At 37.6% G+C, this 143,291-nt stretch overlaps 9 protein-coding genes and 1 long non-coding RNA gene across 28 annotated transcripts in view; 6 read left to right on the forward strand and 4 right to left on the reverse strand.

The window, feature by feature from the left end:
- Nucleotides 1–1,393: 1,393 nt before the first annotated feature.
- Nucleotides 1,394–20,401, reverse strand: LOC119074319 (probable ATP-dependent RNA helicase DHX34). Of its 2 annotated transcripts, XM_037180378.1 has the most exons (17): nucleotides 20,292–20,401; nucleotides 8,312–8,603; nucleotides 7,952–8,239; nucleotides 7,697–7,863; nucleotides 7,246–7,297; nucleotides 6,724–7,172; nucleotides 6,558–6,665; nucleotides 6,179–6,490; nucleotides 5,932–6,126; nucleotides 5,347–5,790; nucleotides 5,163–5,279; nucleotides 4,815–5,104; nucleotides 4,628–4,749; nucleotides 4,338–4,489; nucleotides 4,134–4,267; nucleotides 1,648–1,769; nucleotides 1,394–1,581 (listed from the first exon to the last, which is right to left on the reverse strand). In XM_037180378.1, exons 2-17 carry the CDS (start codon nucleotides 8,574–8,576, stop codon nucleotides 1,421–1,423), a joined length of 3,378 nt encoding a protein of 1,125 aa, XP_037036273.1. In that variant the 5' UTR covers nucleotides 8,577–8,603; nucleotides 20,292–20,401; the 3' UTR covers nucleotides 1,394–1,420. The 2 variants fall into 2 exon arrangements, with proteins under 2 accessions (XP_037036273.1, XP_037036272.1); XM_037180377.1 differs by having other exon boundaries at nucleotides 7,952–8,603.
- On the reverse strand, nucleotides 18,486–20,399 carry LOC119074343 (GPI mannosyltransferase 2). Its single transcript, XM_037180436.1, has 3 exons — nucleotides 20,297–20,399; nucleotides 20,190–20,200; nucleotides 18,486–19,968 (listed from the first exon to the last, which is right to left on the reverse strand). Exon 3 carries the CDS (start codon nucleotides 19,926–19,928, stop codon nucleotides 18,594–18,596), a length of 1,335 nt encoding a protein of 444 aa, XP_037036331.1. The 5' UTR covers nucleotides 19,929–19,968; nucleotides 20,190–20,200; nucleotides 20,297–20,399; the 3' UTR covers nucleotides 18,486–18,593.
- A 2,905-nt stretch (nucleotides 20,402–23,306) lies between the features above and the next one.
- Nucleotides 23,307–37,431, reverse strand: LOC119074342 (ankyrin repeat domain-containing protein 50-like). Its single transcript, XM_037180435.1, has 15 exons — nucleotides 37,284–37,431; nucleotides 37,204–37,222; nucleotides 34,025–34,059; nucleotides 33,880–33,963; nucleotides 33,684–33,782; nucleotides 26,367–26,471; nucleotides 26,218–26,289; nucleotides 24,808–24,906; nucleotides 24,641–24,739; nucleotides 24,356–24,553; nucleotides 24,178–24,276; nucleotides 24,023–24,115; nucleotides 23,838–23,936; nucleotides 23,595–23,774; nucleotides 23,307–23,533 (listed from the first exon to the last, which is right to left on the reverse strand). Exons 1-15 carry the CDS (start codon nucleotides 37,291–37,293, stop codon nucleotides 23,457–23,459), a joined length of 1,368 nt encoding a protein of 455 aa, XP_037036330.1. The 5' UTR covers nucleotides 37,294–37,431; the 3' UTR covers nucleotides 23,307–23,456.
- An 8,413-nt stretch (nucleotides 37,432–45,844) lies between these two features.
- LOC119074351 lies at nucleotides 45,845–61,697 on the forward strand. 10 transcript variants are annotated; one of them, XM_037180446.1, is made up of 7 exons: nucleotides 45,845–46,561; nucleotides 46,893–46,894; nucleotides 49,904–50,068; nucleotides 51,356–51,379; nucleotides 55,423–55,571; nucleotides 59,383–59,463; nucleotides 61,499–61,697. In XM_037180446.1, the coding sequence occupies exons 3-7, from the start codon at nucleotides 50,014–50,016 to the stop codon at nucleotides 61,628–61,630; spliced, it is 441 nt and encodes a 146-aa protein (XP_037036341.1). In that variant the 5' UTR covers nucleotides 45,845–46,561; nucleotides 46,893–46,894; nucleotides 49,904–50,013; the 3' UTR covers nucleotides 61,631–61,697. The 10 variants fall into 10 exon arrangements, with proteins under 10 accessions (XP_037036341.1, XP_037036347.1, XP_037036348.1 ...); XM_037180452.1 differs by having other exon boundaries at nucleotides 45,845–46,296; XM_037180453.1 differs by having other exon boundaries at nucleotides 45,845–46,231.
- A 4,056-nt stretch (nucleotides 61,698–65,753) lies between these two features.
- LOC119074341 (katanin p60 ATPase-containing subunit A-like 2) lies at nucleotides 65,754–70,017 on the forward strand. The gene is made up of 6 exons (XM_037180434.1): nucleotides 65,754–65,866; nucleotides 65,927–66,423; nucleotides 66,484–66,650; nucleotides 67,478–67,602; nucleotides 67,672–67,865; nucleotides 69,485–70,017. The coding sequence occupies exons 1-6, from the start codon at nucleotides 65,861–65,863 to the stop codon at nucleotides 69,870–69,872; spliced, it is 1,377 nt and encodes a 458-aa protein (XP_037036329.1). The 5' UTR covers nucleotides 65,754–65,860; the 3' UTR covers nucleotides 69,873–70,017.
- On the reverse strand, nucleotides 69,884–70,733 carry LOC119074347 (survival motor neuron protein). The gene is made up of 2 exons (XM_037180442.1): nucleotides 70,576–70,733; nucleotides 69,884–70,511 (listed from the first exon to the last, which is right to left on the reverse strand). The coding sequence occupies exons 1-2, from the start codon at nucleotides 70,600–70,602 to the stop codon at nucleotides 69,897–69,899; spliced, it is 642 nt and encodes a 213-aa protein (XP_037036337.1). The 5' UTR covers nucleotides 70,603–70,733; the 3' UTR covers nucleotides 69,884–69,896.
- A 3,561-nt stretch (nucleotides 70,734–74,294) lies between these two features.
- LOC119074325 (dynamin) lies at nucleotides 74,295–112,578 on the forward strand. 7 transcript variants are annotated; one of them, XM_037180401.1, is made up of 17 exons: nucleotides 74,348–74,741; nucleotides 78,806–78,879; nucleotides 79,104–79,397; nucleotides 79,481–79,943; nucleotides 80,017–80,133; nucleotides 82,033–82,261; nucleotides 82,333–82,490; nucleotides 82,706–82,812; nucleotides 86,841–87,145; nucleotides 87,319–87,333; nucleotides 90,712–90,921; nucleotides 90,982–91,075; nucleotides 91,144–91,280; nucleotides 91,369–91,445; nucleotides 91,519–91,596; nucleotides 96,929–97,057; nucleotides 112,338–112,578. In XM_037180401.1, exons 1-17 carry the CDS (start codon nucleotides 74,578–74,580, stop codon nucleotides 112,423–112,425), a joined length of 2,739 nt encoding a protein of 912 aa, XP_037036296.1. In that variant the 5' UTR covers nucleotides 74,348–74,577; the 3' UTR covers nucleotides 112,426–112,578. The 7 variants fall into 7 exon arrangements, with proteins under 7 accessions (XP_037036300.1, XP_037036297.1, XP_037036296.1 ...); XM_037180400.1 differs by having other exon boundaries at nucleotides 74,350–74,741; nucleotides 91,366–91,445; XM_037180402.1 differs by lacking the exon at nucleotides 87,319–87,333 and having other exon boundaries at nucleotides 74,341–74,741; nucleotides 91,366–91,445.
- A 1,086-nt stretch (nucleotides 112,579–113,664) lies between these two features.
- The window catches only part of LOC119074357, a 226,636-nt gene continuing 197,009 nt past the window's right edge, over nucleotides 113,665–143,291 (forward strand). The window contains exon 1 of the long non-coding RNA XR_005087184.1: nucleotides 113,665–113,811. This is a non-coding gene — a long non-coding RNA (uncharacterized LOC119074357). The remainder of the gene's footprint in view (nucleotides 113,812–143,291) is intronic.
- Nucleotides 116,741–121,513, forward strand: LOC119074349 (protein jagunal). Its single transcript, XM_037180444.1, has 3 exons — nucleotides 116,741–116,984; nucleotides 120,079–120,451; nucleotides 120,794–121,513. The coding sequence occupies exons 1-3, from the start codon at nucleotides 116,896–116,898 to the stop codon at nucleotides 120,923–120,925; spliced, it is 594 nt and encodes a 197-aa protein (XP_037036339.1). The 5' UTR covers nucleotides 116,741–116,895; the 3' UTR covers nucleotides 120,926–121,513.
- Nucleotides 125,083–139,924, forward strand: LOC119074335 (katanin p60 ATPase-containing subunit A1). Of its 3 annotated transcripts, none has more exons than XM_037180425.1 (6): nucleotides 125,083–125,335; nucleotides 135,462–135,673; nucleotides 137,268–137,560; nucleotides 138,621–138,944; nucleotides 139,039–139,450; nucleotides 139,512–139,924. In XM_037180425.1, the coding sequence occupies exons 1-6, from the start codon at nucleotides 125,229–125,231 to the stop codon at nucleotides 139,835–139,837; spliced, it is 1,674 nt and encodes a 557-aa protein (XP_037036320.1). In that variant the 5' UTR covers nucleotides 125,083–125,228; the 3' UTR covers nucleotides 139,838–139,924. The 3 variants fall into 3 exon arrangements, with proteins under 3 accessions (XP_037036320.1, XP_037036318.1, XP_037036321.1); XM_037180423.1 differs by lacking the exon at nucleotides 125,083–125,335 and adding an exon at nucleotides 128,392–128,697; XM_037180426.1 differs by lacking the exon at nucleotides 125,083–125,335 and adding an exon at nucleotides 135,311–135,329.

Below are 143,291 nucleotides of genomic sequence, written 5' to 3' on the forward strand. Positions count from 1 at the left end.
TTGACTGCCTTTGACTGTAGCTCTTGTCTAGATCTGACCAAAATATACTCAGGTATCTCTGTAGGTGTAGGAATAGTAGGACTATATTTAGAATTTTTTTTTAAACTACTAAAAATGCAAATGCTTAAAGATTAAAAAAAAAAAACAATTCGTAAACTTCAACAAATATTGGCCTTATTGATCGACGCAAGTTGTATACTTCTTGGAACGTTAATTCCTAGAATTTTGGCAAATTTCCGTGTATCAAATTATCACAAGAATTTAACTAATTAACGCTAATATGTCTCAAATAAATCAATAAGAAGCGAAAATTTATTTGTTTTTGTTTACGGTGCTATGACGTGTGTCCATATGCACCAATTACGAAATTTAGATGTAGAACCTAGACGAATCGACACAACGCTAAATTGTAGCCTAAATTTGTGCGAAAGAATAATATATTCTCGATGGTGACTTCGTATCCGCGTTCTTTCTGGAAAAAGTGGGACCATCGTTTTGTGTTAAAATGTATTGGCTTTGAGTAACAATAATAAATGTTTGTAGCCTTAATTTGGGCGGGAAAATATGAACACGCAAAAATGTGTTACTTTTAAAGAAAAAATTGATTTGTGGGTGATAAGTTAACGCACCTGGAGAAACCTGTGCAGATCACATTTTACACAATCTGCAAAGGTTTCTCCAAGTGGGTTAAGTTATGACTCACAAACCAATTTTTCCTTTAAAGGTAACACATTTTTGCGAGCTTTAATGGTTTTACCTTTTTTTAAAAAGATTTTGGTTCAGAGAAATCATCAAAAAACGAATATTTAAACACTATACTGAGCTAAACTGCCTCAATTCCAGATGAAACAGTCACTAGTGTCGCCTGGGACCTGTGGTGGAGGGAGACCTGTGGTGGAGAGAGGAAAATTGGGTAGTTTGGGTAGATTGATGGATCAGTTTTGATGTTCAGTGCCGATTTCCCCGAAGGGCGTTTTGGGCAAATGCGGTAAATGCATCAAAAACGTCAATCATACAAAGAAATTTACGTGCCAAATAACGTTGATAGAAACTCATGCGTCCTGTTTAACTTTTCCGTATTAGTCTAGTCGGTATACCAATTTTTCAATTCTCTTGATCTGTGCTATTACACAGCACTTCGCGAGCTGGCAACTACTGGGACGCTTGGTGTTTTCATAAGAAAAATCTAACTTGACAGAAGTACATTATTTTCGTCAAGTTGAATTTTCATGTAAATAAACCAAGCGTCCGTGAAGGTGACAGTTGTGCGAAGAGACAAAGCTTCAAGCAAACTTTATACATAGTGGAAATGGAAATATTCAAATACTTTTTGGATTTTAGTCAGGGGCTAAGTTAGGTCTCTGCTCTTACCGGATCTCGTTGCACCTCTGCTCACAAAATAAAACAACCGAAAACACTTCTATTTGCACGTTTTCTTATGCTTCAAAATGTCAATACTTTTCAGGTACATTTTCTTGTTACAGACATTGCAAACGAATTCCTTGCCGCTTGACGGTCCTGCAACGACTGAACTATTTTCATTCGCATCGACTGTCGTCTGTTCGTCCATAGGTTTGCATTCTGTAAATTTTTTGTTGTTGAAATTTTCGGTTATTTGAATTGCAATCTGAACGCATGAAATTATACCCAAAGTGTGCCGTAATCTTTGCAATCCGGTTATGTTGAAGGGCCTATGACAATTTGGGCACTCCCAAACGGTGGAAACAATTTCATTGGCCATTTCGATGCTCCAGTCGGTTTCCTTGACACTTGAACCAAAAAAGTAAGTAAATTTATGGTTCCGAGTGGTGTTAGGAGTAACGAGATCAAGACGTCCACCATTTTCATTGAAGTTAACCTTGGTGACCCACCAGGGCACACTTCTCACTTCAATGATTATTAAACTTTATTACTGGTATACGCCAGCACAACTTCTACTTATGCGAGCTATAGGGTCAGTATTAGCCTAGCACTATTAGAAATCGATTGAGTATAATGAGACATGCGTCCAAGGCTGACTTAAAGTAGTTCTCGAACAAAGTCCTTTGTGTGGGATGACAAATTCTAGAAGTCAGGAGTTTCGGACTAATATAATTTGTATGACAGTAGTATTAGCCCAGCATTATTAGCTATCGATTGAGTATAGTTAGACATGAATCCAGGGCTGCTTCTGATAGCTCTCGAACAAAGGTATTTTACTTCAGGTAAGAACGATTTAGCTCATGGGAATTGTCATGGCGAGTGAGAGGACCCGTGTTCGATCCCAGAGATGTGCAGTTTTTAGCCCCGTACGAAGTACAAAGGGGCTTATAGGATTACGATGCCGCGTGTAATTGATGGAATTCGAAGCAGACGGTAAGGGCAAAATGTTTGCCTATGTTCATAGATGACGAATCCGCAATAAAAATTTTGTCTGTCCGTCTGTCCGTCACGTCGATATCTTGAGTAAATCAAATCCGATTTCAAAAATTTTTTTTCCCTGAAAGATAGTCAAAATAGTGAGGCTAAGTTCGAAGATGGGCATATTTAGGTGAGTTAGGGCCGCCTAAGTGCTTTAAGGTCTTTTGGGGATATTTACGGCAAAAAAAACGTTGGAAATGTAAATGAAACGGCAAAAGATAGGTAATGTTCCGACCGATCCAGGAAAAAAAGTTTATTAAAATCGGGTGAATGGCCCGTGAGTTAGGGCCCTAGAAGTGAAAGGCTACTCGGCCCTAAGTGTATTTTGCATATAACTCGAGTAAATTTCATCCTTTTTTCGTGATTTTTGTTTCATTTGAAAGGTAATCGAAGCCCGAATATAATGTGGCGAAGAACGTTTTAAATTTGGGTCCTTGGACTGAGGCCGCTCCTCGGCCCTAAGTGTATTTTGCGTATAGATCGAGTAAATCTCATCCAATTTTGCTAATTTTTGTCTTATATGAAAGGTAATTGAATACCGAAAAGAATGTGGTGAGAAAAATGTTTGAAAATTAGGTCCTTGGACTGAGGCCGCTCCTCGGCCCTAAGAGTATTTTGCATATAACTCGAGTAAATTTGATCCGATTTTCCTAATTTTTGTTTCATTTGAAAAGTAATCGAACGAGGAATAGAATGTTGTTGAAAAAAAAATGGGTCCTTGGACTGAGGCCGCTCCTCGGCCCTAAGTGTATTTTGCATATAACTCGAGTAAATTTCATCCGTTTTTCCTAATCTTTGTTTCATTTAAAAGGTAATTTAACATCGAATAGAATGTTGTTGAAAAAAAATTTAAAATTTGGGTCCTTGGACTAAGGCCGCTACTCGGCCCTAAGTGTATTTTGCATATAACTCGAGTAAATTTCATCCGTTTTTCCTAATTTTTGTTTCATTTAAAAGGTAATTGAACATCGAATAGAATGTTGTTGAAAAGAAATTTAAAATTTGGGTCCTTGGACTAAGGCCTCTCCACGGCCCTAAGTGTGTTTTGCATATAACTCGAGTAAATTTGATCCGATTTTCCTAAATTTTGTTTCATTTGAAAGGTAATCGAACACCAAATAGAATGTTGTTGGAAAAAAAAATTAAAATTGGGTCCTTGGACTAAGCCCGCTACACGGCCCTAAGTGTGTTTTGCATATAACTCGAGTAAATTTCGTCCGATTTTCCTAATTTTTGTTTCATTTGGAAGGTAATCGAAGGCCGAATGTAATGATGTTGAAAAAAAATTAAATTTGGGTCGTTGGACTAAGGCCGTAACTAGGCCTTAGGCCTCTCAATAAATTAAAATTTTAGGTCAACTTTAAATTTGTGTTACATTTGAAAGGAACGTCGTACGGGGCTTCGTAATTGCGCTATGCGCAATTTGTAAGATGTACACATTTCATAATAATTTGACTTCAACTAGGGTGACAGACGCACTAGGGTCACGTGCGCAATAGATGTACGGGTTCGTACGGGGCTCAGTCGCAGCAAACGCTCCGACTGTTCTGACGGCTCGTTTATTTCACAAATTCGACTCTGTCTCACTCAAGAGAGAGAGAGAGAGAGTCATGGATGCGTTCACTTTTCATTTGCTGGTTCTTTCATGAGTACCAGCAGTAAACTTTGACGATCTCCAATCGGAAAATTTTAATTCTTAGACAGTATAAAGCATATCTCGGCGTAGTACTTACCATCCATAGCAAATGTTTTCGGTAAGGAAAATCCCGCCCTTGTTCGAATTTACCGTACACTTGAAGTCATTTGCGAATGGGTTCACTCCGTCCAGTAAGTCACTTTCGGGAATGCTTGATGTATCGTACAACGTCTGAGATTTTAAGCAGATAAATTAAGTCGTCACACTTCTCGGGGAGCATTGTGTCAATGAGAGAAATTACTTTAAGATCCGCTGGTAGCAGCCGCTTAATGGTGTACGGTATTTCACTGTTCATATACGTTGCCAGATTATGCCACAATTCTCTTTCGATCAACTGATTCGATGTCGTCTTTTGTCCCTTGTCTAATGCATTTTCGACGTTATCTTTCATCGCTTGAAGTTAGAAGAGAAAAATCTTGAGAATTAAAGCCCGAAACTTGATTGATTCATAGAAATGATAAGAGATGGCGCTACCCCAGTAAGCAACGCCATCTGTTATCATTTCTCTGGATTGATTATAATGAAACCAACCGTCCAATTTCGTGGCGAGACATTTGTTCCATTGTCTCCGTAAATTCGACGCTTTCAGTAGCAATGTCTGCCCCGATTCGTGCAAAGGAAAGTCCAAACACAGCCAAGAATCGCAGATTATTCTGTCAAAATCACATCATCACGCAACGTTAATGGCAAGTGTATCCGTCTCACCGGACCTACCTACCTAGAAAACGTCGAATTCGTTTCAATTGAATGGGCAAACAGCATCAAGGTCTGCGCAGCCGGCAAACGCATCGTGTTCATGAGATACGGTTTTGTGGTTTCCAACAGGGACAAATAACACAGTAGCTGATGGCGTGAACTCAACGGCAGCTTCGACTTATACGAACCGGACTTTTCGATGATATCCGGTTCGGCTAGTTGCAGCATTGCCGGATTATTTGCGAAGAAACCCATTGGATGGAGGCAGGCGAACGGTTTGTGTTCGGTATGGTAGAACTGCTGACTCGGACTCTGAAATTTGATTGCGAAATTCGGATACGGCAAACTGAATGTAGAGCAAACCGTCTACCTTGCAATAGTTGAATTCGTCTGGAATTGCAATTTGAGGATACAGTCCGCTGATCAATATCAGTTTCAATGTCATCAGGTCACGATAGGAACAGGCCGTTGAGCCTTGGAGAAGATTCTGTAAATGGAAATGATTCGTTTTACGAGCTGAAAAGTGCGGCCGAACCGAACAACAGAAATCTCACATTGATCTTTGACGAATCATGACTCAAACGAAACTCCACGTCCCGTATATCGACCGTCTTATCGTCGTGATCCTCACCGTCCAAGCCCCATGTATCCGACTTGAGCAGTTTTCGTTTCTTCGGCGCCTCCATTTTATGCGCACGTCTCAATTCCTTCAATTGACGTAATTCTCCGTGCCGTATCGCCCGTTCGCCGCTGCTCATTTGACTGGTGTCCACCATTTCCGTTAGTCCACAATCGTTCAACAGGTCCTGGAACTGATTTCGCAGCTTTGTTATTTCGTAGAATCGTTGCTCCTCCAATCCACGACGACGGCACCAAGTCTTTGTGTTTTCGACGTGGTCACGATTGAACGCCGCATTTTTCAATTCCAGCCATTCTTTGTAGCTGTTCAGAACGGTAATCGGATCGCCGTGATCGGATTCCAGGTCCTTTCGAGCTCGCTAAAATGGAACTGAATCAGCCTGCGGCTCTTAACGTTTTTTTTTAGACTGAAACACGATAACAGTTCGGATTTACCGACGCGACAGCAATGCCATCATCTGTTATTTTCGCTGGTAGAGATTCCATTTGAGGGCACCTACCTCACATTCTGGATCACGAAAAGCTCGATTCGTAAACGGTGTCTGTACACTAAGGGCTGCTGCTAAAGTTAAAACCGGCTGTAGCTGCTGGAACACACATCCCATCAGTAGCATTTTGCCGATGCTAATGTCCACTGGCAATCGAGATAGCGTTTGTCCGAGAGGTGTAAGTTTTTCGTCTTGCGTTAGAGCATCCTGCAAATTAACGGGCATTAGAATGGTCCTCGGTGGTCGGTTCGACTCTTACATGTTTTTTCAACGAGTAAATCGACTGCTCTAAACTATCAGCCGGCGGAGGTTCGATGAACGGAAATAGTCTGGCATTCGGTAAGCCCATCGAGATCATTTGCAGTAGCAGCGATTCCAGAGGTACTCGATTGATTTCAGCCGTTGAAAATTCATCGAATTCTTCGAATATTTTTTGGCTGTACAGGCGATAGCACACACCAGGACCTGTACGTCCAGCACGTCCTTTTCGTTGATCGGCCGATGCCTTTGATATCCAGAATTCCTTCAAACGTTGCATTTTCGATGCTTGATCGTAGCTTATCTCTTTCATCTAAACGAGCACGACAATTCGATTAGAAAATGTGGCGAAACAGTCGAGGCATCCGTTGCAACTGTACCTTCCCGGAATCGATTACGAATCGGATGCCGTCTATAGTGATGGAAGTTTCCGCAATATTGGTGGCAATGACACACTTACGAACACCATCCGGTGGATAGTCGAAAACCTACGGGTCTCTGAGTGAGTAAATTTGCTCTACAGTTTCTGTGTCTTGTCTGTCATACCTTGTCCTGATCGGCAATACTTAGACTGCTGTGCAACGGTAATATGATCCAATTGTTACTCTTCTCGGCATACTCTTTGGCAGCATCGACCACCGATGTGATCTCATTCAAACCGCTCATGAATATTAACAGATCGCCCTTCTCTGTCGGCGGATACTTGTTGTCAATCAATTGCATGATCTGGATGAACGGTTCCGGACTTATGCGATTGCTTTTGCTTTGTCGGCTACTACCAGCACTATCTTGCACTTGCGGCATATAGTGCATTTTGATCGGATACAAACGACCGGGCACCTCAATGACTCGAGCATTTTCTTCGGCAAAGTAGTCGCTGAACAGTTTTATGTTGATCGTTGCACTCATCAGGACCAGTTTGAGTTCCGGTCGTTGTTTCAGTATACATTTTGCAACTCCGAGAAGAAAATCCCCGTGCAAGTGACGTTCATGAACTGGATAGAGAGAGAGAGAGAGAGAGAGATTTTTAGTGGCAAGCATTTGGTGGGTAATTAAGTGGTCGGATACCTTCGTCAAGAACCAGGACATCGTACTGGGACAAACTGGATTCATTTGACAGCTGTGTGGGGTATTGGAAAAATTTTATTGAAAAATCCAGTTAAAGGCGGAGAGACCACGCTCGCCACGCTAAGATTTCGACTTTTTAACTGGTCTGATCGGGCACGAAATGCCTTCAATCAGAATTCTTCTCCAACATTGGGACGCATTTTGCAGCGGACATTTTTGATGTGTGCCCTGGAAGGTATTGGACCTCAGAAGCCAAAGCTATCGTCAAAAAAATTCTCGATGCTTGTGTGGCTAGTGGCGGATGATCAAAAACATTGCGAGTATTGGCTTCTGCGGACCACTACCCTTCAGGGCATATCTCTACATACATTTCAAATCGCCCTCTAAAGTCGCGTGTAAAGTAAAGTCAAGTGGGCTCTCCGTCTACTATGCAAAAGTGCTATAGGCAAACCTGTCGCAAAAGCAGACCCTCGGTGATGAAAAGAATTTTCGTTTTCAAACTCTTACTCCGTTCAAAGCGAATTTGAAAACCGACTTTCGTCCCATACTCGCAAAGCATTTCGTGGGACACGCGCTTCGATAACGATATGCAAGCGATACGTCTCGGTTGAGTACAAGCTGAAACGAAACGAAACATTTTATTGACAACAGGGAGATGATTGCCCTTTGAGCAATGGCATCAATAGCATCGTCACCATCCACAAACCTATGCTCTGAAATCCCGCCTGATGTAGAAACTGAGGAATTTGCGTCGATTTACCGCAACCAGTGTCGCCTGCAATGAACACCACCTGTTCTTCTCTTACAGCTGACACAATTTCATTTCTAAATTGAGCGACCGGCAAGTTGGCCTGAGTTTTCCTCAATTTTTTCAGTTTCGTAAACCGTTCCTTCTGCTTAAAGTCCAAGTAGTGGGTGACAATTTGTAAAAATTGTCCCAATTTCAGTTCGGTCACTTCCGATCGTTGATAACTCGGCAATCTACCCAACAACTCTTCGAACGGAGTACATAGTTTGATGCACGTGAAAAACGATTTGTTAAAACTGCTGGATGCTTCATTGTCACCCGTTGCCACCGGTATTGGTAGAATACATTGGCCACTACGCTTAAGGAGATTTTCGTACTTTCCCAAAAATAGCCAAAAATCTTTCGGATCTTTGACCAATAGGTCTCTGGTTCGTGTACCGTTCAGCACTTTATTCAACTCGTGCTTATGGTTCAGAAAAGAAAAATTTATCAAATTTGTCTCCTCGCTGGTATGGTCAGAATGGTACGTTTTTCTTCGTTTGTGATTGCTTCCGTCTGACCGATCTGATTCGATTCTACTCATTGCAACACTTGAATGCTGGGCTGGGTGCTGCAAAGAAAATGAAAACTTTCGTCAGTATCGCTTGATTGTCAATTAATGCAAATTAAAAATTTGTCAGAGTGCGATAGCCAAGGGAATCATTTTAGTCCCAACCTATGGTTCAGGTCACTTGTCCGGTAAAGTTGTCAAAAGATATTAAAACGTTCTTTCATTTTTACTTCAAAACTCAAATTTTGGAGAATAATTAAGGCCATAAAATACGTAAGCCTAGACACACTACAATGAGTTAAAAACAATTGTAAAAAGGAACAATTGAAGGCATAGATTCGGAGATAATAACGCAGGAAGTGGACAAACATCCAAAAATAATTGGCATTTTAAACTTTCTTCTTAAACAGAAAATGAATGTCTCCTTATGACCCATACCAAGAGGTGGACTCAATAACTAGCGCCTAGTTATATTAGTCTGGGAGTAAAGTTTGGAAAAAGTTCTAAAATTGGTTCTCATCAAAAAAACTGGAAAAAAATTTCTTCTTCTTCTTTTTCAGCCTGTTTCTATCCACTGCTGGATGTAGGCCTCTCCAACTTCTTTCCATTTCGTACGATCCATTGCCATTTGCTGCCAGTTTGTACCTGCAATATTCTTAATTCCGTTTGTCCATCTCTCTGGTGGTCTACCTATAGCTCGTCTTTTATATGGTCGCCAGTTCATGATCTTTTTGGTCCAACGTTCGTCTGTCCTTCTTGCAATATGTCCCGCCCAGCTCCATTTCAGAGATGCTATTCTTTCCATGACATCAACGACCCTGGTTTGTTGTCGAATCCATTGATTCGTCATTCTGTCTCTGAGTGTTATTCCAAGCATACTCCGTTCCATGGCTCTTTGTGTCACTCTCAATTTATCTTCGGATGCTTTCGTTAAAGTTAACGTTTCCGCTCCATAAGTGAGCACTGGAAGGACACAAGTGTCGAAAACTTTGCGTTTCAGACTATTATTCATTTTGCTTTTGAAAATTAGTCTGAGTTTTCCGAACGCTGCCCATGCAAGACCAATCCTACGTCTTATTTCTGCAGTTTGGTTGTCCAGACCTAACTTCAGTTTATGTCCTAGATATACATAGCTGTCGACTCGTTCAATGACAGTGTCACCAATTTTGATTTCTCTATCGTCCCCGATGTTGGTCATGACTTTTGTTTTCGATAAGTTCATCTTGAGGCCAACTTTGCTCGCCTCTTCACTTAACTGTTGTAGCATAAGCTGAGCCTGACCTAGATTCGCTGCTATCGGTACAATGTCATCAGCGAAGCGGAGATTGCTCAGGTACTCTCCATTTATCTTTAATCCCATTTTACTCCAGTTTAACTTCCTAAAAATACTCTGCAGAATCGCCGTGAATAATTTCGGTGAAATGGTGTCACCCTGCCTTACACCTCGGCCAATTCTGAATTTCTCCGTGCTCTTATGAAGTTTTATACATGAAGTAGCATTTTTGTACACATATCGAATTGTGTTGGAGTACCTTGAGTCTACTCTACATTCGTCTAATGCGTCCAATATCGACCATGTTTCCACTGAATCGAAAGCTTTTTCGAAGTCTATGAATAGCAAGACTATGTCGATGTTGTATTCACGACACTTCTCAATAAGCGTTCTCATCACCTGCAAATGGTCGTTTGTGCTGAAACCAGATCTGAAAGCAGCTTGTTCAACAGGTTGGTAGAAGTCGAACTTGTTAGTGTTCCTCCTCGTAATGATTTTCATAAACAACTTGTAGAGTGTTGACAATAGGCTTATGGGTCGGTAATTTTCCAGCTTTGTTATGTCTCCTTTTTTATGCAGCAATGTAATTACCGCATTTTCCCAGGCTTCTGGTACTTCTTCCCATTGGAGACATTGATTAAACAAAGCCGTGATTGCCTTTAATAATGAGTCTCCACCTAGTTTAATGGCTTCCACTGGAACACCATCTTCTCCGGGAGACTTTTTGTTTTTCATCTCGGCTACTGCAGCTTTGACTTCATCAACAGTTATGTCGGGCATATCCTCCGATCCCACGTTTCTTATTATTGGTCTATCTTCGGTTTCTTCCGTTGGGCTCTGTCTTGCTGAAGAAAACAAATTCTCATAAAATTCTGTTGCAATGTTTAATATCGCATTTCGATCCGTTTGGATCGTTCCTGTTTTGTCTCGTAATTTGAAGATTTCTTTTTTGGCGTTTGTCATTTTTCTTCGTAGGACTTTCATATTGCAGTTAGCTTCAATTATGTTTTGAGCCAATTGGACATTATATTTTCTTTCATCTGATCTCCTTGCTTTGTTGATACTTTTAGACAGGTTCCGGTATTCCACCGAATCTCGTCCTCCGTTTTTTACCAACTCTGCTCTGCTTGCGATCCGGTCTAATGTTTCTCTGCTGAGTTTTGATTCTTTCCCTTGGACGGATTTGCATTTGGATTTCATGAAACCCATTATTGTATCGACGATTTTGGTATTCAATTCGTCCAATGTTTCACATTGATTGTTGACGTTATCTAATTCGGCAGTCATTTTCGTAGCAAATTCTTCATTTTGTGTGTAAAGCCGTTGTACGTCAATCCTTTCACTTTTCTGAACTAGTTGTGATCTTTGAAATCTGGTATTTAACGTGACTCTTGCACGAACCATTCGGTGATCACTACCGGTTGAAAAATTGTTTAGGACCGTAACGTTCTTAACGGTTGACTTACAGCCAGTTATGATGTAATCGATCTCATTTTTCGTTACACCATCTGCACTAGCCCAAGTCCATTTCCGTTGAGGCTTTCCTGCAAAAAATGAATTCATTGCGTACAAATTGTGTTGCTGTAAGAAGTTGAGTAAAGTATTTCCACGCTCATTTCTTTGGTCGTTGCTAAAACTACCAACAGAAACTTCGGAGTCTTCTTCTCGTTTTCCCAGCTTCGCATTGAAATCACCGATTAGATATTGGTAATGTGAAGGGTTTTCGTCCAGAGCTTTCTCGACATCTTCATAGAATCTTTCTACTTCTTCGTCATCATGGGTGGACGTGGGTGCGTAAACCTGAATTAATTTGACACTGTATCTGTTATTTATCTTCAGGATTACGTATATCACTCGATCGGATATGCTTTTCGTGTGAATTATGCGATCCGACCACCGCTTGTTTATGAACAATCCGACACCGTGCATCAGCATCTGACTGTCACTTCCTCGGTAGAAGAATGTATGCCCTGATTGTAATTTCAGGCAGGAAATAAATTTACTTTCAGATAATTAGGTCGATTCACAGTCATAGAACGTACTGCACGTTAAGACTCATTTACTGACGTTAGATCCTAGACTTGACAGTCAAGGGAATATTAAAAAAAAAATTGTAACTCAATTTATTATGGACTTTGGCTCAGGTATTGAGGACCTGAGTTATAAGTACGGCGTATCGAGTTTGGTGAATAGTCTGACCTTGACTGATTGGAATGCATTGTTATTTAGAACATATGATTCCTGCCACAGTAAATCAAGGCGTACGATTTTACAATAATTTTTTTTTCTACATGCCCCCCATGAGATTTCGAACCTAAGCACATCGAACGTAAATTTCTTCAAAGCAACGACACTAACCACTCAGCCATCGAGTTATGGTGAGTATGTACGATATAACTGAGCGAAAGAAAAGAAGAAGAGAAAAATTGAAAGTATAGCAAGTATAGTGTGTTGTGCATGTTGTGCGGCTATGATTCTATGTGTGTGTTTGTGTGTGTGATGTAAGTTCATTGATACGATCGTGTTGTTTACTTTCCGTTTGTTTTGCAAATTTTACGTATTTGAAGTGAATGTGGTTTACACGGATTACACAGTGTGTAATACACACATCAATATTGTAAATGTAATGTAGATGTAAAATGGTGTTTTTTCGCAAAAGTCGAATGATTAAAAATTTCATTTTTAGACCCGTACGAAGTACTGGAGTCTTATAGGTTTACGCATACGTTTGTAACACGTCGAATTGGACTCCCTGAGTAAGGGGAAACCTATTGTGGTTGTCTAGAGATGCCAAATCCGCGAAAAAAAAATGTCCGTCTGTCCGTCTGTCTGTCTGCTCGATAACTTGAGTAAAACGATCCGATTTTGAAAATTCTTTTTTTTTCCGTTTGGTAATGTCAAAAGACAGGCTAAGTTCGAAGATGAGTGATTTTGGATCGACCCCTCCCGAGCTGTGGCCCAATAAGTGATAATAAGTGATACGTCAAATAAAAGGTATTTACAATACCGATCCACAAAAAAAAAGTTTATGGAAATCGGATGACCGACTCGTGAGTTAGACCCCTTGGTGTGGAACAGGCACAGGGCGGCAAGCAGTTTTTGCTTGTAGGTCGGCCACATTTGAACATATTTCGTCTGTTTTAGCTTTATTAGATAGGTATTGACCGTACCAATCAGGGAAAAAAAAATTAATGAAATTATGTTCTCCGGAGCGTGAGCTAGGTCTCTTGGAGTGAGCTCTTATCTGGCTACTCGGAAGTACAGTGAACGTGGTGTATTTTGACAATATCTCGAGTAAATTTTGACCGAATTTCATGAATTTTTTTTTGTTTGAAAGGTATTAACGAATGTAAAGCGTCGGTACTATTTCCGGTCTCCTAACAAAATGGCTGCCGGCGGCCATATTGGATTTTAGTCAAATAGAAATATCTTGGGAAAAATGATACTTAGAGAGTTTCTGTTAACATGGAAATAATGTGTTAAGTGTGTGGGGTTTCAGGGATTCCATATACGGACATCTATATATACCTATATACAGCTATATTGAGCTATATACAGGCATATAGAGCTATATAATATCATATTTATCTGTGAAATGTTTATTTATAGTGAAATATAGTTAAATATGTCTAAAAGTATCAACAAAGCAAGGAGATCAGATGAAAGAAAATATAATGTCCAATTGGCTCAAAACATAATTGAAGCTAACTGCAATATGAAAGTCCTACGAAGAAAAATGACAAACGCCAAAAAAGAAATCTTCAAATTACGAGACAAAACAGGAACGATCCAAACGGATCGAAATGCGATATTAAACATTGCAACAGAATTTTATGAGAATTTGTTTTCTTCAGCAAGACAGAGCCCAACGGAAGAAACCGAAGATAGACCAATAATAAGAAACGTGGGATCGGAGGATATGCCCGACATAACTGTTGATGAAGTCAAAGCTGCAGTAGCCGAGATGAAAAACAAAAAGTCTCCCGGAGAAGATGGTGTTCCAGTGGAAGCCATTAAACTAGGTGGAGACTCATTATTAAAGGCAATCACGGCTTTGTTTAATCAATGTCTCCAATGGGAAGAAGTACCAGAAGCCTGGGAAAATGCGGTAATTACATTGCTGCATAAAAAAGGAGACATAACAAAGCTGGAAAATTACCGACCCATAAGCCTATTGTCAACACTCTACAAGTTGTTTATGAAAATCATTACGAAGAGGAACACTAACAAGTTCGACTTCTACCAACCTGTTGAACAAGCTGCTTTCAGATCTGGTTTCAGCACAAACGACCATTTGCAGGTGATGAGAACGCTTATTGAGAAGTGTCGTGAATACAACATCGACATAGTCTTGCTATTCATAGACTTCGAAAAAGCTTTCGATTCAGTGGAAACATGGTCGATATTGGACGCATTAGACGAATGTAGAGTAGACTCAAGGTACTCCAACACAATTCGATATGTGTACAAAAATGCTACTTCATGTATAAAACTTCATAAGAGCACGGAGAAATTCAGAATTGGCCGAGGTGTAAGGCAGGGTGACACCATTTCACCGAAATTATTCACGGCGATTCTGCAGAGTATTTTTAGGAAGTTAAACTGGAGTAAAATGGGATTAAAGATAAATGGAGAGTACCTGAGCAATCTCCGCTTCGCTGATGACATTGTACCGATAGCAGCGAATCTAGGTCAGGGTCAGCTTATGCTACAACAGTTAAGTGAAGAGGCGAGCAAAGTTGGCCTCAAGATGAACTTATCGAAAACAAAAGTCATGACCAATATCGGGGACGATAGAGAAATCAAAATTGGTGACACTGTCATTGAACGAGTCGACAGCTATGTATATCTAGGACATAAACTGAAGTTAGGTCTGGACAACCAAACTGCAGAAATAAGACGTAGGATTGGTCTTGCATGGGCAGCGTTCGGAAAACTCAGACTAATTTTCAAAAGCAAAATGAATAATAGTCTGAAACGCAAAGTTTTCGACACTTGTGTCCTTCCAGTGCTCACTTATGGAGCGGAAACGTTAACTTTAACGAAAGCATCCGAAGATAAATTGAGAGTGACACAAAGAGCCATGGAACGGAGTATGCTTGGAATAACACTCAGAGACAGAATGACGAATCAATGGATTCGACAACAAACCAGGGTCGTTGATGTCATGGAAAGAATAGCATCTCTGAAATGGAGCTGGGCGGGACATATTGCAAGAAGGACAGACGAACGTTGGACCAAAAAGATCATGAACTGGCGACCATATAAAAGACGAGCTATAGGTAGACCACCAGAGAGATGGACAAACGGAATTAAGAATATTGCAGGTACAAACTGGCAGCAAATGGCAATGGATCGTACGAAATGGAAAGAAGTTGGAGAGGCCTACATCCAGCAGTGGATAGAAACAGGCTGAAAAAGAAGAAGATAGTTAAATATAGCGGTATATAGCTGTTTAAATAGGAATTTATGAAATTTGTCTTCGTGCGGGGCTGTCTATATTGCCTCCGGCAATTTAGTTGTATATGATAACAAGGCAAAGAGTGGATAATGTAAGTGATTTTAAAGGGAGAATAGTTTTTCAGCAGAGAAGAAAATGAAGTAAGAGAAATGAAGAGTTTCACATTAAAGGCTTTTGATACGAATAGGTGTTTCGTACGGGTCGGCGTTAGCTATGTTCTCTTATAGGTTTTATGAGGTAATTTACTTGCAACGGAAAAGAATGAGCCGAGAAACCAATCTTTTTTTATGTTTTCATTCGACGTAAAAAGGGTAAAAAGTGAATCTGAACTGAAAATTCAAAAATGATTTCAAGGTGTCTAGTGACAGAACAGAGGGCGCTGTAAACCAAGATGACGTCGAAAACTAAAAAGTGCTTTATAAAATCCATTTTTAGTCCGATTTATGTAAATAAAATTTCTAAATTTTCTTAGAACTCTGTCTGATGATCAGACCCTGATCTGCAAAAATATGACCTAAATACAAAACGGGTGCTGTGATTGCCCGTCTTAATAAAGTACCATTTCGGCTGTAACTTCGACGTATTCTGGATCATCTTCAAGATACGGTACTTTAAGATGTAACCTCACTTCCGTTTCGTTAAATTTTTCGTTCATTCATTCATTTGTATGAGATTTTTTTAAACGTGAATGGCATTTCCTAACGTGGATGGCATTTCGAACGACCTTGAAAATGATCTATTGCGGAGTTATAAACCTCAAACGGTTCACAATTGAAGTCGCACACTGTGCAAATAGCCAAAGTTAATATGAAGAGACTATTTGCCCATTCAAGTGAGAAATAAAACCAAGTAAAAAAAGAGAGTCCCAAAGTTATAGCTTTGTGCCTTTTGCGTCAAAATCTGGCTGTGGTACCGATATTGTCAAAGTGTACTGTTGAATATCAATGACCTTCATAGACTTTACGTGCTTTTGATTTCCCTAGGGTTGAAAATTGCTCATTAGGGAAAACAAGATAATTTGCTTGGGAAATCTCACTCGGAATAGGTGAAAAGTCACGTTTTCGCCTGTTTGTTGACCTCGGCTTCGCCTCGCGCCAACAAAATTCACACACAAACCATACTTTTCAACGTTTTATGTGAATGACTCTTCTTCACCGAGGGAAAAAATGGAAATTTCATTTCGAAGGTGTTTTTGGCACCCGCGAGCGAATTAAATTTCCTACTTTTTTCTCAAGGTCAGCACAACGTTTTTCACGACAAATGCTCCCAAAGTTGCATCTGAGGTGGGAAAATGAATAGCACTGACGGCCGTAATTTCCCTTGAGTTGAAATTTCTATTTTCCACCTGATTTAAGTAAACAAAATTTTCTTTGAACTATGGCTGATCTACAAACAATTTGTCCTAACTAAAAAACAACAAAAAGATGGCGCTGTAATCGTCTGTGTGTAAAAAAATACCATCTTGGCTATAACTTCGGTGTATTCTGGACCAATTGTGGAGTAATATAACCCAGAATGTTCGCAATTGAAATATCTATAATCGTTTAGTTTAGTTTAGACCACGGTCGAGTAAGCATCGTAGTGCGATAGGCTGAGCTGTTCCGCTAAGAATAAGGCTGGTATTAGCCGAAATGTTTAATTTAGTGCTGTTGCCGAAGTCTATATTTTGAGCTTGTGCCTAAATTTTAGTGTTTTCGCCGTATATTGTGCCTTGTTCTTCGTGAATTTAAAGTAAAATGTTTGCACCGCATCGATACACACATGGCGAATATGTTCTTTGTTCTCAACAATTATTTCATTATTTGCCGTGATGTGGGTGGTCAAAGTTTTACTTTCTGAGCCTGTAATTTGATTTCAGGAATTAAACATCCAGTTTCAAAGCTGGTATGTTCGACACACAGAAATAATTTGGAAGGAAAAAGTCTGGCCGAATTATTTTAGCTTGGTATATGGGCAAATATGGCGCGTCGATTGTCTTCAATGCACATTATGTACGTATACAATAGCAGTTTTGTGATCAACTGTCAACGATATTCCGAGGTAAATCGGTCAAATTTGCTCTGAACTGTGTTTTGTACGTGGTAAGTCAGGCGAATTTGTATTGAAATGGAATATCGTGTACAGGCAGTTGCGACAAGCTTTGCTATGCCTAGCTGATGTCCCACTCAGCAGTTATGTTGTTGCTTTGACACTCTGTTGCCTTGTGTCAACCGCCGGTTCAACTTCCAATCGGTTTGTGTAACGGAAGTTTTTGCCTTGGATATGGTTCGCCAACGGGACCGTTCCAGTGAGGGAAAATTACATGTTTGCCTTGGATATGGCTTGTCAGCTAGACTTTTCCGATGCGCGAAACCTTTCGAGCTACAGGGTGGCTGAGGTCAGCGGGTGGATAAGTGATGGCATACTGCAGAGAAGGGATGGCAGGTGGCTCGGTTCTGTTTGTGTCGAGGCCCAAACAGGAAAGTCATTTCGATTTTATGACTAAACCTGGATTGGATTTTGTCGCATAAATAGTTTGGAAGGGAAAATTTCCGGTATTATTGCGAATACACACAGCTCTGTATGAATAAGTTGCGCGTCGATTGTTTTCAATGTGTATGCATACAGCAGCAGTAGTGTGAATAACTGTCAACAATGTTCCGAAACAAATCAGTCACATTTGCTCTGAACTGTGTTTTGTACGTAGTGGACCAGGCGAATTTGTATTGGTTTCGGTTTACGTTGTGACAGACGTACCAGTGCTTTGGCTAGCTGTCGTCCCACTCAGTGGCTATGCTATTGCTTTAACTGATAGCTCGCTACAGAGAAGAGAGGACATTTGGCTTGGTTCCTTCTTAGTCGAGGCACAAGCAGGAGAATTTTAACGATTCTACAAATGTGTAGAATACCTGGTAGAAGTGTTCTACTATGACCTGAAATGAGTGTAACATCCGTTTTAGCCTATTTTTGAGTTACATAGCCCAAAATGATCGTATTTACATTACCTACACACATACCCATGCTTTAAAATAGAGATGGCGCTACAGGTTAAAATTATTTGGCAATGTTGGCTATTAGCGTGTAGCTGTTAGTTTTGGTAACATCTGTGTTACTTACAATGAAAGACAGTTTCCGAGATTATTTTCCTACCAAAATTTTGGGAAGAATGTTCGTTTTCTGTCATGAAAAACGGTGAATTCGGGTTAAAGGCCGTGGCGACCGTCGGTATTAGTAAAACTCAATGCTAGCCATTTGAAAGTCCGTTCATCAAATGATCTTTTTATTGTAATTTTCCTTTCATTTCACAATTTTAAGCTCTTATCGCTAATAGTTCCATTCACGTCCACGGCAAATTATTCGAAAACAGAATCGTACCCAGAACTGTGTACCCGCCGAACCAAATTAAAATTAATTTTGCCCTGCCATTAAGTTGCGTTGCTTTGAAATAATTCGCAGCAAACCAGTACAGACATGGACTAGACGATGCTAACAGTCTGGTAGTCACTTGGATGTGAACGAACAACACACAGACAAGCGTTAGAAATGTTACATGAACCATGTACACTAAACCGCCAGTCGATAGGTTTGCATCAAAGAACAGCATTTTCACGGCTTTTCTCGTTCCGAATCGGTTAACGGTAATGAATGCATTGGCATAGTATGCGTACAACATTTTTAGGAATAAGAAGAGAATAGGAATGGCAAGAATGAAATTGGGAATCTGTTTGAATTCGTAATAATTGAACAGGCCCACATTCCAATAGTGTGACTGAACGTATGTGTAAGCGGATGGTAGTTTTGCTCCACACCATGGAGACGAAATTAGCGAACCGTTTCCGGATAGGATGAAATCGTTCGCCTTGGCATAGTTGACAATTTCGCTGGAATGTCGAATCGAACTCTTAACGCAAAATAACGAGAAATGATACCGTTGGATGGATAGAAAGGTAAAACCGGACACAACCAACACTATCAACAATTTGACAGCCAATTTAAATCGGGCTTGAAAGCTCCTGTCCAACCAAAATAATCGAATGGCCTGGTAGAGAACAAATCCAATATTAATCAATCCGTTCGACCGACACAAGATTCCCATTGACAGAGGAACTAATGCCAAGAGTATGTTACCGCGAACTGATTCGGCAATTACCGAAAAAGTTACCACGGCAAATAAGCTTTCCGAATACGGTGCCGAAAAGAACACCGAGGCCGGATTGATGCAAAACAAGTAGCCGACAGTGAGCGACATATGTTCATTTTTCAGCACCAGTCTAGACAGCTGGACGAGAAAGTAAGCGGCAAGACAGAAGAAGAACACATTCAATAAAACGCCACATACGAGAGCACCGGCTCGAAACGAAATTCCCGGCACGAAGGTCAGCAAAACATTGGTCAGCAGATTCACGAAAATCGGATACAACGGATAGAATGCCAACGTGTTCTCGTACGTGTAACCATGTTCGGCTATGTGTAAATAATATTGAGCATCCCAGCGACGAAATCCGCCGAAGAGAAATTCGATCAGAGCGTCGCCGACGGACACTGTCGTTTCATCGTACGGTGATTCGAATACGCCAGCATTGTGATCGGGTATCAAATGGTTGAAGATAAACTGGCCAATAATCGACAAAATCCGACTGACTAGAGCGATTCGTAGGAAATCTTTGGTCATATTGTCCGCATACAATCGACATTCGGCCAGAGTATTTGGCGTGAGAATCGCTGAAAGAGAAAGAGAGAAAATATGTTTTTTTTTTCGATTTGTACTGATTGAACTGAACGAAAATTGAGCGAAACGAAAGCTCTGCAGAGAGTGCTGTGCAAAATAAGAAATTTTCTATTTTAAAGGGACCACTCAACGAAGTTCACCGAAAAGTTCGTAGCGTAAGTTTGCGGTCAACTGGTAAATGTCTGCAAATTTGGGTTTCCTTGAACTGAAAAAATGTCCTATGCGACATATCCTAAGTACTTTTTGGTTCTTTGCATGTTGAACAGATTGTCGGAGAAAATTTTGTTTGTTTTTTTTTTCACTTACCACTGACTCCGCTACGATTTCTGGTAGTTTCTATTAATTGTGTTGATTCACTTTTTCAAAACTCTGTGTGGAGATAAACGATTGAGCTCAATCGTTCCAGCTTTTCTTCGATATAAATAATTCTATTGCCTGTTTCACCCGGCGATCTCATTAAATAACTAAATGTTTTCATTAAACTGTAATTTTGACATTTTTGACATTTTACTTTTGACAATAAGAAAATAGTGGCAAATAGTATGGCCATCTGTGTGGAAATTGATTAAACTTCAGTTCTACTCACTTTTGCTTTTCAAAATAGCGCACGGTCACTGAAAACCATACAAAACCTCCAACACTCTGCTATTCAAAAGGTTTGAGTCCGCGATGACGTTCTATGATTTTTGCATATAAAGTAGTTGTTGAAAATGAATCATATTACACTGGAACCTACTTCAATGTGTTCAACTTCACTCAATCGAATTTCTCGGAACAAATGGATTGAAACGTCTGTGACATTTTCTATTCTCTTGCCATTCATAAAGCGTGTTCAGCGATAGGTTTCTTCAATACTCTCTCGAGCATTCAAACTCTCTCAAAAAATCGATGTTGGGGGGAAAATAAGTTTGAGAAACGATGATTTTTTATATGACTTAAAACCAACAACAACAACACGAGCGAACAAAGTAGCAGTGATTCATAAACGTATCTACCACCTTAATAATTGTAGTTTGGTTGCTAGGGAGAGTATTGGTTTCTTCCATCGTGCGGTAAAAACGAATTTTGACAGGCCGAAAACAACGACCGTCATCCACAGAAGCGAACATAACCGCAACTTAAACAAATTTGTTCGTTAAAACTTCAAAGTGAGGTTGTGTTGGCTTCTCTGTGGATGATGATTGACATTTTGAACGACCTTGGAAGAAACCTATATTGGTTTCTACGGTAAAAAAAGAAATTTGGAAAGGCCGAAAAAAACCGACCGTCATCCACAGAAGCAAACATAACTGGAACTTAAACAAATTTGTTCGTTAAAACTTCAAAGTGTTGACCAAGGTTCTGCAAGAACCAGGTTAAGACAACTCTGAGTTGAAAGGCGGTGACACACAAATTGAGTTCAAAAACAAAATTCCGAATTTTCCTAAAAAAACATTTTCTTCACGTTGATTTCACACACAATCTCGTTCAGGAATGTAATCGCATTGTGTTCAGCATAACTCCATTTTATGCATCATTCTAGAATATTATTTTTCATTTAACGAAACATTCACAGTAGCACTGCAAAGTAAAATATGCCAGGCAGTAGCGACTCATTTTTGAAATGTCTTATACACTGTATGAAAATGAACTCAAATGAACACTGACATACGTTGAATAATTTTGTTCGCAAAAACATAAGGCTACTAGAAAATTCAGTTCTTTCGTCAAAACAAGAGCTCCTGCCTGGTTTACTTTACTCTGCCGTGACAGTAAATATGAGGGAAATGGTTAAGAAGTGCATAGACTGAGATGTTCCCAGTCTGTATGACAAATTGGAAACTAAGTCAGGCCATTTCAGTTCTTGGGAACTTTCGTTATCGTATTAATTTGTAGATTTAGCAATTCTTCCAGATTTCTGCTATGTCCGGGCTGCTATGTCATCTCGCTCGCTGGCGAGTTTTAAAGTATTTTGACTACAGTATATAACTAAGGCGTCATAGTATTCGAACTAAACTTTTGTCTTGATCCTCACGAACCGGTAATTACCGGTTAAAACCGGTTTTACTGTAAAACTTAAAATTCGGTTGTGTCTGTCAAATCGAAATATTTTTTAGTGATCTTCACGGTTTTGGAAACTTTGATCCAATACCTAACACTCTTAGAACAACTTTTTTGTCAAGGGAACTGCCCGGCCAGTTCCCGGGAAAAGTGGTCCAAAAAACCGCTAACTTCGAGACATTTCTTATTGAATTTTGATGTGTGGGGGCTTTTTGGAAAGGTAATTTCATACTCTACCAACGATAGCTGGCCGAGCCCTGACCTATCTCAAGGCTGTATACTTTGAGGAGGTCACGCAGACCGCCATTTTATTAGATACGCTGGAACACACCACTTCTGATGATTTTACATGTAAAAAATTTCACCACATCATCAAGACGACGACAATCATCAGAGTAGGTGAACTTTTGTATGAAATCTGCCATTTTATCATCTACTGTGGTGTGTAACCCGCGTATCTGTATCTGCGTGACCTCCCCAAAGTATACAGCCTTGGACCTATCTATCAATCGGGCGCCAGCTTTCGGAAGCACCAGTACTTTTCTCACAATTTTTTTTTACAGAAAATTGTGGGAATTCATAAGCGTTTCGAATGATTTCGTCGTTCGACACGACACGACTTTTACTCAAGAAATTACAAGATCAATGATATTCAACTATATGGTCTGAGTCTTCCCAAATGCATCCTGAAGCTCTCAAGGAAAACAAGCATTTCTAGCAGTTTTTTTTTGTTTACTCGTCTGGATTTGAGGACAAATTAATGTGTTTGGATGTCAGTTCCTAGTATTTCATCATTCCGAAAGGTCACCCTTCTTCTCCAGAACTCAAGGATGATGAGTGCACCCATGGGTTTTTTCGAACTTTCTTCTGGACTTGAGAGAAGTCAGGGATGTCTGGAGGTCAGTTCACAGAATTCTATCATTGCGAAAGGTTTTTTTCTTTCCAAAGCTAGCACTCAAGAAAAACTAACATTTCCAGCAGTTTTTTCTAGTATTCTGTGGATTTGAGGAAAGACTGAGGTGTATGGTGGTCAGTTCTTGGAATTCCTTCACTCCGAAGGGTCCATATACTTCCCAGTGCTAGAACTCTAGAATGACCATTACTTCCATCAGCTTTTTAAGCTTTTTTCTCGATTTATGGAATGTTTGAGGTCTCTTGAGGTTAGTTTCCAGGATTCGTTTAATATGTTCAATGGACATTCGAAATGTAGTAGATAGCTTATTTCAATTTCCGGAATAGACACACAATTTTTCTTATAAAAAATAAAAACATTTTATTCTCACACTAATATGACTACTCTCAGAGCGGTAAAAAACCGGTTTCATAAGTAATAAAAAAAACAAGAAAACCAAAAAAAAAAAACAAATGATTCCGAAATGTATGCACCGAATCCGTGCTCGCTTTCGAAACAGTTTTAAAAGAAATTTTGAACTAAGCTGATTTGTCTGATTCTGTTGTTCCGACAGTTTCGATAGCTTTAGATATTAGATCTGCGATGCTTTTGAATTCTGAAAGAGAATTGATTGGATCAAGAAAAATTCTTTAGCTGACTTTGCCTCCAAATCTTACTATCTTTTTCGGCCAATTGCATTTCTCCTCCCTCATCTCCCTCATCGTTAACATAGATCGTTTTTGTGCCAACACTCTTACCCTCTTTTTCGGCTACCTGCTGTGGAGTTTCTCCTTTATTGTTCTTCATGTTCAATTTTGCGCCATGATCGATCAATAGTTTCACAGTTTCTCCATGACCTTGAGAACGATTTGATAAACTTTCCTCCCTTTCCATTATCCATTATTTCCATTATTTCTTACCATAGAGTGCAGCTAAGTGCAGTGGAGTTTCTCCATCATTGTTAGCAGAGTTCAAATTGGTGCCGTGATCGATCAACAGTTTTACAATTTCTTCGCGACCTTGAGGAAGATTATACGAATTGTGTCAATTTCTATTGTTTTATTTCTGTTCACTGTGGTTTTCTAACAAAATCTTGATTCATTACCCGAAGCCCTGTGCAATGGAGTGTCACCCTCATTGTTCGTAGCATTAACATTGGCGCCATGATCAGCCAAATGTTTCACAACTCCTTCGTGACCTTGAGATCGATTGAAAGAATTCAGTCATACTAAGTGCCCGTTTTTTGTTCCGATTTCATACCATTTTGTGTTGCCAAGTGCAATGGAGTGCTTCCTTTATCGTTCGCAGTATTCAAATTGACGCCATGATCAATCAGTAGTTTCACAATTCCGGCGTGACCTTAAGAGAAGTTAAACGAATCGTGTCATTTTCTAATGTGATTTAGTTGTTCTTTTGTGACATGCTCTTTATTTCAAACCTTCGATTGATGCTAAGAACAGTGGTGAATCTTTCTCATGGTCCAGAGCATTTACGTTGGCGCCATGATCAATCAACAGCTTCGCAATTCCTTCGCGACCCCAATTTACTGCATGATGTAATGGAGTATAACCAAAATCGTCCGTTGTGTTTACATTAGCGCCATGATCGATCAACAGTTTAACAATTCCTTCGTGACCTTGAGGGAAATTGAACGAATTATATCATTTTTCCAATGTTTCATGACTGTTCGCTATTGTTATCTAACAAGCCCTTGATTTCAAACCTTTGAGTACTGCCGACGCCAATGGCGGTTCTCCTACATCACGCGTAGCATTCACATTAGCCCCATGATTGATCAAGAGTTTCACTACCTCTTCGTGACCTCGAGAAAAATTGGAAGATGAATGCATCTCTTATAATTATTAGCTTTTTGGTTTTGTGATTCCTTACCACAACACGCTGCCTTCTGCAATGGAGTGTCGCCTTCATCGTTCATAGCATCAACATTGGCGCCATGATCAATCAGCAGCTTCACAATTCCTTCGTGACCTTGAGAGAGATTGAACGAATTATGTGATTTTTAGACCCGTACGAAGTACTGGGGTCTTATAGGTTTACGCATACGTTTGTAACACGTCGAATTGGACTCCCTGAGTAAGGGGAAACCTATTGTGGTTGTCTAGAGATGCCAAATCCGCGAAAAAAAATGTCCGTCTGTCTGTCCGTCTGTCTGTCTGCACGATAACTTGAGTAAAACGCATCCGATTTTGAAAATTCTTTTTTTTCCCGTTTGGTAATGTCAAAAGACAGGCTAAGTTCGAAGATGAGCGATTTTGGATCGACCCCTCCCGAGCTGTGGCCCAATAAGTGCTTTACGGTTTTTCGAAGATATCTCCGGACATTTAAACGTTAAACTTGTAAGTGATACGTCAAATAAAAGGTATTTACAATACCGATCGACAAAAAAAAAGTTTATGGAAATCGGATGACCGACTCGTGAGTTAGACCCCTTGGTGTGGAACAGGCACAGGGCGGCAAGCAGTTTTTGCTTGTAGGTCGGCCACATTTGAACATATTTCGTCTGTTTTAGCTTTATTAGATAGGTATTGACCGTACCAATCAGGGAAAATTTTTTTTATGAAATTATGTTCTCCGGAGCGTGAGCTAGGTCTCTTGGAGTGAGCTCTTATCTGGCTACTCGGAAGTACAGTGAACGTGGTGTATTTTGAGAATATCTCGAGTAAATTTTGACCGAATTTCATGAATTTTTTTTTGTTTGAAAGGTATTAACGAATGTAAAGCGTCTGTACTATTTCCTGTCTCCTAACAAAATGGCTGCCGGCGGCCATATTGGATTTTAGTAAAATAGAAATATCTTGGGAAAAATGGTACTTAGAGAGTTTCTGTTAACATGGAAATAATTTGTTATGTGTGTGGGGTTTCAGGGATTCCATATACGGACATCTATATATACCTATATACAGCTATATTGAGCTATATACAGGCATATAGAGCTATATAATAGCAAATTCATCTGTGAAATGTTTATTTATAGTGAAATATAGTTAAATATAGCGGTATATAGCTGTTTAAATAGGAATTTATGAAATTTGACTTCGTACGGGGCTGTCTATATTGCCTCCGGCAATTTAATTGTATATGATAACAAGGCAAAGAGTGGATAATGTAAGTGATTTAAAAGGAAGAATAGTTTTTCAGCAGAGAAGAAAATGAAGTAAGAGAAATGAAGAGTTTCACATTAAAGGCTTTTGATACGAATAGGTGTTTCGTACGGGTCGGCGTTAGCTATGTTTTTTAATGTTCTTAGTTGTTTTTTTCCTGTCATGCTTGATGCCCAACCTTTAATTGATGCTAAGATCAGAGGGACATCTCCCACATGATCAATATGCAGCTTCGCAATTCCTTCATGACCTTGAAACGATAGAATTTTTTTTCTTATTTTGTAACGTGATATCGTTGTGATTTCTAATGAGCTCTTGATTTCTTACCAAAACGCTCCGTATCATTGTCCGAATCTTCGTTCGAATCATCGTCCCTTTCTTCGTCCGTATCATCCACGTTGTGTCCATGATTGTTCAACAGCTTCATCACCTCTTTATAAGATTGAAAAGAATTGCATGAATTTCTTTTAATGATCTCATTATCGGGCAACATCGAAAAAGCGCTACCATGCATGTACTCTATAGTGAAGAGTCGTTCACTTAGTTCATGCTGGATTGGCTTCAAAAGCGACTATGTATATACTTCGCATTCAAATATTGACGTATGTTCTAGTGTTCTAAAGTTTGCAGAATAGCTTTGTTCCAAATAACTGTAAACGCGAACTTTGACAACCCGAATCACGACGATTTCATCCACAGACAACATAACCTTTTGTTTTTTGCAAAAATTTTGAGGCGCCGTATACTTATAGTGTCAGCTTTCAAAAAATTTTACGTATTGAAGCTGCTTCGCGCTAATTTCGGCAGCTCATTTTTCATAAGAAATTGTTTAGGTTATTTTTGTCTATGGATGGAATTTGACAATTCGTATGGCCTTGAAACATACCTATATATCGTCTAAATTGATGATAGACGATGGCGAAGAATTAACCTTTGCGAGGTAGATATCTAAATTTCTAGATGGCATCGGTATTTCGAATATATTTTCTCCGTGAATTTTAAGATGGTCCTCTTCACATATACGAGTTATTTTGAAAATTCTCTTCTTCTTCGTAAGGACCTTTATGAGAGTGAGTCAAACCACATCGAAACTTTTTTCGTGAAGTGACAGTTTTGACATTGACATTTTTGACGTTGTCATTATTGACATTTGAAAATTTTTGTCATAACCTCAATTGAAAACGTAAACTGTACACAAAACTTGTCTATAAACAATTAATTTTGAATAATATTACAATATAATCGTAAATATTACAGCAAGGCTACTGTACCACTGTAAAATTATTCGAAATTAATTGATTATAGACAAGTTTTGTATACAGTTCACGTTTTCAATTGAGGTTATGACGCAATTTTTCAGGTATCAAAAATGACAAAGTCAAAAATGTCAATGTCAAAACTGTCACTTCACGACCGAAAGTTTCGATGTGGTTTGACTCTTAGAGTCATCTGAAAAGTTCCACTCAAAACCTCAACTGAAAGTGTGTAGTGTAAGCAAAACTTGTCTTTAACCAATTAATTTTGAATAATATTACAGTTGTACAGTAGCCTTGCTGTAATATTTATGATAATACTGTAATATTATTCAAAATTAATTGTTTTAAGACAAGTTTTGTGTTCAGCTCACGTTTTACATTGAGGTTATGACGAAATTTTTCAGATTTCAAAAATGACAACATCAAAAAGGTCAATGTCAAAACTGTCACTTCACGACAGAAAATTTCGATGTGGTTTGACTCTAAAACAACGGTTGTTATGACACTAAAGTATAGTTTCCACTTAAAAAGAGCACTCCGTTTAGCCCAAGGCTGTATACTCCGTCTACATGACAGTTGTAAAATAAAACAAAAGAACTGTCACGCAAACGGAGTGGAAATTGAATTTATTTCAATTTTTTACTCCGTTTACGTCAATGAAAGTAAATTGATAGGTATGGCCAAACGGTCAAATTTGTTCTAGCCGGAGCACATACGGATTTGCATGGCGCCACCTCAAACGAACTCATTTCTAGTGCAAATTTCCACTAGAAATGAGTTCGTTTGAGGTGGCGCCATGCAAATCCGTATGTGCTCCGACTTGTATGGACTGGCCATACCTACTTATCTACTTTCATTGGTTTACGTGACAGTTCCTTTGTTTTATTTTACAACTGTCATGTAGACGGAGACTAAACGGAGTGCTCTTTTTAAGTGGAAACTATACTTAAGGCAATGGTCGTTTTGACACTAAACCAGCGACTGTTTTGACATTTAAACAACGGTTGCTTTGATACTAAAAGAACGGTTCTTTTGCCATAAACATTGACTCGTTTTAACAGGAAAACAGGTCTTTTCACCAACAGTACAGCTGTTGATTTGTGCTACACGAACGGAATTCTGAAAACCAGCACATTTTCTGTTTCTGTGTTTTACTTAAGTTTCTGGTTTCTCCATACAAGAATACATGCAAAATTCACAAAAAAGAACCATTCCATTGCGTTAAGCAATTTCTTTTATGAATTGTATTGTGATATTAGAATGTATGTTTGTTTCTCCACTGAAGATGCGAGCCGATGTGAATCGCGAAATATTTGGCTTTTTAAAATAAAGTATTTTCACACTGAGCTACATCGTTTTCCGGAATAGGAAATAAACAAAAAGCTGAAAAATTAAAAGCTCATTGAGGGAGAATTGGCTCTCTCAAAACCAAACAAGAAAAAAGAACCAGTAAAACACAAAACAGAACATTTGTCGGTTTTCAAAATTCCGTGAGGTAGGTTCACAACCTTTGTTTCACCAGAAATACAATTGTTGAAGGACAAGCTTTTCAATTGTTGCTGCGTATAAGTAAATGAACTGTTGTCACGACCACTACATAATCATTTTGACTCCGCTATGCAACACATGAAAAACAGTAAAACAATAGATTCTTGATTTGAGCACTATTTCACAGACTCTCAATGATTGACGGACTGATGGCAAGTCGGTCACTTCTGTCACTTCATCGAACAATATTTTCATGGACAATGTGATCGAAAATTTAATTTCCTAACACATGAGTTTGATTTTTAAATTTCGTATCTCAAAAGAACAACTCGAAAGCAGTGCCATCGCTGATTTTTGCGGTAGTGACGATAACAATTTCCACAATCTATAACGAAACAACTAGAATGTTATCACACATTAAACTATGTATAACTAAAAATATGGAAGTATTGACTAGTCAATTGTAAATGTGACAGTTGGGATCAAAAGTCGGTCTATTCCATCTGTCAAAGTGACGTTCTAAACGTCAAACCAAAAATTTTTAGCCAAATAATCACAAAATCGTTTATTTTTCTATTTTCTATTTTTCTACTGATAAAATTGAGGAAAAATAAGCGACTTCGTAGCAATTTGGTATAAAAATTTTGTTTTGACGTTTAAAACGTCAATTTGACAGATGAAATAGACCGACTTTTGATCCCAACTGTCACATTTACAATTGACTAGTCAATACTTCCATATTTTTAGTTATACATACACATAACAAGTCATGACCAACATCGGGGACGATAGAGAAATCAAAATTGGTGACACTGTCATTGAACGAGTCGACAGCTACTTATATCTAGGACATAAGCTGAAGTTAGGTCTGGACAACCAAACTGCAGAAATAAGACGTAGGATTGGTCTTGCATGGGCAGCGTTCGGAAAACTCAGACTAATTTTCAAAAGCAAAATGAATAATAGTCTGAAACGCAAAGTTTTCGACACTTGTGTCCTTCCAGTGCTCACTTATGGAGCGGAAACGTTAACTTTAACGAAAGCATCCGAAGAAAAATTGAGAGTGACACAAAGAGCCATGGAACGGAGTATGCTTGGAATAACACTCAGAGACAGAATGACGAATCAATGGATTCGACAACAAACCAGGGTCGTTGATGTCATGGAAAGAATAGCATCTCTGAAATGGAGCTGGGCGGGACATATTGCAAGAAGGACAGACGAACGTTGGACCAAAAAGATCATGAACTGGCGACCATATAAAAGACGAGCTGTAGGTAGACCACCAGAGAGATGGACAAACGGAATTAAGAATATTGCAGGTACAAACTGGCAGCAAATGGCAATGGATCGTACGAAATGGAAAGAAGTTGGAGAGGCCTACATCCAGCAGTGGATAGAAACAGGCTGAAAAAGAAGAAAAGAAGAAGATACACATACAGTCTGAACACCGCCAAAGACTGTCCCAAGCCAGTTTGAAAAAGAGTGGAGGGAATGAAGTTTAACGAGGACGTAGCAGTAGATAAGATAGGATTAGATAGATCAATCTTAAGGTTGAATGAATCGTGAGCTGGAAGCCGAAAGAATTGGGGTTAAGGGACCAACGTTGAGGTGAAACAACACGATCAGGAAGCCAAAGGATAGATCGATCCCAGAATTCTTATTAGCTACTAGGTTAAGCTTTTAAAGGACGAATAACCTTTTGCTCAGATAGGTTCAAAAGAATGGGCAAAGCTTTATGGAAAAGAATGTTCAAAAAGAGTAACACTACCCCGTCGGGCACTGTGCACTTTGATAGGCACGGTGGTCCCGGAACGTGCAGAAATGTGCGGGTCAGAGCTCGAGGATTACCGGGGGCGAGCAAAGTAAAGCTTTCATACTCACCAACCCGCAGTAGCAAGCGTGGTGTTTTAATGCTAAAAACCTTCAAACGAAGCCATAACGAATTATACATTGCCACATATAATGCCAGAACATTGTCGTCAAGACAAAAAATGCAAGAAATGGAAGAAGAGCTAGAAAAGATAAAATGGGATGTTGTGGGAGTGAGCGAAGTGAGAAAACCTGGAGAGGAATGCCTGAAATTACAATCAGGGCATACATTCTTCTACCGAGGAAGTGACAGTCAGATGCTGATGCACGGTGTCGGATTGTTCATAAACAAGCGGTGGTCGGATCGCATAATTCACACGAAAAGCATATCCGATCGAGTGATATACGTAAGCCTGAAGATAAATAACAGATACAGTGTCAAATTAATTCAGGTTTACGCACCCACGTCCACCCATGATGACGAAGAAGTAGAAAGATTCTATGAAGATGTCGAGAAAGCTCTGGACGAAAACCCTTCACATTACCAATATCTAGTCGGTGATTTCAATGCGAAGCTGGGAAAACGAGAAGAAGACTCCGAAGTTTCTGTTGGTAGTTTTAGCAACGACCAAAGAAATGAGCGTGGAAATACTTTACTCAACTTCTTACAGCAACACAATTTGTACGCAATGAATTCATTTTTTGCAGGAAAGCCTCAACGGAAATGGACTTGGGCTAGTGCAGATGGTGTAACGAAAAATGAGATCGATTACATCATAACTGGCTGTAAGTCAACCGTTAAGAACGTTACGGTCCTAAACAATTTTTCAACCGGTAGTGATCACCGAATGGTTCGTGCAAGAGTCACGTTAAATACCAGATTTCAAAGATCACAACTAGTTCAGAAAAGTGAAAGGATTGACGTACAACGGCTTTACACACAAAATGAAGAATTTGCTACGAAAATGACTGCCGAATTAGATAACGTCAACAATCAATGTGAAACATTGGACGAATTGAATACCAAAATCGTCGATACAATAATGGGTTTCATGAAATCCAAATGCAAATCCGTCCAAGGGAAAGAATCAAAACTCAGCAGAGAAACATTAGACCTGATCGCAAGCAGAGCAGAGTTGGTAAAAAACGGAGGACGAGATTCGGTGGAATACCGGAACCTGTCTAAAAGTATCAACAAAGCAAGGAGATCAGATGAAAGAAAATATAATGTCCAATTGGCTCAAAACATAATTGAAGCTAACTGCAATATGAAAGTCCTACGAAGAAAAATGACAAACGCCAAAAAAGAAATCTTCAAATTACGAGACAAAACAGGAACGATCCAAACGGATCGAAATGCGATATTAAACATTGCAACAGAATTTTATGAGAATTTGTTTTCTTCAGCAAGACAGAGCCCAACGGAAGAAACCGAAGATAGACCAATAATAAGAAACGTGGGATCGGAGGATATGCCCGACATAACTGTTGATGAAGTCAAGGCCGCAGTAGCCGAGATGAAAAACAAAAAGTCTCCCGGAGAAGATGGTGTTCCAGTGGAAGCCATTAAACTGGGTGGAGACTCCTTATTAAAGGCAATCACGGCTTTGTTTAATCAATGTCTCCAATGGGAAGAAGTACCAGAAGCCTGGGAAAATGCGGTAATTACATTGCTGCATAAAAAAGGAGACATAACAAAGCTGGAAAATTACCGACCCATAAGCCTATTGTCAACACTCTACAAGTTGTTTATGAAAATCATTACGAAGAGGAACACTAACAAGTTCGACTTCTACCAACCTGTTGAACAAGCTGCTTTCAGATCTGGTTTCAGCACAAACGACCATTTGCAGGTGATGAGAACGCTTATTGAGAAGTGTCGTGAATACAACATCGATATAGTCTTGCTATTCATAGACTTCGAAAAAGCTTTCGATTCAGTGGAAACATGGTCGATATTGGACGCATTAGACGAATGTAGAGTAGACTCAAGGTACTCCAACACAATTCGATATGTGTACAAAAATGCTACTTCATGTATAAAACTTCATAAGAGCACGGAGAAATTCAGAATTGGCCGAGGTGTAAGGCAGGGTGACACCATTTCACCGAAATTATTCACGGCGATTCTGCAGAGTATTTTTAGGAAGTTAAACTGGAGTAAAATGGGATTAAAGATAAATGGAGATTACCTGAGCAATCTCCGCTTCGCTGATGACATTGTACCGATAGCAGCGAATCTAGGTCAGGCTCAGCTTATGCTACAACAGTTAAGTGAAGAGGCGAGCAAAGTTGGCCTCAAGATGAACTTATCGAAAACAAAAGTCATGACCAACATCGGGGACGATAGAGAAATCAAAATTGGTGACACTGTCATTGAACGAGTCGACAGCTATGTATATCTAGGACATAAACTGAAGTTAGGTCTGGACAACCAAACTGCAGAAATAAGACGTAGGATTGGTCTTGCATGGGCAGCGTTCGGAAAACTCAGACTAATTTTCAAAAGCAAAATGAATAATAGTCTGAAACGCAAAGTTTTCGACACTTGTGTCCTTCCAGTGCTTACTTATGGAGCGGAAACGTTAACTTTAACGAAAGCATCCGAAGATAAATTGAGAGTGACACAAAGAGCCATGGAACGGAGTATGCTTGGAATAACACTCAGAGACAGAATGACGAATCAATGGATTCGACAACAAACCAGGGTCGTTGATGTCATGGAAAGAATAGCATCTCTGAAATGGAGCTGGGCGGGACATATTGCAAGAAGGACAGACGAACGTTGGACCAAAAAGATCATGAACTGGCGACCATATAAAAGACGAGCTATAGGTAGACCACCAGAGAGATGGACAAACGGAATTAAGAATATTGCAGGTACAAACTGGCAGCAAATGGCAATGGATCGTACGAAATGGAAAGAAGTTGGAGAGGCCTACATCCAGCAGTGGATAGAAACAGGCTGAAAAAGAAGAAGAAGAAAGAAGATACAGTCTGAAAATCGGAGTAAAACCAAAGCTTGGAAGATGTGACTTTCGACGTGTTTCCATTTTCGTTACCAACAAACAAGTTCTTGATTTCTTACCGAAATACTCTGCCCTCAGCAATGAAGTGTCTCCTTCATTGTCCACAGCATTCACGTTCGCGTCATGATCAATCAGCAGTTTAACAATTCCTTGGTGACCTTGGAAAAAATAGAATGATTTGTGTGATGTTTTCAGATTTTATCGATTTTCTTGTTCGCACGAGCTCAAAAATTATTGTAAATGAAGAATACCAACCAGCGTCCGCAGCCAAAAGTAAGGCTTTGTCCTTCTGCTCTTGAGTCGCATCTTTTAGAGATTCCTGAACTTTTTCAATAGTTCCTACAATGGTAACAGTGATGATTAGATTTTTTCAATTAACTACATATATTCGAACTCGTACCATCCTTAACGCCTTGATATAAGTCGATGTGAGAACTGTAAAAATAGTCAGTAAATCATAGGCCTGCGTTAGTGAAGGGCTGTGACGCAAGGGACTGAGGAACGCGAACACTAAATTTTGACTTTTTCCCATTCGTCCGTACTACCATCAAAGTATTTTATTCGTAATCTGGGCGTCCATACGAGTTCAACGAGCTATCACACGCCACATAAGGAATTTTCATAAAAGCTTATAATTTCGGAGCTATAAGCGTTTTAAGCTGTTGAGCTATGTGACCTATAGCTCAGAAAATATGGCAGATATAGAGTTCGTTTAAAAGACAAATTTTTAGAGTTTCAGTTTCTAGTCGACACGTGTTTCATGGTTTTTCCAAAAAGTCGGTTATTTCGATGCCCAGTTTCAACCGTAAGCTATGTGAACAATATCTAGAGAAATACGGCAGATAGAAAAATCGGTTTAAAGAGAAAGTCACATAGATTTCGATTTTAGTTGATACGTGTTTCAGAGTTTTTCCCAAAAATCACCCATGAGCTATGAGGGTTTAAATTGCGAGCAATGTCAGCCATAACTCGGAAAATATGGCAGATAGTTTCACAATCTAGTCGACGCGTGTTTCAGGGTTTTCCCCAAAAAGTCACTTATTTTAGGATACTAATAAACGACCGATAAATTAATTCAAAACTACCGATAAAAAATAATAAATGACCGATAAATACGATACCGATAGAAAATAATAAATTACCGATTGCGAAATTCACAAGTACCGATGAAAATATTCAAAACTACCGATAACTTTTTACCGATAAAAAGTACTAAAGTACCGATAAACTGGTCGTTTTATCGATCATTTATCATTTACTATCGGTAGTTTATTACTTTTTATCTATCATTCATTACTTTCTATCGTTAGTTTATTACTTTTTATCGGTAATTCATTATTTTCTATCTGTAGTTTATTATCAGTCAAAAAAACCCTAAAGGTTAAATGTGATGCAAGTCCTTTATCTTATTTACAAAATAAGTGATATCATTGTGCGCCGTACGCAAAAGTTTTATCAACGAAAAATTGACACAAAAAATTTGAGAAAGAAAATTTTACAAAAAGATGTTTGCGTCACAAGTGGCAGATGATTCGGTTTTCTTCCGTTTAAATTTTTTCAGTACATTTTTTAACTATTTCCCTAACAATAGGTTTCTCAACATCTGCACTTGTAACGCAAACTTCTTTTTGTAAAATTTTCTATCACACATTTTTTTTTGTCAATTTTTTGTTGATAAAACTTTTGCGTACGGCGCACAATGCGTCACCCTCATCGATATCAGTTATTTTGTAAGTAAGATAAAGGACTTGCGTCACATTTACCCTTTAGGGGTTTTTTGACTGATATCACCTCTTTTGTAAGTATGTCATTTCGACAACATCAAAAGTCTGAGTACCAAAATCTAGAAACCAATCTTGGAACACCTCACTTAGATCGAAAATAACCCAAATACATCGGAAAAATAGGCGGAAATTAAGAATTGCCAGAGGAATCATCTGTCATCCCAAAATCTAGAAACCAACCTTGGAACACCTCACTAATGTCGAAAATATCCCGAATACCTAAAAAAATCCGATGGAAGTTAGGAAGTGCCAGAGGAATCAGCTGTCATCCCAAAATTTAGGAACCAACCTTGGAACACCTCACTCATGTCGAAAATAACCCAAATCCATCAAAAAATCCGATGGAACTTAGGAAGTTTCAGAGGAATCATCTGTCTTCCCAAAATTTAGGAACCAACCTTGGAACACCTCACTAATGTCGAAAATATCCCGAATACATAAAAAAATCCGATGGAAGTTAGGAAGTGCCAGAGGAATCAGCTGTCATCCCAAAATTTAGGAACCAACCTTGGAACACCTCACTCATGTCGAAAATAACCCAAATCCATCAAAAAATCCGATGGAACTTAGGAAGTTTCAGAGGAATCATCTGTCTTCCCAAAATTTAGGAACCAACCTTGGAACACCTCACTTATGTCGAAAATATCCCGAATACATAAAAAAATCCGATGGAAGTTAGGAAGTGCCAGAGGAATCAGCTGTCATCCCAAAATTTAGGAACCAACCTTGGAGCACCTCTATCACCCAAAAACGCTTGCGTACCCCCATTTTTCCACAGTTTTCCAATCGAAAACAACAATTGACCATTAACGTTAAGTATTATAAACTGCCGATAGAAAAAATAAAAGTACTGATAGAAAATTCTGAATTACCGATAGAAAATAATGAGCTGCCGATAGAAAATAATGAACTACCGATAGAAAGTAATAAACTACCGATAGAAAATAATGAATGATCGATAGAACGTAATAAACTACCGATAGAAAATAATGAACTACCAATAGAAAGTAATAAACTAACGATAGAAAATGATAAATGATCGATAAAACGACCAGTTTATCGGTACTTTAGTACTTTTTATCGGTAAAAAGTTATCGGTAGTTTTGAATATTTGTATCGGTACTTGTGAATTTCGCTATCGGTAATTTATTATTTTCTATCGGTAGCGAGTTTATCGGTCATTTATTATTTTTTATCGGTAGTTTTGAATTAATTTATCGGTCAAATATAATATCCCCTTATTGCATTGCGTTTAGCATCTTACAAAAGTACTGATATCGCCCAAAACCACTTACAGTGGAGATGTGACACAAGTCCTTTTATCCACTTACAAACGAACTGATATAGGTGGGGGTGACGATCACAGCTTTGATACGCAAAAAGTATCACAAATGGCAGACGATGAGGAAAATATAAACAACTGATGAAAAATTGGTTATTAAAAACCACAGACTGTGGTGCTCTTGTACACAAAAGTTTTATTGACAAAAAATAGACTCAAAAAATTTTAGACAGAAAATTATGCCAATAAAAATTTGCGTCACAAAGTGGCAGATGTTTCGGCTTTCCTCCGTTTGAATTCCATTATTTCAGAAAATATTTTTCCATATTTTAACAATTTTCCTTTCAATAGTTTCCTCAACATCTCCCACTTGTGGTTTTTAATACTTTGGTTCTTTGGTAAATGTGGATAAAAGGACTTGCGTCACACCTCCACTGCAAGTGGTTTTGGGAGATTATTTTTGCTATAATACGATATAGAAATGATCGAGCTCAAAACCGGTAGTCTACTCACACGTCCTCGTACAATCGATCTGTAAGAATATTATCTTAATAATATTTGGTGTTCGCGAGTTAGAGACTTATTGAACTTACTTGGTTCCATGTCAGCAAGATTTTTTATAAGTTTCAGCCCTCAATCACGAATAATTGCTACTTCTCGAATCAAATGAATTCACACGTCTACACGTATTCGCAGCTGACTCCACTATGTAACATTTTACATTTACATGCCATTCTTAGACCAAGTTCAGCGGGAATGTAAATCAAATCGTGTAGAGCATGATTCCATTTTAGAATTAATTTTCATTTGACGAATCATTCATACACAGTGGGTGTAAAGAAGATGACTGTGAAGTGCAACAATTGAGACATTTAACGGAATTTCCAAGTTTGTGTGACTATTCTACATGCAGAATAATATGAACACTAGAAAGAATTTTGCATTTATTGTCATTCATTTACAACTTGAACTTAATGAATAAAACAATTGTTTGTGTGTGCATTTGATATGAACAATTGCACATACACAAACAGATGCAGCATCAAAAAAAAAATCAATTTAATCGTAGTGAATTTGATAATAATTAATTGCAGAGATAATGTATGCACACGACAATGCTGAATAGCGCTAGAATGTTGTTTGTAGTGTAAGCAGAGCATATCAAGTATAACCCAGCTGCAGTTGTCAAGTAGTTCAAGACAGTGTTGCGCATACAGCAATAGCAACTGCATCCGTACATGCATATCATACCCGATCGTTAGTAAGCTGGCGTGACGCAAGTCCATTACCAAAAAAGTTTACAATTTTTTTTTTGCTGACGGCGGAGCATATTTTTAGCAACTTTTTTACTTCACCACTTAACCCCAAACTTAGATGGAATATATGAATCCATACGAGTTCAACGAGCTATCACACGTTAAAGTAGGTTACGATTTGGCTGAGGATATTGGATTAGGCGACATAACTACACGGTCAATATCGTCAGGAACGATATTATTGTTTTTTAGACAATAGTATCGTCTAAAAAACGATAGTATCGTTTTTTGGACGATAGTATCGTTTTTTATCGTCTAAAAACGATATTATCGTCCAAAAAAATTTCATCCAGGACGATAATATCGTCTAAAATTATAAATTTTAAAATATTTTCATAACGATATTATCGTTTTCTTGACGATATTATCGTTTAAAAAAACGATAATATCGTTTTTTTGGACGATACTATCGTTTTTTTGACGACAATATCGTCCTGGATGAAAATATCCGCTGGACGATATTATTGTTATTTTCTTATTCTGAACAAATTTATCGTTATTTTGGACGATATTATCGTCCTGGGCGATAATTTTTGGGACGATACTATCGTTTTTAATTAATTTATTTTTTTAAATTTGAGACGATAATATCGTCCAGGACGATAATATCGTTTTTAATTTATTTAAAATAAAAATTCTAGACGATAATATCGTCCTGGGCGATATTATCGTTCTGGATGGTTGTTGAAGACGAAACACAAAATCTTGTAGATAAACACCTTTTTATAGACGGCAAATATATATTAAAAATTGGTTCATTTGGTTCCGTAAATTTAAATTTTATATAGAAAAATTACACAGACTAATTATGAGACGATGCGAGAAAAAAAAATTAACTCCTAAGTTCCGACACCGTTCCGGCGCCCGGCTCGCATTGCGGCCCTTCGCTTCGCTCCGGGGCAATGGGCCGGATCGCTCGGCGTGTTAAAACGCTTTTTATGTACAATCATAGTTGGTATTCATTTCGAAAAAAGATGAATTATTTAGGGACGAACTAAACGCCTTTTTTAGGTGTAGTGTAGGTGATTTCCTCTGACAATTATTTTTTCGATATTTTGGAAGAGAATTCGGTTCTTGCTGCACCTCTGAGTAAAATTGAGTCCTGGACAATATTACCACCCAAAACTAAACGATAATATCGTCCTGGGCGATATTATCGTTTTGGACGATATTATCGTACAGAAAACGAAAATATCCATTAGATTTTCTAGAACGGTAATATCGTCCAGAAAACGATAATATCGTTTTTTGAACAATAATATCGACAAGAAAACGATACTATCGTCCAGACAATATTTTAGAATTTTTCAATTAAGACGATATTATCGTCCTGGATGAAAATTTTTTGGGCGATAATATCGTTTTTTGGACGATACTATCGTCTAAAAAACGATAATATCGATTTTGAGACGATACTTTCGTCCAAAAAACGATATTATCGTTTTTTTGGACGATACTATCGTCTAAAAACGATATTATCGTTTTTTAGACGATAGTATCGTCCAAAAAAAACGATAATATCGTTCCTGACGATATTGACGGTGTGGAAATGTCCCGCCACCAGGATATTGAATTTCAAAATTTTGGTTTTTGTATGAAAATTTCGTTTTTTTAGATAAATTGCCTACGTTGGTTAGTTATTTCCTATGGAAAAGTGGATCCAGCAACTCCTAAACGTTTCTATAGATTTTCCTGAAATTTTGGTTATAGGCTAAATGGTCCAAAAATAAGAATAAATTTTTCAAAAGTTGGAAAAAATCCATATCTTGGGAGCTGGAGCTCCCCAAAGTCTACAGTCTACATAGAAATGTCATATAAAAGCCAATTTGTGTGGGTGTGGTTGTGTTGCATATTTTGGTGCATAATGTGGATAGTCATGTGGTGAAAGGTGTGTGTTGTTTTGGGATGTGTTTCTTGATGGAAATTGTGTGGATCATTAAGAATTAACTACCAATTACATGAGTGAGGTGTTCAAAGGTTGGTTCCTAAAATTTGGGATGACAGATGATTCCTCTGGCATGGCACTTCTGTCTGTTGTTTTTGATGGATTTTGGTTATTTTCAACATAAGTGAGGTGTTCCAAGGTTGGTTCCTAAATTTTAGGATGACAGATGATTTCTTTGGCACTACCAAACTTCCATCGGATTTTTTGATGGATTCGGGTTATTTTCGACATGAGTGAGTTGTTCGGAAGTTGGTTCTTAAATTTTGGGAGGACAGATGTTTCTTCTGTCACTACCTAACTTCCATCGTACTTTTCGATGAATTTGAGCTTTTTTCGATTTCGACATGATTCAGACTGATTTCTCTAGTTTAATTTCGATAAGGCTTTTTAATGTTGTCATACTTACAAAGGTGGTGATATCAGTCAAAAACCCTTGAAGGGAAAATGTGACGCAAATCCTTTATCTTACTTACAAAATAATTGCTATCGCTGAATATGGTAAAAAATCGATTTAAAGAATCTCTTGGCCAGACACTAAATTTTATGATTCAAAGAATCAAGCACTGACTCTTTACTGAAAGTACTTACCTACTGATCACATTCTCTACTGCACTATACCCTCTTAATGAGTACAATTTAGAAAAAAAAAACTTTAATGGAGCACATCTGCGCGACAAAGCTTATAAGTCATATCATACATTCTCCATCATACTATCTGATTCCCCTCATTGCATATTTTGTATTCTCTCTTTACAAACACATAGACCGGTTTCACCATTCTGACTTCTCATTTCATTCAAATGCATGTCACAAAAGCGCTATATGAGCGCCATCCAAGTTCAGTTTTGATATACCGACTGTTGTAATTTAAAATTCTATTCTCTACCCCAAGCCGAATCAAAGTTTCTGTGACGTAAGTCGGTCAATGTGTTTATATCTTCTATGACGCAAATCGTATAAAAACCGTATCGGTATGTGCATAGTATCGTTTATATTATGTAAGTTGCAGCACAACACATTCATGGATTTTGTTCCGTTTTGATTGGATTTGGAGGCACAGGGGTGTGTAACTTAGAATAATTTTTATTGTCGCTGCTTAGAACATTTTTTGATTTTTGTACCACCCCTGTTGCATGTCGTTCGAAATGATCGACTCGTTTTTTTCATTTTCTGAATCAGGCCTATTTTTGGAAATTTTTTCCAAAATTTCCAAAAAATTGCCAAAAACTGCGAACGTCCTAAAACCAAATTTTTCCACCATTTCGAGCGGTTTTGGCAACTGCTGAATCAGCCTTGCGTTTTAACTGACTCTCGATTATTTCTTGACACTATCAGGTTTCAAATGAAGACGAGCATGATTAATTTGAAAGATGAGAGCGTCAATAATCAAACATAAATCATTGAGAGCCGGCTAAAACATAAGCCATAGCTGCGGAGTTGCCAAAACAGTTCGAATTTATGAAAAAATTCGGTTTTTGGACGTTCGCAGTTTTTGGAAATTTTTGGCAATTTTTTGGAAATTTTGGAAAAAATTTCCAAAATTTTTTTCCAAAAATAGGCCCTGTTCTGAATGTTGTTATAGTTTTCGGCAACAACGATTTTCTCTTATAGTAACTTTTAATTGTCTTCGGCAATTACAATTTTTATGGGAAAGCGGTAACCCATGGGTTGCACCAGAGAGCTATTTGGACACATTTTCTTTGCTAATAAAAAATTAGTTGTCCATAATAGTACCTGTCACATCTGTTATCGATAATGACTACAAAAATAATGGCAAGCTCTGCGTGATATGGTCATGTATACAGTAAAATGCATTGTTAAAGAAATTGAAGTACAAGATTTGAAGTCAGCCAATTAAAAATACTTTCATGGATGGAAGTAATAGACCCGATAATAATACTGGTCATATGCACGTCTGGGACAGGTTAATAGTTCGTTACTTCGGGTGTCATATTTTACCGAAGAAAATCGTTGGACATTTTTACCATAAACTAATCCCAACAAAAATCTCTTCGAGAAAAGTGTGACGCAGTCTTTGAAATACAATTTCTAAAATGAATGATATCGCTAGAGTTGACGCTTTCAGCTTCGTTACGCAAAAATTAAATTTTACACCCAATTAGTTCAAACAAGCTGGCTTAGGTTTTCTCATCATCTGCCAAATAATTTTTACAAAAAAAAATTTAGACTGGAAACAACCAAAATTTTGCCAAAAAAATCTGCGTCGCAAAGTTTCAGATGTTCAGGAACAGACCAGCAAGAAAATTTATCTGCCACATGCGACGCAGATTTTTTTGGTAAAATTTTGCAAAATTCGAAAATTTGACGAAATTTGACGAAATTTGAAAATTTGACGAAATTCGAAAATTTGACTAAATTTGAAAATTTGACGAAATTCGAAAATTTGACGAAATTCGAAAATTTGACGAAATTCGAAAATTTGACAAAATTCGAAATTTGACGAAATTTGAAAATTTGACGAAATTCGAAAATTTGACGAAATTCGAAAATTTGACGAAGAAAGTAATTCTCTATCTTCCAGCATTCAAGAAATATCTCCAAAATCCCAATTTACCCACCCATTTCCAACTTTTGACATTTTTCACAAATGCCCTTCTTTTCTACTCGTAAAACTCTGAGACTTTGCCGAAGAAAGTAACTCTCTATCTGCCACCATTCACAAAATAACTCTAAAAACATAATTGACCCACCCATTTCCAAATTTCGTCATTTTTCACATATGCCCCTCTGTTCTACTCGTCTGTAGGTTTCAATACAACTAAGCTACAGCCGAACACGCGTTCCCGACCCTCGAAAACCACACTCAGAAACCACTTCGAGGCCAATAAAACAAAATTCGAAAATTTGGCGAAAATCGAAAATTTGACGAAAATCGAAAATTTGACGAAATTCGAAAATTTAACGAAATTCGAAAATTTGACGAAATTTAACAAAAATTCGAAAATTTGACGAAATTCGAAAATTTGACGAAATTCGAAAGTAATTCTCTATCTGCCACCATTCAAGAAATATCTCCAAAATCCCAATTTACCCACCCATTTCCAACTTTCGACATTTTTCACAAATGCCCTTCTTTTCTACTCGTAAAACTCTGAGACTTTGCCGAAGAAAGTAACTCTCTATCTGCCACCATTCAAGAAATATCTCCAAAACTCCAATTAACCCACCCATTTCCAACTTTCGACATTTTTCGCAAATGCCCTTCTTTTCTACTCGTAAAACTCTGAGACTTTGCCGAAGAAAGTAACTCTCTATCTTTCATAACCCAAAAAATATTAGTCCTTTCATCCTACGCTCGAGTAGCTCAAAATTTGGTCACTCTAATCACTCTACCTCAAACGAATCTGAGCCGATTTTTTAAATTATTTTTTTGTTCGAATCGTGTTACGAATACCTTTCATTTGATGGGTCGCACGCCTCTGTAGGTTTCAATACAGCTAAGCTACAGCCGAACACGCGTTCCCGACCCTCGAAAACCACACTCAGAAACCACTTCGAGGCCAATAAAACAAAATTCTGGTTTTTCCTGGGGTAATGGCGTATCACATTTTCATTTTTATGCCCACCCTGAGGTTCCTGCAAAATTTCATGGAGATTGGCTGACTAGTTTCCGAGATCGACCGTCGATAGATAGACAGCCAGACAGATAGATAGAAACATACAGAGTAAGTTGAAAGATTTTGATTGTTTGGAAAACGTTAATTTGGTGCATTTTCTATCAAAATGACCAACTTCAAAACGATGTATCTCCGGCAATTTTAAAGTTACATAGTCGAGTGATAGCTCGTTTTGCTCGTATTTGAAGCGTGAATAAGATAGAATAGGATTTGTGGTGATACAGGCCAAAGGAAAGAAACTTAAATTCTCACCTATATATAGTTGTCGCGTCTCAAAAAATTTCTTCGTTCTTTTTTTGGAAGTCAGACTGCGTCAAGTCCTCCGCTATCGCTCCGGACATGATCAAATATTCTCCAGACTCGTTGTGTTGTGAAGTGAAATGAAACGGCAGATTATGCAATAAAGCACAGGAGGATAATGTAATGAAACGATGAAAATGGTTCTCACAAAGAAACCGTTTGGAAGGATACGAACCGGTAGGAAGAAACAATGTTTCCCTTACATGTGAACTAAATCACAAAGTTATAGTAAAATATACATCCAAATGAGTCAGTTCTTCGATCGATACACATATTTGTTGTGTAGTGCCCTTGGTCTTCGACCTCGGTGTATAAATTACTTCACAAGAAATTGCACAAATATCTCAAGTATAATATTCAGAAACACGAAATTCGGTAATGGGTTTGAGGAATGGAATGTGAGGATTTTCAAAATCAGACACTGCCTTCACCTGATTCTTTCAATTTTTATAACACATTTGGTTCCAATTCCAAAAAGATGACAAAAGTAGAAGATCGCTTGGATAGGTCCCAACTTTCGGATGGGTCAAATCTTTTTCTAAAATTCCAGTTTTTTGACACACTGGGAAATTTCTGCGAAAGAAAACATGCTACAAATTACTCAAGTCATCGGGGAACAAGTGTTACGGACGTTTTCTGTATGTAACGTTTTCATGTGGAACATTTTGAACAAATTATTGTGAACTCAGCGTGTGAGGATTCTGCTGAAAAACACTCGACCGATATCAGACGCATTTTCTAGTGGAATTTTTTATATGTGCCCAGTAAGGTATTCGACCCTAGAAGCCAAAATCACTTTCAAAAAAATTCTTCGAAGCTTGTGTGGCTACAGTGTAAAAAGCGAAAACTTGCACTTTTCTTACAGAAATTTCTCCAGTTACACGAGCCGCTCAGGGTCGTATGCTGTGTCATTAGAAAGATAATTGTATGTACTTGCGGAGCCAGGGGCGCCGACATCTAAGGGAAAGCGAGGCTCGGGCACCACTACTCGAATGATGAGCACCACTACATCTTTCCAGTTTTACTTAAAAGAGCACCACTACTACCAGATTCGCTTGTTGTATGAGCACCACTACTCCCAAACACAAGTCGGCGTCTCTGTGCGGAGCGGATTGGGTCTTATTCGGTTTAAAATCCATCCACACTGAGATATGGGCAGCTGAAGTTTTCAACCGAAAAACGACTGAAAATTTACAATTTTCTTACAGAAATTTCTCGATGTATACAAAACGTACATGGTCGTGTGCGGTGTCGTAAGAAAGGTAATTGCATTTCCCTTCGGGGCAAATGGGGTCTTATGAGGGTTTGGAAGCATCTACGATGAAAAATGATACGTTGAAATGTTTAAGTGCTTCCAAACCGCCATAAGACTCCGCTTGCCCTGAAACAACATGCAATTACAAATTACCTTTTTAATGACACCCCACACGACCATGTACGGCTCGTCTGACTGGAGAAATTTCTGTAAGAAAAGTACAAAGTACATGTTTTCGGTTTTTGATCACTTTATACCAGCCACCGTGTGGCTGCCACACAAGCTTCGAAGTAATTTTTTTTTTTGAAAGCTTCTTGGGTCGAACACCTTTGTGGGCACATATAAAAAATTCCACCGAAAAATGCCTCCGATTTCGGTCGCCTGTTTTTCAGAAAGAATCCCTCGCGTTCATTTCACCCGATTTCCGGCCATAAGACCCTGACTTTCAGTCAAAAGAATTACTAATTTTTCGTAAGGATTTTCTAAATTTCTAAACTTAAACCCCGACGAAACTGCATAACAAAAAGCTTTGAAGAAAATGTGTGTTATGTGCTTCCCAACCGTAACACTACTGGCACACTTTTCTCTTCATCATGGGAAACAAAACGTGTCCAATTTCCCCTGCGAGAAATAATAAACACATTCTCATTGAGACCGAAACCATCCAGCAAGGTATAGACAGACGATGCAGTATTTTCATTTTCAGTTGCAGAACTTTTGCCACAACCGAAACAGCTCCAAGTTAATTCAATTTCCACATAAAAAAAAACTTCTTTTGTATTAAGAATAATTTCATTATTAAATGTGAGAACTTTTGTTTAAAATAATTAACTGAACGAATTAGCTGCTAAACGGCAAAGAAAATAAACTGGAAAGTGGACCCGTGATTATAACGAACGGTGGTGCATGGATAGTGTTTTTTTTTCTTCTTTATGGCCAATTGATTCGACAAATAATTGAAAAAAAACGAAACGATAAAAAAGAATGAATTTTTAGACTGCATTGTGTCGTATTGATTATGAATTTCATGTTCATTGATGAATCAATGTTTGGCGGTACTACGATGAAAGGTCAAGTTTCAAATACAGTAAGCTTTCGGTGTACATTATTCATGGCTTTGCGGATTCGTGATAAAGCTTGATGAACATTTATGTATGTTAAAAAGTAAAGTGTTCGCCTATCGATTCACGGCAAATTTATTATTTATATGGATTCAGCTAATAGCCAGCACCACACGACAAGAAAGTACACACGTTGCGGATAAAAAAAATATAAAAATTCGTTCATCGTGATCACGAATAAAAATAATATTTAAATTAAAAGGAAAGAAAGGGAAATGTAAAGCGTGCGTTTGTTACGCTTTTGATATTGACTATAAGAACCTTTAAATACAACAAATTCGAACGTAACATAAAAAGTTTGTGCAAAGCTTTCAGTTTATAGTTAAATTTTGACATGATGTATCCTTGCACGAATCGAATATAGTTTTAGTAATTGTGTGTTGTAGCATCGGCTAACGGAAACTAGATTAGCTATAAGTCCCAAATCTTTGACCGAAACACAGAAAAGTATTTCAAGTTTTAAAGTTGCTCGGCGATATGCACTAAAGAGTTATCTTTGATTCGTTATCCTCATTAAAAAAACAAGGCATCAGAACAGTCGGACAGTCGAACAGTCAAACGAAACAAAAACTAACAAAATCGGATGAGATTTACTCGATTTATGTGCAAAAAACACTTAGGGCCGAGTAGCGGCCTTAGTCCAAGGGCCCAAATTTAATACTTTTTTTGCCATCATTCTATTCGGCATTCAATTATCTCTCAAATGAAACAAAAACTAGCAAAATCGGATGAGATTTACTCGATTTATGTGCAAAAAACACTTAGGGCCGAGTAGCGGCCTTAGTCCAAGGGCCCAAATTTGAAACTTTTTTTGCCATCATTCTATTCGGTATTCAATTATCTCTCAAACGAAACAAAAACTAACAAAATCGGATGAGATTTGCTCGATTTATGTGCAAAAAACACTTAGGGCCGTGTAGCGGCCTTAGTCCAAGGGCCCAAATTTGAAACTTTTTTTTGCCATCATTCTATTCGGCATTCAATTATCTCTCAAACGAAACAAAAACTAACAAAATCGGATGAGATTTGCTCGATTTATGTGTAAAAAACACTTAGGGCCGAGTAGCGGCCTTAGTCCAAGGGCCCAAATTTGAAACTTTTTTTTGCCATCATTCTATTCGGCATTCAATTATCTCTCAAACGAAACAAAAACTAACAAAATCGGATGAGATTTGCTCGATTTATGTGTAAAAAACACTTAGGGCCGAGTAACGACCTTTGAGCCCTCCCAACAAGCCCGCGTTGCATCTTACCCAAAAACAATGTTCAGCAACTTTGTTCTACTCGTCAATACCTTTCATTTGATATATCACAAGCAGCTATTGCGTGCGTATTTCGGTAGATATCGTCGAAAGACTGAAAAACACCTATAGGGCCCTAGCTCTGGAAGGGCTGACCCTACCATGCCCATTTTCGAACTTGACCTTACTTTTGTCGATACCAATCGAGGAAAAAAAGAATTTTGAAAAAAGGTTGTGATTTACTCAAGCTAGAGGGGTCACGGACAGACGGACATTTTTTTTTATTGCGGATTCGTTATCTTTGAACATAGACAAATGCTTTGCCCTTACCGTCTGCTTCCAATTCAACATGTTACAAACGGCATATTAATCTTATAAGCCCCCAGTACTTCGTACGGGGCTAATAATTTGAACCCAACGGAAGTGGACTTTGAAACAACAAATATCCAGAACGTCTAACTCGATGTCTAACATCAAAAATTTGTTAAAATATTTGCTCTAAATCAAAAGAATTTTTTGTTAAATTTTGTTGCTAAGTTTCTTGAGCAAATTACGGTAGAATTGAATGCGAATGATTTGAAGCATCTACCATAAATTGCATAAGAAACCTAGCGAGAAAACAATTCTTTCGTTAAAATTTATTGCTACGCATCTTATGCAAACTGCGGCAGGTATGGGATTTGAGATTGTAGCAAGGTCATGCTGTGTGAGTTTTAATCGACATGTCACAAATGAATTCTTTCGTCAAAATTTGTCGCTAAGTTTCGTATGGAAAATATGGTAGAATTGACTACGAATGCCTTGAGGTATCTACCATAAATTGCATAAGAAACTTAGCGACCAATTTTAAGAAAACAATTCTTTCGTTAAAATCACTAAGCATCTTATGCAAACTGCGACAAGTACGGGATTTGAGATTGTAGCAAGGTCATGCTGTGTTAATTGATCATGTAACAAAACAATCCTTTCGTTAAAATTTGTCGCTATATGTTTCTTATGCAAATTACGATAGAATTGAATGCGAATGACTTGAGGCATCTACCGTAACTTGTATAAGAAACTTAGCGACCAATTTTGAGAAAACAATTCTTTCGTTAAAATTTGTCGCTAAGTTAGTTACGATAGAATTGAATACGAATGACTTTACTTCAAAACAATTCTTTCGTAAAAATTTGTCGCTCATGCTGTGTGAGTTGATCGGGCGTGGGGTAATCTGGCACACGGTGCTAAAACAATACCAACATTTTGTAAAAAGAGTCATTAAGTCGATGACAGGGCTAAAAAGCATTTGTAGCATTAAACTTGCGCGTGTGAGTTCACCATTTACGTAGTTCGAGAGTGCGTTCTTTTTCATTTCATCAGTTTTTCTACCGGATCTAGTACTTCATTGGATCTAACTATTTTCAAGAGATTGCACATCAAGGCGAATGATCTGACTATAATTTTTGTAAAGCTCTGCGCATTTCTAAAGCATACCGTTGAGCAATTAATTACTGGAAATATTCTATCGAACAGTCGCATTCCCCATCACACATCCCATTGTAGGGATTTATGTTCGTTCTACTCCAACACTAAAGACTCGAAATTGGAACGTTAAAAATATACGATTTTCCTTGTTGTGTGGGTCCAACAACAGTCTTTATGATGAACACGATTATCACTCTTGCATATTTTCAAATTTATCGTATAGGGGTTCGTAACTACTAAAATAGCTAACATTCATAAAAATCGCATTATCAATCAATCATTTAAATGAAAATAAATTGAAATGTAGCGGGGGGAAATGATAATGTTATTCGCGTCATTAATATGCCTGGCTAAAACGAAACAAATTTTATTTTACGACTTGTACACGTTTAGCAGATTTGGGTGGGTCGTCTAGTTTTGCGGCTTGAATTTGAAGATTGGTGATCTAAGTCATATTGTCAATGATTGGACACAATTGCGCAAAAGGAACGCTACAGCAGCAAAGGTGGTTATTTGATGATCTCAGCAAATATATTCTATATTGGAGATGGTAATTCTGAAAACTCCGAAAAAATCGGGAGATATCAGAAAAATTCGGAAAAAGTTCTGAAAACTCCGAAAAATTCGGAAAACCCCCAAAACCCCCAAAATTAGAAAAATTCGGAAAAAGAAATTCAAAAAAATTTCGGATTTCAATCCAAAATCACATTTATCCATTTCTAATCGCCACCGTCAGTTGCTCTTCGGCTCTCACACTATTTCAATGATATGTTGCTTCTCACTGCCACGATTATGCATGATTTGGTTTCGGCTGCTATATGAACGAATCTCTAAGTCCACTTTCATATGTAAATTAACTTGCAGCACTCAATTGCTGAAACTTTAATCGTGCATCATTCAAAATATCGTGTAATTTTGTCCGTTTAAAAGTATAGCCTTCGGAGCGAACAGTGGCTGGTATATAGTGCCAGTGGTGTGACAAATTCGATTATAAAAAGTTAAATTTTGTTGACATCGAAAGAAACATACAACATCCAGTCATGTCGTCGTTGAAGTACTTGATACCTTTTTTGGGTATCTTTTTAACATATGCTGGTAAGTTTTAACTGTCTCTTACTGCAAGTAAATTACTCATTCACATCGAAAGTGTGCTTCTCGGCTAACAATAAACATAACAAATTTATTTTGAGACATCTTCAATGCAGTGTGCTGTCCCGTTAACGTTAAGGCCACGTTATGGTCCGATATATCGCACATATGTCAGGACGCATAACCTGGCCTTAAGGCCACGTTATGGTCCGATATATGGCACATATGTCAGGACGCATAACCTGGCCTTAAGGCCACGTTATGGTCCAATATATATGGCACATATGTCAGGACGCATAACTTGGCCTTAAGGCCACGTTATGGTCCAATATATATGGCACATATGTCAGGACGCATAACCTGGCCTTAAGGCCACGTTATGGTCCGATATATGGCACATATGTCAGGACGCATAACCTGGCCTTAAGGCCACGTTATGGTCCGATATATGGCACATATGTCAGGACGCATAACCTGGCCTTAAGGCCACGTTATGGTCCAATATATATGGCACATATGTCAGGACGCATAACTTGGCCTTAAGGCCACGTTATGGTCCAATATATATGGCACATATGTCAGGACGCATAACTTGGCCTTAAGGCCACGTTATGGTCCAATATATATGGCACATATGTCAGGACGCATAACTTGGCCTTAAGGCCACGTTATGGTCCAATATATATGGCACATATGTCAGGACGCATAACCTGGCCTTAAGGCCACGTTATGGTCCAATATATATGGCACATATGTCAGGACGCATAACCTGGCCTTAAGGCCACGTTATGGTCCAATATATATGGCACATATGTCAGGACGCATAACCTGGCCTTAAGGCCATGTTATGGTCCAATATATATGGCACATATGTCAGGACGCATAACCTGGCCTTAAGGCCATGTTATGGTCCAATATATATGGCACATATGTCAGGACGCATAACCTGGCCTTAAGGCCACGTTATGGTCCGATATATGGCACATATGTCAGGACGCATAACCTGGCCTTAAGGCCACGTTATGGTCCGATATATGGCACACGAAAACACACGAAAACTGTACTTTTTACTGTAATCCCGAGTTATGTAGTGGATTGTACATGCTATTGAGCTTAAAGTCAATGTACTTTTCATGCCTAGGGATGTAACAAGCCACTTTCAACCCTAGCGAAAACAAAATTATAAGATTTTCTCTGGAAACTAAATAAATACCACAAAGTCAATACTATACGAGGAAGTGCTTTTTTTGTTCGAATGACTGACCGAATAAAATATTGTTCCTCTTTTTTCAGGGTCCGCTGAATGGCGTACCAAAGGTGGGGCGATGTCCTACTAAAAATAATTTTGAAATAAAAGTGTGAAACAATGGCAAGATTTACGAAAAAAAATGTCAACATTTTCTGGGATATATTTCAATTCGAGAGCATTCATTGCGTTCATAAAAGGGCCGACAATATTCCAGAATTTGTTGTATATATCCAGCATGTTTTCTTTTTTATAAAGTTTAGTTTTCTTAGTCCTTTTTCTAGCCGATTTATTTTTGGAACGATTCTTCTTAATATTAACAAATTTTGAATGAAACAAAATTTTATTTAATTTACCACCTTCGATTCATTTCTTTTAAAAATTAGATCTGATTAGACTCACCGTAGAGAGACAAACGCATGCGTAATAGTTAAAGGAAACCCATAATAGTTTACTAACACATCAAGTGCAAGAGTGCACTAATTCACAAAATGTGAGTCTTAAGGTGTGAGTCACATTAAAATTCATTGTAAAAAGTCGGAATTCACATAGTGGGTCATTTTAACGTTTATTTTTGACATGGCGTCAGCGGTATTTTGTCACACTATCAGCTGTAAATATTTAAATTTTTGGCGCACATATGGCCACGGTTGGTTTGAAACGAGATTAAATAGGGACCGCCGACCACCAATAATTTTTTTTCATATTTATAATGAGTAATGGACAAGAACATCACACAGGAAAAAATTAGCCCGAACCCCTGAGCCGTTTCTGAGAACCAGTGGATGCGCTACCACGAGCAGTCAGACACAGCCTGATCACAAATTTTAATGGGGATCGGTAGAGGGAAAAATTCTAAAATATACTGTGTAAAAATTATTGCTTTCGGTCATTTGCTCTCGGAGCAATAACTGTTGAAAGTCAAAATTTCACCATTTTCGAAGAGTAATATATCCCTGACAAAGTGACCGACCCAGCCAGTTAAGATTGATTCTAGACGCGGTTAGTAAGCTCTTTCGAATGACGAAAAAAAAAATTGAAAAAGTTCTTTTATTGTACATTTTTAGAGAAGTTACTTTTTCCGCTACCCTCGGTGAAATTTTGCCACTTCTGTACCTTTCTGGTAGCCTTGTTTCAAACTTATTTGCCCCTAATATTATAGCCTGAGGAATAAGCTTTTCAACGATACCAAACATGCTATACTTGATCTCCAACAAGTACTGTTGATGATTCAGTTTTTCAATCGAAGTCACTCTACTCGCAAATCTGAAGCCCTCGAAAACGAAATTATTAAATTTCAAGATAATATTACAATTGAATGTCTTTTACTCAATTATATGTATGGTACGGACTCAATGAGTCATTAAAGTCCACTTCTTTTCAAAAAAATCTTTAAATTTAATAATTTCGTTTTCGAGGGCTTCAGATTTTCGAGTAGACTGACTTCGATTGAAAACTGAATCATCAACAGTACCTGTTGTGGATCAAGTATGGCATGTTTGGTATCGTTGAAAAGCTTATTCCTCAGGCTATAATATTAGGGGCAAATAAGTTTGAAACAAGGCTACCAGAAAGGTAACAGAAGTGGCCAAATTTCACCGAGGGTAGCGGAAAAAGTAACTTCTCTGAAAATGTAACATAAAAGAATATTTTCAATTTTTTTTTTCGTCATTCGAAAGAGCTTACTAACCGCGTCTAGAATCAATCTTAACTGGCTGGGTCGGTCACTTTGTCAGGGATATATTACTCTTCGAAAATGGTGAAATTTTGACTTTCAACAGTTATTGCTCCGAGAGCAAATGACCGAAAGCAATAATTTTTACACAGTATATTTTAGAATTTTTCCCTCTACCGATCCCCATTAAAATTTGTGATCAGGCTGTGTCTGACTGCTCGTGGTAGCGCATCCACTGGTTCTCAGAAACGGCTCAGAGGTTCGGGCTAATTTTTTCCTGTGTGATGTTCTTGTCCATCACTCATTATAAATATATAAAAAAAATTATTGGTGGTCGGCGGTCCCTATTTAATCTCGTTTCAAACCAACTGTGATGGCGTGATATAGTTGCGAAAAGTTTTTGGCATTTTGGTTTACGTTGTCATTCAGTTATACGCACATTAGGAACTCGTTCAGGAACTAAAAATTCGTTACCCAAAGTGAAGATTTTGACATATTTTATGTGAAAGAAGTGTCAAAATTCTCACCAATGAAACTTAACGAAGAGTTCCTGAACGAGGATAGGTCTTATGACTTCAAAACCGAAGCACGAATGTTTAAAAAAAATTAAATGAAGTAAATTCCAAGGTAAATATAGTGAGGAGGTAATGACATATATAACCGAATCAGATATGCTCTGGCACGAAAGTTCGATACAAACGACATCTCATCCCTTTGTTGAAAGCAAAAAATGGAATAGAAAGTCGGGCCATCTGTTGTGAGATAGTGAAAATATTTTTGTGAAATACAAGTAAATCGTAGTCAACCATTTTAAAAAAAGATGTCATTGGCATCGAACTTATGTGCTAGGCCGCGCGTATGAATGGCATTACCTCCTCACTATATTTACCTTGGTAAATTCTATTGAAATCGTGTTTGCAACACTGACAGAAAGATGGTGATAGGTGCTACACTTGCATCGGAAGCAGAGCCATATTACCTGCAGTCCTACGTGACACTTGCGTTTTCAGAGTGGAATACTCTGTTGTTTGTTTATCGGCTAATTCGTAGTACCGAAGTTCATCTGAAAAATTGTGACTTCCTTGCCCATATACCTTACAACCATTATCACCATTCGTAAATACTTATTAAACATGATTTACACCTCTACCCTTTGTACACTATTTATCTACCAAAGTCGCAATAAGATTTTTTATTGCACTAGATGTCAGATTGCCAGTTATGGCGAAGTCGATTTTTCGAAAGAACAGAGTGTTTTCGGTCCCAAAAAATTATGAGCGGAATACATATGAGAAGTTCTGACTACTGTGCCGAGACCTCCTCGGAAATTCTGTTTTCGTGCTTGGTTCAGTGATATGGGAGATCACAAATTCTGACAGTTTTGGGTTAACGTCCAATCAACGCACCACAGGAACCGGCAGACGAACAGAATTTAAATAAGGGCCACCTCGACGCAGCAGTCCAAAGTCTTATATACGGTGGAAGAAACTATTACAATCCAATCGACGTTTTTCATTCCACATGCGATTTTCACGTTATAATAAATGATGGAATTTGTTTATGTAGTGTCCGTTTGACAAGAGGATCGCCACGGTTCAGCAGGGGGTTTTGAACATTTGTTTTTTACACGTTGGCACACGTGCTCTTGTCAGATTCAAGATTCTTTTTACGAAGGTTACGCTGATTATACTTTGTGAAAAAGGTGTCACATCTTGGACAGAATTTGACACTGCAATATCTGCAACATGAAAAAACTAAATGTTCGAAACCCCCTGAAACACCGTGCTTCCACCTACGTAATATACACAAACTAGGTGAGCCAATCTTAATTTATACAAATATTTGCGAAAATGTCATAACGTTGGTAATGTATGTGGAATGATGTGCGTCGATTGGATTGTAGTTGTGACTTCTTATAATTCCGTGACTGTAAATTCAGTTTTGTATGTTGGTATAATAAGTCAAATGAAATGACAGTTACCAATATCTTGGAGTGCGATGATCCAATCAAACCATAAGAAATTCCGGAATTGGAACATTTTTTTTTGTAGAATATTCTTAATTGTAATGGGTTGTTCAATTCATGAATTTCTTCTTTTCACATTTATTGTTAACGTTAGTTAATTCAAGTCCACTCTTTTAGAAGCGATAAATCACCCAAGCTATACCGACTTTATCTGAAATAAAATCTTTATTTTCATAAAATATTAAACCAATTATTGATACAATGAACGACATCTCAAATGTCTCACTGTCAAATTTTTCTGAGAATTTTATTGTGTCATTGCAAATTCACAATGACATTCTCTGAAAAAAATGACAGTGAGACATTTGAGATGTCGTTCACTGTAAAGCAACTAAATACTAAAACATGACTGTTGTTACATTATGGTGATCTGAGTCAATTTTAAAGGAAGTTTTATAATTTTTCATTTACAGATGGAATGGAAGAAGAATGTACTGATTTTCAAGGAAATTCCGTGGCCCATGGCCTGTTATATGTGCCTGGTCCGGGAGTATGTAGCTTATGTGTGTGTTATCATTCCGAGCCACTGTGGTGCAAAGCGATATTTTGTGATCCCCCATATGTAAGTAACAATAGCCGAGAAACAAATCCAGTGGAATGAGGATGTAATTTTTTATTTTTTAGTTTATCGAATGGTCTTACACCGAATATTGCATCTAATCTAAGCGACAAATTGTTTTCGGTGCGGTTAGCTCAATACTTTAAAAGTAATAAATCAAAAAAGCATTTCATGTGCTACAGACAACTACTTTAAAACCGTTGAAGTGACGGTTTACTTTTTAACGAACTTTGAATGGATTATTTTGAATTATTCTTTGCGAGGGGTAACTCACACGTAGAATTGAGTTAGGTCAAAGGAATTTTCGGAAAAAATTAGAATTTGAGTGATATCGCCAAATCTTCAGGTGATTTTGTTTAACTTTGGAAACAAGCGGTCTCCGATTTTAATGAGCGAAGCGTTTTTCTATTGATGTGGTGAAAGGTGAAAGACAATAAAAAATGATTGCCGTAGTACCGTTCCAGATGCTGTTCCAGCAGTTGGGCCCTCAGAAAGAAGGAAAAAATCTACATTTTGGCACCAATTTTTAGACCCGTACGAAGTACTGGGGTCTTATAGGTTTACGCATACGTTTGTAACACGTCGAATTGGACTCCCTGAGTAAGGGGAAACCTACTGTGGTTGTCTAGAGATGCCAAATCAGTGAAAAAAAAAGTCCGTCTGTCTGTCTGCACGATAACTTGAGTAAAAAGCATCCGATTTTGAAAATTCTTTTTTTTTCCCGTTTGACATTTGTAAGTAATACGTCAAATAATAGTATGTTACATACCAAGGATCAAAAAGGTGTGTTTTAGACTCACTTCGCTTCGCTCCATCCCTGGACGTTTTCACCACCTGGGTCTAAAACACACCTTTTTGATCCGTGGTTTGTATACTATTTTTCTTCCTGGAGTACCAAAGTCACATTCCGAACAAAACATAACAACAAAACTGAACAACATACCGGTGCAAAAGCATTCCATATTAATGCCGAAAGTAATCCGTATGAATGCCTAAAGAAGTCCGTTCCGTGTGCATGTATTCTCAAAAATGTCGAAAAATAAGCAATCTGTAGGAATGCCGAAAGACATCCGAATGAATGCCGAAAGCAGTCCGTATGAATGCTGAAAGCAATCCTTATGAATGCATTGTCACAAAACACTAAAAACATTACATTCGCGTACATACAACAACTTGACACATTTGGGAAAGAATAAAGATAGGATCGAAAATGACATAAGCGGGAATGAAAATTGAGAGAAAATAGTAGGGGAGAATGTTGCTCTTTCGGTACTAAATTTGGTGAGTGAATGTGACGGTTTTGGTACTACAGGAAGAAAAAGGTATTTACAATACTGATCGACAAAAAAAAAGTTTATGGAAATCGGATGACCGACTCGCTTGCTTGCTTGTAGGTCGGCCACATTTGAACATATTTCGTCTGTTTTAGCTTTATTGGATAGGTATTGACCGTACCAATCAAGGAAAAAAAAAGTTTATGAAATTATGTTCTCCGGAGCGTGAGCTAGGTCTCTTGGAGTGAGCTCTTATCTGGCTACTCGGCCGTACAGTGAACGTGGAGTATTTTGTCAATATCACGAGTAAATTTTGACCGAATTTCATGATTTTTTTTTTGTGTAAAAGGTATTAATAAATGTGAATCGTCAGTACTATTTCAGGTCTCCTAACAAAATGGCTTCCGGCGGCCATATTGGATTTTAGTAAAATTGAAATATCTTGGGAAAAATGGTACTTAGAGAGTTTCTGTTAACATAGAAGTAATTGGTTATGTGTGGGGGGTTTTAGGAATCCCATATGTGGACTTATATATATATCTATATAAAGCTATATTGAGCAATATACAGGCATGTAGAGCTATATAATAGCAAATTCATTTGTGGAATGTTTATTTATAGTAAAATATAGGTAAATATAGCGGTATATAGCTGTTTAAATAGGAATTTATGAAAGTTGACTTCGTACGGGGCTGTCTATATTGCCTCCGGCACGATACGAATAGGTGTTTCGTACGGGTCGACGTTAGCTATGTTTTTTCTAAGGCTTCTGTAACCTTACAGCACAAAAGTACTGGGATTTATATGTGGGACGATAGTAGGTGAGGCCAGGTACAACACCTCATACTCAGTTCCGCGGAACATCGAAGCTGCAGAGAAGGCGGACTCTCCGAACATTCACTATATTTTAAGTCATAGCTCTCGTGGATCAACTAGCACCAAGCGGTGCGTATACTCTACCTGTAGGTCTTTCCAAGGCCGACAATCGTACAACATTACAACAATTTAAAATAATTTTTTCTTGAGTTATTGCCGAAAAACTGTTTTCGGTACCCTCTGACATGTCTTCACTTTTGAGCGCTTTTCACAGAAAACAAATTTTTTTAAGAAAAAGTGAAAGATAGGTGTTCGCTAGAATTGAAAGACGAATCCAACGAGCTATCACTAATTAAAATTGGAGACCGCTTGTTTCCCAATCATCTGAAGATTTGGCGATATCACTCAAAATCAATTCTAACTAAAATGATCGATTCTGTTCATTTTCAGTTTATCGTCATTCGAAAACAAGCATAGACTTAGCCTTTGAACTGTTTTTATTACATTTGCAGTGTTTGTTCAGTGTACACTTTTACAAGCCCTGCAAATGGAATGAAAACAGTTCAAATGATCAGAGTATATAAACACTGAAGGTAATCCCAAATACTATACGCAAAAACATGCGGATCCATAGTTTCGGGTGAATTTGTGGTGAGTTGAAGGTATATTGATACACATATACTTACAGCAAGTTGTAAATATATGTATTAGCGTCATAGGAAATTCACCCGAAAGTTTGGATCCGTATTTCTTGCTATTCCCGGAGGGTTTGCGTTACCCCAGTATGTTTTTATACCTTACAAATGATAGCTGTGTCAGTTAGAATCAAAAGTCGGTCTTTTCCATCTGTCAAAAGTGACGTTTTAAACGTCAAACGAAAATAAATTTGCGAAATGGTCGCAAAATGTTTTATTTTTCCTTAATTCTAATAACGAAATAGAAATGAGGAAAAATAAAAAAAAATGGGATCATGCCATTAAAACGTCATTTTGACAGATGGAAAAGGCCAACTTTGATTCCAACAGACACAGCTAGTCGACGCGTCTTTGCGAACAGTAGAACAGTAGAATTGGAATTTAATTGAGCATTACACATATACATGTGACGGGGTGATTCAAAGATCTTCAATAGATACGAGGTGGAATGTATCCAATGTATCTGAAAAAACTATCATTGGTTTTGGAACGCAACTTGATTTATGCATCTTTGTGGTAGCTAACCACACTAGCCACAAGTCATGAAGTTTATAGCGTTAATTTAAATTTCATTTCAATTATGTTTCGCTAGACTTTTTCGAGTGCAAAATGGTATATACTGTTCTCGGATCATTTTACAAAGACATTTTCGAACTGCATGCCATCGAAAGACGTATCTAATTTTCTGTCAGATTGAAACGGTTTGTGCAAATGTCCAAATTTTTTGGTTAGAACGTATTTGTATTCAAATTTTATATCTTGTCCCAAAAAAATGTTGTTTCAGAGTAGTTCGGCTGGTTTGTTAATTCGTCCTTTGATTTTTCCGTCGGATTTTGTTTGCATAACAACTGTAGTTAGGAAACAAATTATTCAATTCTTTGCTCCATTCTTCGAAAAGCTCCCTTACATGAAAGCAACCCAACGGTCGATGCATAAAATATACTACAGATTGATGATGCTATTCCTTCTACTTTGAAACTCAACAATCATTAAATCATAAAATTGATTTTTTTTATTTTTTATTTCTAGTTCTGTAAAAATTTCCGTGTAGGAGAGCATTGCTGTGAATTCGAATGCTTAGATCCTCCCGGTGAAGACAACATGTACCAAGTAAGTATTTAGTAATCATTAAACTTTTATGCATTTGCAGGTTCTGTCTTCAACAACTAACATAATTAATCCGAAGCGACGACGTATTCCGTTGTTGGTGACTTGAATGAATCATTATCAACACATCTCGAGAGCTCTAAGAGTGTGTTCTTTAAACATCCATTGTCATTTACTTTACAATGATAAAAAGCAACCAGCTTCAAGAACCACACGGGTTCATAGAATTTGAAACATTTTCTTGTTCAAAAAAGAAAAGAAAAACAAAATGCCTTGCTTTGCGTGCGTCTTTCTTCATAGCTATAACTTTTGAACACCACTTCACCTACGATAGCATATCCGTTTCCTTTCACCCGTATTCGTAAAACTACTTTCCATTCCGTTTTAACTCGACTTAACCACCAGTCAAATGCCCTCGATATGTTTCTGAAAATCATTTGTGGTGAAATTGTTTAGGCAGGCGAACGATTTCCTCGAATCATAATCAATGGCGGGAAATCTTATTACAATGCAATTTTAGAGAGAACAATATAGACCGGGAGCAAACATGCCTATAAATCCATTGTTAGACAGCCTGTTCGAGAAACAGAAACGTTCTGAATTTATACTATGAAGTGACAGCAGAGGAGCCGACTTTTTATCAGCTCGTATGGGGCAAAATTTTGGTAAACAAAAGAAATACGTAAAATCGTAGTGGGCAACGTATGGGGCGAGAGGAAGTCGTATAGGGCATCTGCCCCATACGCCGTACAGAACTCGGCGCGCCTGAGTGACAGTTGGGATCAAAATTCGGTCTTTGCCACAGGTCTTGTTTATTCGGAATATTTGTGGGATTTTTTTCTAGAAATTGTCAAAAAAAATTCCGAATTTTGTGACTTTTTAGGAATTTTAAGAATTTAAAAAAAATTTAAAAATTTAAATTCTGAAAAATACGTTCTCATTTTCATCTGTCAAGTGACGTTTAAACGTCAAACGAAAAAGGGGAAATTTTTGTTTGACAGTTAGAAAATTCCGACTTTTGATCCCAACTCTCAGAGTCTATATTGCAGTACTTGCACCCGGGTGCAAATAGTCTTTTCCTAACTAGTGTTAGGAAAATAACTATTATTATATTTCTGACAGTTGCCTGTGCCTGTGCACGTACTTAGTAGAATTTGAATGTTGAACCACTGATAGTGAGAGTTATCAACAGGAAACCTCATTTTTACACTCAAGTTCGTAATAAACGTGCATTGCGCTTAACACTTGTGACTGTTAATACGAAAATAAATAATTTTGTGACTACTTCGCATATTTATTTCTGTTTGACGTTTAAACGTCACTTTGACACTTTATTCGGAATAAAAATTCTTTAGAATTTCCCAAAATATTCCAAATAATGAGCCGTGTGGAAAGGTCCTTCTTTGTGTCACATGAAAGCAGTTGTTCTGACATTTTTCTATTTTGAACACTAGGCGACCCATGACACGTGAATATACTTGATGTATATAGTGAATCCAAATAAACACAAAATGATGTCAATTGTTGTCAGTGACAACTTGTCACATGAAAATTGTGGAATTTAAAAATGAAGATTTTCCTCTTGTCCGACATGACATACCTTTCATTGTCAAATTGCCCCCTGTTTGATTTTTCTACGATGTAGAGGTACCCACTGAATTAACACTTGGCCCTAACTTCTAACGATTCTCTTTAACTCCCTCTATAAGAATGTGACAATGTGGCATAATGACAAACGGATAATGCATGTCTCCCGGTCTTTTGATGCGCATTATAACAACCAGCATTTTGAATGAACTGCCAGTTGTGACGATTTATTTTCAATTTTGTTTATTACAACACAGACTGAGAACGTTCCCACGATCAAGATCTCGTTCAGGAACTCTTCGTTAAGTTTTACTGGTGAGAATTTTGACACTTCATTCATATAAAATATGTCAAAATCTTCACTTTGGGTAACGAATTTTTAGTTCCTGAACGAGTTCCAAAGCAATTACATTGCACGATTGATAATAACACGAATATTGATTTCTTACAGTGGAGGCTGAAGAAGAAGGCTGAAATATTGGCGGGAGCAGCACCGATTTGCCAAAAATCTATACTGGCGATGGTATTATCGGCAATATGCCTAGAGTTTTTACGCAGCTATCGATTTCATGCAAGCTCATAGCTTTAAAGTAAATTTTTAACTAAAAAATCAATAAATTCACTTGAAACACTTTGCTTATAAACAAAACTAAAAATGCTGGCTGATATATTCAATTGGTAGAAATGCAAGAAAAAAATATTTTTGATAAAAAAAAACGAACAATTCATCTCCCATAAAATGCAGAGAGTAAAACAAGGGATGTCGTCACACGGATCCGGATTAACGATTTTAATTAAATTTTAAAAATTAATTAACTAAAACCAATGGAAAACAAGAACATTTAGCTCAACTTATATAATTATAACGAAGATCAAACAAGTTTAAATTTACATTTTTTTGTGTTTGATTTTTGCAACGAATAAAAGTCTATCAGAAAATGAAGAAAATTGTTTCAATTCATTCGGAGTTCGTTTGGCTTATTATCGTTTCGGAAACTTATGACAATTTCCCTCATGAAGGGTTTTAACTTACGGAACAGGAGCTTTTGCTGCTTGTGTTCGTTGGGGTAAGTATCACCAAATTTTCATGTTTTCTGCAAACTTTGGTCGTCTAAATTCTGTAACATTTCCCAGTAAAATTTGTTGCCTGCAATCGGAGCGATTAGTGCGTCATTGGCTAATGTCAAAGTATACAAATATTCATCCGTTTCATCATGAAATTGACTATAATTCTGACGTAAGCTGATAGCGCACTTCTGACATGGACTCGAAATGATATTTTTCAGCAACGAATGTGAGAACCGATCTGAAGTTAAGCATCAAAGGAAGCTTAAATGTTTAACACAAATAGCACCCAGAATGTATGTTCATTTAAATTTTGCGTCGACTTCATTTTATGACCTTTTAAGATTCCAATTTTATATTTATTGAAATAGGGTCCCTAAACGTTCTGGACAATCGCTCATTCAAACAATTCGTTCGAAAGTACTGTACTTTTGTAATCTTAAGTTCTTTAACATTTTTTTTTTCATGTTGTTTGCTATATAGAAACGACCTAAAATAACCGTTTATTTCGACTATTCGGACACCATTTTGTAATAACCAAGTTTCTACCATTTAAAAAATGTCTTTAAACATGGTTTTCATTAATAATACCATTTCTCTGCATCAGGAATAAACAGAAGAGTTCAACACTCTGTGTCAATTGGATTGGAACTTGAATAATTCTAAAAAAACTTGAAAATATCCCAATGTATTCCAAGCACGGACTTGACATGATTCAACGTATTCTATCCAAAGATCCATCTCATGTCGACACACTACCGCAGTGGATGTTGTCCGTTATTCTTTCCAAGATGGATCTTGATATTAATGAGTCCGCCAGTTTGTTTTTTCGATTTGAAAAGATGTCTGGGCAAGTGGAAATGACTCCACGTCTTGAAATATGGAAAAGATATGCTGAAAAAACTCTCGTACATAAAGACGTATGTGTTCACACTGAAGTGTAGAAATATCACCACTAAGCTTCACGGAAAAAACACAAAATGTCGATGTACGTTTGAGTCGATCACGTTTTACGTGTGGGTCGCAAATGCTACGTCTCGTACGTAGTATGTACATCGAAGTCGTAAAATTCTACGTCTACATCGTACAATAAACGGCTGAGTAAACCATTGGTTTTGTCCTCACTCAACTACAATGTACAAAACCAATGGTTCACTCAGTCGTTTATTGTACGGTTTAGACGTAAAATTTCACGACTTCGATGTACATACTACGTAGGAGATGTAGTATTTGCGACTCACAAGTAAATCGTGATCGAATCAGACGTACATTGACATTTTCCGTTTTTTCCGTGTTGTATTAAAACTCCAGATAAATTCGATCATCAACGCACTCATTTTGGAAGTGTTTGGCAGAAAAGAGTTTCAGACTGTTGCTTAGAAAAGTGCATACTGGCGATAATGTGCCAATTGATTGTGGTGAGCGTTAAGTATGGTTTCCACTCAACCAAAAGCACTCCGCGTGCGCGCCGTGAGAGAGCAAGCTGTCAAGTAAACAAAGCAAAAATTGAAAAAATTCAATTTTGTCTCTCACACGGAGTACGTTTTTGGTAAGTGGAAATCAAGCTTTAAACAAGTGCTGTCTGCAAACCAAATCGATGCTAATAGTAATTAACCAATCCAGTGCTAGTAACATTAACTATAAATCAATTCGACATTACCAATTTTCTTACGTGTTGGTCTAATATCCTCTCTAGCAACCTAATTACATTCATTAAGGTGGTAAAAATGCAACGTAGCCTTTGCAATTTAAATGGAAAGGTGAGTTTCTTTATATGAAATCGCTATTTCCTCCGCTCCACACATATTTTGACATTAGAGCATACCTAGTATACTTTCATTGTAATTTCGGTGTCAGCTGTCTTCGTGGCTGTCTTTCAGAACCTTGGGTATTATGTCCATGAAATCTTTGAATGAGTTTGTTGTTCACAAAGTTCTGAAAGAAACGAGGTCAGCTTCTTGCTTTTTTCTCGGAATGATGCAAGTTCGGCTTGTAAGTGTCTGCAGCAGGCAGACGTAAGGTCGACACTACATTTGGCTTTAAGCCCCGTTGATTTCTTTGATTAATAATGAAATCGGTATCACGAAATTGGTAGTGACAAATTTTGGCATAGCTTTTCACTAGCTCTTCAGTCAAGTGAAAAGTCTTTGTTTTTTCAATCCATTGCTCTCTCAACTCCCGTTTAACTGGGAAAGCATGGAAAATTCTTTTTCCTACTGCTACACAGCCGGGTACGCAACACTTTACCATTTTTATACAATAAAAATTTTAAATCTAATTAAAAAAAACTGAATTTTGCATTTCGTTTCTATAAAGGATCGAACAAAACGGTTATTTTAGCTCGTTTCTATAAAGGGTCGAATAAAACGGTTATTTTAGCTCGTTTCTATAAAGGGTCGAACAAAACGGTTATTTTAGCTCGTTTCTATAAAGGGTCGAATAAAACGGTTATTTTAGCTCGTTTCTATAAAGGGTCGAACAAAACGGTTATTTTAGCTCGTTTCTATAATGGGTCGAACAAAGCGGTTATTTTAGCTCGTTTCTATAAAGGGTCGAATAAAACGGTTATTTTAGCTCGTTTCTATAAAGGGTCGAACAAAACGGTTATTTTAGCTCGTTTCTATAATGGGTCGAACAAAGCGGTTATTTTAGCTCCTTTCTATAAAGGGTCGAATAAAACGGTTATTTTAGCTCGTTTCTATAAAGGGTCGAATAAAACGGTTATTTTAGCTCGTTTCTATAAAGGGTCGAATAAAACGGTTATTTTAGCTCCTTTCTATAAAGAGTCGAACAAAACGGTTATTTTAGCTCGTTTCTATAACGGGTCGAACAAAGCGGTTATTTTAGCTCCTTTCTATAAAGGGTCGAATAAAACGGTTATTTTAGCTCGTTTCTATAAAGGGTCGAATAAAACGGTTATTTTAGCTCGTTTCTATAAAGGGTCGAATAAAACGGTTATTTTAGCTCCTTTCTATAAAGGGTCGAACAAAACGGTTATTTTAGCTCGTTTCTATAACGGGTCGAACAAAACGGTTATTTCAGCTCGTTTCTATAAAGGGTCGAATAAAACGATTATTTTAGCTCGTTTCTATAAAGGGTCGAACAAAGCGGTTATTTTAGCTCCTTTCTATAAAGGGTCGAATAAAACGGTTATTTTAGCTCGTTTCTATAAAGGGTCGAACAAAGCGGTTATTTTAGCTCCTTTCTATAAAGGGTCGAATAAAACGGTTATTTTAGCTCGTTTCTATAAAGGGTCGAATAAAACGGTTATTTTAGCTCGTTTCTATAAAGGGTCGAATAAAACGGTTATTTTAGCTCGTTTCTATAACGGGTCGAACAAAACGGTTATTTCAGCTCGTTTCTATAAAGTGTCGAATAAAACGGTTATTTTAGCTCGTTTCTATATAGAACAACGTGGAACAAAGCAAAATCTACAAGAATTTCCGACACCTTACCTGGACTAAAGTGCACTGAACAAATGAATCAAAACAATGCACTGAGTTGAGCAAAATAATAAGGGACAGCGTAAAAATAGCGGTCAAATAATTTCAACAGTTACGTTCTAGTCAAGACTCGTTTCATTCATCTATTTCTGTTTAAAATCCTGTCGCGGTCGCTATGATACGTTATTTATAAATTTCGTTATTATGCCCGCAGTCAGCGCATCATATGTTTTGTCAATATTTGTGTTCACATTTAAGTTAGGGAAGAAAATTTACGAATTCAGTCAAATTTCGATAGAGAAATAATGGAAGTAAGTCGCCAATAAAAAGTCTTTGACAAGAAAATAAAATTTAATTTTCCGTTATATTAGGAGGAGAGACGTCTGTTAAATGAACGAAAAAGAAATATTTTACTGTTGATTTCTCAGTACCTAAAAGACAATGGTCTGTTCTATACCAGCGCATCCCTAGACCGCGAATCACTGAACAACGCCAGAGACTGTCAACTCTGTGACAATGTGGACTTGGACAGCATTTATCTGGAGTACATCAGCTATTACAATTTAAAATTTGGCAAAACCCCCAAGATTGTAAAAAAATCCGAAAACATTCAGCAAACTCAAATGAAGCGATCACAATCGGTCAATTTAGAACGGCAGAGCACTTTAAGTGGTCAAAAGAAGAGTGACGACAAAAAACCGACAAAGACCGAGGAAACTAATCTCAACACTTCACTGGTAATTGTTCCAATAAATCATCCAACGAACGGCGATAAGCCGGTCGATATGCCTACCGTACGTCGCCGTTTGAGTGATTGCGAGTTTTTCATCAATACCGAATGGAGGGAAATGGCTGAGGTTATTCTTAGGTAAACCAAAAACAAAAACTTAAATTGGGATTTGCGGTTAATTTCGGCCATAATTTTTAGGGACATGGTCCGACCTGATTCTTTCAATATTAAATGGAACGAAATTGTAGGTCATTCACATGCACAGGTTATCTTAAGTGAAAGTACCATTTTACCGCTTCAATATCCAGATTTATTTTCTGCTGTAGGCAGTGGCTGGAAATGTACGTTGCTGCACGGACCGCCTGGTAAGTTTTAGTGAAAAGAATGTTTTTATTTTTTTTATCGATGATGACGATAAAATAAACGACAGGTTCTGACTAATGTTGTCTTATACAAGCAAATCTCATCGCTGAGATACCGTGAGATCTCGAAGCGGCCCTTGTAGCTAATGGCATATCACAACGAAGAAGAAGGCCTTGACAATTAAATGTCTGATGAAAAATCTGATTTTTTTTATTGTGCGAGAGCTAGAACCCTCAGAGTGAACGTAAATCGTGCCACTCCTCATGGTTCACCTCCACCATCTTCCCAGTTCTAGTACTGTAGGATTTTGAATGATTTCTGAGGTTCTTTTGAGTTCCCTTCTGAACTTTTGAGATTATTGAGGAAGTCGCATATTGCTTCCCAAAATTCCAACACCGCACATGGTCCACTATCTTCCCAGTTCTAGAACTTCGGGATATTGAGAAATTTTTAGATTTTTTGGTTTCTATTTTGGATGTTTGAGATCATTAAGATGGTAGTATGTTGGTTCCTAAAAATCCAACACACCACATGTCCACCATCTTCCCAATTCTAGAACTTCAGGATTTGGATGAATTTTTCAGATACTTGCGAGGTTCCCTTCTGGACTTTCGGTATTATGGTGGTAATGGTAGTTTAGTTCCTAAGATTCCTTAATAAATTAAGGGTCCCAAGTGATTTTGGCTAGTCTTTCTACTACAACTTCTTTATAACTCGTAACATACATTTAGCTATTCGATAAGATAATACCCAGCCACAGTTCGTCGTTTATTTTTGGTAGTGGTCGATGACTAAGACAAGTCTCTAAAAATCCAGATTTTAATTGTAGGAACAGGCAAAAGTGCACTGGCAAAGGCTCTATTTTCGGAGACCAAATGCAAATTCAACTTTTTCAATGTGTCATCCAGCACAATAACATCGAAATGGCGCGGTGATTCGGAGAAATTCATTCGGGTAGTCAGCACACATTGCGTCTGCCTTACACCGAAATTGATTTAAAAAAATGATTTGTTCAATTGGCAGGTGCTGTTCGATGTGGCGAAATTTTATGCACCATCCATTGTTCTATTCGAAGAAATCGACGGACTGACGTCGTGCCGGGATGTGTACGAACATGAGTCAGCGAAACGGTTTAAAAATGAGTTCCTAGCACAGATTGATGGACTGTACGACATTTCGTCGAACATATGTATCTTGGGCACGACGAACCTTCCATGGTGAGAAATGTGGTCTTTGAAAAGCGAGTGTTCACAGTGTAAGCAAATCATAGCACAGTTGTTATGAAAGGGTTTCTTGGCACAATGAGACACACCCGATATAGATGGATGTGTCTCATTGTGCTAAGAACCAATAGTGAACTTGGGTCAACCACAGAATCTATTACTTCAGTTGATCTGAGCACATTTTCTACATTTTTCCATCTAGTCCGGGCTGCTATGTCATCTCGCTCGCTGGCGAGTTTTAAAGTATTTTGACTGCAGTATGTGATTAAGGGGTCAAAGTTTCCGAACTATTTTTTTTTCTTGGCCCTCACGAACCGGTAATTACCGGTTAAAACCTGTTTTACTATAAAACGTCGAACTCGGATATCTCCGTCAAATCGAAATATTTTTAGTGATCGCAATGGAAACTCTGATCCAATACCTAAAACTCGTAGAACATTTTTTTTTTGGCAAGGGAGCAGAACTGCCCGGTCTATGGAGGTATAACCGGAAAAGTGGGCCAAAAAAACCGCTAACTTTGATACTCATTTCTTATTCAATTTTGATGTGCCAGGGGCTTTTCGGAAAGGCAATTTCATACCCTTCCAACGATAGCTGGCCGAGCTCTGACCTATCAAAGAATCGGGCGTCACAGCCCTACGAAGCAGCAGTACTTTTCTCACAAGTTTTTTTTTTCACAGAAAATTGTGGGAATTAATAAGCGTTTCGAACGATTTGAACGATTTTTACTCAAGAAATTAGAAGATTATGATACCTTTCAATGATATGCAACTATATGACTGGGTCTGAGTCTTCCCAAACGCATCCCAAAGCTAGAACTCAAGGAAAACTAGCATTTCTAGCAGTTTTTTTGTTGCCTCCTCTGGATTTGAGGAAATATTGATGTGTTTAGATGTCAGTTTCTAGAATTGCATCTCTCCGAAGGGTCACCCTTCTTCCTAGTGCTAGAACTCTAGGATGGTGAGTACTTTCATCGGTTTTTTCCAACTTTCTTCTGGACTTGAGGATAGATTGATGTGTTTAGAGGTCAGTTCCCAGAATTCCATTACTGCGAAAGGTCTATCTTCTTCCCAAAGCTAGAACCCTAGGAAAACTAGCATTTCTAGCAGTTTTTTTGTTGCCTCCTCTGGATTTGAGGATTGATGTGTTTGGATATCAGTAGAACTACATTACTCCTAAGGGTCCATCTACTTCCCAATGCTAGAACTCTAGGATAACCATAACTTCCATCAGTTTTTTTAAGCTTTTTCCTTGACTAACGGAAAGTTTGAGGTCTCTAGAGGCTAGTTCACAGAATTCTACTATTATCTTCAATGGACATTCGATCGAAATATTGTAGAACTAACCTCTAAAAGACCTCAAACTTAAGGAACGTCAAGAAAAAAGCTTAAAAAAACTGATGGAAGTAATGGTCATTATAGAGTTCTAGCATTGGGAAGTAGATGGATGGATGTGTCTTATTGTGCTAAGAACCGATAGTGAACTTGGGTCAGCCACAGAATCTATTACTTCAGTTGATCTGTGCACATTTTCTAAATTTTTCCATCTGAGGTTCTTCAGCAGAGAACAGCTGACTCTAATGACTTACCGAAATGTCAAACTCAATATTCCAGGGACATCGATCCAGCCTTCCTTCGGAGATTTGAACAAAAATTATTAATCGGCTTACCGAACACCGAAGAACGCGTGCGCTTGATTCAACATTTTTTACCGTTGTCCAAGCACTGGCCAATCGTATCGAAAGCCAAACTGTCCGACCTAACGAATGGATTAACTGGCGATGAAATTCGCATCGGATGCAAGGAAGCAACAATGCAAAAGATCCGACAAGCCATCTCGACGAGCGAGTCACATTCCGCTGTCAATCCTAAAGTAAATGTCCAATCGAAACTGGAACCAGTTACCGATACAGATCTGGAACGAATTTTCGGACTGATGAAGCCAACGTCGAAACAATTGTTAGAGAAACATGTTCAATGGAGTCGACAGTACAATAAATGAAATGCGATTGGTGTTGTACGGGAATCATTTCTTTGACATTTTATTTTGAGCCTCTTTTTGACCTTGATAATATCCTGTGTAGTAACCGCTCATGTACCATGACATTAACATCGCTGACATATTTTCCGAGTCCTCAGATGTATCGTTCAACATTGGAGGTAGCGGCGGAAGCATTGGTATTGGTACGGAAGTGTTTGGCACATTTGATGGAAAATTGCCCTTACGCTTCGTGCTCTTATCGACGTCCTTAGCAGCCGCACGCATTTGATTCTTTCGAACATTTTTACCCCACGAAGCTAGCAGATCATTCAGATCGACGGTTTCCTCGTTTTCGTAGCCAATGAATCTGACCACACAGTTTCCACATTCTGCATCGATGCTGACAATTTTCGCCTCATAATCCAATCCATCTTCGTATGTTGCACGCACAAAATCGCCGACACTGTACTGGCATTGGCTTTGTTTCGAAGCGGTTTCGTCATCATCATCAACGCTATCGTTTGCATTTTTCTTGTTTGTGGATCTAGCTATGCGCTTAGCCACCTCTTCTTTGGCCAGTTTCAGAGATTCATCGTATGCCTTTATCAAAAGTGTGTCGTCCCAAATGTCGGCATTGCTCAGATCGATGTTCTTGCCTCGCTGTTTGAATATATCAAAAATGTCAACGGAAATTTCATTTGAGTTCATGATTTTGTGCACATACCGATTTCGAGTTGACCGTGTTGCTCATTTTTTTTTTGCAGGATTAGTACAGAGTCCACTTGCAAAGTTGAATCGAAAATCAAATAAACAAAAGTTGAGAATACGGCTTTTGCTTCTCTTGTACAAATAACAGTGTTAAAACTGTCAATTTATGTCAACTTCACCAACACATCGACAGAAAACATATGTCCCATCCGTCTCATCTGATTTGACGTTTACAGAGAAATAGTAGCAAACTTTGTGACTGTACACCATTTCTCTGATCTTTTCAGAAATCTCAGAGAGATGCTAATATGACGATACGACGTCCCTGTCGACGGATAACGGAAATATGTCGAATGACAGCTCGTTTTTTGAAATAGAATTTAATACATTTTCTCTCTACCAAATTTAAAATCATTCGACGCATTCCCTCTATCCATCGAAACGACCCATATTTTTACAACGAAATTGAATTTTATTTGACCGGCATGAAATCCAAGGCTGTAAACTTTGGGGAGGTCACGCAGATCGCCATTTTATTAGATACGCGGGAACACACCACTTCTGAAGATTTTACATATTAAAAAAATTCACCACATCGTCACGGCGACGGGAATCGTCAAAGTAGATGAATTTTTGTATGAAATCGGCCATTTTATCGTCAGCTGTGGTGTGTCACCCGCGTATCTGTATCTGCGTGACCTCCCCAAAGTTTACAGCCTTGCAATCAATCGACACGTGTTTCGTATTTTTAGACCCGTACGAAGTACTGGGGTCTTATAGGTTTACGCATACGTTTGTAACACGTCGAATTGGACTCCCTGAGTAAGGGGAAACCTATTGTGGTTGTCTAGAGACGCCAAATCCGCGAAAAAAAAAATGTCCGTCTGTCCGTCTGTCTGTCTGCACGATAACTTGAGTAAAACGCATCCGATTTTGAAAATTCTTTTTTTTCCCGTTTGGTAATGTCAAAAGACAGGCTAAGTTCGAAGATGAGTGATTTTGGATCGACCCCTCCCGAGCTGTGGCCCAATAAGTGCTTTACGGTTTTTCGAAGATATCTCCGGACATTTAAACGTTAAACTTGTAAGTGATACGTCAAATAAAAGGTATTTACAATACCGATCGACAAAAAAAAAGTTTATGGAAATCGGATGACCGACTCGTGAGTTAGACCCCTTGGTGTGGAACAGGCACAGGGCGGCAAGCAGTTTTTGCTTGTAGGTCGGCCACATTTGAACATATTTCGTCAGTTTTAGCTTTATTAGATAGGTATTGACCGTACCAATCAGGGAAATTTTTTTTTATGAAATTATGTTCTCCGGAGCGTGAGCTAGGTCTCTTGGAGTGAGCTCTTATCTGGCTACTCGGAAGTACAGTGAACGTGGTGTATTTTGACAATATCTCGAGTAAATTTTGACCGAATTTCATGATTTTTTTTTTGTTTGAAAGGTATTAACGAATGTAAAGCGTCGGTACTATTTCCGGTCTCCTAACAAAATGGCTGCCGGCGGCCATATTGGATTTTAGTAAAACGATATAAAGTGGGAAAAATGATGCTTAGAGAGTTTCTGTTAACATGGAAATAATGTGTTAAGTGTGATGGGTTTCAGGGATTCCATATATGGACATCTATATTCAACTATATTGAGCTATATACAGGCATATAGAGCTATATAATAGCATATTCATCTGTGAAATGTTTATTTATAGTGAAATATAGTTAAATATAGCGGTATATAGCTGTTTAAATAGGAATTTATGAAATTTGACTTCGTACGGGGCTGTCTATATTGCCTCCGGCAATTTAATTGTATATGATAACAAGGCAAAGAGTGGATAATGTAAGTGATTTAAAAGGAAGAATAGTTTTTCAGCAGAGAAGAAAATGAAGTAAGAGAAATGAAGAGTTTCACATTAAAGGCTTTTGATACGAATAGGTGTTTCGTACGGGTCGGCGTTAGCTATGTTTTTACAATGAAATTGAATTTTATTTGACCGACAAGCAATCGACGCGTGTTTTGTAGCGGTGACAGTGCCATCTGTGTGTAATTTATTTGAATGAACACAAGCAAAATGGAACCTGATCCCATACTAACTGTCTATCGAGAAAATCTTAGTTGGTTCGGTTGGTTCTGATTCTAAAGCAGAGCTTAATGATATTTTTCGTGCGCGCGTTGTTTGTTGACTTATTTCCTCCCCTTAATCCATTAAAAAATTACGATTTCTTGGCGACTGGTCGAATGACATTTCTAGTGAGAAAAGTGCAATACTTTCTCTACTGTGCTGAAAAAATAGTACTTTTCTCATTTGACAGTTCGTTTATGTTTTCAAAATGGTATGGCGAATCGATGGTTTCGTTTCGTGTTAAAAATCTGTGGGGAAATAGGAAATTCCAACTCGAGCGAAATTATGGCCCTCGCTTTGCTCTAGCCGTAAACATAGCTTTTGTTGGAATTTCCTATTTTCTCCCCTTGGTAAACAAATAACTTTTGATATAATCATCATCCATGAAAATAGCTAGGTGAGACAAAATTTCCAGTAACGTGAACTTATTGTTTAATTCTAGATGAGCTTCCGATGAAATTTCTCTATAAAAGTCTAAAATCAATCAAATCCGTGTCTAAATCTGCGAAAAAAAAACCACTCCGCTTTGCCTCCGTTTACCTATACCACGCCTCTTTTCTATTGTTTAAAGAGAAAACGGAGAGTTTTTTCGTAAGTGGAAATCAGTCCTTAAGCTCGCATGTCGCCAGTTCCACAAAAAGTGTGAAAATAATTTTTATAATGACAATTCTACTATTTGACAGATCGATGTGTATATTGTACGCACGTACTGACATAAAATTTGAATTCGCCAAGTCGGTTGGCTTGTAGAGGCGCCACATTTTTTTTATAGTACTTCAATCTCACTGGACTATTTTTTGTGTAACAACTTCACATTGATTCATTCCCATGAAATGTCACAGCAGTGAAGTTTGTTCATGAAAATATAATTCAGTGACAGCAGTCTTTTTATGAAGAAACCCTTAGTTTGTAAACTACATTCTCATATAATGTCCATTAAAAACTTTTTGCAAAAATGTGGTGAATGTGTGTGAATTGTAAATAGAAAAACTTGTAAGCCATACGTTGGTTTTAGCTGACCAGCTGGTAAATCAGCTGAAGAAAATTTGAACATAAATATTGTTGACGTTATCTATATGTCAAAAAATTTCCGTAGACTGACATGATGAGAGAGAAGGAAATATAATTTTCATGCGCGCCTGGGTGTTTGCCCTATTTTTTCCCTTCAGCAGGTCATGAGAAAATTACTTTTTCTTGAATGACATTTCCACTGAGAAAAATGCAGCACTTTCTCTCCCGTGTGGAGAAAATAGTTTCTCATTCGAACTGTCACTTTGTTTATGTTTTCAAAAATGGTATTGCGAATCGATGTTTTCGTTTGGTGGAGAAAACCAACAAAACACAAAATGCACAAATGAAAAACGCTGTGTTCACCCCTGGGAGAAATAAGTAATTCCAACTCGAGCTCTTGTTGGTATTTCCTGTTTTCTACCCTCGGTAAACAAACAACTATTGGATATGTCAAAAATATGCAATGACAACCCCAAGGCAAGGTATATTTAACTAGACTTCGGTCTCACTCTGATCAAAACAGTCTATCGGTAATTTAACAATTTGCATTACTTCCAGTTGATTTCTTAACTAGCCAGAGCATAGCTGTTATCAAAAAGATAAGAAAGAGAAGTGATTTCATTTTTAAATTTTTTGTACTAGAAACAATTGTGTAGCACTCTATCGGCCGACACAATCACAATTTTGTATATTATTGATCCGCAAAATTTACTTCAGTGAAACGGCGCCACAGTATCTTTTATTCGTGTTAGAAGAAAAAGTGAAAAATACTGACGCGGAGTGTTTTTTCACACACAAAAAAAAGAGTTTCAAATTTATCAAGCAAAGAACAACAGTGGATTGGTTTTAGTGAATTAGAAAAGAAAACATCTATCTCGGCACCATGTCCGGAAACTATGGAATGGAATCGTTGATTCCAATCGTAAATAAACTACAAGATGCATTTACGACAATGGGCGTACATATGCAATTGGATTTGCCACAGATAGCTGTTGTGGGAGGACAAAGTGCTGGAAAAAGTTCGGTTTTGGAAAATTTCGTCGGAAAGTAAGTAAAATTGTGTACGGTGACCGATTGTGGGTTAAATCAGTGACAATGGGAGTCAATGGCACCGCAATTTTGAACTATGACTCATTTAACGATGAATGATAAAAAAAATGAAGATGGAAATCAGTGAAGTGTTGCAAATGTCAACTTTGACATAGTTTTTTTGTGTGTGTGTTGAAAACCAATAATATGGCTCGCTGTTCTGTATGTCTCGTTTTACCCCGCAATCCATGATAAAAAAATCAATAAATTTTTCCCTATTTGAAATTTACGCACTGTACATGAATGGGGTTTTGATGCAATTGTCGGACAGAGAGAAATCCATAAAACGAATTTTCATTCAAAAATTTCTGTTTGTTAATTCATGTTTCCATTGTTGATAATGACTGCATGACAATCGGTCAACTTTTTATTGATAAACACTTTGTACGAAAATGAAGTCACGAAAGATAACCAATCTTACATTGTAAAACGAAAGACTGCTCGAAATTGCTGAGAGTTTCGTTTTCTCTTCGTTTGTTGAATTCTTTTGTTTTTAAATTGAACATTGAGAATTAATGTGACGATCAGTTTCAAAACTCAGTTTGAAACTGATCGTCTCGTCATAGAAAGTTCGTTTAAACCGTTTTGCGAAAAGTCATGAAAATGTTTATTGATTGAGAAAATCATTTTTCGATATTACGTCTACGAACATATCTACGACAAGCGACAGTAATTAGCTAACGAACGAAGTATTTTCTATTCGAAATTTTATTTTCGTCCTGTTAATCCCATACACAGTTGACATAATTTACTACAACATGTGTGTCCTTTGTTTGACTTTAAGATAAATCACCAAAAGTATTTTGTTTTGTTTGATAAGGATGTTCCTGCCAGTGAAAAAAAATCTGCAGAAACTTTGATCTTTCCTGAATTTTCAATTATTTGGTAGATCGAAACGCCGAACACAAATTTTTTTAGGACATTTTCTGTGAAGACACGTTTATGTAATATGTATGACCGTACAAAGAGTTTAGATATTTCATTACACTTTTGAAATGAATTCGCTCCGAGTCATTGTTTTTGAACAGAAAGAGAGAGTAGATAGTTTGGCGTGTTTAACAGGAAGTTGAAATTGCGTCATTAACTTTGATTGGAATTTCAGTTAGGAAGTTCAAAATTTTTATTTTAAGAAAAAAGTGTCGGACTGACGTCGAGCAATAAATGTTTGAGATGGACTTTTTTTGAAAGTGGGTCAGGCACCGTCGGAGCTGTTTTTTAGCGACGATTGGTTTATACGCCCAGATAGCACTCGGCTCCAATAGTCTTAAACCGCAGTCCTTAAATTTTAAAATTGGCTACAGCGGGAAGTTAAAAAGTCGAAAAGGGTGTTTTCGTCTGCCGCTACAGACAAGTAAGGCCATTTTTCTCCATTTTTTTGACTAATTATTCTATTCGTTTCGTACCAAAAAAACGTATCCTTAACCTGTCACTACTATGGCAAGTAATCAATTGTAAAGTTAAGTATCTATCAGGGCTTCAACTGACCTAAACATAAACATTCGCCAGGTGCGATATATATAACGTTTTGAAGTTCACCCAGCCTTTGGCTGAAACATTCTTGCTGCTTGATTGTCGAACAATGGTTCAGGGCATGTAAGAATATATCTGTGCTTGCTTGTATCTCCTGTGTGTGTATGCAATCCGAAATTGAAAAACTGGTCAGATTTCGTGAGCCTAAACTAGCACCAGGTCTAATTTACCAAATTTTTAGATTTATCAGGGTGGAACGATCAATTTAATGATCTTGAAACACAGATGTTGTGATCCTTTGTTCATTTTCCCGTCATCATTTAAATCACAGTAGCCTTCCTGTCTAAGTTAGATTCGGGTAACTTGATCGGTTCTCACATCTTAATCTTATCTTCTACATAATAAAACCGAAAGATTGTTACATTAGGATCACTTAACTTCCACTGTGTTCACTCAGCTTTACTTGGAATTTCGATTCCAAAGGAATTATGAATCCCAACAAAAATATCTTCGAGAAAAGTGTGACGCAGTCTTTGAAGTACAATTTCTAAAATGAATGATATCGCTAGAGTTGACGCTTTCAGCTTCGTTACGCAAAAATTAAATTTTACACCCAATTTTAGTTCAAACAAGCTGGCTTAGGTTTTCTCATCATCTGCCAAATAATTTTTATCAAAAAAAATTGACTGGAAACAGCCAAAATTTTACCAAAAAAAATCTGCGTCGCAAAGTGGCAAATGTTCAGGAACAGACCAGCAAGAAAATTTATCTGCCACATGCGACGCAGATTTTCTTGGTAAAATTTTGGTTGTTTCCAGTCAATTTTTTTTGGTAAAAATTATTTGGCGTATGATGAGAAAAACTAAGCCAGCTTGTTTGAACTAAAATTGGGTGTAAAATTTAATTTTTGCGTAACGAAGCTGAAAGCGTCAACTCTAGCGATATCATTCATTTTAGAAATTGTACTTCAAAGACTGCGTCACACTTCTCTCCAAGAGATTTTTGTTGGAATATCAGTCGTTTTAGAAGTGTAGTCAACACTGCTTTTTATAACAGAAATTTGCAAATTTGACGAAATTTGGAAATTTGACGAAATTTGAAAATTTGACGAAATTCGAAAATTTGACGAAATTCGAAAATTTGACGAAATTCGAAAATTTGACGAAATTCGAAAATTTGACGAAATTCGAAAATTTGACGAAAATCGAAAATTCGACGAAATTCGAAAATTCGACGAAATTCGAAAATTTGACGAAAGTAATTCTCTATCTGCCACCATTCAAGAAATATCTCCAAAATCCCAATTTACCCACCCATTTCCAACTTTCGACATTTTTCACAAATGCCCTTCTTTTCTACTCGTAAAACTCTGAGACTTTGCCGAAGAAAGTAATTCTCTATCTGCCGCCATTCAAGAAATACCTCTAAAAACATAATTGACACACCCATTTCCAACTTTCGACATTTTTCACATATGCCACTCTGTTCTACTCGTAAAACTCTGAGACTTTGCCGAAGAAAGTGACTCTCTATCTCTCATAATCGCAAAAATATTAGTCCTTTCATCCTACGCTCGAGTAGCTCAAAATTTGGTCACTCTGATCGCTCTAGCTCAAACGAATCTGCCCCGATTTTTTAAATTATTTTTTTGTTCCAATCGTGTTACGAATACCTTTCATTTGATGGGTCGCACGCCTCTGTAGGTTTCAATACAACTAAGCTACAGCCGAAAACGCGTTCCCGACCTTCAAAAACCACACTCAGAAGCCACTTCGAGGCCAATAAAACAAAATTCTGATTTTTCCTGGGGTAATGGCGTATCACAATCTCATTTTTATGCCCACCTTGAGACTCCTGCAATATTTTATGGAGATTGGCCGACTGGTTTCCGAGATCGACCGTCGATAGATAGATAGATAGATGGAAACATACAGAGTAAGTTGAAAGATTTTGATTGTTTGGAAAAAGTCAATTTGGTGTATTTTGTATGAAAAGTGACCAATTTCAGAATAGGTTTTGTGGTGATACAGACCAAAGGGTAGAAAATGAAATGTTCGGCTATACATAGCTACCAGGTCTCAAAAAATTTTCTTCGTTCTTTTTTTTGAAGTTAGACTGCGTCAAGTCCTCCGCTATCGCTCCGGACATGATGTCGATTCTCTAAGAATTTCCTAGGAATTCCTTGGAACTACAAATCCCTTGGAATTAGGAGTGTCAGTGTGGTTGAGAGTGTCCGTGTGACTGGGAATGCCGAAGTGATTATTAGTGTCGAAGTGGCTAGGAGTGTCAGACCGTTAGGAGTGTTATTTGGGTTTGATGTGTTAGTGTGGTTGAGATAAACTATTTATTGTCACATGAATGACATTATGTAGTTGCTCAGGATGCATGTCGGAAAATTGATGTCCCATGAAAATAGGACCCAATTTAGACTCTTGACTTAAACAACGCAAATGATTCGGTTTCGTAACACGTTCTTTTTGGGGGATGTCAACCCGTAAAAATAGTAAAATCTTGACTTTTCACTGATATTGCAATTTCCATTTTCAATTTAGAGATTTCCTGCCTCGTGGTTCTGGTATTGTTACAAGAAGGCCGTTAATTCTACAGCTGATCAATGCGAATGCAGGTACTTGAGACCACTTTTTACTTTGAAATTTGATGTAGTTGATGTAGTTTGAGTAGTTTGTTATTGACTAAGATGACAATAATCAGCGATTGGCGTTGATTATTAAGGTTTTCTTGTACTTCAAAATGTTTGCGAAAATTAATGAAGTAAAAGATTACGCGTCATGGATCATCAAACCGTTACCATTGATAGAAAGCTAAAATTTCAAAATTTCCTCCACACAGAATGGGGTGAATTTCTGCACTGCAAGGGTAAGAAATTCGTCGATTTCAACGAAATTCGTACCGAAATCGAGTCAGAAACCGATCGAATGACTGGTAGTAACAAGGGAATATCCAACATTCCCATCAACTTGCGAGTGTATTCACCGAACGTACTAAATCTAACGTTGATCGATTTGCCCGGTTTGACCAAAGTGCCGATTGGCGATCAACCAGCCGACATTGAGAATCAAATCAAAGCGATGATATTCCAATTTATACGTAAGGACACATGCTTGATATTGGCCGTTACACCGGGTAAGACACTGTGACATGACAACCAGTTTTGAAATGCAGCAAATGGAACATGAAAACCGAAATTTACTTTAAATCCCATCCAGCCAACACGGATTTGGCCAATTCTGATGCACTCAAATTGTCCAAAGAAGTCGATCCGCAAGGTGTCCGAACGATTGGTGTCATCACCAAATTGGATTTGATGGACGAGGGAACGGATGCACGTGATATTTTGGAAAATAAGCTGTTGCCATTGCGCCGCGGTTACATCGGTGTGGTAAATCGATCCCAGAAGGACATTGACGGTCGCAAAGATATCCATGCGGCGCTGAAGGCCGAACGCGATTTCTTTTTGAGCCATTCGTCGTACCGGCATTTGGCTGAACGTTTAGGCACACCGTATTTGCAGCGGGTCTTGAATCAACAATTGACCAATCACATTCGAGACACGTTGCCCGGCTTACGAGACAAATTGCAGAAGCAAATGCTGGCCCTGGAGAAAGAGGTGGAACAATTCAAACACTTTCGTCCCGACGATCCGAGCATAAAGACAAAGGCCATGTTACAGTTAGTGTTTTCGATTTATGTGTGGCATCTGGTTCACGAGCATTGACTGACACTTTCTGTTTCTATTTTAAAGAATGATCCAACAACTGCAATCCGATTTCGAACGAACCATTGAGGGTTCCGGTTCAGCACTTGTTAATACAAACGAACTGTCCGGCGGAGCAAAGATTAATCGATTATTCCATGAGAGGTAAATGTAACAACCAATGGTGCCAGTTTCATTTCGATTAGGCAATGAAGGTGTTCGGTGCACTGAGTATGGAATACAGATTCGTTGGTCCTCGTCACGGCAGCTAGGCTGAACCAAACAAGACAAGCCGTCAGAACAGTTGAGGCATGCGACTTTCTCAATAATCTCTCAAAAGTCTAGAAGGGAACCCAAAAAAGAAACATCAGAAATCCTTCAAAATCCTTGAAGTTCTAGAACTAGAAAGACGGTGGACTATGTGGGTTGGTGGAATTTTGGGAATCTTCATGCTACAACCTCAAAAACAACAAATGTCCAGACGGGAACCCAAAAAAAACCTCAGAAATCCTAAAAAATCTCAAAGTTCTAGAACTGGGATCGATGAAGGATCACTTGTGGTGCCGAAATTTTGGGAACCAACATGTGACCTCCTCAATAATCTCAATAGTCCAGAAGGGAACTCATAAAAACCTCAGAAATCCTTCAAAATCCTAAAGTTCTAGAACTGGGAATGATGAATGACCTCTTGGGATGCCGGAATTTCGCGAAGCAATGTGCTACTATCACAATAATCCTAAAAATCCAGAAGGGAACCCAAAACAACCTAAAAAAAATCCTTCAAAATCCTTGAAGATCTAGATCTAGAAACACGGTGTACTCTGTGGATTGGTGGAGTTTTGGGAACCTTCATGCTACTGCCTCGATAATAACAGAAGTCCAGAAGGGAACCCAGAAAAGAAACATCAGAAATCCTTCAAAATCCTTGAAGTTCTAGAACTAGAAAGACGGTGGACTATGTGGGTTGGTGGAATTTTGGGAACCTTCATGCTACTACCTCAAAAATAACAAATGTCCAGACGGGAACCCAAAAAAAACCTCAGAAATCCAAAAAAATCTCAAAGTTCTGGAACTGGGATCGATGAAGGATCACTTGTGGTGCCGAAATTTTTGGAACCAACATGTGACCTCCTCAATAATCTCAAAAGTCCAGAAGGGAACTCATAAAAACCTCAGAAATCCTTCAAAATCCTAAAGTTCTAGAACTGGGAATGATGAATAACCTCTTGGGATGCCGGAATTTCGCGAAGCAATGTGCTACTATCACAATAATCCTAAAAATCCAGAAGGGAGCCCAAAACAACCTTAGAAATCCTTCAAAATCCTTGAAGATCTAGATCTAGAAAGACGGTGTACTCTGTGGATTGGTGGAGTTTTGGGAACCTTCATGCTACTGCCTCAATAATAACAGAAGTCCAGAAGGGAACCCAAAAAAGAAACCTCAGAAATCCTTCAAAATCCTTGAAGTTCTAGAACTAGAAAGACGGTGGACTATGTGGGTTGGTGGAATTTTGGGAATCTTCATGCTACTACCTCAAAAACAACAAATGTCCAGACGGGAACCCAAAAAAAACCTCAGAAATCCTAAAAAATCTCAAAGTTCTAGAACTGGGATCGATGAAGGATCACTTGTGGTGCTGAAATTTTTGGAACCAACATGTGACCTCCTCAATAATCTCAAAAGTCCAGAAGGGAACTCATAAAAACCTCAGAAATCCTTCAAAATCCTAAGGTTCTAGAACTGGGAATGATGAATGACCTCTTGGGATGCCGGAATTTCGCGAAGCAATGTGCTACTATCACAATAATCCTAAAAATCCAGAAGGGAACCCAAAACAACCTTAGAAATCCTTCAAAATCCTTGAAGATCTAGATCTAGAAAGACAGTGTACTCTGTGGGTTGGTGGAGTTTTGGGAATCCAAAAAAACTTCAGAAATCCTTAAAAATCCTTAAGTTCTAGAACTTCGTTCGGACAGAACTGTGATCCATACCATTGAGCCGAACGCACCATCACTGACCCTACGTGCTCTGTCAAACTTAGTGGTAATCGAATCATTTTCCAGGTTGCGTTTCGAAATTGTGAAAATGTCGTGCGACGAAAAGGATATGCGTCGCGAAATATCATTCGCCATTCGTAACATTCACGGTATTCGAGTTGGTCTGTTCACTCCAGACATGGCCTTCGAAGCAATTGTTAAAAAACAGATTGCCCAGCTGAAGGAACCGATACTGAAATGCATTGACTTGGTCGTACAGGAGCTGTCGTCTGTTGTGCGATTGTGCACCGATAAGGTTTGGGCGCGCTCGAATTCGAAAATGTGTTCAGCGAATCGAAATAATTCTTTTTTTTTGTGTGCTTTCAGATGTCCCGCTATCCCAGATTGCGCGAAGAAACTGAACGAATTATTACGACACATATCCGGCAACGGGAGCAACTTTCCAAAGAACAAATTCTGTTGCTCATTGACTTTGAATTAGCCTACATGAACACGAATCACGAAGATTTCATCGGGTTCGCTAAGTAAGTTTACTGCCGATTGATTACGATATTTCTAACAGAAATCTGTATTGCTTCCAGCCGGGTTGTTATTTGAATCGCCACCAAAAAAATTCTTAAATTTTCCTCACTTTTTCTATTCTACTAACAATCCGTACACTCTCGCCCGAACCTCTGTTTCCATGCGGTAGGCTGACTCGTCCATTCAAATTAATAAACTTTCCAATTCATTGTTCTAGCGCTCAAAATAAATCCGAGAATGCAAACAAAACCGGAACGCGTGCGTTGGGCAATCAAGTCATCCGGAAGGGACACATGTGCATACAAAATTTGGGCATCATGAAAGGTAAGAGCTCGGTTGTTGTTTCGCCTCTCGAACTATTTTAGGCCGAATTGCCCACGTTCATGCACATCAGTCCCAAATAGGGTCACGGTTCGAAACCGGTGCCATTATTGTTACACAGAGAAATGTTTGCTCGGTCACTGACTGTTCTTGACTGCTAGGACTGTAGTGTATATCTTAGCCGATTTATGTCGTACAAGAAACCTTGTTGACGTTGAGATGAAAGTATTCGAGAGCAAGAAGTTTTTAAGGCTAGGAACAGGTCAAATTCGGGTCGTCCTTGCCTCATAGAAAGCTCGTCGATAAATCGAAAGTGGTTGGATTTGTAGTCGATCGACACCAGTTTCTTTGGTGGCGATGGAGGATTTTTGTTAATTTTTTCTAGTTGCTGAAGTGTTGGCTACTCAAATGCCTTAAGCTCTTTGATTCAGTGAGAACTTCAGTGGTGATTTAGCAATTTTGCAGATCTTAATCTGTTCCGACTCTTAAGGCGTATGAAAAATTGAAACTTCTATGACATGGCCCTTCGTGTCCGACAATCTAAATTTTCGATTTTTTAAGCTTGTCAGGCATGGCCCTATATTGATAAATTTATTTACCGGAAATTTACTGAAAATTTGCCTAAAATTTACAGAAATTTGACTAAAATTTACCGAAAATTTACCAAAATTTACCAAAAATTTCCGACTCTTAAGAAGTATGAAAAACTGACATTTTTGTGGCATGGCACTTCGTGACGGAGAATCTAAATTTGCCAGAAATTTACCGGAAATTTGCCGGAAATTTACAGAAATTTGATTAAAATTTACCAGAAATTTACCAAAATTTAGCAAAAATTTCCGACTCTTAAGAAGTATGAAAAACTGAAATTTTTGTGGCATGGCACTTCGTGACGGAGAATCTAAATTTGCCAGAAATTTACCGGAAATTTGCCTAAAATTTACAGAAATTTGACTAAAATTTACCGGAAATTTACCAAAATTTACCAAAAATTTCCGACTCTTAAGAAGTATGAAAAACTGAAATTTTTGTGGCATGACACTTCGTGACGGAGAATCTAAATTTGCCAGAAATTTACCGGAAATTTGCCGGAAATTCACAGAAATTTGACTAAAATTTACCGGAAATTTACCAAAATTTACCAAAAATTTCCGACTCTTAAGAAGTATGAAAAACTGAAATTTTTGTGGCATGACACTTCGTAACGGAGAATCTAAATTTGCCAGAAATTTACCGGAAATTTGCCGGAAATTCACAGAAGTTTGACTAAAATTTACCGGAAATTTACCAAAATTTACCAAAAATTTCCGACTCTTAAGAAGTATGAAAAACTGAAATTTTTGTGGCATGGCACTTCGTGACGGAGAATCTAAATTTTCCGAAAATTTGCCAGAAATTTACCGGAAATTTACTGGGAAGTTACTGAAAATTTGCCAGAAATTTACCGATTTGCCGGAAATTTACTGTAAATTTCCGACTCTTAAGAAGTATTACAAATTGAAATTTCAATGCATGGCACTTCGTGACGGAGAATCTAAATTTGCCGAAAATTTACTGAAAATATCGGTAAATGAATCTATCAATAATAGGCCCCGTTCCCAGGCTACGACAGCCTTTTCAACAATTTTTTTTTTAATTTAATTTTAGTTGCGATACCAATGCCATTAGGCCTAATGCTAATCGTTTTGTTTACTCTGCGATGTACACTCAGATATACACTACGGGCCCACCATCGTCTTTCCAGTGCATTTTTGTCTTAGACAGTGTAACAATAAGGTTTCAAACCGTGGCCATATCAGGCACTTTTCTTTTTCTTTTCTGAATTGGTTGTGTTTTGACTCTCGGCTTTTGATTTGTTTTATTTTCCAATGTTTCATGTTTTTCCTCAATGTTACACGATGGTAGGGGTTACATAAAGGGGTTGTCTCCCTTCTTCATTCTCATTTTAGGCGGCGGTATTCAAAAAGATTTTGTTTTGTTTTTCGAAAAAAAAGAAAGTTTTTTTTTGTAGAGAAATGGGGCTGTTCATTGTTTGGATGGTTTTAGTATCGGGGAAGATTAATGAACTAGGGGGAAAGATTCGATTTCAAAATTTTGTGTCACGTGTCATGGACACTGTTCATTGAACAGCCCTCAAAGTAAACATCTTCTGAAGTATTTTTTCTGACAAATTCTTTTATCAAAATCGGAGGAACGCGGTCTCTCAAACAAAAGATTCAACCACTCCGAAAGTTTTACTTCACTTCCGAGTTTGGACATTTTCATTTAAACTAATTTTTTATGTTAAATTTAGGACTTACGGGTTCAGGTACTTTCTTTTTGTTTATTATAAAAAATTGCATTCATTTAAAGCTAACTCTTATCTTCCATTCAGTACTTTCTTTTGTTAATTTTCAACCCATTTTAATTTGAAGGCATTGAGGAAAGCTTGATCAGATAAAGTAGTCTATTGCCAAAACAAATGACAGGACACGTCTTTCTTGTCGAACTCGAGCGCCATATTCTCTCACGTGCAAAAATCTACGTCAATTTCAATAGAACTTATGAAATGTGGTGAATATGTAAGCTCCAATAATATTCAACGAATTCTTCATACATTTTACAACCTGCCCCATGCGAAAGTTGATCATTACACCGCAATTTGTCCCTTGCGAAAATGATCCATTACATGTGGACTATTATCACATGGGGCCGGTAGTAAACCAGAATGCTCTGGATGCTGGTACGTCCTTCATTACTTCGGAAACAACTTTGTGATACTCGACAATTCACTCGTAAGTATTTGAGCAACTTGCTTCTGCAACTATTTTTCGACAAATGTAGTTGTATACCTCGCCTTCGACTCGGATACACCGGAGCATTTTGCTCAAAAACACAGTTATGAGTTAGATTTTATCACAAAATTGTTACCTCAAGTAATGAACTACTTTCGCAGCATCCAATATAACCCACTAATACAGACGCAATGCTGTGTAAGTCGTTGGCATTATGAAAATATCAATATTAATGGGAACACAACGCTGAACTCGAATTAACCCGAAAGTAAAGTGCCGTGAATCCTAGCAGATTTACCCAATTTATGATGCATTTTGCTTGCTCGCAAGCACAGAAAGAGTTGTGATAATCTCGAAGAAAAAGTGAGAAATACCACACGCTCTTCTTGAACGTTGAAATTTGCGATTGTTTCACTTGTAGAGAGAAATTGTTATTTGTTTAACCAAGGGGAGCGAAGCGAGAGTTGGCTCCCCGAGATGAACGCATAATTTTGCATCCGGACGTCAATGAAAGTCTAGAACAGGTATGGTCGATCGGCGAATTCGTCTTAAACGCACTCACAATTTATGTCAAAATAATATGAAAATGAGTGCGTTTAAGTACGAAAATCAAATTTTTATGTCCTTCGGGCGGACAATATACCATTACCATACCTGTTTTACACATTCATTGCCGGGCGTGGCGTGAAAAACTAGTTTTGTCCACGAAACTAAAAACGCCACAAGAGTTGAATAATCAAAAAATTTCTGACCTGAACTGTCATCAGAGAGAGCGTCAACAAAACAACTTCTAATCGTTTTTGAGTGGAGAAAATAAGGTTATTCACGCCTCACGGATGAAAAATCATTTCTCTTATGTGTGTGGGAAACCATTCCGGTCAAACGAATAAATTTTCGCCTTTAGTTCCATAATAACATTTTGATACCAATCACTTTCATCGCGTCGAGGTGCAAGAAATACTATACACTCATTTAGCCAGAAGCTTGTACCGAATCAGTAACATCTGACACAAAGACCTTTGTATTGATTCGGCACAAGCTTCTGGTTTAGTAAGTGTATTCACGCGTGAGCCATGAAAAATTGTTTGCCAGTTCATTCACACATCTCCTGTTGATTTGTTTGGCAAATGTACGACTTGTCGCTAGTCAAAATTTGTTTATTAGACTTTGCAGTAACGAAATTGTGCCACTATTTCCACGCGGATTGTTCATCTGAGTGGTGATTTAAATCGTTCTTTGTTTTGAAATTGTTTGCAGGTGGATCGCGACCGTATTGGTTCGTCCTTACGTCGGAAAGTATTTCTTGGTTCAAAGAAGAGGACGAAAAAGAGAAAAAGTATATGTTGCCATTGGACGGACTTAAGTTGCGTGACATTGAACAGGGCTTCATGTCCCGTCGTCACACATTCGCATTGTTCAATCCGGAAGGTCGGAACGTTTACAAAGATTACAAACAATTGGAATTGTCGTGCGAGAATGTCGACGAAGTGGATTCGTGGAAAGCATCGTTTCTGCGGGCTGGCGTTTATCCGGAGAAGGAATCATTAGCCGAAAATGATGAGGTAAGTTTTATTGTCGTTTTACGAATAACATTTCTTTGATTTGATTTTAATTTTCGGACGATATCGATTATAGTCATCGCCTTATGCAATTTTCTTTAAATTTTGGAAGTAAATTTTCTCCCCATCAATTTTAAAATAATTAATTTTTGCTTTTCCCTTTTCGTGATATACAGAGCGAAGGACAGCAGGTTTGTTTGAACAAAAAAAAACGTTTAATTTCGATTTTGATTTTAGTTCAATTAATTAGAGAAATTTGATTGATTGGCAGTGTAACACGATAGGAAACATTATCCTTGAAGATCCAACAAGCCGTCAGAAGGCTAGTGTAATCCTTGGTTGTTTATAGTCTAACACAATTTGCGTGAACCCTGTGAAACGTTTACGATAGACCAGAAACCTGCATGCATATCAGTTCCTCATCCTCATCGGAACGCAGATCTTGAGAGCCTATAAAATATCCCAAATAACACAAACGTAACCCCGAAGAACATGCCCGACATAAAGTTTTGGACGGTCACAGATGACTTGATGGCAGGACATATTATTCGGAATTTTAGTTCTTTACAATGTTCGAAAAATCCTTAAGTTTATGAATCTTAAAGAATTTATTCTTAAAATTATTGAAATTCCAAACAATCCTTAAAAGTTCTTATAGTTGACCTGCTTAGGCAAAAAATAGTGCATCTTACAAAATCGTCCTGACGATGATTGTATATTGTTCCGTATCGATTCCTGATTCTAAATTGATGTGGGGCGATGATAGCATCGTTCATCTGTGAGCGACCGTTATGTCACCTTTCTTTCCATGATTTTTCTCTCAGCTTGAAAGCTGGTTTTCTTCTAAAAAGTCAGAATCTTCGTTAAGAGTGATATCGCCAAATCTTTAGGTGATTGGGAAACAAGCGGTCTCCGATTTAAATGAGTGATAGCTCGTTGGATTCGTCTTTCAATTCTAGGAAACACGTGTCTTTCACTTTTTCTTAAAAAAATTTGATTTCTGTGAAAAGCGCTCAAAAGTGAAGACATGTCAGAGGGTACCGAAAACAGTTTTTCGGCAATAACTCAAGAAAAAATTATTTTAAATTGTTGTAATGTTGTACGATTGTCGGCCTTGAAAAGACCTACAGGTAGAGTATACGCACCGCTGGGTGCTCGTTGATCCACGAGAGGTTATGACTAAAAATATGGTAAATGTTCGGAAAGTTCTCTGCAGCTTCGTTGTTCCACGGAACTGTGTATGGGGTGTTGTAGCTGGCCTCACCCACTATCGTTGCACATATAAATGAACCCAGTAAAAAAGTTGGTGCCAAAATGCAAATTTTGTCCTTCTTTCTGAGGGCCCAACTGCCAGAACAGCGTCTGGAACGGTTCTACGTGAGTAATTTTGTATCGTCCTTTATATTCCTTTACCGTATACGCTTCGCTTTGACTCGAATATAGGTCGTTACAACATATGCAGTGTTAGTACAGCGTATAGCAAATGACCTCAGGAGTCCGGAACAGTAATTAGTTTTTCAATTGGACCAATATTTGCTACGCGACAGGAGTTTGGAAAAACGATACGATCAAGTGGGAGCAAACGGTTTCCCAATCTTCTGTCGAGTAGCAAATATTGGTCCAATTGAAAAACTAATTACTGTTCCGGAATCCTGAGGTCATTTGCTATACGCTAACACTTTATTTGACTAAAATCCTCCGAAAAAAATTTAATAATTTTTCACTCGAATTGGGTATGTTGTAACGACCTATATTCGAGTCAAAGCGAAGCGTATACGGTAAAGGAATAGTAGACGATACAAAATTACTCACGTAGAACCGTTCCAGACGCTGTTCCAGCAGTTGGGCACTCAGACAGAAGGAGAAAATCTACATTTTGGCTCCAACTTTTTTTCCAAGACTTCTGTAGGCTTGCAGCCCAAAAGTACGGGGTTCATTTATATGTGCAACGATAGTGGGTGAGGCCAGCTACAACACCCCATTCTCAGTTCCGTGGAACATTGAAGCTGCAGAGAAGGCGGACTCTCCGAACATTCACTATATTTCTCGTCATAACTCTCGTGGATCTACTAGCACCAAGCGGTGCGTATACTCTACCTGTAGGTCTTTTCAAGGCCGACATTCGTACAACATAACAACAATTTAAAATTATTTTTTCGTGACTTATTGTCGAAAAACTGTTTTCGATACCCTTTGACAAGTCTTCACTTTTGAGCGCTTTTCACAGAAAACAAATTTTTTTAAGAAAAAGTGAAAGACACGTGTTTCCTTGAATTGAAAGACGAATCCAACGAGCTATCACTCATTAAAATCGGAGACCGCTTGTTTCCAAAGTTAACAAAAATCACCTGAAGATTTGGCGATATCACTCTTAAATGCTAGCTGATCTGACATCAGCTTTGCAAAGAGCCCTACGGATTTTCCTTGACACCTTTAGGGAAAATCTCAATATATCGACGCCATTTTGTGTCGCCCCAAAAAAAACTGGTTCTACGAAATGTTGACACTTGGTCAGAGACTTTCAAAGACTTTCGTTCGTATCCCACACACGTCAGTCAAGGGATGATAATAAAGGAATCGTTAAAAAAGAACAAGAAAAAAGTGATTTTCGGAAAATCTTGTCTTACTCAGGAGATACAGGCAGAGGCATTGAAATTTCAGCATGAATTTGCTTCAGCTGTTTTTCACCTGATCCACACAGCTGAAGCAAATTCATGCTGAAATTCCACCACCTCTGACTGTATTTGAATTTCCGGCCGGAAGAGTGATTGTCCATTTTCCAAAGATAAAAATTTGTTCCAGTGAGTCAAATTTTTCTAATTTTCAATGTGTCAATCAATGACGGAATGGATGGCGCAGTGGTTACGTACTAGCCTTCCACCAAAATTACGTCAGTTCGATTCCCGTGTCAGGCAATTCCATCCGACATTTTTCTAGCGACTATATCGCATTAGTAACGTCCTAAAGTCCACTCAAGATTCAGTGGGTAGTTTCAGTGTGTTTGGTGGCTGCAACGATATACACACTGAATGATAACCCAAATACAAGATTAAAACCAGGAGTGGCTGATAAGCATGCAAGCTTGGCGGTCTATTTGTTTCCTATCAAGCAATCGATGAAGAGTGTTAACGTTAAACTATGGATGTTCATACATCTACCGCCTATACACAGACAATATTTCCGGATTAGCAATTCCTTAGTTATTACAAAACACAAAGTTTCATACACACTGCACTTCACAACCTGCACAAATGTCCACATACCCGCAATCAAGGTCATCCATTGAATTACTTACATTTATTAACAGATCATCGTGCACTTCCCGTTAACGGACCTTTAACTACAAAACTTATCCACTAGCAACCTTAGTCTTATCGGAAAACTAACAACAGAGTGACAGACGTTTTGTTTTGTTTTAGTTACACTTCCGTCCAGATTTTTTGATTCCAATTTACTAAACTCTATACATCCCGCACGGGACCTTAAACAATAAAATTACCCTCCACCTCCACACATCACCGACATTGTTCCAAACACTCATCCAAACGAAATTTCGATTGTAACTTTAGGACCAGAGCGAACAACAGACCAGTTCGTTAGATCCACAGCTGGAGCGACAGGTAGAAACAATTCGCAATTTGGTCGATTCGTACATGCGAATTGTGACGAAAACGACACGTGATATGGTTCCCAAAGCAATAATGATGTTGATCATTAACAACGTCAAAGATTTCATAAACGGTGAACTGTTGGCACATCTGTATGCAACGGGTGATCAGGTAACGATAATTCGGCATTTGGATGACGATGTTTTCTTAACGCAATTTTTCAAATACCAGGCACAAATGATGGAAGAGAGTCCTGAAGCGACGGCGAAGCGAGAAGATATGCTTAGAATGTACCATGCTTGTAAAGAATCCTTACGGATTATTGGTATGTTTATTGGACATGAATTAAGCGCGAGAAATGTTTGCAATTTTTATCGATCCATCGATTTTCAGGTGATGTTTCAATGGCAACAGTCACTACGCCAGTACCACCACCAGTCAAAAATGATTGGTTATCAAGTGGTGGCGAAAATCCGAGACTATCGCCACCAAGTCCTGGTGGTCCGAGAAAAGCTGCTCCTGTTCAACAGGTAAATTAGAACGTTTTGAATGAGTTGTTGGCATACGCTCCCCATTAATTGGTTTCTCAATAATTTTCTTTCTTTCCTCATTCAGCAGGGTTCGTTAGGCAGTATCAATCGTGGCCCACCTCCACCACCAGCGACATCCAGAGCTGCACCAGCAATACCAAATCGGTAAGTAATCGGAACGCGAAGCATAAAAACCAATTTATTTTGAATTTAAATCTAATTTTTACCTGTTTTACAGACCTGGAGGCGGCGGAGCACCACCTTTACCACAAGGTCGACCAGCTGGACAAGCACTTCCAGCTCCATTAATTCCATCGTAAGTGTTTTTCAATTACTTCTAGAAAATGCTCTAGTTATACGTTTTCAGTGCATGATTTTGTGATCATTTATTTAAATGGGGAGTTGTTGGTTACTATATTTCTCAAAAGGCCAATTCTTGCGTAAATCTATAGTCACACGCAATGGTCTTTAAGTTGTAGATATGTCTCCGGAAACGTTGTATGTTTGTATGTGACTTAGCTGCATTTAACAGCAGCTCTTTCGCCTAAAATGTAAAATTATTTTCGTTGATCTCGCTCAGTCTAACGGGTCATGTTAGTGCACATAGCCCTTATTGTTTACTTCCGTAAAACAAAACCATTGTTCCCATTTGCTCATTGGCCTTCGCAAGGAAGTTCACCGAACAATCAGCCACCAGAAAACCATTTTTTCGTGGATATGGTTTCATTCATAAATTATATCACGGGAGGGTGGACGGAGAGAGCGATTGTCATAGACTTATTTCGAAGTAATTCACATAGACCTATAACCTGTGCCAAACAAGCTCTGTTTGAAGATTTTATTGATTTGGTTCATCGTTTCAATTTTTGTTCCCTTGACAGAAACAAATAAGTGAAGTGAGCAGGGAGCACCCTTTTTGGAGCTTCAAATTTTCCTCATAATTTTTTCGTAACAAACCGGATAGGGAAGTGGATAGAGTCCTTAAAAATGAGCAATCTTGCAATTTGGCATGTTTCAGGCACTGATGTCATCACGGACAAAACATTCAGATATGCAGCAGATACGCTGTGACTTTTGTTGTGTGAACTCTAGCTCATCCAAAAACTCCTTACTCACTCAATTTGTGATTGGCCAGAGTTGTCTCTGATTTCACCGTGTGAAATTCACACTCTTATTTGCTATGTGGCTCCCACATATTTTTTGAACGTATCCCAGAAGTGAGAGTCGCCGAATCTAAATTCTCGTTAACGATCGACCGACTAGTTGCCGACATACCAACTCCTTGAAAGGGCACGATTTGTAATCTGTGTCATATTGTTAATTCTATTTACGAAAAAAAAAATGATGCTAACGAGGGTGTATGTAGTGTCAACACAGTCGGCATAACATCGTACAGAAAATGAATAGAAATTAAATTTGAAATCTAAATGGTGTTCGACCTACCGTTCCTACTAGGAACTTCCTAGTAAGCCGAATGTTCAACTTGTCCGGTAAGACATGTGGTTTTGTTTATTCATGTAGTAATAACAACATCGTTTTGTCACAATTTTGAAAAAAATATCGATTATTCAGACGGTGAATATAATGTTTTCCCCGGTTAGCAGGACACATTATTACGAAATTAAATTCTTAGATTTCAGAATTTTAGGAATTATTAGAATTTTCGAGAATTTATTCTCAAAAATTTCTAATAACTCTTAGAAGTACCCAAAAATCCTAAAAGTTTCTTAAAATCCTTAAAAATTCCTAGAAATTCTTAAAAGTTCCCGAAACATTCTTTAAAATTCTTAAAAGTTCTTAAAAGTTTCCAACAGCTCTTAAGATCGATATCGCCAAATCTTCAGGTGATTGGGAAACAAGCGGTCTCCGATTTTAATAAGTGATAGCTCGTTGGATTCGTCTTTCAATTCTATAAAACACGTGTCTTTCACTTTTTCTTAAAAAAAATTGTTTTCTGTGAAAAGCGCTCGAAAGTGAAGACCTGTCAGAGGGTACCGAAAACAGTTTTTCGGCAATAACTCAAGAAAAAATTATTTTAAATTGTTGTAATGTTGTACGATTGTCGGCCTTGGAAAGACCTACAGGTAGAGTATACGCACCGCTTGGTGCTAGTTGATCCACGAGAGTTATGACTAGAAATGTAGTGAATGTTCGGAAAGTCCGCCTTCTCTGCAGCTTCGATGTTGCACGGAACTGCACGGAGTATGGGGTGTTGTAGCTGGCCTTACCCACTATCGTAGATTTTTTCCTTCTTCCTTCTCCCAAAAATTTCCAAAATTCCTAAATTTGAGAATTTTAAAGAATTTAATTCTTAAAACTCCTTAAAAATCGTGAAAGTTTCTAAAAATTCTAAAAATCTTAAGAATCCCCGAAAAAACCCGAATATTAAGCCCTGCGGCTTGCGGATTAATAGTGAGATTTATTCGGCTAGTGGCCCTATCAAATGAAACAATCAAATTTCTTGTTTCTTGTTTTCATCTCAGAATGGTCGTCAACTTGTCTTAGTCTTATTAGACTTAAAATTCATTGTGATTTATTCAGAACTACCAAAAAAGCTGAATATAAAAGGACATTCTAAATATACTGAAAAAGAAACAAGAAAGTTTTGTTCTTTCATTCGATTGCAACGCTTCCACTAGCCGAATCCCACGACTAACCCGAGACAACATTGTCACAAATTTGTTTGGAAAACATTATGTTCGTCTTATTCAGCAAAAAAAAATGTGACATAGATTCCAAACCGTTGCCTTATGAGAGACTTGGAAACCCTTGAGCCATGTGTGTCTATTTATTTTATCAACGTACTGTCAGTGCGTTGGTTTTATTCAAATATTTGAGTACGTCGGTCGACATGCTGCGTTTGATTGTTGGGACACGCGATCGATTTTCGCTGGCTCTCACGCCTTTAATTTTTTTATTTATTTACTTATTTACATTATCATTCATTGTGCTTTTACAACCACATAACTTTAATTGACAAAAAAGAAAAATTGGTGATGGTAACCTCTTGCTAAAATTATTTTCCAGGCGGCGTTAGTCACCATAACAAAAAGAACATTTAATCGATATAAATCCATATTCAAAAATAGAATTAAAATGAAAAGGAAACTGAATAATAGAAATTGCATTTAAACATGAAATTAAATAACAACAACACAAATGAAAACTGTTAAACGTTTAAAATTAGCGACTAATTTTAAATTAATTAATTCCATTAACTGCTATCAATGTAATAAACATTAAGATGTCTAATGATATTGTAACAAAACTCCGGAGACGAGATTAATTCAAAACGAAATCAATTTTACGTTAGCCTTGGCTACGATGTACTTTTGTTGAATAAAATCCAATGCGATTAAGGGATCAACAGTCAGTCTATTCGATCTGTCAAAGTGACGTTTTAAACGTCAAATGAAAGTAGATCTGAGCAGTTGTCACAAAACCGTTGATTTTTCTATAATTCTAGTTGAATAATAGAATTGAGGAAAAATAAACGTTTTTATGAGTAATTCGCATTCTTATTTTCGTTAGACGTTTTAAACGTCACTTTGACAGGTGGAATGGACTGACTTTTGATCCCAACCGTCAAGTATATTCATCGAAGAAATGTAAGGCCAATAGTTACAATAGTATTGACAAGGTCATCTACAGACAACGTGAATAAGTAATGACCTTGAACAATTTATTGGTGTCCGATAAACGTAAAATTGTTCGTTCTGTGTCATCCCTTCTCCAATTACACCATTCCAATATGAAGAGACATTCCACACAATAGTTCTAAAAGTTAGAACTTCTAAACATACACGTCGTTGTCACAAGATACCTATTATATATAATATGAATTTGATCATTCTTTAGGCCACAGTAGCGCTCCGATCGGTACGAAACACGTTGTTACTAAACTTTTTTTCTTTTCTTTGAAAGTAGACTGAAACTGAATAGAATCTAAAAAAAAGCCACGCCATATGTTGATGGTTATGGAACTATTCACTATCGCCTTGTTGATATGAATCGCGTTCATTGAACAAAAAATTTCATTCCGCAGTAGCTACGCAGAATCACTTTGTAAGCGATATTTCTCGATGGACATTACTCTTCTATTTTGATTTCTTTATTGTTAAGACTTTGTGACGATGGCCATAAATATGACACTCAGTTCGATGGGTCACCTCCTGGAGAGGTGATCAAAAAGAACTCTGATCTCTGGCTTGGTCTGTGAAGAATCACGAATTCTCTTCTTGAATTGATAGACTGGCTCTAGGTTAAAATAACCCCAATAAAATATCGACGAGACAAAATAACTACTACCAAAATAACCCCGGTGAAAAAAGTCGATATCCTCGAATATAGTCGATATCCTCGAATATAGTCGATATCCTCGAATATAGTCGATATCCTCGAATATAGTCGATATCCTCGAATATAGTCGATATCCTCGAATATAGTCGATATCTTCGAATATAGTCGATATAATCGAATATAGTCGATATCCTCGAATATAGTCGATATCCTCGAATATAGTCGATATCATCGAATATAGTCGATATCCTCGAATATAGTCGATATCCTCGAATATAGTCGATATCCTCGAATATAGTCGATATACTCGAATATAGTCGATATAATCGAATATAGTCGATATCCTCGAATATAGTCGATATCCTCGAATATAGTCGATATCATCGAATATAGTCGATATAATCGATTATAGTCGTTATCCTCGAATTCTGTCGATACACTAGAATATAGTCGATATCCTCGAATATAGTCGATAGACTCGAATACTATCGATAGACTCGAATATAGTCGATAGACTCGAATTCTGTCGATATACTCGAATTTTGTCGATATACTGGTCATCTCATAGTAGATATACTCGAATATAGTCGATATCCTCGAATATAGTCGATATCCTCGAATATAGTCGATATCCTCGAATATAGTCGATATCCTCGAATATAGTCGATATCCTCGAATATAGTCGATAGACTCGAATACTATCGATAGACTCGAATACTATCGATAGACTCGAATACTATCGATAGACTCGAATATAGTCGATAGACTCGAATTCTGTCGATATACTCGAATTTTGTCGATATACTGGTCATCTCGTCATTTTTCCAATAATTTTTTCGACATTAGTTATTACTACAATTCGTTATTTTGGTGGGGTTATTTTGACCGAATACCGGGCTTCCAAAATTAGATCGAACAATTTTATTTGAATTAATAAGACTCTTTGAGTGAGGTCACACCAGATGCAATTTATATTATGAATTTCACACGAAATTTGAAATTATTGATAAATGGTCATATTGATTGTCGAACGGGTTCCAAAGATGAATTTTAAATTATTTTCCTAAAAAAAAACTGGAAGATTAGGAAACGAAGCTCGTTGACTAAGACCATCAAAAATTCGGAGAAAAGATTTAGAGTTCTGTCTCAGTTCGTAAAAGTGCAAGAATGTTTAACGGAAGTCTTGTTGTTTGCCACGAATTCTCTCAAACTATGAAATTGGTTTGAGATAAAAAAAACAAAAATATTTTCTCAATTTCAAAGACAAAAACAAATTTAAAAGAAAAAATAAAAACTTAAAATTCAAAATCATAACGTCACAAATACAAATTGTATTATATACTGTGTAGTCGAGCTGCCGGCGGACAACAGCCACAAATTCCAGATCAAATGCGACAACAAATTAACCAAGCTGTGGGCCAAGCGGTTACTAATGCAGCCACAAAAGAATTATCAAACGTATTCGCCAGAAAATTCAAGTAAAATTATTTATTAAACAAGAATTAAAACAAAGCGAGAGAGTGTGAGATATTTGTTTCACTTTTTTGTGCTGTGTGATGTTACATAATATCAAAAAAAAATAAAAAATTTAAAAAAGAAACTCTAGATATGCATCCCGCGGAAATCACATTCATTCACCATGCATTTATATTAACTTTGATGTGTTAAGCTTAAGATTAAAGTAGAAATTAACATCAAACTAATATAATCAGTTCAATCATGCTTTGAAATGTATTTAAAACAGAAACAGATTGTTGCAATCCATCACTAACACTACGCCGAGGGCCCACATCCATGTCAGTTCTTCACACGGTCACGATGCCAGATAAAAAGGAGAACTGAATTTTTTGTGACCGATGTGCTCGTAGGCTCTCGGCTTGTACACACACTTACTAGACTGTGTTCTACGTTTCAATAAAAACAAAAACAAAACAAAAACTCATTTTGTGGTCAATTATTAATTGTAAAATTATTACCGAAGCAAAGTTAACAAGATTTATGTTAATTCGAACGTAATATTCCAATTCCAAGTTGCAAGGAATTTTATTTGAAAGCCATAAGATTCGGTGCGAGTGTATTAATTTGTCTGACAAAAGCAGTAGTTTGTATAATGGTTGGCGACTGTATAATTATGAAATTAAAAGTATCATAACCCAGTGAGACAGGGCCCAATTTTGAGGAATTTTTTATCTTAAAAGTCTTAAATTTCCTTTAAAAAAAACCTAAAATTTCTAAAAGTCCTAGAAAATTCCTAAATTTCCTACAAGATTCCTGAAATTCTTAAACATTAAAAGAAAATTCTCTAAAATAGGCCCTGCGAGTGAGAACATTTCAAATTAATCTAGTTCCAGTGCAGTGAGTGTAAGACAACTTCACTATTTAGTTACCATTCTAGAATCGAAATGTGATACGTTTCGACACTAGTGCTAAAATGAAATTCATTTCGACACTAATATCGACATAAGGTACATTTCGGCACTAATGATAGCGAGTTGTGAAAGTTGCGTTCATAAATGTACATCTTCATTTCGTAACGTCATGAATTGAAAGTTTTCCATTGCCACAACTCACAATTCGTGCGGAAAACAACTTCGTGTTTTCGCGGTGACATCGTTTGTATAAGTAACTGATTTTCTATGGAATTGAATGCGATGAGAATGTTCTCTTGTCTTTCTTTCTTTAGCAAGAATACTTGACTTCACTGTCGCAACAACATGTCTTTTCAACAGGACTTCCAAACACTTCACTGAAAAGTTTTGGTGCTATGATAAGGAGCAAGTGAAAGCAGAAGCGAAATATGCCATTTTATTGATAGGTTCAACGCACAGCCTAATTAATATCAGGTTCCAAATGTCCTGAATACGTACACGATCTTTCTTCTTCTTCTTCTTCTTCTTTTTCAGCCTGTTTCTATCCACTGCTGGATGTAGGCCTCTCCAACTTCTTTCCATTTCGTACGATCCATTGCCATTTGCTGCCAGTTTGTACCTGCAATATTCTTAATTCCGTTTGTCCATCTCTCTGGTGGTCTACCTATAGCTCGTCTTTTATATGGTCGCCAGTTCATGATCTTTTTGGTCCAACGTTCGTCTGTCCTTCTTGCAATATGTCCCGCCCAGCTCCATTTCAGAGATGCTATTCTTTCCATGACATCAACGACCCTGGTTTGTTGTCGAATCCATTGATTCGTCATTCTGTCTCTGAGTGTTATTCCAAGCATACTCCGTTCCATGGCTCTTTGTGTCACTCTCAATTTTTCTTCGGATGCTTTCGTTAAAGTTAACGTTTCCGCTCCATAAGTGAGCACTGGAAGGACACAAGTGTCGAAAACTTTGCGTTTCAGACTATTATTCATTTTGCTTTTGAAAATTAGTCTGAGTTTTCCGAACGCTGCCCATGCAAGACCAATCCTACGTCTTATTTCTGCAGTTTGGTTGTCCAGACCTAACTTCAGCTTATGTCCTAGATATACGTAGCTGTCGACTCGTTCAATGACAGTGTCACCAATTTTGATTTCTCTATCGTCCCCGATGTTGGTCATGACTTTTGTTTTCGATAAGTTCATCTTGAGGCCAACTTTGTTTGCCTCTTCACTTAACTGTTGTAGCATAAGCTGAGCCTGACCTAGATTCGCTGCTATCGGTACTATGTCATCAGCGAAGCGGAGATTGCTCAGGTACTCTCCATTTATATTTATTCCCATTTTACTCCAGTTTAACTTCCTAAAAACACTCTGCAGAATCGCCGTGAATAATTTCGGTGAAATGGTGTCACCCTGCCTTACACCTCGGCCAATTCTGAATTTCTCCGTGCTCTTATGAAGTTTTATACATGAAGTAGCATTTTTGTACACATATCGAATTGTGTTGGAGTACCTTGAGTCTACTCTACATTCGTCTAATGCGTCCAATATCGACCATGTTTCCACTGAATCGAAAGCTTTTTCGAAGTCTATGAATAGCAAGACTATGTCGATGTTGTATTCACGACACTTCTCAATAAGCGTTCTCATCACTTGCAAATGGTCGTTTGTGCTGAAACCAGATCTGAAAGCAGCTTGTTCAACAGGTTGGTAGAAGTCGAACTTGTTAGTGTTCCTCTTCGTAATGATTTTCATAAACAACTTGTAGAGTGTTGACAATAGGCTTATGGGTCGGTAATTTTCCAGCTTTGTTATGTCTCCTTTTTTATGCAGCAATGTAATTACCGCATTTTCCCAAGCTTCTGGTACTTCTTCCCATTGGAGACATTGATTAAACAAAGCCGTGATTGCCTTTAATAAGGAGTCTCCACCTAGTTTAATGGCTTCCACTGGAACACCATCTTCTCCTGGAGACTTTTTGTTTTTCATCTCGGCTACTGCGGCCTTGACTTCATCAACAGTTATGTCGGGCATATCCTCCGATCCCACGTTTCTTATTATTGGTCTATCTTCGGTTTCTTCCGTTGGACTCTGTCTTGCTGAAGAAAACAAATTCTCATAAAATTCTGTTGCAATATTTAATATCGCATTTCGATCCGTTTGGATCGTTCCTGTTTTGTCTCGTAATTTGAAGATTTCTTTTTTGGCGTTTGTCATTTTTCTCCGTAGGACTTTCATATTACAGTTAGCTTCAATTATGTTTTGAGCCAATTGGACATTATATTTTCTTTCATCTGATCTCCTTGCTTTGTTGATACTTTTAGACAAGTTCCGGTATTCCACCGAATCTCGTCCTCCGTTTTTTACCAACTCTGCTCTGCTTGCGATCAGGTCTAATGTTTCTCTGCTGAGTTTTGATTCTTTCCCTTGGACGGATTTGCATTTGGATTTCATGAAACCCATTATTGTATCGACGATTTTGGTATTCAATTCGTTCAATGTTTCACATTGATTGTTGACGTTATCTAATTCGGCAGTCATTTTCGACACGATCTTTCCCCGATGAAAATGTTACCATCAATTAAAAAGATTTATCTTATAACCTCAGAAGTGACTCCAATTCTCTGACTTCTTCTTGAACACTTTTATCGATTTCAGAAAAGTGTGTCCAAATGCATCATAGCTACGCACTTCAAGCATGAGTGGTACTCTAAATTGAGTACTGAAACAGGACAGTGTATCAAACCAGTTTTGGTACTGAAAAAAATGGAAACATTTTGCATACAAAATAGAACTCTATTTGACAGCTGTCACTGCGATCTCTTATGCTTGCAGTGCACTGATCATACGAATAACATTTAATCCGTTGCGGAAGGACGGCTACGAGAAAAATGATATTCCGTCTTTAAAAGGTTAAAATAGACGATGCCTGTTAAAGTCTGATAAAATTTACGGCAGGACGACATTCCATCAAACGAAAATATTCCATTTTTTGTGTTATATTAAAAAATCCACTGCAGTGAAATGAACAGTTTGGATGAATTATTTATTACTTATTTAGTAAAGCTAGGTTTAACGCGATACGGCAGAGAATAGTTTAGCGAATCGTATACACACTAAACAGCATTATACAACACACAAACAACACCGACACACTAACTAAAATAACTTGTTTTAATGAAATTAATTCTAAATGTTGGCTTATAAATTTAGTATAGCAATTAAACTAACTATAAATTGTAATGCGTTAAGGAACAAATAGATTGAAAAGCAAAAAAAAGAGAAAATTTGAGAATAGCAAGTGTTTGTAGTATTTAACAAATGAACAAACTACTGGACTTTCGTGTGTATAATTCTTGTTATGATTTTAGGTTTCGGCGGGTTTTAGATCCGATTTGATATTATCAGAACTGTCCTAATAATCACGGTACAGGTCTAATGATATAGCGATATAAAAGTCTAAAAATTCATTTCACTTATAATTCGCTATACATTCTCGTGGGTAAAAAAGGGGGACATGTTTTTAGGTTTTTAAAGTTGCAATGCTCATTTTTTCCGGGACTTTTTTACATATGTCTAGTTAGACCTTGGTGCCTAGGCCCCAAAACCAGTCTCAGATATTTTTGATCTTCCATACCTGGCTGGTTGTAAGTGGCCAAAAGTCGAAAAATGGGGTATCGTAGTCCGGATTTCATTTCCGTAAGGTGGCGAGGACACAGGCGTGTATGGGTTCGTTGGAAAGCTGAGGTCAAGTACTCCTGGGGCAAATATTAACTTCATAAAATTTGGTGATAATCGGCCGAAAATATGACTTCCGGAAAATTTCTCAGAATCGATGGAACTTCCGTGAACTTTGATGAGAGCTGTGACCTCACTAATGCAATTATTTGATTAAATTATTACCTATTATGAATGTGGAGGACCCCAGATTCACACCGATACCCATATTTAGTAGTTTGGCACATGACTACGTAACAGATGAAAACTGTGTGTTCACTCCGCCAAACTACTAAATATGCGAATCGCTGTAAAGCTGAGGTCCTCCACATTCACAATAAATAATAATTTAATCAAAAATTTGTATTAGTGATGTCACAGCCATCGTCAAAGTTTTCCGAGGTTCCATCGATTTTGAGAAAATTTGTGGAAGTCAAATTTTCGGCTGTTTATCATCAAATTTCTTGAAGGTAATATTTGCCCCGGGAGTACTTAACCTCAGCTGTCCAACGAACCCATACACGCCCGTGTCCTCGCCACCTCACGGAAATGAAATCCGGACTACGATACCCCATTTTTCGACTTTTGGCCACTTACAACGAGCCAGGTATGGAAGATCAAAAATATCTGAGACTGGTTTTGGGGCCTAGGCACCAAGGCCTGACTAGGCATATATAAAAAAGTCCCGGAAAAAATAGCGCCGATTTCGGTCAGTCGAAATTCAAAAGAATCCCTCTAAAGTTACAGATCGAGACAGACTTAGAAGCAAAGCTCGTTTGATAAAATATCCCTTCATTTACAAGTTAACCGGAGTATTATAAATTCATTGATACCCGGCCAATAGGATCCATTGCGGATCGAGAGTCGAAAACGGTGTGCCATGACAATGTTCTTTTAGTGTGTTTTGAAAATTAATAGAAATTTCGGTGAAGAAGGTATTCTATCGACGTATGAAGGATAATTGATGCAATATGGTAAGAAAACCTAAATTTGAGAATTTTGTCGAGGAAATATCGATTACCTTAGCTTATCCGTTCAAAGTACACTACAGTTCAAAAGTAATCGATCATTGTGTGTTTTCAGCGTAAATTGACAAACTTTGAGAGGGCGCTAAAAATCGAAATGGTACCGGATTTTTACGAAAGATGGCGCATTCGATAACTTGATCCTTAATATTTAAAGGAAAAATGTAAAAAATATTTTCACCAAATATGAAAATTTTGAGAAATGCTAATTTTTGCAAAGGTCTGCATAGCTGAGGAACAAAGTTGTTCCTCGACTATGTAGACCTTCGGAAAAATTGAAAATTGTATGTGCTGATTGTACACAAGCTTGAATTTGTGGTTTTCCTTTCTGCTCCACCATGAAAGTAGGACAGTCTCAGATGCTAAGTCTTTACTCGCCTTTACTCTTGTTACACAATTTTTTTTTTTCGTCTAATTTCTCTCGATATAATTTGTACATAATATCTGCGTTGATTAATTGATAAATGGAAAAGTTATTTAACAAACAAAAAAAAGGATATACGAGCATACCTGAGACAAAAGATAAAAAAAAAGTATTCTTAAATTTGAAAACGAATTATGAAATTATGAAATAAATATAATTACACGTTATTAATATACCTATTGCTGTTGTTGTAATATTTAATAAAGAAAATGAGAAGAAAATATTGTTAAAACTGAAAATGTGAAAGCATAAAATATTATTATCAAATACGTATTTTGATCAAAATAACGAGACAAGAAAACACTTGGACTAAAAATGTATATTTCAATGACTTCAGAAAGCATGAACATAGACAGTAAATATTAATGAAAGACAAAAAAAAAATTAGTTAGATATAGACACGGCTTTTTGACTAGGTGTGAAAGAGTTCATAAATAATGCACCAAAGGGCTACACGGAAAATAGAACCAGAAAATGACCCATTTTACAGCATCTTCTTTTTTTGCAACGTTTACCATACTAGACCATACATAAGGCAATGAATATTGCTTTCATTTTACTTATAATTCGCTAGATATTATCATGGAAATTTAAACGGAACCAATTTTGTTGCAAGCTGGCTTTTCAGTTTGGTTTGAGGAGCAGTGATTTGTGAATTTCGTTCAGAAAGGACTTTCAAAAAGGAAATCCTCTGAGAATTTTCAATGATTTTCTATTTTTGCTGGATTTCCAAGGATTTCAATGATTTTCAAAACCAAACGGAAATCCTTTGTTTTCTGTTTGGTTTCTCTACGATAAAAGCTGAGATCGAGGGGAAGATATTCATAGAAAATCCTTTATCAGTCAGAAGAAAATCATTTGAAAACTAAAAAATCATTTCATCAGAATCTCTCTAAAATCGAGGAAAATCACCAAAAAAAATCCTCAGAAAATCCAAGCTTTAAGGAGGAAATCTTTAAAAATCAATAGAATAGCCTTGAAAATCCAGCAAAAATGGTAAATAAAATCCTTTGTTAACGAAATTGACAAATAACTGCCCCTCGGCTGAGATAAACAGAATGCCACTAAAGTGAAAGACAAAGAGACTCTATTAGTACAGGGTCACTAATTGAATTTCCGAAATTGTAACTACTCCATACTTCGTGGAACGACTGGCTCTCGAGTCATGGTGTCGTCATCGACGTTTTATAAAATATGTTTGAAACTCGACGTGCTCGTAATATTCAATTTATGGAAGGGCGATAAAAAATATTTTTAGCTATGAGCTTTTGAAGACGCACTTATGGTCTAAATGATAATTTCCGCATCAAATTCCTTTGATCTGAAGTGGGTAAAACTCTCCTAAAAGCTCTGTAAAAGATGTTGTGAATTCACTTCAAATTCAGTTTCGGTTAACATCATCTTACGTTCTATTCATTTAGAATCTCTGATGCAAAGTCTTCATCTGTTCAGCTGAATGCAATTGAATACTGTCTTTCGAGCTGGACATTATTAACTCTAAATTATTATCAAAGACTTCACGTTTGTAAATGCAATCAGAACCACAGGAACTACCGACCGATACTTCCGTAAATGACACAAATTTACAATCATAATAAAATGCCCATTTCACAAGATTGCACAGAATAATCTCAGATATTTGAGACAAACAGATAGGCAACCAAATATCCGACTAAATGTAATAACAAAACCCAATATTTTTGCAGTTGCAATATTGACGAAAACAGAAATGAGATTATTAATGATAAACAGAAAATCTAATTATTTAAAATGTATTTATGAATAAAATAAAATAAAAAGAAAACAAAAATAACTTAAAAATGGAAACCCAATAATTATAGAATTTATCGCAGAATATGATAAAAAGGAAATACTAATACCAAATTGCTGGTCTTTTTAATTACGTTTTACGTCCGTGGGATTGTATTATTAGTAGATTACATTGGATGCTGCGAAAGTGATTCATTACATTAAGGAACAATTCGGTTATCAATGCATGTTTTTGAGCTTCAGTTACTGTCTTTCGACAAATATGTGTCCGAATCGAATGTGAGGCAGGCATGAGCGCCGCCGATGAAGCCGCCGCCGGCCATTTTTGAGCAAGCCGCGCCGCAGCCGAGTCGGTGCCAAAAACACGGCTCAAGCCGGCTTGAAACGGCTGGAAAATGAAATAAAGATTTCGAAAGGTGAATGGGTGAAATAATTTCGAAAACTGAGATTCCTGTTGATCCTAAGCAGCTCAAGAAAATTTATTTTTTTTTTTCAAAATTAAGAAAATTTTGAAAATTTTCTTGAATTTTCCAGAATGGTATATTACGTCCTCGCTTCTAGGTTTGTTGTTTTGGCAAGTATGACCTTTGCGGAACGAGCCGAAGGCGCACAATCAGTTAATTCACAAATTTGAGAAAACTTTATCGATCTTTGCGAATTTTCTCAATTTTTTTTCTTTTCAATTTTTACTTGATTTTCGTGAGCTTTCGATTTCTTATCGAAAACCATTTTCTTAATGAGTTAAATGAGTGTACCGGAGCATGATTTTCCATTTAGTTCAAATTTTGAGGCAATAAAACTTGACGTGTTAGTGAACCTTAGACTTAGAGACTTGCTTGTAACAAGACCAGTTCCACTTGCACTTTGAACAACCTAATCTACCTACATTTTCGCTTTCCGTACAATTTCATTTTCATGCTTACTAGTTCATTTTCCATGAATTTATCTAAACGTTTTTATTTTGAAAAAAAGTTAAAAGGAACCTCCAGCCGAGCCGTTTTAAGCCGGCTCAAGCCGATTTTTTCGCCGCCGCCGAGAAATTTTTTTCGGCTAGCCGCCGCCGAGGTTTCTCCGTCGGCGCTCATGCCTGATGTGAGGTATACAACTTAACTGGTTGCCAAAGCAAGCTTCTCAAAAACACAAAAGAGCTGTTTCCGAAGTAATGAAGAACGTAACAGCATCCAATAGAAGGTTTACGCTTTTGACTTATCATACCTATAACTTCGAATTTATAAGCTCTAAGGACATAAACGACACGTATGGAAACATAACTTATAAATTGGGAGTGATAAACATGTGCGCAAACTATCTAACTATTCTATACTCCCTGCCACATGTAATGGATCATTTTCACAGGGGGCAAATTGATATGTAATGGTCAACTTTCGCATGAGGCAGGTAGTAAAGTGTTTTTTGGCTCGACAGCTGGATTGTCATGGATAAATTTCCATACATAGCCCCGGATCAACTAACTCCACACTACAACCATACTTGTCAACTTACCTAGTCATGTAAATAACTGTTGTTTTCAAAAAGGCTTCAAAGTTCGGATTATGATGAGAGTTATACCGCGAAATCTCAGCGTGACTTTATTACTCTTTCGGAGAAAGCATTGTCGTCGTCTTAAAACGAAAAATGTATTTCATTCGATTCGTCGGTCAATTCTAGAAAGCACACGCTTTTTTAGGTTTTTTGTATCTATTTCGTAAGAAGCGGTCAGAACTGCAGAAATAAGACGTAGGATTGGTCTTGCATGGGCAGCGTTCGGAAAACTCAGACTAATTTTCAAAAGCAAAATGAATAATAGTCTGAAACGCAAAGTTTTCGACACTTGTGTCCTTCCAGTGCTCACTTATGGAGCGGAAACGTTAACTTTAACGAAAGCATCCGAAGAAAAATTGAGAGTGACACAAAGAGCCATGGAACGGAGTATGCTTGGAATAACACTCAGAGACAGAATGACGAATCAATGGATTCGACAACAAACCAGGGTCGTTGATGTCATGGAAAGAATAGCATCTCTGAAATGGAGCTGGGCGGGACATATTGCAAGAAGGACAGACGAACGTTGGACCAAAAAGATCATGAACTGGCGACCATATAAAAGACGAGCTATAGGTAGACCACCAGAGAGATGGACAAACGGAATTAAGAATATTGCAGGTACAAACTGGCAGCAAATGGCAATGGATCGTACGAAATGGAAAGAAGTTGGAGAGGCCTACATCCAGCAGTGGATAGAAACAGGCTGAAAAAGAAGAAGAAGAAGAAGGTCAGAACATGTGAGAGCGCCATTCAAAGCCGTAACAGTTCGTGATATAAAAGACAACACACACCATCAACGGGCTTGTCGCCTAACTGACTGAATGACATTACCATTACCAACGAACAATTAAATGTAGCACAAAGAGACGTTATCGGTACTAAATCCAAGACGCAACCTAATAACCGATTCAATCAAATGTCATTATTGTGGACAACAACCTGATCAATCGAATTATTTGTGTTGCGGTTGAGTTTCGAACCCACAACAATTCAATAAGTCAATGTGAAGTTTCAACTTACATACTGCGCTATTGAGTTGTATAAGCAACTTTTAATGCCGAAACGTTGCACTAATGTCCGGATGTACCGGATGGTAGCTTACTCCTCTAACTATGTATTATCTAATGAAGCGTGCAATATTTCCACAGAACTTTTCGGAAAGAAACGAAACTGCCTATTTGTTGGTCTACCGATATTCAACAAAGACATAGAACACTTGTCCATGCTTTTGTTTTCCATAGGGTCGAAAGTGGCTTATTAGAAATTTGGTTTAGGTTTCAAAAGCATGTAATAGTGTTTTACATGACTAGGGATAAAAAGATGAAAATTAGAGTTTTCGTGTGAATTTTGTTGATCCGAGGCGAAGCCGACACTTGTGTCCTTCCAGTGCTCACTTATGGAGCGGAAACGTTAACTTTAACGAAAGCATCCGAAGATAAATTGAGAGTGACACAAAGAGCCATGGAACGGAGTATGCTTGGAATAACACTCAGAGACAGAATGACGAATCAATGGATTCGACAACAAACCAGGGTCGTTGATGTCATGGAAAGAATAGCATCTCTGAAATGGAGCTGGGCGGGACATATTGCAAGAAGGACAGACGAACGTTGGACCAAAAAGATCATGAACTGGCGACCATATAAAAGACGAGCTATAGGTAGACCACCAGAGAGATGGACAAACGGAATTAAGAATATTGCAGGTACAAACTGGCAGCAAATGGCAATGGATCGTACGAAATGGAAAGAAGTTGGAGAGGCCTACATCCAGCAGTGGATAGAAACAGGCTGAAAAAGAAGAAGAAGAAGAAGAAGAAGCCGAGGTCAATAAACACACGAAAACGAGACTTTTCATTTTTATCCCGAGTTATGTTTACATGCTGAGGGCGTCGAAAGACGTGCTTCAAACATGAAAAGTACGGTTTTCGACGCATGTAGCATGCAAAATCCATTACATAACTCGGTATAAAAATGAAAAGTCTCGTTTTCGTGTGTTTATTGACCTCGGTTTCGCCTCGGATCAACAAAATTCACACGAAAACTCTACTTTTCAACTTTTTATCCCTTCTTATGTAAATAACTATTGATTTTGATTTCAAAAGTTTTAAGTTTAGCGAACATTCAGACACAAAATACGAATTCATTAACTTGATGTGACGGGTTTTTAACATAAATCTATGCAGACAGAATGACAAATGGGGATTTTACTGTCAGCACATCTCGAAAATTACTTTTAGTTTTAATTTGTTACAAAGTTACTGTTCAGTTACTGTTTCAGCTCGGAAGAGAATTTAATGGATCTCTTTAGGTATTTTTCTTCTAACTCCACCATATGTTACTTCAATGAATGAAGACATATTCGGTTTGCAATTTGCAGAGTGGTAAGAAATGTTATTGAATTGTATTTGGTGGTTAAACTGTGGTTACTACATAGGTCTAGTAAAACGGTTAGTCAATATATTTGAGTCTTTTTATTGAACATTTTTCTTTCAATTATTGTTATTTTACTTCTATACAGAAAATTGTATAATTTTTACAATGTTTTTTTTGCTGCAAATGAGTTGTTTTGGAAATGAAAACTTTTATTCATTTAATCATCAATCTTCCCTTCCTTTTCCTCTCATTTATGGCGCATATAGATTTACTTATGAGTTTATTTTTTGTACGTTTGCAATCGTCGCTTTGCTTAACAGCTTGTCTCAAACATAAAATGCATGCCTTTCACATCATTTGACTAATTTTTCTAATTTGCTTACGAAAGGAGTTCATTTCGTTTGGAGTCTTTTTGACACTAGTGATGTATAATTAACTTTACTCACGGTACTGTTAAGAAAGTAATGTAGAAGATAATGTCAAATTGTGGCACTCCGAACTAGAATATCAATACAAAACTGTCAATGTTGACAGTTCTCGTGTGGTTATATGCAACCTCATCATTAAGAGTGATATCGCCAAATCTTCAGGTGATTGGGAAACAAGCGGTCTCCGATTTTATTGAGTGATAGCTCGTTGGATTCGTCTTTCATTCTAGGAAACATGTGTCTTTCACTTTTTCTTTAAAAAAATTTGTTTTCTGTGAAAAGCGCTCAAAAGTGAAGACCTGTCAGAGGGTACCGAAAACAGTTTTTCGGCAATAACTCAAGAAAAAATTATTTTAAATGGGTGTAATGTTGTACGATTGTCGGCAGTCGGCCTTGAAAAGACCTACAGGTAGAGTATACGCACCGCTTGGTGCTAGTTGATCCACTAGAGTTGGAAATATAGTGAATGTTCGGAGAGTCCGCCTTCTCTGCAGCTTCGATGTTCCGCCGAACTGAGTATGAGGTGTTGTAGCTGGCCTCACCTACTATCGTCCCACATATAAATCCCAGTACTTTTGTGCTGTAAGGTTACAGAGTCTTCGAAAAAAAGTTGGTGCCAAAATGTAGATTTTTTCCTTCTTTCTGAAGGCCCAACTGCCAGAAGAGCATCTGGAACGGTACTACGGCAATCATTTTTTATTGTCTACTATTCTTTCACCTTATCAATAGAAAAACGCTTCGCTATGTCGCGAATATATCAGATCCAGTGTTAGTAACATCAAGAGAAAAATCATTAAAGTTTTCTCCGAGGATTTTAGTCACATAAAGTGTTAGCGTATAGCAAATGACCTCAGGACTACGGAACAGTAATTAGTTTTTCAATTGGACCAATATTTGCTACGTGACAGGAGTTTGGAAAACCGTTTGCTCCCACTTGATCGTATCGATTTTCCAAACTCCTGTCGCGTAGCAAATATTGGTCCAATTGAAAAACTAATTACTGTTCCGGACTCCTGAGGTCATTTGCTATACGCTAACACTTTATTTGACTAAAATCCTCCGAGAAAAATTTAATAATTTTTCACAAGAATTACTAACACTGGATATGTTGTAACGACCTATATTCGAGTCAAAGTGAAGCGTATACGGTAAGGGAATAGTAGACGATACAAAATTACTCACGTAGAACCGTTCCAGACGCTGTTCTGGCAGTTGGGCCCTCAGACAGAAGGAAAAAATCTACATTTTGGCACCAACTTTTTTTTCAAGACTTCTGTAGGCTTGCAGCCCAAAAGTACTGGGTTCATTTATATGTGCAACGATAGTGGGTGAGGCCAGCTACAACACCCCATACTCAGCTCCGTGGTACATCGAAGCTGCAGAAAAGGCGGACTCTCCGAACATTCACTATATTTCTAGTCATAACTCTAGTGGATCAACTAGCACCAAGCGGTGCGTATACTCCACCTGTAGGTCTTTTCAAGGCCGACAATCGTACAACATTACAACCATTTAAAATAATTTTTTCTTGAGTTATTGCCGAAAAACTGTTTTCGGTACCCTCTGACATGTCTTCACTTTTGAGCGCTTTTCAAAGAAAACAATTTTTTTAAAGAAAAAGTGAAAGACACGTGTTTCCTATAATTGAAAGACGAATCCAACGAGCTATCACTCATTAAAATCGGAGACCGCTTGTTTCCAAAGTTAAAAAAATCACCTGAAGATTTGGCGATATCACTCTTAATACATAAGAAGATACATTAATGCCTGCGTTCATATCAGGTTTACATGATTTACGTGATTTTTCTCAACTCAGTGATGAAAATCAAATATTGTCACACTCGGTCTACGGCCTCACACAAGTGGCGAATTACATCACTAGGGAAAACAATAGAATTGGTTTGACAGCATGTAAAATCCATTACAAAACTGGGGATAAAAATGAAAATTCTCGTTTTGGTGTGAGGTCATCGGCTTCGCTTCGGATCAGAAAACTTCACACGAAAACTGCATTTTTCACGAACTGTATACTCGTAAGGAATGCAAATTGTCCGTCCACACAATGACAAATATTTTGTGGAATTTTATCGGTCGTGAATTGCACAGTGCAATTTGCACTGTTGATTAAATTATAATATGTAAACACACTAGTGTCATATTGATAACAGGACCGAACTGGCTACCTGAAAGCCTATCGGGCGATCTTTGAAACGTCATCGAAAATTATTTTTGATGGACCGAACAGCATGTAAAATTGCTAACGGCCCGATCATACCCAATTCGTCCAGTCCGGGCCTGATTGATCATTAAGAGACTCTAATGAAAATGAAGTGTATATCGACATTGCGTCTTTATCTCCTGTTTTCGCAGCCAAATTAGAAGCATGATTCCTTTGACGTATATTTAGCCGATTTTCGCACATATTGACCGGGAAGCTATCCCCTCAATATGTTAATCGATACAGTTTGTTCATTTCATTTTTACACAGTTTTAGATATGTCAGAGTTTTTAATGTACCCAGTCAATTAAGTTCTTCCCAAATTGCGGAATATTTGAATTCGCGATAGAAATTTTAAATTTTGCGCCAAAAATTCATAATTTGGAAAGAACTTAATTGACTGGGTACATTTAAAACTCTGACATATCTACAACTGTGTAAAAATGAAATGAACAAACTATGCTATCGTTCAAAAGTATTCGATCATTGAGTGTTTTCAGTGTAAATTGACAAACTTTGAGAGGGCGCCAAAAATCGAAATGGTAACGGATTTTCACGAAAGATGGCGCATTCGATAGCTTGATCCTTAATCCTTAAAGGAAAAATATAAAAAATATTTTCACCAAATATGAAATTTTTGAGAAATCCTAATTTTTGCAATTTGGTGAAAATATTTTTTATATTTTTCCTTTAAGGATTAAGGATCAAGCTATCGAATGCGCCATCTTTCGTGAAAATCCGGTACCATTTCGATTTTTGGCGCCCTCTCAAAGTTTGTCAATTTACACTGAAAACACTCAATGATGGAATACTTTTGAATGGTAGAGTAGACACCATTCATAGAATGCTTAAGTGGAAGGCATGTGATTCACTAATTTTTCGTTTTTCTTTTAGCCGACCTGTAACTAACAACATGCAAAATGCACCACCAAAATTACCCGAACGACCGTACTATGGCAATGGCAATCGACAGCAATATTAATTTTTAACACAATTAATGTACACACATCAGTAAACCATTTATATTTTGTACAAATGAAAGGTATATATATTTCATCTATAGTTTCGATAATTTGTATAGCCTTATTAAGTAGCCTAATTAGAGCTGTGAGGTTGTGAAACCTTGTATTCGATAGAGAGAAAAACTCCTTGAAGGTGTACATCGTGAAGTGTAAAACGGTGGACAAAAGAACATATTTGACTTGAAAGCGAACAGCATCGACTCCAAGCGTACGCGTAGATATAGCTTACGTCTGTGCGTTGGTGTTGGAATAAGCTATTTTCGACGATTAAGCTGTCCGGATATCCTTTTCGAAAGAAACCCCCGCTCAATTATTCATTCAAAGTGAAGGTGACGGGACATTTCTACACGGTCAATATCGTCAATCGTTAATATCGACTATCGTCTAAGAAACGATAATATCGTTCCTGACGATACTGACAGTGTAGAAAAGTCGCTTCTCCAATGCGAACAGTCCGAACAAGAAATTTTTCGAGAACATTTGTGATTTCTGGTGTGAAAATTTCGAAAGCCAAAGTTCCGGTTCGGGTTAACCCGAACCCGAAGCCTTAGTTCCAATATTTACAACGGCTTTTTAGAGAAGTTTTTCCTGCGATTTTCACTTTCTAATTAAAAATCTTCATTTACTTTTGTAGGGATAAGTTACTGACCTCAACTGACAATTGTAAGTGAAAATCACAATCTCCCCAATGAGTTATCGTTACACAATATGTTCGTATGGTTTATAGGTCGCGATCGGTAGGCCCATGACTTTCGTCGTTTGCATATAATTGTAACGTAGACTCTGCTTAACAAATCAAAGACTTATAGACCAGTTCCCCACCGCATTTTCAGTCCTGCATAGGGCAACGTTTCGAAACCTTTGCCGTGTTACTAACTGGTTCGAAAGACTTCCACGACTCTTATTTTTGAAGGGTCACTCGAAATGCTGTAGAGTATGGTCTATTAGTTGAGGGCTCGGACGATCGAGGTAAAACAATTTTTTAGCACCCAACCCAACACTTTGGTGCAGAGCCTAATATTTGGGAATTAATTCTCTAAATTTCCAAAAATTCCCTAAATTCCCAAAAATTCCCAAAAATTTCCAAAAATTCCCTAAATTTCCAAAAATTCCCTAAAATTCCCAAAATGTCCCTAAATTCCCAAAAATTCCCAAAAATTCCCTAAATTTCCAAAAATTCCCTAAAATTACCAAAATGTCCCTAAATTCCCAAAAATTCCCAAAAATTCCCTAAATTCCCAAAAATTCTCAAAAACGATTCCCAAATATTAGGCTATGCTTTGGTGCTATTATAGCTAAATATTAATTCCAGATTTTGTTCGATTGCCTTCTTGTTACTTGTGTACGTATTCCAATATGAACAGTAAAAAATGGGATGAAAATAAAGCTGAAACAGATGGACTAGAAGGTGACCCCGGGTGAGAGTACCTTCAGATTTCTGCCGTAGTCTTGTAAAAGTGCTCTGAATATTCTAGAGCTACGAACGACTCTAAACATGAAAGTTTTAATTCAGTTGACTGTTCGAGCCCCCATTCGAGCCCCCATTCCAGCTTCCATTTTGATAACGAAAGACAAAAATATTGAAGAATTACGTATCCTCGGGATTATTAACTCCGGCGCTGTATGCTGCAATGATATACATGTTTTATTGATATGAATGAACAAATGTCTATTTAAACGGTTCCATGATGGATTTTGCCTGTCCATATTTCTCCTACCCTTTTCCGGAGTGAAACGACGGAATTTCTGTCAATGTTACTGAGAATAAAGAGAAAACTAAGTCATTTAACAGTAAATTAGTCCAGTCATGTATTTTTAGTTCGTAATTGTACTGTGTAAGCGACCGAAGCGATCTAATTGGTCGCTTTATTGTTAATCAAGGCTTTCGGTAAGATTTTTATGATTTTGTAGTATGGCACGAACGGTATATGCACAAGTTCAATGTACCTTAGCATTAAACTAGACTAAGATAGATGTCGAAAAAGAGACTTACATATAGACCTTAATCGTCAAAATTATCTATTTGTGTAAGTGACTGGTCTGACATCACCTGCCAAAAGTCTAGCTCAGTGCTGGGAGTGCGTTGTTCAGTCCCTTTAGTATTATTGAAAGCTTTACGTGTATAGGCGACAACAAATGTGAAACGTTCAGCGGTTCAACAGAATGAAAATGTTGCTGCTGTGGTTCGAATAATGAAAAATGACTTTAAAAAAAACTGTAAAAAATGGAGAAATTGTAATTTATCGCTAAATATAAACTTTTTGTACGTCATATTAACTTCAATGAAGAAATAAAAATAAATATTTAAAATTCTTTTGAAGTTTCTTTCGACTTGAAAAAGATGACCAGTAAATACACTGAAGTGCTTAAACATTTGCAACGGTAGCCGGTGGCAAAGACTTTCAATCGCCGCGCCACATCAAGCGAGCTTCTTGTCAGGTTGTGAAACACAATTTTGTAATTGAATATAGATCAGTGTCAAATAGCGGTTTCTTCTCTCAAAAAGTGTCAAATGAGTTGTCAATTTCACAAAGCTAACCTCAAAAGATGTTTCGTTCACAGAGCCGCCCCTTGAAATGTATGAAAATTTGTGTGGCGTCTCACCACCCAATACGTTTTTTGTTCGGTTTGAGGTTAGAGGGATTTTTTTGAAAGTGGACCAGGCTCCGTCGGAGCTATTTTTTCGCGGCGGTTTGTTCATATGCCCAGATAGCCCTTGGCCCCAATAGTTCAAAACCGCTGTCGTTTAATTTTCATATTTGCGTCTTGGCTGGTGGTGAAGGTGCAAAAGTCGAAAAAATGGTGTTTTTATACGTGATTTACTGCCGCTACAGACAATGGACACACATGTGTGGCGGCTCGTTGGATAGGTACTGTCCAGGAGAACCGGGGCAAGCATAGATATCTTACATGTTCTGTGCCATTGTTCGAAAATAACAAAAATATTGTGTCAGTCAAAGGCCATAAATTTTGATGAACTTCAAAAGGTGATATCTCGCACCTGGAGAATGTTTATGATTAGATCATTGGATGCAGACATCAAAAACAGCATAATTCGTGTATTTTTCTAAAATCAATATTTTGCTTTCGAGTGAAGGAAGACTTTTGCTTTATACCCAAAAAAGTATCCTGAAACCTTTCACTTCTATGGCAATTGTAGAGCTGGGTTAAGCCTCTATCAGGGCAACCACTGATCTGTACAACAACAGTCACCAGGTACAAAATATCACCAAATAAAGCCCATCAAAATTTCCGGCCTTTGACTGATACATACTTTTTGTTATTTTTGAATAGTGCTTGAGTACACATTTGATATCTGTCTTTGCCCCGGGTCTCCTGGACAGTACCTATCCAACGAGCCGCCACATATGTGTGTCCATCGTCTGCAGCGGCAGTAAATCACGTATAAAAAACACCCTTTTTCGACTTTTGCACCTTCACCACCAGCCAAGACGCAAACATGAAAATTAAACGACAGCGGTTTTGGACTATTGGGGCCAAGGGCTATCTGGGCATATGAACAAACCGTCGCGAAAAAAAGCTCCGACGGAGCCTGGTCCACTTTCAAAAAAATCCCTCTTAGCTTTGTGAAATTGACAACTAATTTGACAGCTCAAACGACATTGACAATGATCTATTGTAGTATGCAAGGCTATAGACTGTTGGGTAGGTCACGCAGGCCGTCATTTTATTAGATACGCGGGAACACACAAAACAGAATTCATCTACTATGAAATTGTCAAATTTGAGAATCCATTTTCTTATGAAAATGTCAAATTTTGTGTGTGTGTCACCCGCGTATCTGTATCTGCGTGACCTCCCCAAAGTTTACAGCCTTGGTAGTATGGACTCCGACAAATATCTGTCATCTGCCACTAAAAAACTTGGAACCATCGTCCAAAATATTTTTCTTAGTCTGCAATGTTCCATCATTAGCTTTTAACAACCCGATCGCAAAAAACGCCTCTTTTGAGCGACTGAGACCAGACTATCCATCAAAATCGTTTTTCTTGTGAGGATTTTTCAAAGTAAAATAATCCCTGGAAATCGGTTACCCCTCGCATTTTTTGAGTGGGAATTATTTTAACAAAGGATTTTCTATGTTTATCTTTCCCTCAACAACTCAAACGGAAAATGATACAATCAAAAAGTGACCTAAAAGCGCGATAGAAGAGACCTATATAATATGGGTGAAAGCGACTTCTTTTAAAATCTAGTTTTCGCGCCACGTCGTTATGAAAAATACTGTCAACGCTGCACCATGGTCGCCAACCGAATAAAAATGAAAAGAAAACGTCAACACTGACGTTTCCCAACAAAATACACATCGAACGATTTGAATGAATTTTAAGCGACTTTTCGGAGTTGGTGATACAATAAAGTAAGGGCGAAATCTATCCGAAAATAAACCCCATACACCAATCTCATCCATGGCTTCTCGTGTCGGACCAATGGTAATTGGTACGGATGGGGCTGACTTTGAGCACCGTCAACGTGTGGCTGCACATTACCAAATCAGGTTTGTATTACCAATTTTTTTTTTTGATTAAATGTGTGAGTAGAGCTTTTTGCTTTAGTATTCGGATGTGAGAGACGATAATATTTTTTTGCGGTCCATGCGAAAAATGGTTCCACGTATTATAAATCCAACCTCACAGATACGAAATTTCGGCACATTGCCAAATATTCCTTTAATTGTTTCATCAATAAAACTGTTTGTTCGAATAACATCCCTGATTTCTTAGACTTGTATACACACACAAATATTCACTCTTCAAATATAATGTTTTCACAATAAACCAGTGAAATTGTTGTGTTTGTATTAGAGCACATTGTTATTTCGCTCTCTAAGGTTAAGCTGATTTTTCTGTAAAATTTGTAGAAATTCAACTTGGCAGGCCCTTTATTACCAGAAATTAGTTTTAATGATTGCTTAAGACAGGTGTCAGAACGATTTGGTTAGTCATTACCGACGCAATCATATTGTTATATAAATTAGGATCTGTCAGGTGTAATGAACCCGCCACATCTCTCTAATGCCGAATTACGAGTTCTATGTTAAAATGATTGTTTAAAAGCAATGCTCTTCCAGCTTGAGTGGTATTCTACTTAGAGTGAGAGTACTGAAACTGGACAGTGTATCATACAACCGTAAAACATCGTAAAAACAGTTTCATGGAAAATAGAGTACTTTTTGCAGCTGACCACTATGATCACTCATGCTTGAAGTGCGTTGATAAAAGAAGTGTTCGTCACTTTCCATCCATTCCTTTTTACCAGGAGCTTCTAGTGGACCTGCTTAGGCAAAAAATCGTGCATCTTACAAAATCGTTATAACGATGATTGTAGGTTGTTCCGTATCGATTCCTGATTCTAAATTGATGTGGGGCCAAGACGGCAGCTCAATGGTTCTCTGGTGAGCGGCCGTTATGTCACTTTTTTTTCTATGATTTTTCATTCGTAAGCAAGAAGAGATATTAATCTACTTACAAAGGATAAGTTATAGAGAAAAGTCTAAATTTTTTTTTGGTGAAATTTATTTTTTGACATTTGAATCCAAAATGGCGGAAAAAATTGGTCAAAGTCGAAAAATATTTTGTTCTCAAAGGAAAATCTCTGAAACCGATAGAAAGACTGTAAATTCGCAAAAAATTTCTTCGTAAGGTTTATAGAGAATTTAAAGAGCTACGTTTTCGTTTTTCATTTATTGAGATCGGGCAGCTTGTTCCGGAGATATGTCCGTAACAGTGAAGTCACCACATGTTCTTCATGTAAAAATACATCGAAATTTATTTAGATTAAACAATCACATGTATTTCCATGACAATAGACCTAAAGTTATATTTTCTGTTAATTTTAGTAGCTCAAGGCGTAACCGAGTTTCATATTTTCACGAAAACATGCTCACTGTTCTAGAATTTAAGGATTTTGAAGGATCTCTGAGTTTTTTTTGGATTCTCTTCAGGATTTATTTAACTGTTGAGGTGGTAGTGAGTCAGTTCCAAAAATTATGTCACTGATCTTGCACAATATGTTCCCAGCCCTAGAACGTAAGTATTATGAAGGATATCTGAGGTTTTATTTGGTTCCCTTCTGGACTTTTGGGATTGTTGAGGTTATATTATGTTAGTTCCTAAAATTCCACTAACTTACATGGTATACCATGCTATCAGTTCTAGAATTTGAGTAATTTGAAGGATTTGTCAAGTTTTTCTGGGTTTCCTTCTGGACTTTTTGGATTATAGAACTGGTCAGATCCTAAAATTTAACCATTATGGTACATCATCTGAAAGTTCAGGATTATTGAGAGTCATCTTAACAATCTCTCAAAATTCTAGAACTGTGAAGATGGTAGACCATGTTGGATGGAGGAATTTTGAGAACCAAAATACTACCGTCTCATCAACACCAGAAGACCAGAAGGAAACCCAGAAAAACTTGACAAATCCTTCAAATTACTCAAATTCTAGAACTGATAGCATGGTATACCATGTAAGGTAGTGGAATTTTAGGAACTAACATAATATAACCTCAACAATCCCAAAAGTCCAGAAGGGAACCAAATAAAACCTCAGATATCCTTCATAATACTTACGTTCTAGAGCTGGGAACATATTGTGCAAGATCAGTGACATAATTTTTGGAACTGACTCACTACCACCTCAACAGTTCAATAAATCCTGAAGAGAATCCAAAAAAAAACTCAGAGATCCTTCAAAATCCTTAAATTCTAGAACAGTGAGCATGTTTTCGTGAAAATATGAAACTCGGTTACGCCTTGAGTTACTAAAATTAACAGAAAATACAACTTTAGGTCGATTGTCATGGAAATACTTGTGATTGTTTAATCTAAATAAATTTCGATGTATTTTTACATGAAGAACATGTGGTGACTTCACTGTTACGGACATATCTCCGGAACGAGCTGCCCGATCTCAATAAATAAAAAACGAAAACGTAGCTCTTTAAATTCTCTATAAACCTTATGAAGAAATTTTTTGTGAATTTACAGTCTTTCTATCGGTTTCAGAGATTTTCCTTTGAGAAAAAAATATTTTTCGACTTTGACCAATTTTTTCCGCCATTATGGATTCAAATGTCAAAAAATAAATTTCACCAAAAAAAATGTAGACTTTTCTCTATATCTTATCCTTTGTAAGTGGATTAATATCTCTTCTCGCTTACGAATGAAAAATCATAGAAAAAAAAGGGACATAACGGCCGCTCACCAGAGAACCATTGAGCTGCCGTCTTGCCCCACATCAATTTAGAATCAGGAATCGATACGCAACAACATACAATCATCGTTATAACGATTTTCTAAGATGCACGATTAAGCCCTTTTTTCAGCCTAAGCAGGTCCACTATTCAGTCTATTTCCGTGTAGGTATGGCACAATCCTGAAGTTATTTATGACCCAAAAGGTGTTTTGGAAATTGTGACCTTGCCATTTCCAATACTTTTCGACTTGTAATAAAATTAATTAAATCAAGTCTTTTCGAAAGAATTTCTGATTTTTCGCTTGATGCTAGGTTTTGATACCTTTATCTGCAGCTCACGTTGGATAATTTGGTCGTCTGCCAACCTAATTTTTTTCCGTTTTTTTTCCACAGTGCCATCAACAAATCCCGACTGAAATACTGCATTTTCTTCCACTACTTGTTATTCTTCGTCATGTTAGCCAAACTGTCGGCCGACATTCTCGACCGTTTAGATATATTCATATTGGAAATTGAAGAACTGGCCGTGCCACAGCCGTTATGGTGGGAGTACATTTGGTGCTTGTCGATATTTATGTCATTTGTTGGTCTGTCAGCAGCCAAAGGCAATCGGATGAAGGACATGCACAAGTACATGATCGGATTGGTTCTGTTCGGTATTGCGCCGATGTTCTACTGCTTTGTTTATTACTTCGGAGATGTGATCGATTACCTGACGCTGGAAGAAGGTGCCAACGTTGAGGACACGGACATTGTAATATGGAATGTAAGTAAAAGTTCGTTTGTGCCATTCTATCGTATTTGTCATTAAGGATTTTAAGGCGGAATGTTTTGAGCCGATTTTGTCAGTGTAGTCCAGCCCCTTGTGTCAATCCGCTTTAAGTTTTTCGATTTTTTTTTCTTTATCTCATGTGATTGAGCATGAAAAACTGTGGAACTAAATTTTTTTCTGGAAAATGGAAAATCGCTTTTCCGGCCGGACACAAGGGGCTGGACTAGTGTTTGACGAAAATAAAGATCGAAGGATTTTAGCCCGTTTATACGGGACTTAAAAACCGGTGGACTAATAAACGTGCGACAAAATTGACAATAAACCATTTCTTTGCAGGGTCTTCCTTATGGTCTTCTTTGGTATGCTTTCGTCATGGTCGGATTTCAGGTGCACGGGTTCTCGTTATACTTCGCTTGGAATTTAATTACAGCGTGGCGATCTCGAACGTCCACCCGGAAAGCACAATAATTTTACCGTAACTGGGTCTCTTATCTAGAGAGCAATAAACTGTCTCCTTTGTTTGTTTGTTTTTTTTTTTCGATAAAAATATGAGTCAGCTGCACACGATGTAACTTCGTATGACCAAATTAACAGTTAAGAAATAGTTAAGACAATTTGCTGATCTTAAATATATACCTTGATGAACCCGACCGTCTCCTACCGATAAAGACAAATGGATGCAAAAACATTTTGTAAATAAAATTTTATGAAATTGCAAAAGAAGAGAAAAAAGAAAACAAAATATTTTTAGTAAATGTTTCAGAGTGATGATAACCAGATGGCGTTTGCGTCGTGACACTGCGCGCAACGCCATCTGTTTTCGGATCTCTCTGAGAGATATAAGTGTTCAATGTATCACTCTCTATATTAATGAAAATGGTAAATTATTTTAGTGCAGTGCGGTGCACAGCTATTTTTATCATAGAAAAAAAGAAGAAATATTTTAAAATAAATTGTTATCTAGTTGGTGTAATAAAATTAAATGTCTAAATTATTATTGATAATGTGTGTGCGTTGTCTACTTATCGTTACAATAAAATCTTACAAGTTGTGGTATTCGATGCCTTTCACTTTAGATAGTAAATGGACGCTGAACGGCCTTTACAACGGTTTCAACCGAAATCGGAGTTCTCTAATCCTCTAGTCCATGAGACGATTTCAACTCTTCGACAGTTACAAATCGTCGCATGATTGTGGTTAAAAAATTCTAGAGGTCCTTCTTCTTCTCCTTCTTCTTCTTCATTTTCTTCTTTTTCTTCTTCTTCTTCTTCTTCTTCTTCTCCTTCTTCTCCTTCTTCTTCTTCTCCTTCTTCTTCTTCTTCTTCTTCTTCTTCTTCTTCTTCTTCTTCTTCTTCTTCTTCTTCTTCTTCTTCTTCTTCTTCTTCTTCTTCTTCTTCTTCTTCTTCTTCTTCTTCTTCTTCTTCTTCTTCTTCTTCTTCTTCTTCTTCTTCTTCTTCTTCTTCTTCTTCTTCTTCTTCTTCTTCTTCTTCTTCTTCTTCTTCTTCTTCTTCTTCTTCTTCTTCTTTCTTCTTCTTCTTCTTCTTCTTCTTCTTACTTCTTCTTCTTCTTCTTCTTCTTCTTCTTCTTCTTCTTCTTCTTCTTCTTCTTCTTCTTCTTCTTCTTCTTCTTCTTCTTCTTCTTCTTCTTCTTCTTAATCAGCCTTTTGAAATACACTGCCTTGCCCTTTGTCTTCAATTCTAAACGATCCATTGTCATTTGCTGCCAGTTTGTGTCCACCATTCGCTTGATCGACTTCGTGCATCTTTCTGTTGATCTGTCCATTGGTCGTGTCATTTGTCATTGGTGGTCTCCAATTCATTATAGTTTTGAACATTATCGCAATGTGTCCTGCCCAATTTCTGTTCACAGATGCTATACATCACGTCTACGACTTTCGTTTGCTGCTCCATACGTGAACTCCTGTAGGACACAATAATCAAACACTTTCCTTTTTAGACTGTTGTTCATTTTGCTAAGAAAAACGATCCTAAGATTTCCGGATGCTTCTGAACCATTCTTCTTTTAGATGTCCTTAGACCCCGACAAACCAACTCCTCATGGTGTAGAACAACTTCAGGCAATTGAACAATCAAAAATAGAAAATTTTCGATAGCGTTACATTGAACCATGCTCACCTTCACCAAAAATAAGATTTAAGATATTCTCGTCCCGTTTTTTGATATTTCTATTCTATACAGCCACGCTATTATAATAAAAGTTTAGAAAAAGAAAAAAACCCTAACTTTGGTATCTGCCAATGTTACCAAAGAAGCCGATGGTCGATTTTCAGAGCACATTTAAAACTTAAATGAAATTCAAGAATATAGAAAATTCAATTCAATTAAATTCAATTCAACTTTATTTATCACAGGACAAAAAGGAAAAACCTTGTACAAATATCCTTACGATTAAATTCACACTATAAAACTCTCTCTATCAACACAACGGAAAGAAAAAAACAAATTAAAACGAGAAACATTAAAAACACAAAACTACTTCAATGCGGCAATAAATGAGAAAATATTTAATAACATAAATGGAACAAAAACTTACTCCAAGGTGCTACCAGACACTACGTCCAAGAACATTTAACATACGATGAATCGGAACAAAATAGTCCAAAAACGGATTTTCCCAATCACAGAGCCGACAAGCAAGCCCAATCCGTACAAACCGATCGAGAACGACTTTATTCACGCCGTAAGTGTGCCTAAAATTTGAATTTTAAGTGAACGATTCAATGAAAAAGTGAACCGAAAAATACATTTCAACGCTTCCTTGTATGAAAATAACGCTACGTTAGAAAGACCTCCGCACTTTCCATTTTGAATTTGTACCGCACTTACGGCGTGAATTGAGGACGAAAAAGATCCAGACACGCGTCAGAAAACCTGGACAGGGAGTTAAGCATTTTCACACCGACAGGAATCGCATTATAGTCAGCGACGGTTCTAACAAAGAACGACCTGTTGTACTGGGCAGAAACATGCCTCGGAATAGCATACTGACGACTACGCACAGACCTTCCATCAGCCAGCTTATCGAAGAGAAACTTCGGTTCCCTAAACAGAACAATGCCATGCATAAACGAGCAGCGCCGACGCTTCAGATACGTCATAATGTCACAACCTAACAATCCTTCAACGTGATCCCGAGTACTGTCGTAGCGCCTCAATCCATACACAAAACGCACACAGGCACTAAAAGCTCCCTCCAACGCCCGAGCATCAGCGGCCGACAAATTTGTCGAATAAACCGAGTCACAATACGTAAAGGCCGGCAGTACAAGAGACTTAATCAGCATCATCCGAATCTTACGAGAGAAAACATGGCCTTGATGCCAGAGACTACGAAGTCTAGCAAATACCCTGGAACAGATCAAGCGCACCTGGTCTCTGAATGTCAGTCTTTTGTCCATGACAAGTCCTAGGTTAAGAACCTTGTCTGCATATGGAATGACTACACCACCTAGCAGGACAGGAGGGAACAAATTCGACGACAAGAATCTAGAATCCTCGAATACAATGGCTTGGGACTTATTGGCATTTAGCTTCAAAGAATTTTCGCGAGCCCAACGATGAACTGCAAAATCGTTGGATATTTCATGCTGATAGCTAATTTTTAAAGGTATTTCGATTGAGCAGTGGAGCAGCAGCCGACGAAGCGGAACGACATAAACACAATTTGTACATCGACTTGAAAGATCGTTTCATCTTCACTCCGCTCGCTTTCGAAACATTCGGCGCAATTGGACCAGAAACATTAATTATTTTTGAAGAAGCTTGGTCAACGTATGAAAGAGCAGACTGGAGAGAAGCGCTCTCTAGATTATTTGCTACAACGAACTTCGATAGCTATACAACGGCGTAACTCAGTCAGTGTCTGAGATACATTTAACGATGGACATGACTTTAATGTTTTCAATTTAAAAAAAAAAAAAAAATGAGAATGCTAATAAAGAAAGATTTCGAAAATATTGTTTATTTTGGTCGAGTTAAATTAACTCAGGCGACCAAAAAGAGAAGCTGCAACGCACTTTAAGCAAAGGTACTTCGAGTGACATCCTTACAGCCTTGTAATGATGTTGTTCGACCTGCGTTGTTTAAGTTGTGTTAAGTTTTGGCATGTGTTACAACCTAACAAAGTGAATTCGACTTGGCCTAGTCTCTTTCGCTCTCTACAGAATCGACGAATTGTCCTAACGTATAATGAAAGTAGAAAGTTGAATTTATTAAAAACAAAAAGAGAAACAAACTCAATCCTAATAATTTCTATGATAAAAAGAACGGGTGACAGTCGAAAGCATTTCATCAGAATTTGAAAACAACGCGACGTGAGGTAAAGTTGAAATTTATTAAATCCTTCAAAATTCTACTTATTGAGTCAAACGGCTCCAATTTCAATAGCACAAATTATGGTTTCACGTGTGGTTAATTCAGTGGGTGAATTCCCGTCATGTGCTCACTATTTTCATGATAATGTCCTTCAACCCATAGAGACTCAACTTTTATATTTACGATGTGTTCATATGTTGCCAATGCAACTATATCTTAGAAATACGCATGTCCATATCATGCATCCCATAGACTAGCAGCATCCTCTGCATTTTATCTCTGTTACAAAATCGTATAATGTCTGTCAAGTCGACATTATACACTTGTTTAAGGGAGGAATCAATCGAATAAATTTTTTTTTAAACAATTAATTGTCTGTGAAAATTAAGCGTCCCCGTTACTGCGTTGCAAATAAACACGAAGGACAACACTGAATAATGTTGGGAGCGAAAATTTATTCCGATGAGACCGTACGTCGTGTAACTAGAGAAAAAATTGTGGTACGAGGACAAACAACCATTACGTTTTCGCCAACATTCGAAAGGTAAAAAGAAGAACAAAAAATTCGTTTTGAGAAATTTATTAATTTGCGAACAGTGAGAACCTTCAAACATATTCGTTTCCTTTCGTTGAATATTATTGAATAATTTTCTGGTAGAGCCCAAGGAAATAATAATTTGTCTGGTAAATAAATTTAGGGAAAGCAGAGTGATTTGTGAACACTTGTATATGCAATTGTGTGAAAGGATCATGAATAAATTAACAGGAAGTAAATATTATTGCCGTTCAAACATGACGCGCTATATCGACCGCTCAGTAAAAATAATATATTTCGCATTAAATTTTTGAAGTTCCTTAGAAAATGGAACTGAGAAGAAAGAAGTCATTCTATGGACACGTACAAGTACTAGGGCTTGTGGGTTTTTGGTTAAGTTTGTAACGAAATTGGAGAAAGTCTTAAGAATATAATGTCCACAACTGATATGTCGTGCACATGATTTTTTTTTATTGACATTAGTAGAGGGCAGCCCAGTGATTGAGAAGCACATAATACTAAAATCGAGTGTACGACAAAATTTTGAGATAGACGAATTTTTCTTTGTTTCGGACCTGGGTCAATTTTTCCTTTGCTCTAAATTTGTATTGCTGAGTTAGCCTATAGTCTCACCTTTCGAGCGATACCAAACATTCTGTGTTTCAATATGGCCAAGTAATTTTCTTACGGACTCAAGAACGACAATTACTGCACAAATGAAAAAAACACTCTGGGTTAGATTAGGTAATCACAGATTTTTCGACGCTAAATGCAAAGACTGTAACACTAACGCTAAATGTTTGAATGGTGGACCGCATGATCTCAGGACTCCTATTGGTTGCTAGGAATCTCGCGCCGCGTCATTCACAATAATTCTAATTTTGACACATTTTGTATAAGGAAGATGTCACTTTGTGAGTTATTGTGAATGACGCGGCGCGAGATTCCCTAACACCCTCCTATTATTAGGGGTCGTTAGCAAAACGGCCGCAAACTGTAACTTCAAATCGGCATTTTTTCGTCTTCTGGGCGACATTACGTTTCGAGACGATAATCACACAGTAGAAATCGTCAAGTTCCTTGGCGTTATACGTAACTCAAATTCGGCTTACCTTTGAACTTTGTTACAGGTTTAAAAGTGTGAAATATAAAAAATTGCCTGCAAGCATATTAGTAGTCTTACGATCGGGCCTGTCAATAGATTGGTTTCAAATCTTTTACTTCATTTTTTTAACATACTTTTTGCTATATAAAACCACATTCGTTAGAGGTTTCGTTTGTTTCTGCAGTCGACAACAGATCAACCTGACAGGTTGAACATTTCGACGCTTGTTTGAAAGTTTATTTATTTATTTATTTATAGTTACAACGGAACAGGCCTAGGCCCAATTATACATTGAACTTAAGAAAAAATATTAATTAATTAATTAATCAATTATGCAATCGAATTTAAAGAGAAAAAGGAGAGAAAAAGTAGATGACTAAAAGAATTTAGAACAGTTTAAAACGGGTACAGACTATTCACCGTTGACTTATATTCGTTGTAAGTGGAATTAAATATGTCACTGTGCCGAAAGTAAACATTATGGTTGTTCTGCATTCGATGAACCGGCGAATTGAGCTGTATGTTCTATGATACGCGACGATAGACAGGTTTTGTCCAATTGAATCGGTAGTACAGCATACTCCAGTCTGCTTCGACATATGTGTTGTAAAGCTTGATTAGGCTAGCCGAACGTTTGAAGCTCTGAGTAAAGATGAATCCAATAGATCATTTTCATGACCTTGTAAACGTCAGACACGATCCCAACTGTCAGACATGTCGAAAAATATCGAATGAATTGAACGAACGATTTTCCTATAAAAATCAGTAAATTGAACGCAGTTAACGTCAATTGATTGAGGTTAAGGACTACTTGACGAAAAATTAAGTTGAGAAGTACCGTATAATGAAAATGATCTATAGATCTCTTCGTTTGGTGAAACTGATGACGGAAACGTGAGGAATGGTGGGGAAAAGTGTGCAAACTAATCGAAACAAACTTCACAATTTCACATAGTAATGAATAAGTGAGTGCGTCCAATTCTTTGAAATGAATGCAAATGAACTAAATACTGGGAATTCCCTTAGAAGCAAAGTTGGTTGTCATTAGTTTGCACACAAAACCGAACCGTCGATCGTCACGCCAGCGGTCATTTTAGTGATCTAATAGTTGGTACGATTTTTTTGTGATTTCATTGATGTGGGTAGCGAAGCTTTCTTTACTATCAAACGTAGCACCGAGTTCCTTTTTTGTCGTTTTCTTTTCGATTGGCGTATCTTTTATGGAGTATTGATAGCTGATCGGTTGAAGTTTGTTACGAAAACTATTTCGGCGAAACTTCCCCAATCAATTTATTTACTAAAATTTATCAAAACTTACCGAAATAATTGAAACATACCAATATTTACCGAAAGTTCATTGAAAATTTAGCATAATTTAACGATATTTAGGATAATTTAACGAAAATTTACCGGAAATTTTTTAAAATTTTACGAAAGTTTACCGGAAGTTTATCAAAATTTACCGGAAATTTAGCAAAATCTACAAAATATTTGACGAAATTGTTGAAATTTACCGAAACTTACAGAAAATATTAAAATTTACCGAAACTTCTCGAATCTTGCCGAAGTCTACCTAATTTATGGTTCGCAAAATTTAGCAATAATAGTACCTGATCGAAACCTTTCCTGAAGGACTGTATTACGTTAGGACTTTCAACGTAATCATACGAAGAGCATGAGCTATGAATTATACCATGCCACGTACGAGTCCCTGTCCCGTCCATGTCCCGTCTACAAAGCAAATTATGTTTTCCCGTCGTACTGTAATCGATTTTAGTTTCTTACCTTTGACGTGTTTTTATTCGCATGATTATACCTAAGGCACAAGTAACGATTTCCATCTAATACGAATTCAAATACAGAAAACTACATAAATATACGTAGAGAGTGTATTGACCAGTGACCATTTCGTCGGTGTACTTAAACACACGATACTTTTAGTATAATTTCTGGACTGCCTATGAAAGCACATGCAGTGTTGTATAAGCGTTCGTTGTGGTCAGTCGTCTCCTAGTGGGTGGCTAACACATAAAAAGTTCCGTTAATGTTTGTGCTAACTAAATAATTTATTGGAAATGGATAGTGCACCGACCGATGAGACCGGTAGTAGCCACATTCCGTATGGAATGTTAAGAAATTTTTCCAATTCTAATCCCACATTGAATAAACATCCGAATGTGCACGTGGAATACCAATTGTCGATGCCGATTGATGTAGCAGCATATCGGCATCCACCGTATAGTTCACTATGGAATCTCAATCAAAGGTACGAACACAGCGTGAAGCTTTTCATTGTAAATTATATTTTAGCTTGTCCACTAACTTGAAATTATTTTTAAATTTGTTGCAATGTAACAAACGGATCCTCTCGTTAGAACACAAATTTAGATTTCATTGAGAAAAATAGTTATTTCGTTTCAACGTGAAAATTGACCAGCAATTTCAGTGGTATTCATAGAAACGAATTTCTGTGCTACTTCCGATTTTATGTTTTATATATCAAATATTCACAAGGGTAGACGACCATGGCCTCGGGGGTAATGTCCGTGTTGTCAAAAACAATCGATTTTATTTAGCATTTCATTATATGAACGGAGTTATTTTCGTTTTTTTACGGTTTAGCTATAATTCGCATAAACAAAGCAAAAGATGTTGTTGTTGTCTGTAAGTTTGGGTTGTTTTAAGCTTTTCAATTATTCTTTTAACTGTTAACGAAATGTTAGCCAAAAACGGAAAATCCATTAAATGTCTCTAACGCTCGATAGCACGGTAACATGATAGTCCAGATAGTACTTGTGTAATTTCGTGCGCCTTAAGTTCTTTAAGATTTTTCTTTGTTCCATGTTGTTTGCCACGAGTAGAACGAAATCTTTTCACGGAAAACGGCCGAAAAAGCCCTTCGTATGAAAACTTTCAAGGTCGAGTATGTCCGGAAATATATTAATCTTTTTGAAAAATTTCTCCTGTTCAGGAAAGTATGGCTCAATATTTCATGGAAGAACCTTTTTTTTAGGAGTCGGAAAAGAGTTGGCTTCTTTCCAAAAAATTTACATTTTTCAGTGTTTATCATCCGCAAAACCCATGACTTTGAGTCAAGTGAACTATCTCAAAATCTATGCCTTCAGTCGTCTTTAACCACGACAGAGTAAAGTTAACCAGGCAAGAGCGCTGATTTGACTAGGGACCTGAATAATCTAGTAGTCTTATATTTTTGCGAATAAAATTTTTCGACTTATGTCAGTGTTCATTTGGGCTCTAGGACAAAATAACTCCGGACAAAATATCCTCTCGCAAAGTTTATGTTGACTTGCAAGGGGGGATACTCTGACGCCCCTCGACCCAGCTTTTTTTCATCATTCTTCACGGCCTGCGGCGCTGACACTTATGTCAAAATCATGATCGTATTCTCACTTAGGATTTTCTACTCATGTGTATTGACTGAATTCCAGTACAATGTAGTCACAATTATAGTCGATCTGAATTCGCTCGATATACTCAATATACTCGAGAAAAGTCCATATACTCGTAAAAAGTCGAGAAATACTCGACATATTCGAATGTAGTCCAGATATCTTATAATATAGTCAAGATATACTCGAATATTGTCGATGTCATCGAATATTGCCGATGTCCTCGAATATTGCCGATGTCTTCAAATATTGTCGATGTCTTCAAATATAGTCGATGTCTTCAAATATTGTCGACGTCATCGAATATTGTCGATGTCTTCAAATATAGTCGATGTCTTCGAATATTGCCGATGTCCTCGAATATTGTCGATGTCTTCGAATATAGTCGATGTCTTCGAATATTGTCGATGGCATCGAATATTGTCAATGTCCTAGAATATTGTCGATGGCATCGAATATTGTCAATGTCCTAGAATATTGTCGATGTCCTCGAATATAGTCGAGATATACTCGAATATAGTCGAGAGACACTCGAATATAGTCGAGAGACACTCGAATATAGTCGAGAGACACTCGAATATAGTCGAGAGACACTCGAATATAGTCGAGATATACTTGAATATATTCCAGATATACTCTAATATAGGCGATATACTCGATTATAGTCGATGTCATATAATATAGTGGATGTCCTCGAATAAAGTCGACGTCCTCGCACAAAAGTCTATGTATTTCAATATTATCGATGTCCAAGAATATTGTCGATGTCCTCAAATACAGCCGGCATCCTCGAATGTAGTCGATGTCATCGAATATAGTTGATGTTCTCGAAATATAGTCGATGTCATCGAATATAGTCGATGTTCTCGAATAGGCGATGTTTTCGAATATAGTCGATGTTCTCGAATGTAGTCGATACGTACTCGAAAATATACTCGAGCATACTCAGTATACTCGAATATGGTCGGAGATATATAATAGATCTGTGAAAGAGTTATGTACACTAGTGGTTGGAGTAAATAACATAAAAAGATTCTAAAATTTTTGTTTTCTTATAATACGACTACTCATAGATATTCGGTGATTGGTACACTGTCCCTATTCTGCTAGCGGGTGTTATTCACAATTTGTTTTTAAAATATGTGTTTCGTAGTTATTTTGTCCGGGGTTATTTTGTCCAGGGTTATTTTGTCCGGGGTTATTTTGTCCGAAAGTTATTTTGTCCGAACGCCTTCATTTGAGTTCATTTTCATACAATGTATTAGGTCCCTTATCTGACGTTTCGAAAATGAGCCGCTCCTGCCTGTTTTTTTTTTTGCTCTGCCGTGCTTTAACTCATTGCAGACACTAGGGCTTGTGCACTTTATGGCCTTAAATAATTTAGAGAATGGAGTTTTGAAGTTAAAATAAAATCAACATCTTTTGATAACTTCAGTCAAAGGACTTGACTCACTCATAAGCTGGGACATGTTGAAAATGTTTCGTTTGTTTTGGTTAAAGTATAGTTTCCACTTAAAAAAGAGCACTCCGTTTAGCCTCCATCTACATGACAGTTGTAAAATAGAATAAAGGAACTGTCACGTAAACGGAGTAAAAAATTGAAATAAATTCAATTTCCACTCCGTTTGCGTGACAGTTCTTTTGTTCTATTTTACAACTGTCATGTAGACGGAGGCTAAACGGAGTGCTCTTTTTAAGTGGAAACTATACTTTAGTCATCATCTGTCATTGACAACGGAATATAAAAATAAAATAGCAGCAAAGAAGTGAAAGATTTAATATCGGCAGCCGATGTTTTAACCTATAGAAGTAATTGATTTTCCTTTACTAGGGAGGGAAAATGGACTTTCCGTCCCTAGGTAAAAGTCTTTCCCTCCTTCGTAAAGGAAAACGTCATACTACACTCGGGAAATAATTTTATTGCCTGCCCCATGCGAAAATTGACTATTACACGGCTGTTTGCCCTCTGCGAAAGTGATCCATTACACTAGGTATATTTGGGGTTTATTTCAAGTTGACAGTTCTTTCAAGTAAAATTTGCCTTGCTTTCATTTTATCTTTTTTGTTAAATGAATCGATCGATCGAAAAAGAATATAAGAAGTGTCGGTAAAATAAAAAAATTTTGGTAAAAATATTGATCGATGAACACAGTTATTTGAGAAAAACTTGTTGCGCAAGTAATCTGGTTACAACACACTTTTAGAACAACACAGAATTGTCGGCCATATTTATTGTAACAATAATTTTGATGTTATGACCACACATTTCGTTGTATTTTCCACTTGTAACACTAATTGCTTTTGCTTATAGTACAAACACTACACTTTGTTGCACATTTTTTTGAAAACATTAAAAAGGACTAACAAAATAATTGCACAAACAATGCGTCTTCATCGATACTAACTGCGAAAAACTATTCAATGTCAACATGTCACCAACGCAATTGTAACCACTGTTGCGACAATACTAATGTGCTGTTTTCGGGATCAATTTTTTAGGAGACGTGTAGCGTGTGAGCCGATTTCGTCAGCACACTAGATTTGTTTGTAAACTGAGATACTGAATTTATGTAGAATTTCTGCAGAACAGCCGTGTAATAGTCAATTTTCGCATGAGCAGGCAATAAACCAGAATACGTTGGATGCTGCGACGTAATTCATTGCTCTCGGACACAATTTTGTAGAACTCGCAAACTCACTCGTGTTTTTGAGCAACAAGCTTCGGTAACAGTTTTCTCGACAAGTGTAGTTGCATACCTCGCCTTCGGCTCGGATATGCAAACTCTACACTTGCCTCGAAAACAGTTACCGAAGCTTGTTGCTCAAAAACTTACTCGTGAGTTTGCTCGTATCACAAAATTGTGTCCTTGTGTAATGAATTACTTTCGCAGCATCCAACGTAATCTACTATGATATTTCGTATCACAATGAGGTACTTTTCCTCAGGCTAAAGCCTTTCGGACACTTTTACTTATCTGGATACGAAATATCAAATTCCTTCCCTTGTATAGTAATATACTATTTCTGTATACGTGAGAGTGTATTGGTGAGGTGTCATATGAATCGGTCGAGCGGGAAAGTAAACGGTCGAGCGGGAAAGTAACGGTTGGGAAGGAAAGCACCAACACACTCTCACTATTACAGAAAAATATCTTTCAAAATACCCCAATACACACGCGGTGTGTATTTCACTCGGGCTTCGCCCTCGTATCCATACACACCTTGTGTGTATTGGGGTATGTTGAAATATACTATTATCGCATACGGTGTGTGTGTATTGTGCGCAAAGTGGGAAACAGTTTACTAGATAGGGTATTGTGTGACGTCATTTAAACAAGAAGCGTTTGCATCTAGCTTTGGGAAGATCTTACGACGATGGACGTATCAAATTCTTCAAAATAATTGTTTAACATGGCACAGTCAGAGACAGTGAAATTTCAGCTTGAATTTTGTTGAAGCTGCCTTACCAATACGCGTGTTAGTGGTAAGACTGGGCAGAGCCCTATAAACAGTTTTTATTGTATGTGTGGATCAGCTGAAAAACGGCTGAAGCAAAGTCATGCTGAAATTTAACTGTCTCTACCTGTAAGCAAGTTTAACATTTTCTTTCGATCTTCTTACCCACAAGCGTTACAAAATGTGGTTCGTGTTCCGCTTTTTGTTTCGTTTGTGTTATTTTTGATAAATTACATTTATTAGCCAAACATTAAAATCATCAATAGCCATGCTACGCTACATCAAATATGAAAATCTCATTCTAGATGTGGGTTTGCGATTACACATTGAATTTACGAAATAATAGGAAAATATTGTTGCGTCCAAGCGTGTGTCGTAAGAAGTTCTTTATGAGTCGGTATAATAATACTTACAAATTCAAATACTAGGTATGTTGGTCTTGGGTATATAATGCGCTGTAATGCGAGCGTTAACCAGTCTGATGTCCTAAATATTATTTTGGTTTTTTGTTAGACACATTTTTTAGTTCAGGGTTGTTTGCATATATTTAAATGTTATACGCATCAACCTTAGTGGTATTTTCGTTTCGGGGGTTAATGGATTCATTAATATTCATTTATCCACATTTGAATGGGACGTTATTAACATATCATAATAATGCTGCCCGATGCTTAACGAAATAGTAAAATAATAATGACGATTGACCGGCTTACTTAAATGAGAAAAAGCGAAGGAATTTAGAGAAACTCATACAAAACATGCGATTTCGATAAATTTAATTCCAACGACCATAGCACTGCTTCTATCACGAATATTTGGAAGTAGGAAAACTTCAAACCAAAGCATTGCAAAATTACCATTAGGGCTGCTAATGGTATTATAGGTATCAATATACTACTCTATTTGACGTGGTAAGACCTATATTACCCTGCTATGTGCTTTGCGCTTCAAACACATTAGATAAGGAAACGCCAGTTGACCTGCATAGGCACCACAACATCTTTCAATAATTCATTATTTGCGCTCTATATTCTGGTGACATAACTTCACTCTGGTGAAATGTCATCGCAGTGACGAAATGTACAAGAAACATGTTAGACGTTCGACCACTGTTTCGAGCTGATTTGCATTAATATGTAATTCAAAAATACCATCTCTCAACAGGCCTTTGTGACAGTGGTACTGGGTATAAATACTCTACGAACACTAGCGAATCTAGCGAATCATAATTGAAATGAAATTCAACTCATCGCTAAACGTGCTAACTCGTGGCCAGTCTGTGGTAAAGCTACCACAGAGAAAGAAATCATTAGAAATGTAATAGAATTACACAAAAATCTGATACATTTGAGCTGTATTTTTCAAGCAGCGTTTCCCTCAGGGCATTTACGGTACGGAAAGGAATTGAGCAAAGAGATTCGTATTATAGTTGAAATAGTTCTAATGACGCGTAAAAACTTCATAGTTAAGTGTTTCACGATTCGCTTAGACACATTCAACGGTGCTTGCATCTACGACAACGGTACTTACATTGATTATCAAACAACGGAGTGTTTTAAAGAGATATGCGAAAAATCGTATTTTGTATGTAGCTATCAGAGAGATGCTAATATGACGACTGGGTCGTTTCGACGGATTGTAATATGTGAAGTGGTTTTGATTCGAGAGAGCCGTTCTCTCTTTTATATGTGTAAATTCTCTCCCATACGATTCAACTGAGCCAAATGGCATCGGGGAATCTGGCACACGCGATCATAGTAAACGCCCTTTTGCTACATGTAACGAAAAGTCATGACTGTGCCAGATTCGCCACTTAGAGGTGAATCCGGTGAATCTAACACACCATCAATTTGTATTGTATGCCAAATTACCCCACACGCCAACCAAATGTCATTCACATGCTTCCTCTATCTGTCGAAGCGACGTCCCAGTCGCCATATTAGCATCTCTCTGGAAACTATTGGAATAAGTAGCCTCGGTTGGCCTGTGGAGGCGCGACAATTTTTCTAGTTTTGTTTTTCTAGTAATTCTGGTAGGATGAACACTTTTTACATATACCAACAAACACAATCCATATTATACTCTTGTGCCAACGTTGACGCTACCAGATGGTTATCCGTTTCTAAACGGTTTTAAGACAATTTCTCTTTTCTTCAAATTTCAGCTCAGTAACCAGTTCAGGTTTTCAACACATGGCGAGAATGATGGACTCATTAATAATTGACAATTTTCCGCCATATACGTACACTAAAATTACGACCCATCGACCACGAGTGGGCACCACAATAAAGAAGTCAGCAACGGTGACCAATCTTCCACACACCGCAGCCTCTGCAAATCGATCAAATTCACATAAAAACAAAATTCCGACACAAGGTGAGATTTTCTTTGTTTGACAGTTAAATGGTGGCGGTAGTTCGAGGCGATTGATCAATATTCTTCGAAGGAAACAACTTAAGTATGCCCGATTCATACTTGATTAACTCTCTTATTTAATTCCCTTGACTGAAAGTCAGGGTCCTACGGATGAAAATCACTCAAAAATGTGAGTCCTAAGATGTTCATTGAAAATGCATTAATGAACCTTAATGGTATGAAAATTGAAAACCTCAGATGAACAGCTTTATGGTAGATATGGGTGACTGTAGTGCATAAGAATTCATTTTCAAACGGAACACCACAAAATCTCGTCGCTTACTGTCTCGACATGTTTAGAGAAGAAAGATGGATTAGATAGTTAACTTTGACAGTTGTCACTTAACGAAAAACAATTGCTGTATGCGCCCTTAACATGCTCATTAAGCAACTTTATACATAACGTACCAATAGATCAGTGTCAAATAGCGGTTTCTTCTCTCAAAAAGTGTCAAATGAGTTGTCAATTTCACAAAGCTAACCTCAAAAGATGTTTCGTTCACAGAGCCGCCCCTTGAAATGTATGAAAATTTGTGCGGCGTCTCACCATCCAATACTTTTTTTGTTCGATTTGAGGTTAGCTTTGTGAAAATGACAACTTATTTGACAGCTCAAACGACATTGACAATGATCTATTCACGCCGTAAGTGCGGTCGAAATTCAAAATGGAAAGTGCGGAGGTCTTTCTAACGTAGCGTCATTTTCATACAAGGAAGCGTTGAAATGTACTTTTCGGTTCACTTTTTCATCGAATCGTTCACTTAAAATTCAAATTTAAGGCACACTTACGGCGTGAATTGCCGTTCTAAATTTGACGTATTTCATTCAAGTGTTACAAATCTCTTTCCTCTAAACTTTAACCATATTTCCAGTAGTCGTCGCGTTTCAATAGGTAAAATTGGCAACGATACTGAAAGAGTCAGCCGCAAGTGTAAACCCTGTTTACACGCCAAATCTTTTGTTGTGAGGAGAAGACTCACACTCATTCTTTACCTACTTCCCCTGCTTCCGCTAGTTTCCGCATTGAGTATTCAAATCAAATCATTTCGAAGTGTACATACATGTCAGGCAATGACCTACATCCCAAACAATACGATTATTACGACAAAAATTACTTCTGAAATAACAAAAAATTAAGGTCGCACTCTCATAACTTCATTTCACTTTTTATTTTGATTAATTGCTCTTAACTGTTGAACTGGATGACTGAACTAGGGGTGTATACGATGTTACACACATTACACCGCACGTATAAATACGATAAAAGTGGTTCTCGTGCTCGAACCACTTCTATTTACCTTTATATGGATGGATAATGAGTAGTATAAATTGTACTGCTGTGATAGGCTCCGTATAGCAATTTATAATCGTCCAGCAAAGTTTTCTTACGTTGCGTGACCATTGTTTTGAGAAGAAAGTTGAATATTTTGCCAATCAACATAACTTTTAATGCAACCATAAAATGAACATTTGAAGAGGTGGGAACGGGGTAGCTGATAATTTAGTAATATTTCACGATCGATAAACATATTAGGGAACTTTGGATACATTACAGAAGTTTCTCCAATACCTCGTAATCCAACCGCAACACTACCACCACATCAATCATCAGTGAATAATCAATCCGACAACCGATGGATATCATCACTCCGACAATCACTCCGACGACGTGATCCGGAAATTCAGCCGACATTACCGTCAATAAACAATCATCATTTGCATCACAACAGTCATACGCCACCAATCAGCGTTGGTTTCTCCATTCCGAATGAGAAGCGCATTCGAACCGGTAAAATATCGGCAAATATTCGGAAAAGTCGGTCCGTTGATCGAATGAGGACACGAAAAGTACGTTAATTCGTCAGAAATAGTTATTCGTTCACCTAGGGAAGAAAAATTGGAAATTTCATATTGAGGGTGTTGTCGTTGTCAGGTAGTCTATCTCTATGTTGTCACCTGAGAAAATGAAATTTCCAACGTTTTTCCCGAGGTCAAAATTTTTCACAAGAAAGCAGGCATGAGCGCCGACGGAAAAACCTCGGCGGCGGCTAGCCGAAAAAAATTTCTCGGCGGCGGCGAAAAAGTCGGCTTGAGCCGGCTTAAAACGGCTCGGCTGGAGGTTTCTTTTAACTTTTTTTTCAAAATAAAAACGTTTAGATAAATTCATGGAAAATGAACTAGTAAGCATGAAAATGAAATTGTACGGAAAGCGAAAATGTAGGTAGATTAGGTTGTTCAAAGTGCAAGTGGAACTGGTCTTGTTACAAGCAAGTCTCTAAGTCTAAGGTTCACTAACACGTCAAGTTTTATTGCCTCAAAACTTGAACTAAATGGAAAATCATGCTCCGGTACACTCATTTAACTCATTAAGAAAATGGTTTTCGAGAAGAAATCGAAAGCTCGCGAAAATCAAGTAAAAATTGAAAAGAAAAAAAATCGAGAAAATTCGCAAAGATCGATAAAGTTTTCTGAAATTTGTGAATTAACTGATTGTGCGCCTTCGGCTCGTTCCGCAAAGGTCATACTTGCCAAAACAACAAACTTAGAAGCGAGGACGTAATATACCATTCTGGAAAATTCAAGAAAATTTTCAAAATTTTCTTAATTTTGAAAAAAAAAATCAAAATGTACTTGAGCTGCTTAGGATCAACAGGAATCTCGGTTTTCAAAATTATTTCACCCATTCACCTTTCGAAATCTTTATTTCATTTTCCAGCCGTTTCAAGCCGGCTTGAGCCGTGTTTTTGGCACCGGCTCGGCTGCGGCGCGGCTTGCTCAAAAATGGCCGGCGGCGGCTTATTTTCGGCGGCGCTCATGCCTGCAAGAAAGGCTCCCAAAATATCAGCGGAGTGGAGAAAACGACTATTTTCTCGCCTGCGTTGTTAAATTTACCATTCGAATTGTTTAGGTGAAAAGCAAAGAAAAGCCGAAGAAATCGTCTTCAACCGAAGAAGGCGATGATGATCCGGAAGGCTTTTCCGTTGAAGAGAATTCGACGTCTCAAAGCTCACCGAAAACATCTCCACACAATCGAAAAACGAAAATATTCAATTCGAATGGCTATGAGGCCCACTTGATCGATAGTTTGGAGAAGGACATTTTGCAGAGGGATCCGAGTATTCAGTGGAACGATGTAGCTGGCTTGAATGATGCCAAGGCTATTCTGCAAGAGGCTGTCGTGTTGCCTGTTATAATGCCAGAGTTTTTCAAGGGAATACGTCGACCTTGGAAGGTAAGATTATCAAAAATTTTCGTCCGAAGTCACTGTATGCTGCAGAGTCTGCATTATGTGTGTTTCCAACGTAATGCAATCTTATCATTCGTAGGGCATCTTAATGGTAGGACCGCCAGGAACAGGCAAAACAATGTTGGCCAAGGCAGTGGCAACCGAATGTGGTACAACCTTCTTTAACGTCTCTTCCAGTACTCTCACCTCGAAATATCGCGGAGAAAGTGAAAAATTGGTTCGATTGCTATTCGAAATGGCCCGTTTCCACGCTCCAAGCACCATATTTATCGACGAAATTGATTCACTTTGTGCCAGCCGCGGTACCGACACCGAACATGAAGCCAGTCGACGGTTCAAAGCTGAATTACTGATACAAATGGATGGACTGAATGCGTCGAACAATGACAATAAAATCATAATGGTCTTGGCGGCGACCAATCATCCATGGGACATTGATGAGGCGTTTCGGAGGCGTTTTGAAAAGCGAATTTACATTGGTCTTCCAAATGGTATTGCGCGAATTGGCGACGATAGGTGGAGATTCGATTAAAATTTCTTTGTCTTTCGCAGAGGACACCCGATCGGCGTTGCTGAATTTGTGTTTAAAAGACATCTTGCTGTCGTCTACCCTCGATATAAAACAGGTCTCCGACAGTCTAACAGGATACACCGGTTCCGACATCAGTAACGTTTGTCGGGACGCAGCTATGATGGCAATGCGACGGAAAATAACCGGGCGATCGCCGTCGGAAATTAAGAAAATTCGCCGTGAAGACGTTGATTTGCCGGTGACTGAGCAAGACTTTCAAGAGGCGATGCTTCGCACCCGAAAATCGGTGTCAATGGGTGACGTTGCACGCTTCGAAAAGTGGATGGACGAATATGGATCGTGCTGAGAATTTGATACGCTCAATTTTTATCTGAAAAACTCAATTTTAAAATCACAAAATTATTATACTCAATACAGTTGCTTCACCATTAATAACAAATATTATGGCGGTTTCCATTTATTATAAAATTGCACCAGCAGAGGTGGAAGGTTCAAGGGAGTGTTAAGCTGATAACGTTGTGTGTTTAACTTTGGAGAGCTGTCGGCAGCTTTGAGCTTTTTCTTTGAATTCTATCCCAACAAAAATCTCTTCGAGAAAAGTTTGACGCAGTCTTTGAAGTACAATTTCTAAAATGAATGATATCGCTAGAGTTGACGCTTTCAGCTTCGTTACGCAAAAATTAAATTTTACACCCAATTTTAGTTCAAACAAGCTGGCTTAGGTTTTCTCATCATCTGCCAAATAATTTTTACCAAAAAAAAATTTGACTGGAAACAACCAAAATTTTACCAAAAAAATCTGCGTCGCAAAGTAACAGATAAATTTTCTTGCTGGTCTGTTCCTGAACATTTGCCACTTTGCGACGCAGATTTTTTTGGTAAAATTTTGGTTGTTTCCAGTCAAATTTTTTTTTGGTAAAAATTATTTGGCAGATGATGAGAAAAACTAAGCCAGCTTGCTTGAACTAAAATTGGGTGTAAAATTTAATTTTTGCGTAACGAAGCTGAAAGCGTCAACTCTAGCGATATCATTCATTTTAGAAATTGTACTTCAAAGACTCCGTCACACTTTTCTCGAAGAGATTTTTGTTGGGATATCAGTCGTTTTAGAAGTTTTAGAACACTGCTTTTTATAACAGTTTATAACAGAAATTCGGAAATTTGGCAAATTTGAAAATTTGACGAAATTTGAAAATTTGACGAAAATCGAAAATTTGACGAAATTCGAAAATTTGACGAAATTTAACGAAAATCGAAAATTTGACTAAAATCGAAAATTTGACGAAATTCGAAAATTTGACGAAGAAAGTAATTCTCTATCTGCCACTATTCAAGAAATATCTCCAAAGCCCCAATTGACCCACCCATTTCCAACTTTCGACATTTTTAACAAATGCCCTTCTTTTCTACTCGTAAAACTCTGAGACTTTGCCGAAGAAAGTAACTCTCTATCTTTCATAACCAAAAAAAATATTAGTCCTTTCATCTTACGCTCGAGTAGCTCAAAATTTGGTCACTCTAATCACTCTAGCTCAAACGAATCTGACCCGATTTTTTTAATTATTTTTTTTGTTCGAATACCTTTCATTTGATGGGTCGCACGCCTCTGTAGGTTTCAATACAGCTAAGCTACAGCCGAAAACGCGTTCCCGACCCTCGAAAACCACACTCAGAAACCACTTCGAGGCCAATAAAACAAAATTCTGGTTTTTCCTGGGGTAATGGCGTATCACAATTTCATTTTTATGCCCATCCTGAGGTTCCTGCAAAATTTCATGTAGATTGGCTGACTAGTTTCCGATATCGACCGTCGATAGATAGATAGATAGAAACATACAGAGTAAGTTGAAAGATTTTGATTGTTTGGAAAACGTTAATTTGGTGCATTTTCTATCAAAATGACCAACTTCAAAACGATGTATCTCCGGCAATTTTAAACCTACATAGTCGAGTGATAGCTCGTTTTGCTCGTATTTGAAGCGAGAATAAGATAGTATAGGATTTGTGGTGATCTAAACCAAAGGATAGAAACTTAAATTCTCGCCTACATATAGTTGCCGCGTCTCAAAAAATTTTCTTCGTTCTTTTTTCGGAAGTGAGACTGCGTCAAGTCCTCCGCTAACGCTCCGGACATGATTTCGCTAGAATCGAAAAGAATCTAAGAGCTCTTCGATTCCAACCCGACCATTTTTACGACAATCGTATTTTTCGTATATCATGCCTTAAAATTGATGGAACTAACTAAACCAAACTGATTCACAAAAGTCGCATCAGTTAAAATACATTTACACAGAAAAGAACGATTCAGTATAATAGCTCAGGCTCTTATGTCGAAAAAAAACCAGTTCCCAATGCTGGGGAACTGATCGAAAATTTGACAATGGGATATGATAGAGGGGTCACAGTTGTGGAACTATTTTTTTTTGTGGACATGGCGAACCGGTAGTAACGGTAAAATAACCTGTTTAGTCTAAAACTTGAATATCTCCGTTAAAAAGTAAAATTTTCTTATGGGCTTTGGTTCGCACGAAAGCCAGATTCAATGCTGACATTTTGTGGAAGAAATCTTTTCTAAGACTGGACTAATGTCTTAGCTATTTGACATTCCCAAAAAAGTGACACAAAAAACCCGCTGAATTACCACTGACCATAAATCACTGACAAAAAATCGAAACTTATTTTATTGACATGGAGTCCTTTGGGGAGCTGATGACTAGCACTTTCTGATCTAGCCGGCCGAGCATGTGAGCTTTTCAGAGGTCAGATTTTGCATATATTCTATAAACTGTGAAGCGGTTCTTTTGGATTTTTTATGCCTAAAATGTGGTCAAAGTGTGACAATACCTATTCGTAGGAAGAACGAACAATTTTTTTCAATTCTGAATGCTCCATCCGATCCCAATTCTAGAAAGCCCGGATCGGGATCATGTTCGTTCCCATCAAGTTTGTTTTATGGTTTTCTACTGGATTTATAGCATCTTGGAGGTGAGCAGAGGTAAGTTCCTGTAATTCCATTATTCCTGCTGTACAATCTACCCTATTCCCATTCTAAGACCTCACAGATTACGTTCTATGGACCATCTGAAAAGCTCATCGCTTGGTCGTCTAGATATGAAAGTACTAGTCTTTAGTCTTCGAAAGAAGCCCATGCCAATAAATTATGTTTCAATTTGGACGGGAAAATTGAGCTCACATTTAGGGTCTTTTCTGTGACACGTTTTTGGGGATCCCAAATAGCTAAGGCATTTTTCCTGTCACAGAAAAACGCCCTTCCACAAAATGAATCAAGCTTTCGAACTAACCAAATCCGATAAGAAAAATTTTACATTTTACCGGATATATTAAATTTTTTAATTCTGACACTAAACCGGTTATTTTACCGGTTCGCCACACCGACAAAAAAAATAGTTCCACAACTTTGACCACTATATCACACCCCATTGTCAAATTTTTTCGATATTTAACCAGGTTGACATAAAAACCCGGACTATAATTTTTAGCGACACTTTTTCGACGAAATACCTTCGAAATAAAATAAAGACTGTCTTTGTAGGATGCTTCATCTTAGTAAAGCCTTAGAAAATTGGATTCTAAGAATTTTTAAGGTTTCTCGAAACCGAATAAAATAAGCCCTGAGCTTTAACATAACTGCAAGACAATAATGAACCCAGACAGAATCTATTTTTACGAATTTAATTCTTAAAAATTCCTTAAAAATCTTTTACAAAAATCCTAAATTTTTGAATGAACAAATTAAGGAATTCTGATGGATTTTGTAAGAATTTTATGAAGGCCGTGAA

The sequence above is a fragment of the Bradysia coprophila genome, unplaced genomic scaffold (assembly GCF_014529535.1).
Source record: "Bradysia coprophila strain Holo2 unplaced genomic scaffold, BU_Bcop_v1 contig_151, whole genome shotgun sequence".
Lineage (NCBI taxonomy): Eukaryota > Metazoa > Arthropoda > Insecta > Diptera > Sciaridae > Bradysia > Bradysia coprophila.

What these genes read in the sequence shown, in the direction of transcription:
- LOC119074351 (XM_037180446.1), top strand. Translation starts at nt 50,014, where the DNA reads ATGTCGTCGTTGAAGTACTTGATACCTTTTTTGGGTATCTTTTTAACA. An exon ending in TATCTTTTTAACATATGCTG is followed by an intron (nt 50,069 to 51,355) that starts GTAAGTTTTAAC and finishes CTCTTTTTTCAG; the next exon opens with GGTCCGCTGAATGGCGTACC. An exon ending in CGCTGAATGGCGTACCAAAG is followed by an intron (nt 51,380 to 55,422) that starts GTGGGGCGATGT and finishes TTTCATTTACAG; the next exon opens with ATGGAATGGAAGAAGAATGT.
- LOC119074319 (XM_037180377.1), bottom strand. Translation starts at nt 8,576, where the DNA reads ATGAGTAGAATCGAATCAGATCGGTCAGACGGAAGCAATCACAAACGA. An exon ending in TTTACTCGTTGAAAAAACAT is followed by an intron (nt 6,127 to 6,178) that starts GTAAGAGTCGAA and finishes GTTAATTTGCAG; the next exon opens with GATGCTCTAACGCAAGACGA. An exon ending in AAGATTACGGCACACTTTGG is followed by an intron (nt 1,582 to 1,647) that starts GTATAATTTCAT and finishes AAAAATTTACAG; the next exon opens with AATGCAAACCTATGGACGAA.
- LOC119074349 (XM_037180444.1), top strand. Translation starts at nt 116,896, where the DNA reads ATGGCTTCTCGTGTCGGACCAATGGTAATTGGTACGGATGGGGCTGAC. An exon ending in GCTGCACATTACCAAATCAG is followed by an intron (nt 116,985 to 120,078) that starts GTTTGTATTACC and finishes TTTTTTCCACAG; the next exon opens with TGCCATCAACAAATCCCGAC. An exon ending in CGGACATTGTAATATGGAAT is followed by an intron (nt 120,452 to 120,793) that starts GTAAGTAAAAGT and finishes ATTTCTTTGCAG; the next exon opens with GGTCTTCCTTATGGTCTTCT.
- LOC119074335 (XM_037180423.1), top strand. Translation starts at nt 128,507, where the DNA reads ATGGATAGTGCACCGACCGATGAGACCGGTAGTAGCCACATTCCGTAT. An exon ending in AAACAAAATTCCGACACAAG is followed by an intron (nt 135,674 to 137,267) that starts GTGAGATTTTCT and finishes GATACATTACAG; the next exon opens with AAGTTTCTCCAATACCTCGT. An exon ending in ATCGAATGAGGACACGAAAA is followed by an intron (nt 137,561 to 138,620) that starts GTACGTTAATTC and finishes CGAATTGTTTAG; the next exon opens with GTGAAAAGCAAAGAAAAGCC.
- LOC119074343 (XM_037180436.1), bottom strand. Translation starts at nt 19,928, where the DNA reads ATGACCAAAGATTTCCTACGAATCGCTCTAGTCAGTCGGATTTTGTCG.
- LOC119074325 (XM_037180400.1), top strand. Translation starts at nt 74,578, where the DNA reads ATGTCCGGAAACTATGGAATGGAATCGTTGATTCCAATCGTAAATAAA. An exon ending in TGTATGCAACGGGTGATCAG is followed by an intron (nt 90,922 to 90,981) that starts GTAACGATAATT and finishes TTCAAATACCAG; the next exon opens with GCACAAATGATGGAAGAGAG. An exon ending in CCAGCTCCATTAATTCCATC is followed by an intron (nt 91,597 to 96,928) that starts GTAAGTGTTTTT and finishes TATACTGTGTAG; the next exon opens with TCGAGCTGCCGGCGGACAAC.
- LOC119074342 (XM_037180435.1), bottom strand. An exon ending in TCCATTGCACAGGGCTTCGG is followed by an intron (nt 23,937 to 24,022) that starts GTAATGAATCAA and finishes ATCTTCCTCAAG; the next exon opens with GTCGCGAAGAAATTGTAAAA. An exon ending in GCACTTAGCTGCACTCTATG is followed by an intron (nt 23,775 to 23,837) that starts GTAAGAAATAAT and finishes ATCGTTCTCAAG; the next exon opens with GTCATGGAGAAACTGTGAAA.
- LOC119074347 (XM_037180442.1), bottom strand. Translation starts at nt 70,602, where the DNA reads ATGAGCAACACGGTCAACTCGAAATCG. An exon ending in ACACGGTCAACTCGAAATCG is followed by an intron (nt 70,512 to 70,575) that starts GTATGTGCACAA and finishes ATATTCAAACAG; the next exon opens with CGAGGCAAGAACATCGATCT.
- LOC119074341 (XM_037180434.1), top strand. An exon ending in ATTCGGAGAAATTCATTCGG is followed by an intron (nt 67,603 to 67,671) that starts GTAGTCAGCACA and finishes TTCAATTGGCAG; the next exon opens with GTGCTGTTCGATGTGGCGAA. An exon ending in GGCACGACGAACCTTCCATG is followed by an intron (nt 67,866 to 69,484) that starts GTGAGAAATGTG and finishes TCAATATTCCAG; the next exon opens with GGACATCGATCCAGCCTTCC.